Source organism: Canis lupus, chromosome 30 (genome assembly GCF_003254725.2).
Source record: "Canis lupus dingo isolate Sandy chromosome 30, ASM325472v2, whole genome shotgun sequence".
Taxonomy (NCBI): domain Eukaryota; kingdom Metazoa; phylum Chordata; class Mammalia; order Carnivora; family Canidae; genus Canis; species Canis lupus.
The window spans coordinates 37,614,640-37,754,037 of NC_064272.1; the positions used below are offsets into that span (position 1 = coordinate 37,614,640).

The 139,398-nt window shown below is 56.7% G+C and overlaps 2 protein-coding genes and 1 long non-coding RNA gene across 8 annotated transcripts; 1 reads left to right on the top strand and 2 right to left on the bottom strand.

Moving 5' to 3' along the window:
• The first annotated feature begins 10,435 nt into the window (after positions 1 to 10,435).
• On the top strand, positions 10,436 to 99,148 carry CCDC33 (coiled-coil domain containing 33). Of its 6 annotated transcripts, none has more exons than XM_025472196.3 (20): positions 10,436 to 10,875; positions 15,733 to 15,896; positions 29,506 to 29,639; positions 34,106 to 34,215; positions 36,249 to 36,365; positions 39,475 to 39,566; positions 40,598 to 40,718; positions 46,641 to 46,770; positions 47,352 to 47,485; positions 48,408 to 48,479; positions 60,143 to 60,337; positions 94,419 to 94,587; positions 94,837 to 94,925; positions 95,108 to 95,239; positions 95,335 to 95,425; positions 96,326 to 96,492; positions 96,856 to 96,957; positions 97,525 to 97,611; positions 97,950 to 98,063; positions 98,939 to 99,148. In XM_025472196.3, exons 1-20 carry the CDS (start codon positions 10,855 to 10,857, stop codon positions 99,044 to 99,046), a joined length of 2,349 nt encoding a protein of 782 aa, XP_025327981.3. In that variant the 5' UTR covers positions 10,436 to 10,854; the 3' UTR covers positions 99,047 to 99,148. The 6 variants fall into 6 exon arrangements, 5 of the variants coding, with proteins under 5 accessions (XP_025327981.3, XP_025327983.3, XP_025327982.3 ...); XM_025472198.3 differs by having other exon boundaries at positions 10,436 to 10,801; XM_025472197.3 differs by lacking the exon at positions 95,335 to 95,425 and having other exon boundaries at positions 95,108 to 95,288.
• LOC118352929 (uncharacterized) lies at positions 80,148 to 84,494 on the bottom strand. Its single transcript, XR_007407283.1, has 2 exons — positions 83,647 to 84,494; positions 80,148 to 82,960 (listed from the first exon to the last, which is right to left on the bottom strand). It is a non-coding gene; the product is annotated as an uncharacterized LOC118352929 (long non-coding RNA).
• A 1,568-nt stretch (positions 99,149 to 100,716) lies between the features above and the next one.
• LOC112675603 (cholesterol side-chain cleavage enzyme, mitochondrial) lies at positions 100,717 to 112,770 on the bottom strand. The gene is made up of 9 exons (XM_025472202.3): positions 112,419 to 112,770; positions 108,663 to 108,818; positions 107,102 to 107,301; positions 106,072 to 106,275; positions 105,286 to 105,443; positions 102,414 to 102,580; positions 102,136 to 102,214; positions 101,530 to 101,727; positions 100,717 to 101,100 (listed from the first exon to the last, which is right to left on the bottom strand). Exons 1-9 carry the CDS (start codon positions 112,685 to 112,687, stop codon positions 100,969 to 100,971), a joined length of 1,563 nt encoding a protein of 520 aa, XP_025327987.1. The 5' UTR covers positions 112,688 to 112,770; the 3' UTR covers positions 100,717 to 100,968.
• Positions 112,771 to 139,398: the final 26,628 nt, after the last annotated feature.

The window sequence follows — 139,398 nt, forward strand, 5'->3', positions numbered from 1 at the left end:
CCCCAGCAGGCCCCCCATTCTGGGCCTGAGCCTGCATCCTTCGGCCGGCCTGCGGCTCCAAGTCCTCCCTCTCCTCCCTCTTTACTCTTTTAAATTCATTGTGCCTTTTATTGCTCGCTGTTGCACACGCGGCCTCTATTGCCCGGAGACTGGAAGGGTTCTCGGGGAGCAGGGCGCGCCATGTGGGTCTCATTAACTTTACTGCAGATCGGCTCGGTGGGGGCGGGGAGATGGGCCCCCCCCTTGCTCGGCGTCGCCTCCGGGCGGCCTTAGGTGTCCCCGGCAGGTAGGCTTCCCCCACCCAGAGCAGCCTCCTTCCCACTTTCCTGCCGGGAGGCCGCCCGTGGCCCGTTGCACAGGTGGGGACCCAGGCTCCGGGAGGCAGAGGCCGGGCTGGACAGAGATGGGAGGTGGGAGGTGGGCACCTGGGAACTGGGTAGACCGGCCCTGCCAGCCCCTCCTGTCTCGGTCCCCAGCCCCTGGGGTCGCCCCTGCTCCCCCCTCCCTCCCCAGCTCCATCAAATACCGGGATTGGGGGCGGGCAGCTCCTCCTTGCAAATGAGGCCGTTTTATGGGCTTTAGAAAAACACTTCGATTGTTCCCTCAATTACCCCGAGCGCATTGAATATATTAATCTCTCCCTTAACCGAGGGAGCCCGGGCTGCGGCCCCTCCCCCAGCACCCGCACCCTCCGCGGCTCAGCTGCAGCGACTCCCAGCCCCTGGCCTCTGGCCCTCGGCGCTCAGCCTGGGTCCGGGCAGCAGGCTTTTGCTGCACGCGCGTGAGCACGCACACACATGCACACACGCACACACACGCACACACGCATGCACACACGCACACGCATGCACACGCACACACGGGCACCCGGCGGACAGCTGCTTTACGTTTCTCTATCAATTTTCATTGATTTCCTCCTTTGCTGTTCTTTGGAAGAGGCTTTTCTTGGAGTAAACTCGATCACGGTAGTGGGGGGGTGGGGGGCCTGCAGGCAGCTCCCCCTTCTGCCGGTGACAACTGCCTCCAGCTTGAACACACTCTGCCTCAGGCAGCGGAGCCCCTGTTAAAAGCTACCTGAGGTTTCCCTTTGTAGCTCGATTTTCTTTTATTTCAGGGAAACAAAGGCACTGTCAGGGCATTCCCAGGGAGCCTGTCACCCACTGGGGAGGGCTGAGGCTGGCAGGAGAGGCAGGAGAGGCAGGGCTGGCTGGTGCTGGCCCAGCGACAGGGACCAAACTGCCCCCTCAGGAAGGCAAGGGCCCTCGGCTAAATGTACCACGATGGGGGCCAGCCTCCCGCCCCCTCTTCCTCCTCTGCGACTCCCAAGGACTTTCTGCACTTAGGGGCCCCGAGGGAGACCTCAGAGCTCCCCAGACAGAGCAGATACAGACCTGAAAATGCCTAAACTGGGGCGCCCCGTATTCACGTCCTCGCCAGGCCTGCCCCTCAGCCCCTCCTTCCTGACTCCCGAGTCCCCTCTCTGTCCCCTCCCTATCCTCGCAGAGTCCTAGCCAGGAGCCTAGCGGGTGCCCAGAGCTCAGTGGGGTGGAGTATAGACGCAGCTCGGGGTCAGGCAGCTGCCCTGGGGCCCGGTGAGCCTGGGCTCAGATCAGTGTCTGGCTCCGATTTGGTAGCTGTGCGGCCTTGTGCAGATTGCGTAACTTCCCCCAGCCTCGGTTTCCACATCTGTGAAATGGGGGCAAGCGGTGCCTGTGTCTTCCATCGCTGGGAAGATAAATGAGCTAGTTTACAGCCCTGGCTTACACCTCCTGCCCTGGGGGAGTGTTGAGTAAGTGCTAGCTGTTCCAGTAATGAGTCGAGATGATGTGTCTGGGCCTCAGTTTCTTTATCTAGAAAATAGCCTTGCTCCTTCTTGCCTAGCCGGCCTCCAGGGGAGGGGTGATGGGAACCTGGGAGCCCCACTCTCTGGGACCTGGGTACCGGGTTTCGGAGTAGAGAAGCCTGGCCCAGCCTGATGCTAGCCTAGGAAGAAGCTCCATTAGCAGATTTTGTAACTGAGCATGCCAGATGGCCCCCCTGCCCTCCCCCTCCTCACCTCCCCCCACTCCAGCCAGGGGCTACTGCTGACTCACACCTCCTGGAGGCTGGAGGCCGTGTGTGTGTGTGTGTGTGTGTGTGTGTGTGTGTGTGTGTGTGGCAAGGGGGAGATGGAGCGGAAGGGGATGCTTGCCTCTGATGTCCTTCTCTCTAGCCCGCCCAGGGGAGGAACTGTGGTGGGCTTCTCCTCTCCAGAAATTACCTTCCCAGTGAAATAGGAGGGAGGAGGGGCGGGAGGCTCCAGTTCTCTGGCCTTTTATGGTCATCTTCCCCTTTTCTCCTTCCCTGACACCCCTGGGAGGGGGATGTGCCCCTGGCACGCACTCCTGAACACAGCCACCCTCGTGCATGTGCTGGTATACACACACCCAGCACATCGCATCCTGGACATACAGAGATCCCCGCACCCCATCACAAAGAGAGATTCACACCAGCTAACTGGTGGACACATGGGACACACGCCCTCCCACACACAGATCTGCACCTCCTTGGGGCCTTGCTGGCTTCATCCCTGTACAGAACCCCTCACGTGCAGCCTCTACTAGGGAAGAAAGGGACCTGGGGACACGGCAGGTGTGCTGTACGAGGTGAAATTAAAACTGCATGTGAAACCAATCTTTAAGAAAACAGTGGATGACGAAGGGCTGCAGAGAAGGAACATGGACAGCACCCGCACCAGCCTGACCTGGGCCTGCTTAGGGGTTGGCCTGTGGGGAGTCAAATGAGCCCCCAGCCTGCTCTTGGCCTGGTTCTGCAGAGGTCCTGAGCTCAGGAGCAGCTGAAGCCAGCAGGGCCCAGCCCCTTCCCCAGACAGATGGAGAATAAGTGGGGCTTTCCCTCTTCCCTCTGGATCTGATAGCCTGCCCTGGAGCCCAGCGGTGCAACCTCCCCGGGCCCAGGGTGTTCATCCATCCATCCATCCGTCTGTCTATTCATCCATTCCCCCAGCAGTAAACAAGGTAGCTGTGTCCCCGAACCCTCAGCGAGCCTCCAAGCTGAGCAGGGAGAGGCAATAAGAGGACAGTGACTCTCCAAGCTGACAGTGAGGACCTGGGGAGGAAGCGATGGGCATGACTGGGTGATCAAGGACTGGGTCTGCTGTAGGAAAACCAGCTCCGGTCAGGAGTCAGAAGACCTTGGTCTAGACCTATGTCTCCGTTGCAGTGTAACTTGGAGCAAACCACTTGACCTAACGGTGCCTCAATTTCTTCATCTGTGCAATGGGCAGAGCAGTGCCTACTGACAGTGAGGTTGTGAAGTCAGGTGAGGAAGGGGGGCGGGAAATTGCTTGGTTCGTTAAAACCCACCTCGCAAATGTCAGGGGGACATCTGATCCCTTCTTAAAGAATGGGTGGGATTCCAAGAGAGAGTGAGAAGAGTGGTTTCCAAGTGGAGAGGACAGTGTGAGCAAGGGTGTGGAAGCAAGAACGTGGAGGTGTGTGAGGGAACAGCAAGCAGAGAGGAAGGAAGAAGTGGGGACAGCATCTCTGTGGGGCGGGGAGTTGCAGGGATGTCAAGGGAACAGAGGGCAGGTGTGCTGGCTCCGAGGACCCCGAGCCCTCTAGCCCTCTGCTAGCACCTGCTTTGAGCCAGGCTGGCAAAGGAGGAGACTGCGAAGCCCACTGAGGCGTCATAAAGGTCTTGGGGGTGGGGTAGGACAGGTAGCTCTCATCCCGTCCATTTTCTGGAGCAGGAAACTGAGTCCTTAGAGGAGGTGGCAGCTTGCCTGCGGCTCCTCATTGGGTCCATAGCAAAGCCAGGCTGGAATCCAGGGGCCCCCACCTGTTTGGGTTTCTCAGGGGCAGTACTCAGCACAGAGGAGGGAATGACGGGGGACATGCCTTCCCAGGGAGACTCCTACTCTGACGGGCTTTCTAAAGCATGTGACAGGATCAAGGGGAAGCGGTCTGGGGGAACAGATTTCTTCCTGGTGGCCCCATATGGCACCAAGTCCAGTCAAGACGGATTACAGAGCCTGAAGTTGAGCCATTGTGCCCCTGGTGCTGGGTGGATGGAGAGCAAGACTGGGGATGGGGCTGGGGCTGTCAATGGCTCAGGGTCCCCAGGCAACCCTCCTAGCCCACCGGAGTTGGCACCTGCCAGGGAGAAAAAGGTGTTGCGTCAATAGTGCCAGGACAGAACCGTGCCCTTTCGCTGAGGGGTGCGGGAGGGCTACAGCCGAGAAGGTGCAGGGGAGAAACATGGGCTTTGGCCTCAGATCCCAGTCTCTGCCCCATACCCAGTGCTTCTGATCAAGTCACTTCTCTGACCCTTTGTTTTCTCCTCTGTAAAATGGGGGTAACGATGCTGACTCCGCGGCGTGATTGTGAGGATTAAATCATCTGCCAGCCTGACTGTAACTCGGCAGCCCTTCCTGGAGGAGAGGAGATTCCAAAGACTTCCAGAACAGACACAGACTGGAAGGCACCGCGGGTCCAGCCTTGAGGCAGGGGCGGCAGGACACACATCCGCATGCCTTCTGCCTTCTGCCTTCTGCTGCCGCCCGGAGGTGCAGGGTTCTTCTGTGTGAGGCCCCGATTCTGGGCCAGGCCTGGCCTCTCGGGGCTCCCCAGGAGACAAGGGACCCCAGCAAGGCCTCTGCGGTCATTGGAGGTCAGAGGGGAAGCCCCGAGCCTACCCTGGGGGAAAGGGTGAAGACTTGGTCCTTCAACCCCTGCTCTGCCTCCTTCCCTCCTGTCAGATGGCGGAGGCACGACTCCCCTGACATTGTGGACTTGAATTTGCAGCAAATTTAAAGAGGACACGAAGTGCTCCAGGAACACTAGCTGTGATCCTTGTGCTGGAGGATGGCGGCCTGCCAGGTAGACAGGGCTGGGAGGGAACGTTTCGGCAAAGGCCCGGAGCTTGGCTTCCTTTGGGAACTTGGGGGCCATACAGGGTGGGGGGGGGGGTCAGGTGAGGAGCAGGAGTCTGCCCCCACCCCTCGCTGAGCAGGGAGCCTGCCCTTGACTGACTGCTGGGAGGGGGTGGGGGTGGGGAGATATTATTTTAATCTTCCTCTTAAAGCATAATTGCTTTTTGTCGGCGGGTGTTCCGGGAGCCGCCTCCCGAGAGTGCTGTGCAGGCTCCGGTCCTCCGGGACCCGGGTGGGGCGGGCCAGCGCTGAGCTGCATTAATACGCTGCAAATGCGATTTCATGGCCTCAAATGAGATTAGGGCCAGAGGCTGTGCTCTCTGGTGGAGACGGGCCCGGCCATGTGGGTGAGGGACCGGGAGCCAGAGAGGGAGGGAATCAAGGATCCCAGGCCCACTAGGCCTGAATAAGCAGTTTCCTGTAACCTGAGCTCCTCGGGCCTGCTGGGTCATCCCAGCCAAAGGGCAGGTGGGGCGGGGGCCAGACTCCCCACAAGCACCTCAGTAAGGGGGAGGCCTGTGGTTACAAGCACACTGTGCAGCCAGAAGCCAGATGGCCTGGGTCTGAAGGTTGGCTCTTCTGCTCCAGGCTCTGCCTCTGTTTTCTCATCTGTAAAATGGGGACTAGAGTAGTACTTACCTCAAGACTAGTTACAACGACTGAGTAACATATGTAAAATGTGTAGAATAGGGCCTGCCACATAGCAAGTGCTTGTCAATTTTTAAAGATTTTTTTTTATTATTTTTCATGAGAGACACAGAAAGAGGCAGAGACACAGGCAGAGGGAGAAGCAGGCTCCCTGCAGGGAGCCCGATGCGGGACTCGATCCCAGGACCCCAGGATCACGACCTGAGCCGGAGGCAGATGCTCAGCCACTGAGCCACCCAGGTGTCCCTTAATTTTCAGCTTTTAATACAAGGTTCACACACCAACAATTTGTGCCCTAGGAGGGCAAGAAGGCCACAGAGAACTTGGACTCTGGAGGAAGGAGGATTATCTGGGGGGCAGACACCATTACCCTCGGCTGAAATGGGGGCTCCTGGAGAACTATGGGGAGGAAGGCATCTGATGTCATCCTTCACTCATTCAATGAGCACCCACCTGGCACCGAGCTTGTGCCAGGCAACAGCCTGGGCACTGAGGGGGGACCCCCAGGTGGAGTTCTTGTCCTCAGAAGAGACAGACCCTCTCCCAGAAAAGAACAGTGGGTCATAAGCCTGGGCACAGAGAGGCCTAGGGGCTGTGAATCCAATGCTCCTGGGTGGGGATGGGGGCCGTGGGGGCAGGTTTCAGGAATGATTTGCTAGAGATTGTTCCATTTGTGTCTCGAACAGGCATCATGAATTATTCAGGCTGGCAGAGGGAGGAAGACAGTCCAGGCAGATGGAACAGCATATGTGAGGGTCAGGGAGCCCATTCAGGGCACTGCAGGCACCATGTGGCTGGAGCATGGGTGTGAGGTGGGGATCGGCCGCCCTGACGCTGGAGAGGCCGGGCTGGGCAGACGTGAGACTTTCGGGGGGCCTGTGGGAGAAGGCGAGTCTCTCCTGAGAGCAGTGGAGCCCTCCTGACATGTTTACTGAGGCAGAGGAGGGGCTCGGTCAGATTTGTGGGTGGAAGAGTCGGTGTGAGGGGAGGGCCTGGGTGGCCCCCCCTGCATCTTAGCGGGGCTGGCTTCTGCACTCCGCACCAACTAAAGGGAATGGCAGGTGGCCTTCTTTGCTCACCCCCTTATTTAGTTCTTTGTTAACGAGTTATTGATTTTTCAAAAGAAAAATGCCCCAAAGCCACGTTGCATCTTTAGCAAAGTGATTCATGACGTGAGGATGGGCCCGGAGCTGCCCCCGATGAAAACTCTGGCTCCCCAGCGCCGGGAAGCCTCCTTCAACAGGGCGGTCAATAACCGTGCCTGCTGAGCCAGTAAGGGGAGCGTAAGGGGAGCGGCATGCCCAGTTACAAGTCCCCTGCTGCAAGGCTGGGGCCAGGGGCTCAGGTCGGGCACCCTGGTGCACACGTCGGGGGAGCTGGGTTCAGAGCACCTGCCCCTTACCAGGCCCCGGCAGGTGGGACATCCTGGCTGCTTTGCAGGTGAGGAATGGCAGCCCTGCTGGGTCCAGAGGCTTGCCCAGATGCTTACTGCGGGGCCGAGCGGAGCCCAGGGTAAGGCAAGGCGGGCTGCGGACTCAGCATTGCAGGAGGGGCCCCTCTGACGTCTGCCCTCCTTCAGCCCAAGCCCGCCGCCCCCCCCCCCCGCCCCGCATATACCACTTGGGCCGGGGGCCACCTTGGCATTTGGAGATGCAGACCCTGCAAGAGAACTGCCTCAGCTGACAACTGTCAAATGCCAGGGGAGGGACAGGGACTGCAGCATAGACACAGGCAGGCGTCACCACGAACAAAGAGGACCGCTCGGAGCAGGGAAGAAGGGAGTCAGGAAGGCTTCCCGGAGGAAGTGTCTAGAGCCAGACCCTGAGGACAAATGGAACGGAGGTAGGAAAGCAGGCGGCCTTGCTGACATGTCGGCCTGGAGAAAGGCTGTGGAAGGAAGGGCCTGGAAGCCAGCCAGGGGTGGGTCTGCAGAAGAGGGGCGGCTGGGGCTGGAAGGCGGGGGCGCAGGGCGAGAAGGCTCGCACACTCGCACGCTGGCAGAGGGGCGCGCACTTCACCCTGCAGGCATTTTTTTTTTTTTTTTTGCTTCTCCGGCCCGTGTCCACTGGGGAGATCCAGGCCTCAGTCTGTTGAGCAAGGGAACGAGGAGCATTTTTGGAGTACTCCGCTGAGCGTCAGTGCTAAGTGTGGTACCTGCATTGCCTCTTTCGGTCTTCACAGAAGCACCGATTTCCCCACTCTGAGGAGGGAGGCCAAAGCTCAGAGAGGGTTAGTATTTTGAACCAAGATCACAGGGCTCTAAGCTGCCATTTGCTACGGAATCACACTCAGTTTCCCCGTCATCCTTTACCTAAGCCCAATGCATCAGCCCAAAGGAAATAAAGAGAGAGTGATGGGGGGGGGAGGCACAGAGGAGGGGAGGAGGAGCGGGGTTGTGTGTGTGTCCAGGGGTACGGGACAGGCCCACGGGGAACGGAAGGCCAGGTTTGACTGCTCTGGGGGACAGACTTCCCTGGACTTGCTGCAGGGATATTCAGGCCCAAGGGACATCTGGGACGCGGCAGGAGGGACTGTAGACAGCTGTGAACCACTTGTCTACACTCTTCCTGCTGCCCAGCAAGCCCAGAGCAGAGCCGAGGCGGGAGGGCAGGACCCCTCCCTCCCCAAGGGCCAGCCTCAGATGCAGCCCAGCGGCTCGCCCTCCGTAGCTGTGGGCTCCCTAAATGGCCCTTTAACCCCTGTGTGGGGCTACTTGGCGGGGGCCACCAGGCCGCTCCAAGTAGGGGGGGCGGCGGGGAGGGCTACCTATCAGCTGTGAGATCACTCATTACCTGCTTCCCCTCAAGCTGGAATCTCTCCGAGTCCTCAGAGCCTGGCGCCAGCCCCCGGGCATTGGGGTGCGGCTCATTTCCCTTGGCTGGGGGAACCAGAGCTCCGCTGCGGGGAAGGGCCATGAGGCCAGAGGACAAGCTGGGGAGGCAGGGAGAGAGGTGGGGCTCATGGCTGCGTTAAGTAGGGAAGCCACAGGCAGTCCGGGGCCTGGGCTGATGGCCTTCTCACCGCCAGGGAGGAGCAGTTCCAGGGGAGGGTTCGTGTGGCACAGGAGCGAGTGTCCCAGGGGTCCTTGGCCCAGGGCACAGGCAGCCCTCCAGGGGGGTGGTAGGAAGGCCCTTCTGGTGGCTGCTGAGTGCACAGGCTCGCGAGCACGCTGGAGCCAGACGGCCTGGAACCGGAGTCCAATTGCATTATCTTCTTCCCAGGCAGGAAGGCCAGCAGGCTGGGGCTCCCCGGGCACAAAATTCTCTCTGGGTGAGCACCCCGAGTCCAGGCAGGGCAGGTCTAGGGGCCACAGTGAGGCAGGGACGGGGCTAGGGTGCAGGATTTGCAGACAGTGGTGGTCGGAGCACCCTCACAGCCCCGAGACAGCGCCTCTTTCAGCTTTGCTCCCGAAGTACCCTGCGGGCCTCCCCCAGCCCTGCTGCAGCCTTGGGAACTAACAGGAAGGAGCTGGCACCCTAGGGTGGCTGGGGAGCCATCACCGAGACCCTGTCCACGCGTGCGGCGGTCTGGTGGTGACATTATCAGCCCAGGAGGCAGGCCTGGGAGGGAGAAAACTGGGAGTGCGACTCCCTGCTTTCAGCCTCCGCCATCTGGATGAGCTTGGCTGGTCTTTCCAGTTCCAATGGGAGGTGAGGCCTAGTTTTTCTGTCTTGAAACTGGGGAGGGCCACATCCTCCTTGCCTTTCTCTAGACTAGGGCTGCTGGGGGAAGGAGCAGTCCTCCACAAAGCCATAGCTCCTACCTCTTGCTGCCAGAGTGGGCCTGCTTTTGGTCCCCAGGCCCAGGACAATGCAAAGAACACTTAGTATGGGGACGCCTGGGGGAGCTCAGTGGTTGAGCCTCTGCCTTCAGCCCAGGGCATGATCCTGGAGACCTGGGATCATGGCAGATCGAGTCCCACATCGGGCTCCCTGCATGGAGCCTGCTTCTCTCCCTGCCTGTGTCTCTGCCTCTCTCTCTGGATCTCTCATGAATAAATAAATAAAATCTTAAAAAAAAAAAAAAAAACAACAGTATGGAGTCTAAAACCGCTGGCCAGAGAACGAGGCAGGCCACAGGAGTCTTCCAGATGCCTGTCAACCCCACCTAGTACCCCAGATCTCACGTTTCCTAGCCCAGGATTCCTGGCCATGCTGCCTAGCATCTCCGTGGAGCCGACCTCACCCCAGGCCAGGGGCCAGCCACCCCTCATTCTGGCCTCTCCCTGCACAGAAAAGCACTTGGAACCGTGCCTGGCACATAGTAAGTGCTACGTAAAAAGAACGGTTATCTTTGTAATAATTCCTTACGGAGCTCAGAATTGGACTAGTCATAATACTGGGTCCATCCCCCAGAACATTGTTGGCTCTCTTTAGTTATTTATAATTTATTTTTGATGATATGATGAACACCCATTAACTGGCCGATGTAAGCGGCGTTACGATAACATACCTCCTTGATCCCCGTTCTCTCTGCCACCTTCCCACTCAGCCTCCAAATGAAACCATTTTCTCCAACGTTGTGTTTATGATTATTCAACAAATGAGAGACTACGGGCACCCAAAGAGGCAGGACGGCTGCAGATTCCTTAACCGAAATAGCTGTTAGCCAAGTTGTAACTTCCTGCGAGCAGGGTCTCAGCCTCCACCACCGGGCTGGGCCACTGGTGAATCCTGGTGGACGTGCAGTTCGGGGTACAAAGAGCAGGGAGGGTGAGGAGTGAGGGCCACAATGCAGGCAAAACCCAGCTCCCAAAACATGGAGAAGGGCTTCTGAGCCCCCACCCCACTCCACCTGGACTCTACCTGGGGGACTTGTGCTCTGCCCTGTGATGTCACACAGCGTTGCCCAGGTGATCCTGCCGGGGGGAAGAGCTCATAGCTTTTCCAGGCCTGGAGAGAGGCAAACCCCTGTCTTTACCTTCCTGGGGGTACCGAGAGCCAATTGGTTCAGCCGCTGACCCTATGGAGCTGGTCATGGCCCAGAGGCCTGAAGCCAACTGCACTTAAAGAATGTCTCGCTACTGAGAAAGCTCCAGGCTGCCCTCCTCCCCGGCCCCGCGGGTCCCCCTGCCTGTTACCCTGTCCAGGTCCCAGAGCCCGTGTATGGCACCCCTGAGACAACACTGACGCTCCTTACGGTACACCAAGCCCAAAGGCTCCAAGGTGCTCAGGCCAGCTGCCTGGACAGGACTGATGCCTGATTGCCCACGGATATCAGGTACTGGTCCCCAAGATCTGTAAACAAGGTCAAACACTCCTGCCCCTGAAGAGATGGGACGGAAAAAGAAAAAGGTGAGGCCTGAGGGCATGGGTCCTGCGCTTGCATGAGTTCATTTCTCCTTCAAAGTCCCTTGTTGTATTTGCTTCTAAATCACGACCAAAGCTTCCCTTCTCTGGGTCTCAGTGTTCTCAGCTGCGAAATGGAGAGCAAGGAGGTCTCTGCGATGCTTCCAAGTTAGGCATGCTAGACTCCTGGGCCACATGGGATCTGAAATTCGGCATGCTTGCAGGTGTTGTCAGCCCCCGCCACCCTTACCTCGTTGTCTCTGCCTGGTATCCCCATGACCCAGGGAAAAATGTAGCTTGAACTGGTACCTTCCCCTACCAACAGCCTGGAAAGGAGTTTTTGCCCCATTGTCACGGAGGCTCCCAGACCCCACTGAGATGGCTCCCCATCACCCTCCAAGATCGAGGAGATTCCCAGGCTGCTGCCCAAAGCTCCACTATCTTATGCCCCTCCAGCCCTGGCTCAGACCCTTGCCCCAGGCCACAGATGCTCAACTCCTAGAAAGAAGGGATTCTGGTCAGTTTTGATCACTGCTGCATCCCCAACACTCAGCACAGCCCTGACACATAGTAGGTGCTTAATAAATAGCAGGAACAGAGCAGCGAGACCCTGCCAGGAGGGAACGAAGATCCCAGTGCCGTGAAATGCAAACAGTTTTAAAAAATGAATAAATCTTTTTTAAAAATGCAAACAGTTTAGTATGAGGCTTCTCCTTACCCTCTGCTGACTGTCAAGGCAGAGCCAAGGCCCTTGACTGTGCCAAGTACCAACAGGGAGGGCAGAGTGAGCTGAGACCAAAGGCACCAGGTACTTGCTAACTTGGAATAGCCTCTTTGCAGTTAGACTCAAACCAAATAATCTACGTGCCCCACTGTGGTTTCTACTTTATTACCCTTGACTTTGGTGTCTGTGGTTCCTGGCGTTCTCTCCCTACAGCTGCCTCCTCCCCTTGACTCCACCCTCCCCCTTTCAGCTCCTTTCTAAATGTCAGGGGCGCTAAGTGGCCAGCTGGTCCTGACGCTCATTCCCACCTGCCCACCTGAGCTGGATTTGGGGATCTGAGGAGCATGCATGGGAGCCCTGAGAAGGACACAGATTTGTTTCATTTAATCCATAACTTAGTGGAACATTTTCAATGACTGAGTACAATGCCCTGTAAGGACGTGCATATCACGTACACGGTAGCGCACAGTCACATTTCTTCTTGCGTGAATCTTCCATAGATCTTAGACGTCAGTGCTCTCTGTGTAGTAAGGAAATTCATTCTTTTATACATATTGCAAATATTTTCTCCTGTTTGTCTTTCCTTCGTATCGTGGTGAATTGGTGGTTATCACAGAAGTTGGCATGGATATTTAGTGGAATCAAAGCGTCAGTCCTTCCCTTTATGAGTTGTGACTTTTGTGTCATCTTCGGAAAAGCCTCTTCTCCCTGAATAGCACAACTCCTACTGCTCCCACTAACAAGCACGGGCTCCCCGGATCAGGAGCCCAAGGGCATATACGTTGTGGCCCATAGAAAGCTCAGCACATCCAGAGAGCAGAGCAGGGACGTCTGCGAGCTGAGCCGAGCGCCCAGATGCAAGTGCTTTTGCCTCCCTGAGCCCGTTTCCCCACCTAGGTTGTGGCCATCACAATCCCCAAGGAAGTTTAGATGCTGAAACTAGAAGGAACACGCAGGATCATTTTTTAACCCAAAACCTTATGACACAGCTGCAAAACTGAAGCAGGGGTGGGAGGGAGCATTTGTCCTGATGCAGGCGCCTCTCGGAGGGAAGCCTGCAGATCCTTATCCAGACGGAGGAAGGGGAGGCAGGGAGGTTGGCTCACGGCCCCCACTCCAGGCCTCACACTTAGGTCCTGGCCTCCCTGGCTCTGGGCCCAGCCAGCCCAGCGGGCACATGCCTGCAGGCCTCACCAGGAGGTGCCAGCCTGGCAGCTGGCCGCCTGCCCAGAAGTGAAGCCCCAGCAGTTTCCATCAATTCCCCCCCCACCCGCCCCGGAAGCTTGATTTCCCAGAAGGCTGTCCCAGAGCAAGTAGGGGACAGAGAGGGGGCCGCAATTCATGGGCCCGGTCTGCAAAATCACTGATTGGGCTCCGGGGCTACCAGAGTCAGTGAGAGCCCTTGGGCAGCTGCCGTGCTGCTGGGCCCTCACTTCTGGGGCCCCAGGGAGCTGGGGACAGGCCCCGTACCACACAGCAACAAGGGGGATGGGGCCACCCTCTTAGGCTGCTCCTGGGAATCGGGCCATCGGAGAGACATTAGTCATCTCTCCTGGCCTCACCGCAGGAACCATAGGCCGGTTACAGGGAAGACTGAATTACAACCATCCCAGACATCCCCACTGACCAGGAGGGAAAGTGAGGACCTCACAGGAAGTCAGGGCAGAGCTGGCCTGAAACCTACCTCTCTCAACACCCTGGGCCGCTGGTCTTGCTCCCACACAGCTGAACCAGAAGACTAAGCGTGCTGGAGAGGGGAGTGGGTTATGGGGGAGCACACAGTGAGGGGGGGAATATAGGAAGGGAGCGTCTCTGATCTATGAGTGGGAAGGGGTGGCCCTGTGCCTGCTTACCCCCACCCCCCACCCCGTAGGGTTTTTCTCTGAGCACTGACCTCCCTCTGTTCCTCCCACCCTGGCCTGGCTCAGGGAACAGGGAGCGGGGAGGAGTAACTCTCAACACCTCTGCAGATGGTGACAGGCCCCCCTGGGCCCTAGTCAAGGGGCACTCCTCAGTCAGAGGGAAGGGGCCCCTGTAGGGTGGCACTTCTGGGCCTGGGAGGTGGGCTTCTCACCTCCTAATTAGTCATCTTGTTAGGCAAGGACCACAGCTTGTACCAAGATGGCCTTTCTGATAAGGTGAGACCTGTAGGAAATGAGAGAGTAAGCCACAGGAATGGACGCGCAGGGGAGGAGGGAACGGCCTGGAAAAGGCTTTGAGGCAGGAGCCAGCTTGGGGTGTGCAAGAAACCCCTGGAGCCAGGGGCAGGGGGCCCAGGGATGAGGTGAGGGCGGCTTCCTGGGCCAGAGGTCCTTACAGGCCTTCGCGGGACTTACAGGTCCTCACAGGCCACTGCGAAGCTCTGGATGGACCGGAGCTGGTGCTTGCAGCAGAGGAGAGATGTGGTCCGACTGTGAAGGATCACGGGGCTGCTCCGGGAGACGGGCCGGGCGGAGGCAGGGTCGGAGAGGAAGTGAGAAAGCAGTCAGGAGCGCGGAAATCCAGTGTCCCGCACCTGAGTGCTTGGTGGTAACGGTGAGAAGGGCTCCGAGTCCAGACCCCCAGACCCGGTTTGAAGCAGGGCTGGAGGAGCATCCCGCTGGGGAAGCGGCCTCCCGGAGCCTGACTGGCCCAGAGCTCTCCCTCCGCCCAGGGCGCATCAGGACTGGGCCAGGGGATCCACCGACGCCCACCCCACCCCCAGAACTGGGTCCTTACTCTTCTCCTGGCCTCCATCTCCCCTCTATGTCACAGGACATTGTTTTGTTTGGTTTTTAAAGATTTTATTTATTCATGAGAGACACACAGAGAGAGGCAGAGACACAGTCCCGGTGTGTCCTGATGTCGGGACTCAATCCTGGGACCCCGGGGTCGGGACCTGAGCCAAAGGCAGACGCTCAACCGCTGAGCCACGCGGGCATACCCAGGACATTGTTCTTGATCTCCATGGATGCGTCCTACTTTGAGGACTCCCCCTACCAGGGCCTGCCTTGGAATGCAGGTTCTGACAGGCCGAACTTTCTAGATAAAAGGGCAACCCTCACACCCCCTTCAGGGGCCCATCTCCAAGCTGAGGAGGTCCCTGGCTTCTCTCCTGGGGCATCAGCTAGTGCTGATCGATCAGCAGAGGGATGAGGACGGGGGCAGCCTCTGCCAGGTGAGGCCTAGCACGGGTGGATGTGGGTCACCCACGTCCAGCCCTGGCACTGGGAGTGAGAGTCCAGCAGCCAGTGCAGAGGAAGAGCGGCCCGAGCCACAGCAGTGCAGGTCCACAGCTGTCCCCAGCCCACAGTGTTTACTCCCAAACTGCTGGTTCTGCTGCCCTCCGCGAGTCCTCGTGCCTCCGGAATCAACGCGAGCCTGCCCTGAGCTGTGGGAGCTCCCTCCCCGCCCTGCACCCTGCTCCAGCTCCCCAGTCCTCCCAGCCATATGTGTCCTCCCAGCCCTGTAAGGCCTCCTCTTCCCAGCTGCCTTCTCTGACTGCACCGGCGGCTGCTCCTGTCTCCTCTCCAACAGTCCACAGCTTGGGGATTCAGGGTGCTTGGGGCCCTGAATCCCCAAGCTGTGGACTGTTGGGCTCTTGAACTCCTTCTCACGTGAGTCTGCTTGGGGCCACCAGCCCAGAGGCCCCGTGCGCCGGCAGGCACCTCTCCGCCTTCCCGGTCTGCAGGGTTCTCTGGGTGGAAGATAGAGGGGACACATTCATCTCTTTTTGCTAATGCATCAGGTGACTCCGTGGATGTGGATAAACTTTGTAAAGGGCCGTGCATGGGAAGGGCCTAAGGTTACAGGTGGACTGAGGAAGGCCTGCTGCTAGCACCTCAAAAGCAGGCAGGACTTAGGAATCAGATGCAAGCACCTGCAAAAGCAGAGGCCCCGTGGTGAGACGACTTGAGGGATGAGGCCCGTCTCTCTCTGCAGGAAGTGACGCAGGGCTGGGGCGGACGTGCGTGGGATGTGGGCCAGAGGTGGGGAGAAAATGGGGCCAAAGGCAAATGCCCTGTAGTTCCAAACTGGGTGGAGGGACGACTCAGGGAAAGGCGCTTGGAGGGGAGCCGTAAAGGGCTGGAGTTAATAGGGAGGCTGGAAGGACAGGCAACCACCCAGAGGAGGGCACTCAGCCCTGGCTCTCTCCGCAGGTCGCCGAGAGCCCAGAGGAGCCCCTGAACACCCTCCAGAGCATGGAACCCATCACCAGCCACCTGTCCCCCTCTAATAAGGAGACCATCATGGTTACTCTCCACGGGGCCACCCACCTACCCACCTGCAAGGATGGCTCTGAGCCGTGGCCCTACGTGGTCGTGTAAGTAGTGCTGGGAGCAGAGGTCTGGGCTGGCATTGGGCTGGGAGCAGAAACCAGTGTACGGACATTTGCCCGTGAGCAGCCAAAGGTCGGGGGCGGCACTGTGATACCCAGGGGGGAAGCCAAGTGTGAATCACACAGGGGCTGCAGGCTCCGTCCATGTGAGGCCTGACATCTTCCCTGCTGGGTAGGAAGCCGTGCACAGGGCTGAGGAAGGAAGGAAGAGCCACTCCTTGATCCCGAAGCCAGCTGGGCCGGCTTGGCCACAGTTTGACCTCAGGGAGGTCGGCCCCTCCCCTGCAGGGAGGCCTGGGCTGGGCTCAGAGCAGGGTGGTGGTCAAAGGAAGAAGACCTGAGCCTGCCTCTCTGGGCCTCGGGGTGCCCGATCCGACGATGCCCCATTCCAGGGTAGGTGCTCGCGACCATCCTGCTCCTCAGCCCCCACTACTTCTCAGGTCATTGCTATCACGGGGGATTCCCTAGTTTCTTTAACGCACCCCACACCCCCGCCAGCCAGCTGCAGTCAGGGCACACTTCTCACAGCCTAGTGCCTGAGTGAGGCCTCACTCCTCCCAGAAAGGCATCAAGGAGCAAGAGTGTCCATCCAGCCAACCTTCGGCATGGACGTTGGACGTGCGTTCGGTCTTGATTACAAGGTGCTGTGCAGTAACCCTCCCACAAGCTTGTCGCCCCTGAGCCCCTGTGTAAACAGTGGGAGCCACCAGGGCCTCCCCAAAACCTCCTCTAGGACACCCGGCCTCATTCAGTGCCTGCCGCAGCCCTCTCCCAACACCTGCTGAAATCCCACCTTCAAAGCCTTACCCCTGACGCCTCCTCTTCCAGGCAGTCACCAGAGTTGAGCTCTCCCCGCTCTGGGGTCCAGCACAGCAGTGACACCTCTGAGCAGACGCACTTTACATAAACAGGTGCTGCTCTTGTGTCCCCCAGACTGGGGTTCCAGAGCACAGATCCTCGCTCCGACGTTCCCCCCTCCCCATGCGCCCAGCACCGGCCTGAGCACCCACCTGGGGCAGAGGAGCCACTGAGACAAGCCCTGCACCCCCACACAGTGGGAAGGGGGATGGAGGGTGCGCTGGGGACCAACAGGTGGAACACTTGCCCGGCTCAAAGGCCCCATCCCCCAGCTCCTGGGCGCTCCCCTCCCCACCCCCCTCCTGGGCGAGGAGGGACAGGTGGCAGAGCGCGGGCTTGGCAGGGAGCTGCCTTCTCCCCTCAGCTATTTCCATAAACCAATTATCGCCGATCATCCCGGGAGATGCAGGCCCTGCCTATCACCAAGCCGCCCGGGCGCGGGGAGCGGGGAGCGGGGAGCGGGAGCGGGAGCGGGCGCCAGCGGCTCCTCCGCGGCCGCGACCCGGCGCCGGCACCGGTTACCATGGCAACGCGCGGCAGGGGCGGGGGCGGGGCGGGGCGCGCTCGGCGGCGCCCAGCTCGGCCCGGCAGGGGCAGGGGTAGGAGCAGGGGCAGGGGTAGGAGCAGGGGCAGGGGCAGGGGCAGGGGCAGCCTCGGGTTCGAGGCCCCAGGCGCGCGCCACCAGCCCGGGTGCTAATGAGATGCAAATGACAGCAGAAGGGAGGGCTTCTGAGACGGGAGGCCCAGCTGTCAGGGACCGTGGAAGGGGCTTTCTCAGCCAGCCCCGGGGCGGGGGGCACCCCAGAGCGAGGACCCAGACCCCCAGAAGCCCCAGGGCCCGGAGCGCAGAGTGACAAAGCCGCGCGCAGGTGGGAGCATCAGTGCCGCAGTGTCCCTGCCCTTCCTGATGCGAGGTGGGGCTTCCAGTGTACCCGGTGTCTCCTCAGTGCCCATGAATAATCTTTCATGTTCTTTCGAAACACATTTTCTCATTTTTTCCGTCGTCCGTGTGATTGGTTCCCTCAGCTTGGTGTCCTGGCTGAGGTCCCCGCCGGGGTCTGCTGCATCCCACCCCGCACACCCCCCACCCCCCGCGACCTCTGGGGGCTGCAGAGGAGCAGGAGCTAAAAGCTAGGCCTGAGAGTACCCCGGAGCCATGAGCTCATTCAGCCCAAGAGTGTGGACCCCCTAGCTGGGGGCGCTGCGGGGAGGCTGGGTCAGCTCACTCCTGTGCAGCCTCCCCCCGGCTAATGATAGGGCGCCCCTCTGGTTGGGACTGTCCAGACCAAGAAGCCCACGAGGCTCATCTTGTGGTCCCGCCTCTTTCCATCTGAGCTTCCCATCCGACCCCACTACTCCCCTGAAGTAGCTTCTCGGAAGCCAGGGCTGGGCCTGACGCTGTGTGCCCCCACCCTGTGCCCCCCTAGTGATGCTGGCCTCCTCCCTAGTCACCCCTCTTCCTCTGTACTGTGTGCGAGGAGATCTCATCCTCATCCTGGTGTGGAGGATCACATTCTTCCACCCCCACCGCCACCCCGTCCCCTTCTTGTCACTGTGGCTCCTACCTCTGAAACTGGCTGCTTCTCCACGCCAGGCTCCCTGATCTTAGGCTACCGCTGTTTTCTTCTTAGCACATCTGATCTTGTCCCTCGTCAAACCCCAAGGGTTTTCACTGCTCCCAGAGTAAAGAGGATTCCGGGCTCCCCGCGTGGTTGGGTCCTTGCCGCACCCAACCCCCCAAGCTCCCCAGGAACAAGACCCCCCCACCTCCCTTTCTTGGCTCCAGCCATACAGGGTGCATCTGTTCCCTAGCAGACCCTGTTCCCTCCCATCCTAGGTCTTTCACGCTCCCTCTTCCAGAACACCCTCCCTTCCCCTCCCCTCCTTGGATCCCAGCTTAGTCGCCTCCTCAAGGAAGCCCTCCCTGACCTCCTAGACCGGGCCAAAGGCTACCGCACCCCCTGCTTCCCTGGGACCACACACCTCTGCAGGTCACAGCTGCAGCTCCACATGGTTGATGTGCTTTGATGGGATGACGGGCATATTCCTCCTCAGTGCCCACCCCTAGGGAGCCCCTCTAGTTCCACCAGCGACCACCAGGTCTGTTTTGCTCTCCAGTCTACCCCCCACTGTTTAACAAAGTACCTGGAGCTAGGACACTGTCAGTAGATCATTGTTGAATGACTCTGGCCCCGTTTCTAGCTCGCTCTGGGACTTCGGGGAAGTTACTTCTCCCCTCAATGCCCCAGCACCTCACCTGGGAACCTGCATGGGAGGGCTGTAGAGATGGTGGAGGCCCAGGGAGACGCTGACAGTCCTAAGCCTGCCCCGGAGTGAGGGAGATCCTTAGTGCCACACCGGGCACGTGAGATCTACCAGAAGCAAGCCATGGGGCAGTGGAGAGAAGCTAGAATGGAGCCAGGAAAAGCCAGAATCTGGCCCACGCACCTGACCCCCAGTGTGACCTGAGGCCAGGCCATGGCCCCCTCTGAGCCTCCCTTCCCGGGGTCCGCATGTCTCTGTGCTGCCCCAGGCTTGCCGAGCTGCTTTGTGCTCTGGCCTCTGTTCTTTAAAGACCACGAGTGCCCCAGCTGCACACGCAGGACGGACTCCACACCCGGGTCTGCTGGACTGCTGCCCAGGTCCCGGGTCTCCTCTGACTGATCTGGGCCCCAGCGGTGCCCAGCACCTGCCTCCCAGCCTGGCACAGAGAGACCTGCCAATCAGAGCACAGCGGGGACCCGGAAGGCAGTGGCCTGACTGGGGGCGGGGGGGGGTTCCCAGCAGGCTGGCTGCGGGGAAGGGGCCAGTCAGGAGACATCCTGTAGGGTTCTGACCCTTGGCCAAAGGACTGGTGGCCGGCTGCCCATTTGGCAGCTGCGTCTCTGACTGCCTGCTGCCCACAGCTAAGGAACAGGGAAGTGCTGCTTCCTCTGTGAGCCTGGGGGAAGGCTTGGCCCATGCTGCCACAGTGGCAGGGGCAGAGCACAGGTCAGGGCCAGTTAGTCATACTCCAAGGATCTTTGGTTTTCTTGGATCAGAGAGCCCTGACCCTGGCCCCTAATGGAGACTGACCTTGGTCATACACTGAAACATGACTCTGGTCACAGACTGAGTCCTAATCACACATGGAGCCCCTACCCTGGCCACACACCCAGCTCTGACCCTGATGACTAATTGAAGAAAGTATTGAAAGTAGGACAATTGCATAAGGTCCTGGTAAGAGAGGGTACATTTACGGAGTGCCTACCGCGTACCTGGCAAATATGCTAGGAGTGCATGCACACACACGTATGTGTATATGTGTTTGTGTGTGTGGTGTTTTTCATAATTTAATCATCATTTAGGCCTTTGAGCTAGGTAAAATATTGTCTCCATTTTACAGATGAGATTACTAAGGGCTCAGTGTGTTTCCATGACTTGTCCAATATCACTGAACTAGTGAGTACCCAAGCCAGGATCTGGGACTCCAGAACCTAAAAGCTTTTTCAAGCTCACTCCCTGACTTGATCTTCATGCAGTTGGTCACCCCTCTCAGAAGGGGAGTGTTGGGGCAGCCCGGGTGGCTCAGCGGTTTAGCACCGCCTTCAGCCCAGGGCCTGATCCTGGAGACCCGGGATCAAGTCCCGTGTGGGGCTCCCTGCATGGAGCCTGCTTCTCCCTCTGCTTGTGTCTCTGCCTCTCTCTCTCTCTATCTCTGTGTCTCATGAATAAATAAATAAAATCTTAAAAAAAAAAAAAAAAAAAAGAAGGGGAGTGTTAGCATCAGGGTCCTAACCCAGACTTCAGAGAAGATCTAGTGACCAGTCTGAAGACCCGTCCTGGGATCTGGATTGCCCACACCTTCACCCATCCAGCTGTGGGCCTTGGCCAAAGGCCCCAGAGGACAGGGATTCCAGCAGGGGTGGGTGGAGGCCTGGCATGACTCACAGGTGACCCGGGAGCTTGCCTCAGCAGCCAGAGGGTCGGGCTCAGCAAAAATAATAATACGCAGTGACAGTGATCATGGGACAGCACCAGGAATAAAGCAGCCCCCATTTGCTGACGGTGGCCCATGCTGAGCTCTCAGAGAGCTCGGTTCTCCTTGCACTCTGGCTTTTATACAGCCGCCCCGGCAGACAGGTTGCATAAGCCCCATGTGATGGCCAAAGAGGTCAAGACCCAGGGACATGAAGGGCCTTGTCTGAGGTCACATGGCCGGCCAGTGAAAGTGGAGCAGATGAAGATAAGTGTCTCCCATTTGGCCACTAGCAGCTCACTCTGGTAGAGTTGCTTCCCTCCCAGTAGGATGCTTGTAGAAAAAGGCACAGTGTTGGGGAGAAGGCCCAGGGAGGCCTGAGAGTCTCAGGTCTTATCTCCCCTGCAGGGCCCCCAGCCTATGGCGTGGCCTGACCTATCTGCACCTGCTCCAAATGATGTCAATCCCTCGAGGCTCAGAGCCTCAGAATTTTTGTTCAGTGAGAACATCCCCGTATCCCAGAGCTGTAAACACAGCTGGTACCAGAGATTAAAAGGGGGGGGGCTGCCTGAGAACCCCACCAGCCAGACTGAAGCCACAAGGACTTTCCAGATATTCCCCTATCACCGACGTGCAGGGCCCTGAGGTCTTCTCACACTTGAGACCCTTATTCAGACCCAAAAAGCAAGAGCCCTTCCCCAGAGACACCCGAATCCTGGCGAGCAGCCCAGCAGGGCAGTGCTGACCAAGAGAAGCAAGTTCTAATGGGAAGATTTCAGGCCATGAGGCAGGCCCCGGGGGACCCTCCTGGTGTCCTCACTGCATTATGCACAGGCTGTCTCATCTGCTTATTTCTGAGCATGGGCACAGCTGCTGACAGGGCCCCTCCTTCTCCCGGGACATCGCAAGTGGCCAGAGGCTGGGTCCTCCCTCTGGGCTTTGTCTGGCTGCTGTCCCGCTGGCCTCCCACCGCGGGCTTCCAGGTCAGGTGCTGCACGGTCTGGCATCTGTCAAAGAGGGAGACAAGCCACTGGGCGGGGAGCCGGGGCTTGCTTCCAGTTGGGCTCCTCCTGCCCTAGTGCTGTCCCTCTTTATGTCTCCTCCCAGCCTCTGCACACACTGAGCTTCCATCAGAGGAGGGCCCCGGGGGTGACGAGTCAGTGCCTTCAGGCAGAAGGAGCCAGCTCCGCAGATGCTCAAAGCAGCGACTGGCTGTGCGGGCCCAAGCAGGAGGCGTCTTCAGAGGAGCGCCTGGTCCGCACGCAGGTTGCGCCTGGAGGAATGCAGGCTTCGGTTGCCCGCCCTTTCCACTTCTCATGAGAAGCCAGAAATCCAGATTGTGGAGTGCAATCAGCTAGTTTTTACATGAAGCCCAGACATCTGGGCTCAGCTGACTCCTCGGGCCTCCCCTCACGTCTGCCCCCCCGAACCCCGGGCCCGCCCGACTCAACCTCAGCATCCCGCTTCCCCAGCATCCTCTTCTGCCTGGGGCCGCTGGTCTCCCCGCGGATGCCCGTTCTCTCTACAGGACTCCCAGACACCCCCCCCTTCCTGAAGCCCCCTCTTTCTTCGTTTCTAGGACAAGCCTCTCCTGATGCCCTCTTCTCCCTTGGGCCACTCCTGTGTGGCATCCTCCCTCCCTATACCCTGGACGTGTTGGTGCTCCCTGCCCAGTCCTTGGCTTCTCCCTGGACCTCTGCTCCCCTGGGAGGAGAGGAGATCTTCCTCCTCCCAGGCGAGCCCCAGGCCCCATCCCCAAGGCCCAGGAATGTCTAGATCCAGCCCAGGCCTCTCTCCTGGGCTCCAGCCCCACGGACGCACCTGCCAGTGTACACTCCACCTCAGACTCACACTCAGCCTTCCCCAGACTGGCCTTGTCACCTCCCGCCCCCCGCCCCGCCAACAGCTGGGGTTCACCGACCCTCCAGAAACCTGTGAGGTGTGGAACACAATTACGTGGAGGAGCTGAGCTCAGAGATGTTTAAAGGATGAACCACAAAGCTGGTAGGCAGCGGGGCCGGGGCTGAAAGCACAGCCTGTGAGCCCGAGCGTCAATCCATCTGGCCTTCAGCGTGACGGGCCCGGAGGTGCTCAGGAGCCTATGGGGTTTTATCCCTGGGGAGGGCAGGCTGTGGCTGCTCCCAAACAAAGGTGGGGACAGATCCGCTGCTGGCCCTACGTGAGCAGAAAGGCTGGTTGTCCTGCATCTCCCTCCCTCATCACTCATTGTCTGACTTTCGGGCAGCTCTGGGGCCTGCGGGAAGTGCCGGGCACATGCCAGGGTGCTCTGGGGGCTGGAGTAGCAGGGCCTGGGGCCAGCCTGTGACTGTGAGCGGGGGCCCTTGGGATGGTCAGTGTAGCCAGGAGAACCAGACCCAGGATTGGGCCCCGGGGCCCCAGGGCCTTGGGGGGCTCAGTCTCCACAGCTGAGCTCTGCTTCCCTCCTTTTGAGGACATGCTCTTGGGCTAGAACTTGAGACCTGAGGCCCCCTCCCAGCCCAAGAGCTGCTCCTGAGGCCGTACTGAGAAGCTGCCCTGATTTAGAACAGGTTCCAACACAGGACACCCGGGTGGCTCAGTGGGTGAGCGTCTGCCTTGCGTTCAGGTTGTGACCCCGGGGTCCTGGGATCAAGTCCCACGTTGGGCTCCCTGCAAGGAGCCTGCTTCTCCCTCTGCCTGTGTCTCTGCCTCTCTCTCTGTGTGTCTCTCATGAGTAAATAAATAAAATCTTTTTAAAAAAAATAGACTAGGGTCTCAACAGCCTGGGCCAGGGGCTGGCCTAGCAGAGCTGGACAGGAAGGGCTGCCTCTGTCCCCGTGTGAGGACCCAAATGTCTGCCACCCCTTCGCTCGTTCAACAAGCATTTGCTGGGTCCCACTGTGCCCAGGTGGGAACTGGAAACAGTTCCCGCAGTGGAAAGTCCCTGCGTGTGAGGAGCTCACTGTCACAGTCCAGGGTGGGAGGGGCCGTGCTCTAAACAGATCACACTCACTCATCCTTTGCCCACAGTCTCCCAAGGCAGAAGGCAGCTGAGCAGGCTCCAGACCCCTGGGCATCGGGACCCCTTGGGGAAGGCTGGTCTCTTCTGGAAGGGGGCAGGAGACAGGCTCTGTGTCTGAGATGCCAGACCCAGACCTTGGACTGAATGCCATGCAAGTTAAGCCAGAAACAAGAATCAGAATGATTCAGGTCACTCCCCTGAGGTTGGGAAGTTCACCTCTATGTCTGCTCACATTCCTCCTCCCGAAGACAGCATCCACAAGAGAGGGGGTGTTCAGAGTAATCCATCATGAATGAGAGCGAGGCCTCCCAAGCAGGGCTGTTTCACCCAGGCCTATACCTCACCAAGGGACTGTCATTCTGCCCTGTAGGGCCATGGTGCGGCCTAACAGCTGGACCCTCTTCCGTTTGCCCAAGAAGATGGTTCTCGAGCCCCCTTACCAAGCTAGGCCACAGAGTGGACCACAGCTGGACACTCCCAAGGCTAGCAGATAGCTCTTGGCCCCCCACCCCCACCCCCGCCTCGGCAGACAATGCCCGACAGGCTGGGCCTGGAGTCTGGCTTTGCACCCATCACAGAATTCCGTGGGCTGAGGTTTCCCCTGGGTTGTGTGGAGAGAATACCCCTGCCCTGCTGCCTCCCTGAGCACGGAGAGGGGTACACGGTGGACCGTGCGGGTCTTCCTTGAGAACAGTGGGATTGTTTCAGATGACCTATGTATGGGTAGGAAGGTGGGGAGCAGCATTCTTGTTTTGTAGAAAACCTGTCCCCTCTGCCGGGGTGCTCATCCCAGAGTGCCTGGGAACGCCTCGTTTCTGGTCTCCAGAGCAGACCCCACTGGCTGCAGGACGGGCAGAGGGGAGCAGCCGCGCCCACGTGGAAGGGGAGCTGGCTGGCCTCCAGGGCTCCAGAGTCAGCTCTTCCCTCAATCGGGGCCCACCTGTAGTGGTGTAGCACCATCAGCAATTAGTGATGGTTCATTAGAGTCCAATTAATAAATGAAACCCAGGATGAGAGCCATTGCTTTGCTAAGGAGACCAGTCCTGCTCTTGCCTAAAGTGGCAGCCTCCCAAGAGCTCAGAGCCCACAAGAACCAGCTGCTCTGGGGGCTGGGGGAGGGGCACCCACCGGGTGGGCGCCAATGATGACGTCGGGCTGTGGTTCACAGGACAAGTGCGAGGCGGACATCCCTGCCTGGAATCCTCGCTCCTCTTTGTGGAGCCCTGGCCGCGTCTTCTGGCCCGGCAATCCCAGGGGAGCTGGGCCAAGGCCAGGGGAGGGCAGGGTTTTGCCCTCCTTCCTGCTGGCCTCAGAGGACAATGCACATGAGTATGGAGAGAAGAGGGCTGGAGAAGGAGCCCACAAGCCTCACTCCTCTGACTCCCCCAGCCCATGCTCCCAGCACACGGACCCTGGATGAGCCAGCCGTGCCCTCCCCGCACCTGCCCCTCAGACTGCTCAGGCCTCCCTCAGCCTCAGGCCCCATCCTCCAATTGGAAAGGTCCTCCTCTCCATCTCTGCAAGCCCTGCATCCTCCAAGAAGCCTTGCCTCCCTAGTCCAGCCCCGGCAGGGTCACAAACCCAAGAATCCAGCCTTTGACCACCCCGTTCAGGTGACCGTCTCCGCAGGGGCCGAGTCTCCCTTCCTACCCCTGTTGCGTGAGGCTGGGCTCCCGGGCAGGAGACAGGTCATTGGGTTTTTCTGTGCCTTCCAGGGATGGAAGTAGGTCTGTGCCTGGGAGTCTGGCTGCCTCTTAGGCTTCCGGGGGATGGGGAGGCTGGCCTTGCCGGCACAGAGGCCAGCGGAGAGGGTACAGGTAGAGGGGAATTGCCCTGACGTCTCAGGACAGAATGGGGCCCAATCATGACATACCTGCACCTGGCCTGGAGGACTCTCAATCTGAACCAGTTTCCTCACCTTCTCTAAGTTTCCCAGGTGAGCAAGCAGTAGGACTGTGAAGGATCAGGTCAAAAGACGGCAAGACATCTTCTTCTACCATCCATCCACCTAAAGCTTCTAACCTCTGTCCCTCCTGGTTCTGCCTGCCTACCTCCTTCCTCGAGGCTCCTGGGAACATCCCTCTGGTCTTTCAGGATTCAGAGTCCTGCCTAGCTAGGACCCCAGCAGCCAGAACAGACCCCCGTTGGAGTCCTCCCCTTCCCCTTGCTCTTCTAGGGGCTGCCCTGGGATCAACCCTCAGGACAAGCCAGGGGGTCCGCATCCTGGGCTTCCAAAGCCTTGCCCTGCAGGCGGCCAGACCTTGACAGCTGTTCTTGCTCCATACCTTGGGGAGTGTGGGAGACCAAGCAGACAGGGAGGGCAAGTGCAGGGGTGGGGGGTCTTAGAGACCTAGGAGGCAGCTTGAGGGCTGGCACACCGTGGGTGTGGAGAGGGGTATCACGTGTGGCACCCAGACCTCCTGGGGGAAGCCTGTGTGTCTGTGTAAGCAAGTCTCCATGCACGCACACACCTGCTTGTGCTGGTGGAGGGGAACCCGAGGAGGCGGGGGTACTGATCAGGGGAAACTTCCCGCAGGCAGGACAATGGCACACACAGGTGTGCTCTAGCTGGCCTTCCAGAGGATGGGTATGGGGAGTGGCTGGGGAGCTTGCACTCTCCCCATCAGTGCCCCATGCTTCCCCACCGCTCACCTCCCTGACGGCTGCAGCCCCTGGGGACCAGACCATGCACCTCCCTTAATTACAGCCCCAAGAAGGAAAGCAAAATCCATCTTCTTCCTTCCTGCTCCCAGATGTGCTTGGGCCTCAATCCCATCCTCTTGCTTGGGTGGGAGCCCCAGAGCCTCCTGACTGGGAGGAGTGTGCTGGGGGATGGGCCTGGTAGAGAGAGGGTCCTCCCCCCCACCCCCACCCCACAGCCTAGGGACCAGGATTGCTCAACTGTGCCTCTGAACCCAACTCCAGTTCCATCCTGGTGTGACTGCCCGCCCCCCATGGCTGGATTAAGTCTGAGCCCCAGGACAGCAGGCAGCACCAGGCAGCTCCCCCAGGGCCTGTGTGCTACAGCCAGGCCAGGGCATTAGGGACGGGAGGCAGGATCCTGCTCTTGCAGCTGGGCCATGCGGGTGCAGGTCCTGAAGGGGCCCCTGGGCTCAGAAACTGCCCTGGGAGACCTAAGCCCCATCAGGGGCTGGGCGTCCTAGAACCCAGCCTCCCACATACCCAGCTCAGGGTACAGATTGGGGACTAGGAGCAAGGGGTGAGCCAGCCCCCTTCACCCCTCGAGATCTCCAGTTTCTAGAATAGCATCAAGGCCTACAGGAGTCAGCTGTGCCAGGAGAAGCCATTACCCTGACGGCCTTCCTCCACCTGCTAAAAGCCTCCCTCCTTCCCCTGGAGCCTCACCCCTCCTAAGTTATTTTCCCCCACTCACCTTGCCCCTGCAGACCTCTTTGATGTGTGTCTTGGGGGAAGGGAGGAAAGAGATGCTCGCTTACCCCCTCCTAGGCTGAGCAGAGTCAGCACCAGCCCTCTCCCTTGGCCTTGTCTGTTGCCGACCCCCATCTCTTGCTACCTGGAAGCCCTCCTGCCAGAAGCCCAGGAGCTTGTGAGAGAAGGGGAGGGAACAAGAGGCTGAGCACCTCGGGATGGTGGAAGACAGGCTGGCAAGTACAGGTCCTGGCTTCCAACCTGACCTGCTGTCACTGCACTGCTGGTGACTTGAGTCCCCTGCTTACCGCTGTGTCTGTCTGCTCTGGCCACTGGCAAGCGCCCAGGGACACACACACCAGATGCTCATGCAGGAGCAGGTTGGATGTTTGCAGTGCAGAGGGTTGATTTCGTCTTTACACAGAATGTAAGGCACAGGGTGGCGGGAGGAGGGCTCAGATTGCTCCCCTTAGGGAGCAGAGGTCACCAAGTTGGAAGGAAGGGAGCTCCAGTGCCTCCCAGCCTTGATGCCTTCTCCTCTCCAGCCTGGCAGGCTCCCACACAGCCCCGAGCCAGGTGTGGGGAGGCCTGGTGTCTGGGAGATGCGAGCTCCTGGTGCTCCTCGTCTTAGCCCTCCTGCAGGGCTCCCAGCCCCTGCCAGGCCGCTCTGGGTCAGTGACCTTTGAGAAACATCCATCTTGTTTCACAAATGAAGGAATAACATGAACTGGGGCCTTTCTTCCTGGTCCATGTAACCACCCTGGGAGGGAGGGTGCCCTGACAGAGCAGGACACTGAGGCCCAGAGAGGGCAGGTGGCCCGGTCAAGAGGCAACTGTGGGCTCAGACCAGTTGTGTGGGTCCCTGATGCCGGTGCTCTCTCGGGGACTCCATACCATGGTCACAGCAGCCAGAGACACCCCCCCACAGTGGTAGATCCAGACTGGGGGTCAAAATGGGGGGACACCAGGCCAAAAGCAATTAAAGTGATGATGATCATTACTATTAACATGGCCATGTACTTACACATACAAATGCATTCCCTGCCCACAATGGCCCTGCGTTACCAGCCCCATTTTCACAGATGAGGGAAGCGAAGCACAGCAAGACCTTGCCAAAGTCACACAGCCACTAAGGGGCAGAGCTGGGATTTTGGAACTCCAGGGACCCTGTTGTCATCACCAGGCCACACTGGCTGTCAGCTGAAGCAGAGGGATTTTGGAGACAGGACTGGCGAGAATGGTTGCCCGCAGGCATCCAGTAGGCGAGCGGGGAGCAAAGATCCAGGCTGCTAGGTCCCTCAGGTCCAGAGGTCGGAGAAAGCAGTGAGGACCTGGGGGGGGGGGGGGAGCCAGAAGGCTTCCTGGAGGACAGGCTGGGCTGCGAAGGCCACAGGCGGGTTTAGCTCCCACGTGGGGCACATTGGCTCTGAGCTCCTGGGCCAACGGCCCGCTCCCACACTCCCCTTGGGGGCCTCCAGGGGTGGGTCGGAGGCTGGTGAGGACACCGTCTGTGCTTCCCGCCTCCCCGCCTAGGAAACCACTGGTGCACGGCACCTCCCCCTCCCAGGTCCCTGGTGTGGCTCCCCTGCTCCAGGCTCTGGGATGATCCCTGCAGTTAATGTAGCAGTGCCATTTACAGCCCCACGTAATAACCTCCTCAACAGAAGAAGTATTAACTCGCTGAACTGTTTGATGGCCCAGGAGCCCAGGGACACTTAATTCAGATACCCTGTGGCGTGCACTGGGTTGCAGAGGGCCCAAGCTACCGCCTCACCTTGCACGGCCTGTCCCACGCCAGTGTCCAGCCCAGGGCCCCGGGCGCAGGGAGGGCTGCAGAAGGCAGGAGCATGTGTGCGCTCCATTAAAGACGCTCAGAGCCTGGGAAGCTGGGCCGAGCCTGGGGAACCTGGGCCAGCAGGTTAGAGACGCGAAGGTCAAAGGAGAAGCCAGCCAGGCGGGCACCACACAGCCAGCCGCCCTACCCAGGGACTTCCTCCCGCTGAACAGGATCTAAAGGAGAGAGGCAGGACGGGGAGTCTATGCACACAGGCGCCTGCTGGGGAGCCGGGCCGGGCAGGGGGCAGGAAGTCAGACAGGCAAGGCATCTATCCCCTCTCCCATCCCCACCCTTGGCCTCTGCTGCCCAAGTCCACAGGAAGGCCTCAGCGGTGGTCAGCAAGACAGTGTGGTCACCTGGGCAGTCAGGGGAGCTGAAGAGAGAGTCCCAGTGTCCCCTGGGCCTGGGATGACTGGAGTGTGTCTGCCTCGGAGGGAGCTCTTCATTCTTTGTCCACGCTTTGCTCAGATTTATGGACAGTGAGTCCAGGAGGGGCGAGTGGCTGGCAGGACATCCTTCCTCTGACTCAGCCTCCTCCTCCCCTCCCCAGGAAAACCACATCGGAGGACACGAAGAACCAGAATGCTAAGGCAGTCACATCTGTGACCTCAGAGCCCACCACAGCCCCCATCTGGGGCGACACGGTCAAAGTGGAGCTGCAAGCTGAGGATGCGGGGCGAGAAGGTGAGGCGGGGCGGGGGTGGGGGCCCACACAGCTGGTGTGCGCGGGAGGGGTGCAGGGCCGAGGCAGCCTCCCTCTAAACTCAGCTGGAAGCCACCTGAACACCTCTTTGGGCTCAGTTAAAAGCACTTTAAAGGAAAAAAAAAAAACACATAATACTGTCATGCCTCATCTCCTCAGTCTGCTCGAAAAATGAGTTGTTCCACATAAATGAATTTTCCAGACAATGAAAGCTTATCTTTTTATGGCCACTGTTATCATCTTCATGGTTGTTATTACTACCGTCTCCCACTGAACCAGCACATTACAGCTTCCTGGCACATCCCCACACGTGGCTCGCTGGAGTCACACCTCCTGGGAGAAGTGATGCTGCTCCCATTGCTTAGGTGGGAACGCTGAGGTTCAGGGAACATCAATTATTGGCTCAAGCTCAGGCAGCCAGTAAATGGGAAGCCTGGGATCAGCACATGTGCTCTTACTGCAGTTCCAGTGTTCGAGCTGCTTCCCTAGAATGGCTCCTCGTCCTGCCCTGTCTCCCCGGCACTGCCCACTGTCACAGAGAGCAGTGTTCCCGTGCTTCCTGAGGGCAAGGTGCACTCTTCTAGAAACTGCCTGATAGTTCTTGCTCCCCCACCCCACCCCCAGAAGCATTTCCAGTCCTGCCTTTTAGCAAATTCTAACACTGTAGGTAATTTAAGTTTTTCAAGGTGGGGCTCATACCAAAATCTCCAGGTGCCTGTTGCGTGTGTGTGCACTCATGGTTTCCGCTGTTGGGCGAGAGCTCAGGCTGGGCACACAGGAGTAGAGACTGGCAGATGCCAGGAAGCTGTGGGCACTGGCATCAGGCTTCGTCAGCAAGAAGCTCTGAGGTGGTGCTTCTCCCTACAGGCTCCCCTCAGAGGACCAGCTTTCCTTCTGCTCTTGAAATCTCACTAGGACTTAGAGCTCCTGTCTGCTCACAAAGAACAGAGAGCAGCTGCTACAGACCAGGGAGCAGGAGAGGAACAAAGCACAGGAGGCACACCAGTAAAAGGGGAAGGAGCTAGCTCTGGGTCAAGCCAGAGGATATTTTTCTGCCTATAAAGGGATAAGTGGGGCTGTGGAGGTGAATTAAGAATACGTGGAAGAGGAGGGGAGCGCCTGGGTGGCTCAGTCGGTTAGGTGTCTGCCTTTGGCTCAGGTCATGAGCCCAGGGTCCTGGGATGGAGCCCTGAGTCAGGCTCCCTGCTCAGGGAGGAGCCTGCTTCTCCCTCTCCCTCTGCTGCATCCCTTGCATGCGCTCTCGCTCTCTCTTGGTCAAACAAAATCTTAAAAAAAATAATAATAATATGTGGAAGAGGAGGAAAAATTATCTAGGACTTCATGCACATGAATGTGTGTGCCTGTGTGTGAACGTCTTTGTGAATGCCTACCTATTGGCTCGTGTGTGTGTGAATGTGGTGTGTGGAGTGCACGCTTGTGACTGTGCCCATAGGCTTGTGTGTCTGTGTGTCACATATACGTACGTGCAGTCACAATGTGTTGTGTGCCTGGCAATACGCGTGTGTGTACTGTGTGTATATGTGTGCGCGTATGCATGCATCTATGTGGCTGACAGGAAGTTAGGGGTTGTGGTGAGTGATCCCTGGGTTGGGATCCCACCTTGAGCTCTGCACATTTGGGGTGACTATAGGAAAGGACATGATGAGTCAGTGGCCCTGGGGCCCATCTGTGCAGCAGACAGGGGGACAGCACGCACTGCAGAAAGAATAAGAGGGTAGGGAAGCCCTCCTGGATAGGCAGGGACTATTGGCAGGCGCCTCTTTGCAGATTGAAGTAGCTGGATGCTCATTGGAACCTGGTTGGAACCGGTTGCTGTGGTGATGTCTGTGGTGGGGGTGGGGGAGATGGGCCAAGCCAAGAGGTGGCGGGGAGGGGAGGAGGTAGCTCAAGGAGGTGTTAATGAAAAGCAAAGGGGAGTTGCAGACCCGTGTCAGGGCCAAAGCAGGGGGGTGACAGAAATGGCTTGTTGGCCACACAAAGGGAACAGGGGGAGGCTGGAAGGGCACAATGCCCAGAGAAGAAGCTGATGAAGCATGTTTGTAGCATGGAGACAGGAACAGGGAGGGGTGGCTGTCCGTTACCCCCAATTGCAGCTCATCTGCTGGCTGCCCACACAGAGCTTGGGGTAGGGGGGAAATGCAAATACCCCTTCTTCAGCCTCAGCAAATTCCGACCAGATGTGGGGACTTGGGGCCCATGGGTAGTGGCCACGAGGGGCTACAGTTTCCACAGCTACTGCCGAAGCTTTGGCTGGGAGCACTGGAATCCTCCAGCTGAGTTTTTTCAGTTCTGCTCAGGGCTGGGTGAGTACACAGAGCACTACAGATGGTTAATGAGAAGGAAAATAGTGACAGCTACACGGAGCATTTGCTTAGAATTTCATAGCTTGAAAAACACATTTCCCTTCCTACGACAATATTAGGAGAGGGATAAGGTTTTTCCTTTATAAAATATTAACATTTTGCAGAACAGGAACATGGAGCTCAGAGAGGTTAAGTGACTGACTAAAGACCACAGAGCAAGTCGGTGTGTTCGTACTGGAACCCAGGTCTCCTCTCTTCAAATCCCTTGTCTTACTCTACGTCCTGCAAGGCAACCTTAAGTCTTTTGGGTACCCATTTCCCTTTCTTTCCTTTTGGCACAGATCCCATATGGCCAGCTCTTCTTAAAGGACTTTGGCAAGTGTCTTTCCCTCTCTATGTATCCAGGGTATGGGGGGGGGGGGGAAGGAAGAGTAATTAGCAAACGCTCCTCCTCTTCCATCTCCTCCGCCACCACATGCTCATCCAAATGACCCACCCAGTTCCAAGTGACCCAGCCACACAGGGCTCCCAGCCCGCTGACCCGGCGTGGCCGGCAGCTGTCCGTGGTGCTGACACGGCCTTGTCTCGAGAAGGAGGCAGGAGGCAAGAGGCTGCTCCCGTCTCCCTCAGATACACCTGACCTTCCCATCCTTCTCCAGAACTTTTATTTATTTTTTTTAAACTTTATTTATTTTAATCTATGATAGTCACACAGAGAGAGAGAGAGGCAGAGACACAGGCAGAGGGAGAAGCAGGCTCCATGCACCGGGAGCCCAACGTGGGATTCGATCCCGGGTCTCCAGGATTGTGCCCTGGGCCAAAGGCAGGCGCCAAACTGCTGCGCCACCCAGGGATCCCTCTCCAGAACTTTTAGATGCTTCCCTCCTCCATCTCCCTTATTCTCTCCTCCTCCCTCCTTCTGTCGTTTTCCTCCTTCCCCACTTTCTCTTCCTCCTCAAACCATGGACTTCCAGAGTGGAAAGATGCCTCCAGGGTTACAAGCCCAACCTCTCCCATCAGCCATTTACTAGATCTGTGTTGGTGGTAAGTTATTTAACCTCTCTCAGCCCCACTAACATTTTTTTTAAGATTTTATTTATTTATTTATTCATGAGAGACACAGAGAGAGAGAGGCAGAGACACAGGCAGAGGGAGAAGCAGGCTCCATGCAGGGAGCCCGACGTGGGACTCGATCCCAGGACCCTGGGGTCATACCCTGAGCCCAAGGCAGAGGCTCAACTGCTGAGCCACCCAGGCATCCCCCCACTAACATTTTAAAAACAGAGATTTTTAAAGTATGATTTAAGTATCATACTTAAAAAACTTAAAAATCATACTATCATAAAGTATGATTTTTTCAAGTATGATTGATACTTGAGGGGTTGCAGTGGGGATTTGTTGGAATAATGGCTCAGGAGCACCCATTCCCATATCTGGCATGCAGCAGGTGCTCACCAAGCAGAATCGCCATGATTATTTCCAGGTCATTGGCATTCTCCTCACAGTTCATCCTGAAGTTCATGCATTTTATGACAAAATGTAGTCTCCTTGGAGGCTGTTTTCTAAGTGGTGCATAGTTCTTCGTGTTAGACTAGTTTTCATTTCCTTGGAGTAGACTTTTGTTGATACTTGTATTGAAAGATTTCTTGAGCAGATCACATTTCCTTACTGAGACTGAGACATTTGCAACATGTGGGAGATAAGCCCTCCGCTCCCTGCCTGAGGAGCTGGTAAGAGGAAGGGGTGCTACGCCTGCTTGTGTGTGTCTCTGTGCTAGCACATGTGTGTCTGTTGCCACGGGGGCTCCGTGCTGTGTGTGCCCATCTTTAGGCTGGGTATTTCTGCACCACAGGAACATCTTTGTTGCATCTTTGGATCCTAGCCGCACCGAGCATGGAGACTTGCTCTGGGCTGGGGCTCACACAGTGCTTGTGAAGGTGTGTGTGTGTGTGTGTGTGTGTGTGTGTGTGTGTCCCACATGTGTATACTTGCATGTTGGTTCCTTAATATGGCCCCTGCTTCCTGCTCTCAGCTACATGCTCACCTCCCACTGGCTCACTTTACTGGGAGTGCAATGCTGGTCAGCTAAGCCCTGAACTTGTGCTCTTTTTTTCTCTTTTAAGATGTGATCCTCAAGGTGGTAGACAATAAAAAGAAAGAGGAGCTGTTGTCCTACCAAATCCCCATCAAGTACCTACGTGTCTTCCACCCCTACCACTTTGAGCTGGTGAAGGTGAGTCAGGGCCCTGGACCCATGGGCCCATGTGGGCCTGAGACAGGTAGGGGGAGAACAGGTGGGAACCACCTTGATGCCCCCAGCTATTCCTTCAGAGCTTCCCATGCTCATCCTGCAGTATGACAAGTCTTGGGCCATATGAGGCTCAAGAAACCCAGCTCCTGACAGGTAGATGTGAATGATTTCCTTTTTTTGTTTTGTTTTAATTTTTTTAATTTTTTTATTTATTTATGATAGGCACACAGTGAGAGAGAGAGAGGCAGAGACATAGGCAGAGGGAGAAGCAGGCTCCATGCACCGGGAGCCCGACGTGGGATTCGATCCCGGGTCTCCAGGATCACGCCCTGGGCCAAAGGCAGGCGCCAAACCGCTGCGCCACCCAGGGATCCCTCCTTTTTTTTATTTTATTTTTTTGATGTGAATGATTTCCATGAGAATTGGGAATTCTCCAAATTCATCTCTGTAAAATAGCCCAATAGCATGGAATATCTTCTACATTAAATGAATACACCAGTTAAACATATTTTTCTAGGGGCGCCTAGGTGGCTCATTTGGTTAAGTATCTGCCTTAGGCTCAGGTCATGATCCCAGGATCCTAGGATCGAGCCCCATGTTGGGCTCCCTTCTCAGCAGGGCATCTGCTTCTCCCTCCATCCCTGCTCTCACTCATGTACTCTCTCTCTCTCTCTAATAAATAAATAAAATTTTTTTTAAAAAAAGATATTTTCTGATTTCATATGTTAAAAGTGGGAATATATCTAAAAATCAAAGAAATACAGTATTTACAGAGTACCTAGTATGTCCCAGGTCCTGAGCTAGACACCATCTCTAATCCTCAAGGTGAAGTACATTTTGCATACATAGGGCTGGAGACCCAGAGAGAGGAATCCTCTCAACATGGGTGACAGAGCAAATGAGTAGCAGAGTGGAGGGTGAGCCCGGGTCACAGTCTCCCAGGTCAGTTCTTTCTGTGCTGTCTCCACACACTGCCTTGGCAGGAGGAAGGCCCTGGAAATTTGGGACATGTGGGAAGGAAAGTGTTCCCTGGAGTGCACCCCTCTAGTAGGCAGCTGGGCATGAGCCTGAGTGAGGAGCTGCAGGTGCCTTAGTCCGTGGCCTGAGCTCCCCAGGGCAGCTCCCCCACCGACTCCCTCTCCCCAGTGCTGATTGGTGGAAGGGAGAACTCACTCTTTCAGTGCTCAAGTACTTAGTAAGTACCTACTGTGTGCTAGGCACTGGACCAGAGATGAACAGAAGCACTACTTTCCCTTCAACGTGCACTCCAGACCCCTACTGTGGTTTGGAGTAAAGAACAATGTGGTGTAGGATTGCCTGGGCTCCTATCGGGGGTCTGCCTCTTGCTAAGTATATATCCGTAGGAAGCTGCTTAACCCCCTAGGTCTCTGCTTCTCGTTGGCAAACTAGAGAGACATTGAGCATGCATTTGGTCAGTCAAATGCAACAATGGGCGTCAAGCCCCTAGCAAAGTACCTGACACATAGTGGGTGCTCACTTTGGGTTAGTTCTGTTCCTTTCTTCCCTCCCCACTTCCCATCAGGCCCTGCACCAGTCTTCTTTCCAAGCACCTCCTCAACCATGGCCTCGGGGTCTTTACCTTCCATAAGCCCCTTCCCTAAGCCTGGATGAGGTACCTGGGACAGGCAGGGACAGGAAGGCCCAGAGAGATCAGTGAGTGACTCACCTGGAAGACTCAGCACTTTAGCTGTGATTCTGCGATCATCACCCAGGCTCTCTGGCCACTTCAAAACACAGGCCTTGTTATCACACCTTCACGAAGAGAGCAGTCAGGCAGTGGTCCTTGTGAGGGTGATGAAATATTCAAATAGAAAAGGAAAGATTTATTATATTGATCTTGGAAGGGCTCGCGGGGACCATGAGCTTTAATTATCAGCTTGGAGCCCCGGTGGAGCAATGCCAAGTGATTGTCTGCAGAGGGCTGGATTTATGGCAGGGCCTGCCCCTTAGTCACTCTCCTTCTTGTGTGTCTTCTTCCCTCACCCTGTCCCCAGGCCGCCCAGTCCGGAAAAGCTGAGGAAGCCACTGCCAAGACCCACCTGTATGCGACCGTCGTTCGGAAGGGCAGCTTCTTCCCCCGCTACATCGGCAGCAACCACACAGCTCTGGAGGTTCCAAGACTGGGGTCCCGGGGGGGGGGGGGGGGGAGAAGGGGAGGGGGGAAGGGGCAAGCTTTGAGCAGCCTCCAAGCCCTCCCCTTCGCCACCCCTGATTGGCCTGACTTCGTGAGGCAGAGAGGGGTGTCTGGGAAAGAAACCAAGGAGGGAAAAAGCAATAGGGCTTTACAAGAATAGCCAAAATAGGGATGCCCGGGTGGCTCAGCGGTTGAGCACCTGCCTTCGGCCCAGGGTGTGACCCTGGAGTCCCAGGATCGAGTCCCAGGATCGAGTCCCAGGATCGAGTCCCAGGATCGAGTCCCAGGATCGAGTCCCAGGATCGAGTCCCGCATCGGGCTCCCTGCATGGAGCCTGCTTCTCCCTCTCCTGTGTCTCTGTGTCTCTCATGAATAAGTAAATAAGATCTTTATAAAAGGAATAACCAAAATATTTTGTGAAGAACAAGCCCTGGGATGACAGGGATAGGGATAGAGATGAAAATGAAGCCTAACCTTTCCCAGCATTTCCGGACACAGTCCTGCCCTAACGTTGCCATCTCTTGTTCTGCTTCACACACACTGTGAAGGGAGGATGGAGAAGGGAGGATGGAGAAGGGGAAGCTCCCAAAGGCTTCTGTCTGCCTGAATCTCATGTGGCGGGGGGAAGCCCCCACTTTGGCCCATATTCTCTTCCTGTTTTCTCTCCTGATCTAGGGCTTACCACCCTACAGCCACCTTGTATGCTAGTGTAGGTCAGCCCTGCAGGTTCCCTCTGTTCCAGTCTCCCTCCCTTTTACATTATGTCCTTTCCTGAGACCTGCCAGCAATCCTCTCTCTCTCTCTCACACACACACACACACACACACACACACACGAAACAAGGAAGAGTGGCCACAGCTGACCTTGCTGTTCCCAGGCCACACCCCACAGTGAAAAGGCCATTTGCTTAAGACCCAGCAGAACCCTGGCCTGCAGGAGTCTCCACGGAGGATCCACCCCACTCCCACCCCAGCCCCCAGAATTACTGGTATAGAGTCTCTAACGTTCCACCTACCCCTTGGCCCCAGCACAGCTGTCCCCCCTTCTGGTTCTGATGGCAGACTGGAGAGCACAGTGGGAAGAGAAATTGCTTCTGTTACTTATTGGCTGTCATGAGCAAGTGGGCTTGGGCAGCTATCTCATTCACACCTGACCATTCAGCGCTGAACAGGTGTAAATTAGCCACGACCACCCACCTCTCAGAGACCTACTCTCAGCCCCTACACCTGTTGGAGTCCCTGTGAGCTCTAGGGCCTGACAGCCCTGCAGTGGACTCCCTCACCCCAGACTCCTGGCCCCACTCAAAGTTTGAAACACCCACATCAGATCCAGTCCTTTGAATCTGGGTCAGGGCTTCAGTCTCCAGGGACCCCAGGGAACCCTGAAAGGCCCTAAGCACTTAAAAAAAAAAGATTTTATTTATTCATAAGAGACACACAGAGAGAGGCAGAGACACAGGCAGAGGGAGAAGCAGGCTCCCTGTGGGGAAGCCCGATGTGGGATTCGATTCCAGGACCCCGGGATCACGCCCTGAGCCAAAGGAAGACGCTCAACCACTGAGCCACCCAGGTGCCTTTTCCTAAGCACTCTTTTAAGGCCTGATCAGTTCACACGTGTGGGGAGTTGTGAGCTACCAGCTAAGATGGTCCTGGCAGAGGGGCCTAGAAGGGAGTGCGCAGGGAGGAGGAGAGAGGAGCCAGAGCAAGCCCCTAGTCCCAGGTGCCCTCTTCCCCATGAAGGTCAGAGGGAGGAGGACCAGCACAGTAACGTCCCACCCCTCAGGGTCTGAGCTGGGATCCTCAGGCCCAGAGTGGAGCGGGGACCAGCCTCGGTAACATAGTGGCCCAGCTTTTCCTGAGTGGCCCCTCAGCTGTGTTCGCAGCCCCTTCCTTCGCTGCTTGCCTTCCCAAGAGCACCCCGTAATCAGGACCCTCACCCATCCCCCAAGAGCAGCTCAAGCCCAGCCCCTCCCTGAGGCCTGGCTTCTCCTCCTCCCCTCCCAGCTGTCAGCGCTTCTGTCTCTCTCACACTCAAACACAGCCTCTCCCTGCCCGGTCCCCTACTTTTCTCCTTCATAAATGGAGCTCATTTATCCCGGAAACACACACGGAGCTCTGACTCTGTGCCAGGTGTGTCTGCTAACAGCTGGGGACATAGCAGTGACTGAGGTAGACATGGTCTCTGCCCCTCTGGAGACTTGGTTCCAGCCAGATGGACAGAACACGAAAAGAGAGAAGTTAGAGTGAACACAGGCTATGAGGAGTGCCGAGGAAGAGGTGGTCGGGGGCTAAGAGAAGGGGGTGGGCTAGTTTGGCAGGAGTGGTCACAGAAGGCTTCCCAGAGGTGGTGACGGTTAACCCTAAGGGAAGAGAGAGCCAGCCACTGAGTTGCTGGGGCGGGGGTGGGGGTGGGGAGTCTAGGCAGTGGGATCATCATGTGCAAAGACCCTGAGGCAGAAGCAAGTGAGCAGGTTGGAGGGGTGAGACGTGTGAGGCTGGAGCAAGGGAGGACTTGGGGGCCGAGGGCAGACAGGCCAACACATGCAGGCCTTGGCCCTGATGGTAACAATTGTGGAATTCATTCCAAGGGCAGTGGGAGGAGTCACTGCTGGTCTCAAGCTGGGGGATGACACGGTCTAATTCATTTTTCACGAAAGCAGTTTTTGCCATCATGTATTAAATTGCTGGGGAAAGGGGATGGGTTGGGGGGCAAAATAGAAGCAGAGGCCAGTGATGGGGTCAGAAGTAAGAGGAGCCACAGGACTCACAGTTGAGGGGTTGGGGTGAGCGCTGAGGGGTGAGTGGGAGCCCATTTGGTGGATAAGGGGTGAGGGCCAGGAGCCAGATCAGGAGTCGCTCGGGAGGGCAGTGGAGGCATATGGGGGACAGAATCCGTGTCCTACCCCTGCCTTCCCAAGGCCTAGTCAGGGCCTGAAGGAGGGCAGCTTTGAGCAGAGAAGGAAGTAAGTGAGGCAGATGGAGGCAGGGACGAGCTCATTACTGGGGAGAAAGGTGGCAGGCGGGTTGGCCTTGTCCCCGAGAGGGCTCAAAGCCACCCAAGGCTCACCTGCCTCCTCTCTTCCCCAGGTCTTTCTCCGGGGAGTCAATGAGCCCCTGGTCAACAACCGTGACCCCATGGTGGTCATTGCCAGGGTGGTTCCCAACTACAATGATTTTAAGTGAGTGGGGCCCAGGCGGGCGTGGGCAAGGAGAGGGCGGGCCCGGCAGAGGACAGAGGAGGGGAAGGGCTGTCGCTGCCACCACAGGCCCTGATTCCAGGAGCCCTAGAACCCTCCCCTCCCCAAGGCCTTTCAAACCTCCCACTGGGGTCTGAGGTTCAGGAAGTTGCCCACAGTCCCTGCCTGGGAAGGGGCGGCTCAGAACTCCCTGCAGGGGAGCGAGCCCATGGAGGACCTGCTCCCCGTCCACAGTCCCCCCTCCTACTCCAGCGCAGGACCAAGGCTCCAGCCAATGGTTTTTCCCAAAGAAGGAAAGCCTGTGGGTCCGCTCAGAACTTCATGACCTTTAGCCCCGCCTGTGAGTCCTCTCCCTCACCCTCCTGAGGTCTCCTGGCCCCAGCCAAACTTGTGCCCCTCCTCCCCAGACCACCTTTGGGGGTTTGGTGGATTTGCCGTCCTCAGGAAGGGTATTTGGGCTAGCGTGGCCCCTGAGGGTCACACAGCGTGGGGAGTCCCCCAGTGCACATGGGCCCTGTGTGACAGCTCCATTTCCTGGGGATCAGCTGTCTGCCTCTGTCACTTCCTCTGACTCTTCTGGCCCAACAGGACTGCGCCACACCATCTGTTGACCTGTGAACACTCCTTGCTTATTGAAGGAATGAAGCTGATACACTCCCTCCCAGCCCTCTTAAGAGCTAGGCACATGGCCACACGCTTGCTCGCTCGCTCGCTTACTTGCTCACACACACACCCTGGACCCTGCCCCTGCAGCCTCCACGTCCCCCTTGACCTAAACTAGAACTGCCACCACCAGGGTGGGTCATTCCGGCAAGGACTTCCAATGGCAGGGCTTTTTAAAGATGGGGCCTCTGGGGCAGTCAGATGTGGCCAGGCCACAGCGAGTCACGCCTTGGGCCGGTGATCAGAGGACCAGGGTCCATCACCTGTCCTGGTGTCCAGAGCCCTGCGCCCTCCTGCAGGCCTGAGCCACCCGCGGCACTTGTGGGCTGACCGTCTCCTTGCCTCCCCAGGGTCAACCAGATAAAGCAGGACGCAGCTTCCGTGGGGCTGCCCATCACCCGCCTCTCCTTCCCTAACCCATCCGTGATGCGCTTCGACGTTCCTCGGGGCAGCCAGAACGGGTGCCCTCAGGTACGGTCCCCCCTTCCCCCCCTCCCCGTGCACCTCCAGTGTCCCACCCACGTGTCTATTCATTGGCTCCCTCGCTGGGCTATTCCCCTGACCCCTAAGGGGTTTACTGTGTCCCCAGAGCCAAGCCTCCTGTGCTGTGGAGGAGCTGCCCTCAGGGCGCCCTTGGTCCAGGGAAGAAGAAGGCCTCACGCACATGAAAGGGTCACACGCCCACACAGGTAGTGGGTGACCTAGTAACAAACCAGGAGGGACTGTCAGGCCTGTAAAAGGCAGAGGAGAGAAGGACAAATGATGTCTGAAGCCGCTGATAGGAGGTCCCTAGAGTACGCACATTCGCAGAGACAGGAGGTAGAAGGGTGCTCGCCAGGGACTGGGCGGGGGGGGCTGTTATTGTTTCATAGGTACAGAGTTTCCTGTTTGGGCTGGTGAGAACGTTCTAGAAATTGATAGTGGTGATGGTTAGACAATATTGTGAATTTACTTAATGCCACTGAATTGTGCACCTAAAGACGGCTAAAACGGGACAGTTTATGTTGTCTGCATTTTGCCACAACAAAAAATAAATTTTAATTCGAGGCAAGAGGGACGTGAAGCCTGGCTGATTGGAGCGGGTATCCAGACACAAGACTCTTGAGTGTTTAATAGGGGAGGGATTGTGCAGGGCGATAGGGAACAAGAGCACGGGAGTGGAGCTGGGGTGCACAGGACAAGACAGATGCACGTTCAGGGCCGGAGGGGAGAGTGAGTGGTGTGTCTGAATACGTGGCGGAGGGGTGTGCAGACTGCGGCTGGGTACCAGGGAGTGGCCGGGTCCGTCTCTTCCCATAGTCTCTACTTCAGCTGGAGTTTGCCCCACATGATGGTCCCCACATTCCTAGAAGCCTTAAAGATGACAGGGGTGCCTGGGAAGTCCTTCCTGTTGTCTGCCCACCACTCTTCATGTCTGGCATGGCAAATACAGAATGAGGCACCCCTTTGGAGCCCCCTTCATTTAAAGGCAAGGACATTTGAAGGCTCAAATATGGATAAGAATGATGGTGGCAGGGAGGGGTAGGACGAAGGGGGACCCCGGGGATAGAGGCTTCAAACCCAAACCAATCCTCGGCCTGATTTCCCCAGAGTCCTCTCACACATGGCCCTGCATTTGCCCAGAAAATTATGAACCAATCAGCAGGCAATCCCGAGGGGCAGGAGGCCTGGCTGCTGTAATGAGGGAGCCCCCTCCCCGCCCCGGGCCCTCTCCGGCTGCCTTTGCTGCCCCACCAGTCTGTGTAGCGGAGGGGCCCCTAGGTCCCAAGACCTGCCTCCAGGGCCTCCCGCATGTGGGGGATGGAGGCCAGGGGCCCTGGGACGCCAGGACACTTGTCGAAGTTCATGAGGCCACATGGCATTCGGGCAGGTTGAGAACTCACAGAGGTGCGGGCGGCGAGGACCGGGCAGGCTTGCTGGCGGGGGGCAGGTGGGGGTGGGTGCCAGCCAGCAGCTTTCACGCTGCCCTTCCACTTTCCCTTCCTGCGCCTCCATCGCCTCACCTGACTTCAGGGGCGGTGGCTGGGCCAGGTAGTGTCCGGGGCCACCTGCCCCCTGACACCTTGAGCTGCTGTGACCTCCTCCCCACCCTGCCCACATGCCCGAGCCCTGCAGCGGCGATTTGAGGGCCTGGTGTACCTGGGTTTGCCTCTTGCTCTTGACTTGTGAGCTGCGTGGCCTTTGGTCCCTCCAGTCCCGGAGTCCTACCCTTACTGGGCTGTCAGCTGCGCTCTAAAGGGCTCAGGTGCACACAGCGTGGGGGGTGGGGGTGGGGGCTTAGGGGCTCCTCCCCTGTCGGAGCTGCTCCTCCCCCAGTGTTAGATGCCCCCTGAGACCACAAGTAACAGACACCTCAGGGACGAGTTCCCACGAGGTTTGCCGTCACGCTGGGCACGGGGCCCTAGGCAGGCAGCTGCCGGAATTGGTGGATGTACCATGTCAGCGGTGTCCCCAGGACCTGCTCCCGACACCCCTGAATTGCCACCTGCAGCTGGCTAACAGCTCTTGGAAGCAAAATGTCAGGGCACCCCATCCAGGCAGGGCCAGGACCCGCGAGGGAGCCCCTCCCCTCTGCACCTGCACCTGCACCTGCGGCTTTCCTGAAGGCCCGGGACACTCCCCTCTTGTCTCATGGGCCAGAATTGGGTCATGTATGCTCCTCTCAGCCAATTACGGGGGGCGTGGCATCACCGTGGGGTCTCTGAGTGACAGGTGTGGGGAAGGGGTGGGCCACCGGCCGAAGCAGGTCATCTGGGACGGAGGAGAGTGGCCCTTAGGGTCAGCTTCACACCCCTGGAGGCCTGGTGATGAAGGCACCACAGTCAGTGAAGGGACGGTTGGGCCGCAGGGCCCAAAATGGGGCGGGACTCAGCAATTCCTCCCCCCTTGCACCCTGCACCTTTGCGGGGGCCATTGCCCGACAGGCTGCCCCCGTTGGCCTGCCCTCCCTGCAGAGCTGAGGCAGAGTTCCTGGCCGATGGGGAGGAAGCAGAGGAGAAAGAAGTTGCCCACCGTCCTCCCCTAACTCAGCTCCCACGCCCGTGGGCACCCAGGCTCTCAGGGGGCCCCTGTCGCGGGCCTCGTCTCTCGCATGGACCACAGGAGTGGCCTCCGCTCAGGCCCTTCCCCTGGACCCCTGGCTGACAGGACGCAGCCCTGGCGGGCAGTCACGGCTCCCAGGCCTACCGGCCCAGCCCCACAGGCTTCAGTGGCCTCCGCTCAGGCCCTTCCCCTGGACCCCTGGCTGACAGGACGCAGCCCTGGCGGGCAGTCACGGCTCCCAGGCCTACCGGCCCAGCCCCACAGGCTTCCGGCAGGTGCACTGGGTGCCCAGGTGTCCACATACATGCTGTCCTCTCTGGTCTCGCTGCACCCAGCCTAGAATGGCCCCTCCCTCGGATCCCCCCCCCCCAGCCAGGAGTCCTTGCTTTCTCCTCCAACATCCCAGCTCCCACCACCCATACTTCCTTAGACCTCTGCATGGATCATAGGAGTGTGTGTGTGTGTGTGTGTGTGTGTGTCCGTGTCCCATCACCTAGGAAGATGGTGAGCTCCAGAGGGGACAGGGTCTGACTCTAGCTCCCCGAGATGCCCCGCAGCACTCCTAAGGTAGTAGAGCATGGAGACGCCCCCAGGCGCCTCGGCTGAGTTCAGCTGAGCTTTCACCTTGGTGGCCAAGCAGGTGTCCAGAGCCAGGGTGTCCTAGCTCCCTCGAGGTCCCCCAGCCTCAGCCTCTCCCCAGGATGCGCAGAGCTGGCTGTGGTAGGTGTGGGTGTGGATGCGGGGGCCCAGGGGAAATGCGAGGAGGCCTGTAGGGCCGTAGCCTTCACGTAATGAAGGCTCTGCCCCAGGGAAGGCGGGTCTGCCTCAGTGGCCAGGGGTTAATGGCTTTGCTGAAGATCACAGCGGAGGGTTAATCACATTCCTTAATTCTACAGCCCGCCATGGCCTTGCCCATTAGCGTCTGTGGTCAGTGGCTTCCCTGCCACACACCCTGCCCCCACCCCTGCCACACACACATGCCACCAACACCTTCCCCGGGGCCCTGGCATCAGACTGCAAAGGAGGCTTAACCTGGAGTCCTTGCCGCTCCCCCTCCCTCCCTCCCTGCACACGCAAGAGAAGCCGCCCCTCTCTCCCCAGGTGGAGGTCCCAAGGGATCTCTCTTGGAGGAGGACTCCTGGGAACCCATTCAGGGAAAGACCTGTCCTTACTGAGCAGTCAGACACTATTTCTTGCTTAGTCGACTCCATTTGGACACATTAACAGGCCCCAGAGAGGACAGCCAGCAGCCATTAAATGTCCCCCTTCCAGGGTGGGAGCAAGGGATGGGGGCAGAAGAGGACTGAGTGCCCCAGGGCCTGGCAGATGGTCCGGGCTACAGGGAGGCCCCTGAGGCTCCCAAGAGAATGGGGCAGCTCTGGGATGGGCATGGTTTGGGGATCAGTCCTGAAAGACCATTCCCAAGCCCCACAGAACCTGGAAGCAGCTTCTTTAGCCTGGCCTGGTGGCCCCGTGTTTGTCCCTGAGCTCCCTCCAGAGCCCATTCTCAGGAACAGTCCGGTCACCCCAGTCACAGTCCCTGTGTTCAGGACCCCTAGCCCCAAAGTGACTGCAGCCCATGTCCTCAGGGGCAGGGGCCTAGGCAGACACAGCTGAGCCTTGGGCTGGGCCTCAGAGAACCAGAGCGGACACATTAGTGTGACAGGCAGGAGGGCCTGCCACCGCGGCGGGGGCGGGGGCGGGGGCGGGTGGACCCACACTGATATTTCAAGATCCTGCATCAATAACTCTCCAAGCCAGTGCATTTGTGCTGACCTTTCTGAGCAATGACGGGTTCCCGCAGGGGAGCGGGAGGTGGCAGCGGCCGCCACTGTCACTGACAGCCCCTGGCTGGGGACAAGGCGAGGCAGCCTCGGGGGGAGTCTGCACCAACGACCCCAGCCCCTCCCTGTGTGGGGACCATGCAGGGCAGCCTGCTGTGCTCCATCCCCCTTGTCCCACCTTCCAGCCTTTGCAGAGGCCTCCTCCCCCTGGAGTCCCGCCTTATTCCAGGCATCCTCCAGCCCTGCCATGCTTGGAACCACCACCACCTCTGTTTTCCCAGCCAGAAGACCTCCCTCCTCCCCTTTGCCCTCCCACGTCTTGCTTCAGAGCCGTCCTCTGGTCCTGCTTCCTGCAAGACAGCTTCTGTGACCACCGTCGGGAATGTCCCATGCAGCCCCCTTATTCGGGGCTCTAGTCAATGCCGTCTTGTTTCACTGTGTAAATATGACTCACGCCCGTGCCCCAGCTGGGGCCTGGTGTGCTATCAAATCCCCCAAATCCCCAAGGCCTGCGTTGCCAATGCACCAAGGCTCAGGCATCTGAAGAGCCTCTGCAACCCATGTGGGGCAGAGGGGGGCTGGGCCCAAGGGTGGAGTTCATGTCTCCTTTGGCGTCTATGACACCACCAGCCATGGGTGTGAGTGGGCGCAACTCTTTAGGAAAACAGTTTACCCACGAGTAGTCAAGTGCCTTAAAAGGCACATCCTTGAACTCAGCATTCCCATTTTGGGTACGCAGGAAATGATTTGAGACACAGAAATACATGTCAAAGAATATGCAATGCAGTGTTACTGTAGGGCCACGTGGGAAGGGGGAAACCAGGGCACCTGGACGTGACAAAATATCCTCTGGCTACTGAGATCATGGATGCCAAGTATTATTTGTGACTCTGGATATGCTTAGATTTTCACAGTAAATGAAAAGCATAGGATGTTAGGATGACAATTAAGTACAGAATAGGCTTAGGAAAAAACTAGAAAGATACACACAGCCTGGGGCACTTGGGTGGCTCAGTGGTTGAGCGTCTGCTTTTGACTCAGGGCGTGACCCCGGGGTCCTGGGATGGAGTCCCACATCGGGCTCTTGCGGAGAGCCTGCTTCTCCCTCTGCCTACGTCTCTGCCTCTCTCTCTGTGTGTCTCATGAATAAATAAATAAAAATCTTAAAAAAAAAAAAAGAAACATACAGCCTTAGGACAGTTGTCTTTAGTGTAGGAATCTACGGTGTTTGGGGGGAGGGTTGTTTGTTTTTGTTTTAAGTAGGCTCCACACTCAGTGCAGAGCCCAACTTAGGGCTTGAACTTGTGACTCTGAGACCAAGACCTGAATTGAGATCAACAACCAGATGACTTTACTGGCTCAGCCACCCAGGCACCCCTGGGGTTTTTCTTTTTAATCCTTCTACTTCTCCATATTTTCCAAAATTCATTCATTACACGTCTGTTGCCTTTATAATTGGGACGAACGTTTGTGATGTGTGTAGACACACCCGTATGGCTATATCTGGACATCCCTCCATTTGGGAGAACCCATGGCCCCTGCCACTGACTCCCACTATCTCTTTCAGCTGTCCAAGCCTGGGGGACCCCCTGAGCTGCCCTCGTGGAATCAGTCCTTCCTCTTCCAAGGTCGAGATGGAGCCACCAACTTCTCAGAAGACACAGCCCTGGTGCTGGAATACTACTCCTCGACTTCCAGTGAGTGCCCCTTGGTGCCGGGGTAGCCGTGCATCAGGACCTGAGGACCAGGGGGTGCTCAGACCACCTGCCTCCGCCCCCTGCAGGGACGCCCCACTGCGTGCAGACAGGTGGAGGAGTGCCTGCCGGGCGCCAGTTTCCCCTCCAAGCTGTGAGCCCTGAGGGATCTATCCCTCCGTCCTCACTGACGGGCACATGGGGAGGGGGTAGTCATGTGATAAAAATGCACGGATCTAACACTGGGAATAGGACTCAGTGTGTCCTGCCCATGCCAAAGGACAAGGGAGCCAGGCAGGCGCTCCACCACGGAGAGAGTAAGGCCCCCAAGGGCAGAGACTGGGGGAGATCCACGTACAACCTAGAAACACCAAATATGTGGAGAGCTGGCCTCGAATTCAGGGAGCCCTAAGAGCAGAGGAGGAGGCTACTTGGGCAGGGCAAGGCCAGGAGGCAGGGAAGTGAGGCGCGGGAGAACGGGATGTTAGGAACCAGAGGATTGAGCGCCTACTGGAGCCTCCAACACGGGGCCCGGGGGCCTGGGCTGGGGTTCTGGTCGGAGTCCCAGCTGGTCCTCCCCGCAGTGAAAGGCGGTGAGCCCTGGACCCTCAGCAAGCCCCTGGGCGTCTCCGTGTTGCCACTGAAGAGCCGTTTGTACCGCAAGATGCTGGCAGGGAAAGGTCTGAGTGGGCTTCGTGTGGAGAGGCTCCCCATCACTGTGAGTGCCCCCAGCAGAGCCCATGCCGGTGCCTGCTCCCGCCCCACCCCACCCTGTTCCACCTTGCCCCACTAACACCAGTGAATCTAGCTTCTCCGGCAGCTTCCCCCGGGGCCCCTACCACGGAAGCCGACCACTTTCGAGTGTAAGGAGTTCCCCAAGCTCCTGCCCCAGCGACAGGAAGAGAAGCACAGGGAGGCCCCACCGGACGGTGGCAAGAGTACAGGCCTGGGTTTAAATCCTGACTTGCCTTAGGTCTCACTGTGCAACCTGGGGCAAGTTTCTTAGACTTTCTGAACCTCAGAGTGCCCACTTCTAAAACGGGATCAACATGCCTTTATAGGATCTCTCTGTAGGATAAGAGAGCCAAGAGCCCAGGCTCTAGAGCCTGACTGTCTGGGTCCAAATTCTGGTTCCACCTCTCATTAGATTATATGACTGCGGGAAAAATTAAAGTCCCTGGTGGCTCAAGTTCCTTGTCTGTAAAATGGATTCATAGTAATAGAATTTTTCTCATAAGGTTGCAGTGAGGTTTTTTTTTTTTTTTTTTTTTGAGGAAATATGTGTAAAGTGCTTAGAATAAGTTCTCAATAAGAATTAATCATCATGGTTTATTTCTATGCCACCTTTTCCCCTAGAATACTTCTGGCCTTCCTGACATAATAGACCTCAGTAAATGGGACTTTCGCCCCTGTGCCAGGACGCAGGTCTGGAAGTGCCAGTCAGGTCTTCAGCTGGAGCCGGGAAGGGAGGTTCGAGGCAGTGAGGGTGAGCAGAGGCGGGGGACCAGCTCCTGCCTCCCTCTCACTCCCCAGGCAGAGCCCCCAGCAGGCCCCCTCTTGAGGAATCTGTAGCAACGGGCAGATCAGAGGCAGAAGCTGCCCTGGCCAGCATGGACTGACTGCTCCGCTCTCCTCCCCAGGACACCAAGCTGAAAACCATAAATGGTGAGGCCCCCACAGTGGATATCTCCTTCCAGCTGCTTTCCTCTGAGGTAAGGCTGCGGGGATGCGAAGGGCAGCTGAGGGCCAGCTCCTGTAGCCCCGTGGTGGGTTCCAACCCCCTGCACAATTGCTGGCCTTGTCCAGGGGCTGGGGCCAGAGGCTCTGGGGAGGAGGGGACCACTGCTTTGGCTAGAAATGTCTGAGGGTGATTTAAGGCTCCAGAAAGCGAGACAGTAAACTGAGATTAGGAAGAGGAGAGCTGAGAGAAGAGGCCCCCCAGGCCTGGGAGTCGGACTCTAACTCAGCCCAAGGCAAGCCTGCCTCACTGGGATCAAAGTTCTACAAGTCCTACAACTGGGGATTTGTTCAAGTCCTACAAACCTACAACTAGGATGTCAGCTTCCATGGCTGTGTAACAAACTGCTACAAACCTAGCGGCTTAAAACAGCACCCATTTATGGGCTCACACTTGTATAGGTGGGCAATCCGACAGGGCCCGACTCAAGTCAAGATGTTGGCAAGGTCGCATTCCTTTCTGGAGGCTCTGGGAAAGAGTGTGCTTCCGAGGTTCCCAACATCTCTGTTTCCTCGATGGCTGTCAGCCGGGGGGGCCTCTCGGCTGCTGCAGCCTACCTACATTCCTTCTCCCAGGGCCCCCCTCCACCTTTCAGCCAGCAGGGATGTCAAATCCCCCCCCTACATACCTCAAAACTCCCTGGCTTTCTCCTTTGTCAGCAGCCAGAGAAAACCCTCTGCTTTTAGAGGAGCTGATGTGGTGGGGGAGGCCCACTCTGATAATGTACCCATCTCAAGGTCAACTGTGCCACGTGACGTGAGCCCCGGGGTCATAGCTCCCCATAGGCATGGGTGCTGGGATTAGGGTGTGAAATCTTGGGAGCCCGCTTTTGGAATCCTGCCTACCACAGCTGGGTTGATCCAAGTGGAAAGCTACTACCGGCAGAGCCCCACCTGATGGATGGGATCCCTTCCTCCAGCCAGCGCTCCCTGGACTCTGAGTCCCGGCTGGACCCTGGTCATTTGGCTCCTGGCAGGCACCTTCTGCCACTTTGTAGTCTGGGATGCTAAGACAGACACAAAGCGGGGATGTGGGCAGGTCAGGACCATGAGCCTGGAAACTAGTGACCAGGGGCCAACTTCTGGGTCAGTCCCCTCCTGTCAGCTTCCCACACCAGGAAAAATAGCCACTAGCGCTGGGGTAATACTTCCCTGTGACCTCACCCATGGAGCACACAGGGAATTGCCTGGTATAGGGTAAGAGGCACATATCTGGGAACATAGCCACTCGAAAAATGTGTTCCTACAAGGCCTCTGGTAGGTACCTGGGACTTCCCATTAGCACTTCCCCCTCTGGAATGTTCGGCATTGTCTTCTAATTCCTGATTCCTCTAATTCCTGGTGAAAGAGTTTGTTAGATACAGCCTGGCACACACCCCCGCTCCCACCCCCACCTCCATCCCCACATCGGGTGTAGGACCAAGAAGGTATTGGGAGGGGAGGACATAGAAGCAGCAAAAGACCCTAAGAAAGAATGAGGGTCCTTAGAGAAAATGTCACAGATTTCCCAGATTGGAGCTCAACCCCCCACCGCCTCTTGCCGGGGTCTTGAGTCTGCCGGTGGCCACTGCCTATCCCTTCCTCACCTGCCCCTGCCTCCCAACCCTTCACTGGGGTACATGTGTCCTGAGGACCGAAAGGAGCATCAAGTGCCCCTGGTCAGGCCATTGAGGGACCCAGGCAGGCAACAGGCAGGTGGACCGGACCCTTCCCCAGTCGCCCAAGGGCTAGGCACAAAGGTCTCATTGATGAATTATTCACCAGAGCTGTGCTAAGTGCAGAATTAATCCCTTTCCTTCCAGCTGGCGGCCTCACTAAATTATCCCTCCAAGTCATGCGGGAAAACGCTGCCGAATTCATTTAGCGGCTGAGTGTTTTGATCTGGGCCTTGTGATTTTAGCTTCCCCTTCCCCCAGCCCCCTCCCCCTGGAGGCGGGTAAAAAACCTTTCAGTAATGGATTTCCGAGAAGAAAGGAAAAGAAAGGGATCAAGATTGGGTGTGAACCAGGAAAATAGTACCAGAGGAAATTCAGATTCTGCAGCCAAGCATTCACACACAAACACAGCTCCACACTCGCACACTCCTCACACCATCGCATGAGACGGTCCCATATGCACAGACATGCACACGTGTGCACCCCCACCCCCCTTTGCAAGGGTGCACACGCTTAATGTGTATACCCATGTTCGCACACAATGCAGGCTGCCACACAGACATTTTCACACCCCTGTTGGCGTGCACAGAAGCTGCATATCTTTGTGGCTAAACTGTTCCTTGGTGACACTATATGTGAATTGGCCCATAACTGACTCACTTTGATTCTAGAATCTTGAACTCCAATTTTGGGGCAAATGTGGTGGGTTCCACATAGGTTCTTGCAGCCAGGGCACCCAAGCCATTCATTGGCTGTCCTTGTGGATACAATGAGGAGAGGGAGGGACTGGCAGCCATGGAGCCCATCTGCCTTTTTTCACCCTCTTCGGGCTTGGACCTGGCTCTCTGCTAGCATCTGAGCCCTTTTGGCATCCTTCTCGCTAGGGGTGGTGGGAGAGTGTTGAGAGCTGATGAACAGGTGGATGGTGTCGTAGCTGAGCCCAGAGGGCCCAGCCCCAGCTCCCTCACTCACCATCGCCCTCACGATCACAACACTGGTGTTCTCTATGCCACTGCCAACATTTATTGGGCACCTACTGTGTAGCAGATACTGTCCTGGTTTGAGAGATCTTACAGTCCTCATAAAGCTTGCATTCTTCGAGGAATCCAGGGAATGTGGACCAGACAACCAGCAAGTGAGTTCATGAGTAGCATCAGCTCCTGGTAAGAGGCCTGACGAAACCCAGTGAGAGCAAACACTTGACAGGCTCTGAATTCCTTGCCTCTTCCTGTTGCACCTATGATGTTGTCTGCAAATTCATGGTGGAAGGTACCTGGCCTTCATGTCTGCATTCTTGCCTGAGGGACCACGACCATTGCTTCTTCCATCTTTTAAATCAAACACTGCTCAAAGCTCCATGAGCCACCGCCTGAAGCCTGGGATCTTAGAGTCCCAAGGACACTCTGGCTGCAGGGGGGCTTGGGATAACGGGCCTCCTGGGGCCCCTCGTCCGTGTGGCTAATGGTTCCATCTCAAGGGCAATTCCCTGCAAGTAGTCAGACGTGCTACTGAAAGGTGATGCTTCAGGAGAAATAAATACACATGGCCTATTTGGGTACCGCCCTCCTGAGGACACATCCTCTTTCTCCTGAGCCTCCATGGGACAGAGACATGTTATCCTGATTAATTGAGGTTTTGGTGAACACCAACCCCCCACACCCACTGCTTCCACATCACCCATTGTCAGAGCCCTGGGAACAAGAGCATTGCAGAATTTCCAAACAGGCAGAGACCACAGAGCTGTCTCTCAGGAGCCCACCCTGGACAGGATTCTCCCTGACAACATCCACTGCAGGTGGACTTAACCTTACTCTGCCATGACAGGATGCTTACTACCACCAGAAGTGCCCTGTCCCATGGCTCAGTGGCCACAACAGATAGAAATGATCACCTCCCACTGAGTCCACCCTCTCTGTGTCCCCAGGCTCCTCCGTGCAGCCCTGGCAAGCCCCCAGTGCTGGGGATACTGGCACACGGTCAGCCATCCAGCATGCTGCCTGGCACACCAGCCAGCAAAGCCTGCAGGTTCTGTGAATGGCAAGATGGACTGTGCTCAAAGCTAGGTCTGTTGGCCATGGGTTAAGCTTTTTCCCTCTGATGGGACTTGTCTACAGGCACCTGCTGCTGAGAGTGATCTGCTTTCAGCTGGAGTTGTGTGTGTAGATGAATATGTGAGTAACTACATAGATTCACCAAAACCAGAAAAACAGACTCTTGCATATATGCCACAAACTTCCCTTTATCACACATGCTGTGGGGGTTGGCCTTGGAGGTCCATTCGGCTCTAGGAATCCATAAGCCTATGGCTACTCCACATATACATATATGAATAACCTTTTGCTCTCTTCCACTTTCCTTCTGATGTTGGCCTCTTCCCTTTGAAGAGTGTGATCTGGTCCCCCAGGAGTCTGTGCTTCTCCAGGCTAAGTAGTCTGCCTCTTTTAATGAACTGGTTTCAAGATCCCACAGCATCCTAGGTGCCCTCCAGCTTACAGGAAACCTCTTTGAAGCTGAGGCCCATACTGACCAGGTTTCCTAGGCTGACCCATGTGGACTGGAGCCCAGCATGCACGTGATAGATGCTCACTGTGTCAGTGCTGCCTCCTTGCATGGAAATGTGCCTCCTGCAAGGTGGGACAAGTCTATGCAGTCATCTGGGTGTCTGACAACAGTGTGCCCTCTCCAGCTGGGATTTGGAATCCAGAGTCTTATGCAGGCAGAGATGGGGCCCCTCACACTGGGTGGCTGCCTCCTTCTTAGCCCACAAGCCTGAGAGGTGCTGGAAGGACTTGAAACCCATGCATTTCCTTGGACTTTGGCACAGGGTAGGTGCCCTTGAGGAGAGAAGGAGATGGCCCCTGCTGCCACCCACTGAGGGAAGTGGTGGTTCCCACAATCCCTTCGGACCCTCCCCCTTCCCTGTTCTTGCAGGGAGAGGCAAGGCAGGTCTTCAATGCCATGCAAAGGGCTGCCTGGTGTTTTCACTCAAATCAGCCACAAAGCTCTCTGGAGACCAAACCAAAGTGGGGACAGGTGGCTGTTTAACAAATGTGGAGGTGAGGGCAGGTAATAGGCAGAACCATGCTGGTTTTTGACGAATTTATATAAGTTTCTATGAAAGCTCTGGGTTGGTCCTCAGAGAAGCCCCAACATAAACCTGCCTCCATTTCCTCATGAAGCACAGCTGCCTAGAAGGCCCAGTGTTCAGGATGGCACGATAGCATCCTCCGCTGGTTTTGTCCTCTGAAGGGTTCTGTCCCCACCCCCAAGACTCCAGCTCTGAAAATGCTACCACAAGGACAATGATGGATCCCGAGAAAAAGGACCCTTTCCCCTCCCACAACCGCACAACATCCTGCCTGTCTTCCTTTCCACCCCATACCCCCTACACAAACAGGGTGCATCCTTAAGTCTGGGTTTGAATCCTGGATCTTTCACTATCTTAGCCACCCTGAGTCCCACCTTCCTCATCCACAGAGGGGAGGTGTGATCCCTACCAGCCAGGAATGTAGTGAAAATTGAATGAAGGAGCATGTGTAAGTGCCCAGCCCAGTGTAGCTGCTGACAAACATGCTGAACTCATCAGAGATGAGGACAGGGCTCCTGGGGGAGGGGAACAATGAAGCCTTGCTAATCTGTCACTCGGCGCCCGCCCCTCATGACAGCCGCTCCACCAGATTCACATCCATAAGGACATCAGGAGGCCTTGTCAAGTGCTGAAGATAAACATCACCAGCCCCACATTTGGTCTCACAGCAATTTTTCAGGGAATGAAGAAATGGAGAAGAGACAGACAATCATCTCTCTAGAGGCCAGAGATGCTGAAGTCCCCAGTGTACCCTGCCTTGAGCTGGGAGCTGTGGAGGAGATGGAGAAAGAGGAGACCTGCTTTCTGGCCTGTGAGTGGGCAGGGCTGGACCAAGAGCCATACTGCATGCTCACCCCAATGGCTCACCAACCACAGGATTCTGTTGCCTTGAGAAAGTGAGCCCGTGGCTCGCAGCCAGAGATGGAAAGTATTGAGTCAGGATACAGTGATGGCTATCGAAGCTGGACATTTGGGCCCTCCCCTGGCCTGCTCTGCTCTCTCTCATGTACAACCGTTGGGTTGAGGAAGGGGGGCGGTGAGAGAGGGCAAAGCTTCCAGACCAAACTATTCAGAGAGTGGGGGCAGAACTTTTCTCAAAGCCACACTATCATAGCTTAGACCTTTCTTCAGCCAAACCATATGTACCCCCACTCCACCCGAGGCCATTCAGGCATGAATTGTTAGCCAGTTTTTAGATCTCCAACCTGTGCCAAGCAGTAAAGCACCCTGGCAGGTCATTACCACCCATCTTGCTAAGGTTTCTGGGTGAAGTACACTGAGCATACAAAGGTCAGGGGAAGAGTCACAGGAAAGAATGGTTTGAGCTATGCCTCAAGGAATGGCTTGAAAATTGGCAAGGCAGAAGGAGTCACAGACGCAAAGCCATGGAGCCATGACAGTATCAGAAGCACAGGGGACGAATGGTGGCTGTTGTGGGCAATGAGACTGGAGAGTTAGATGGAGCCTACTCTGTGGAGGGCCTAGATGCCAGGATGCAGGTTTAGACTTTGGTGGTGGTGGTTCAAAGCGGTTTTGGCAGCAGTAAGATGTGATCTGATCCATTTCCAACTCTATTTTGGTATCTCTAGATGACAATGGAGGAACCCAATGGGAAAGATTAAATGCAGAAAACCCAGGTTCCAAGCTAACGAGAGTGAGCCCACAGACTGTCCAATGAGCTATAGGCAAGGCTCTATTTAATACTAAAATCCTTCCCAGAATTTTAAAATATCCCAATCACTGGCTCCCCTCCCCTGACCCCACAACTTGCTTTTAGATTAACCCTCTGAAACCATTTTCTGGAGAATGAATTATGGTCCCAGTGAGGATTAACACTCAGACCCTCTTCTGCTAGCAGACAGACTCAGAGCTTCCAGCCCCAGCGCAGGTGCAAGACCATGCAGGATGCCTTAATGAGGCTTGTGATATGCATGGAAGGCAGCAAGCACTCTTGGAGGGCCCCATTTTCTGAGCCTCGCCTTCAGCTGAAGAGATAAGAACCTACAACTGGGGCCACAGGAAATGACAAAGCAGTGACTGATCAGGGAGCTGCTGCACGGGGCTCATTATGATGCTTGCCAGCGGGCGAGACACCCTTATCAGGGAGAAAATTGCATCAGGCCTCCTGAATTACTAGCGATTGGAAGCAGATTTCTTGGGACGCACTTTGTTAGATACCTAATGAGTGGGATACAGGCGGGCAGAGCCCAAGGCCGGCGGGGCGGGGGACAAATGTCTTTGTTAAACAGAATTTGTCAGTTTCCGCTGCAGGTTCCCCGGGGAGGGTTCAGGGCCAGCTAATTGAATTAAGAGCCTGTGCGCTCCAGCGAGAAGCTCAGGGCGGGGCGAGCGGCGGGCAGGCCTGAGGGCGGGCGCGCTCAGCACCAAGGACAGCAGCTGCACCCTGGCTAGTGGGGTAATTGCCAGGGCAGGCTGGAACTGTTGCATTTTGCATGATTAGGGATCTAGGGGACCGAGTGGGTAGGAGGGAGGCAGAAGATGTTAGGGGAGGAGGAGGAAACAGGTGACCCAAGAAGCCTCGAGTCTGTGATGCTATTGGCCTGGTCTGTCCCAACAGACCCTCCTCTGCAGGCAACGGCGAGGCCTGAGAGGCATGAGGAAGGGAGTCTTCTCTCCACCATGACACTCACGTGGTGTGGGGCAGCTGCGGCAACACGAGCAGCGGCGGGCTGTGCAGCGAGCCTGAGCCGGTGCATGGCTGTGCATTGCTTTGAGCTTTCAAAATAGGTCTCCCAATTACAGCCCTAATGAAGCAGGACGCGGTGCAGCCACGGAACCACAGAGTGAGGGGGCCACTTGTCAGCCCCAAGCTGCCTTCACAAGCAGGGGCAAGGCCTGCCGAATAGCAAAGCAAACAAGCCGGCCTCTAGGGTGGGCTAGCAGCCTCCACCCCCACCTGGAAGAAAGGGGGAGAGCTAGGTAAGGCTGGGCTTAAATAGGGAGGAGTAGTCCCCAAGGCCCTATCCTCTCTCCTCATCCTCATTTTAGCACTGTCTCCCTCCTCCATGCTCCACCCTGACCACCCACATTCGGAGCAGCCTGGCCCCTTCTTATAGCCCCAGACAAGCTCTCTTCCCATGAGAAGCAAGGAAGAAGGGCACACTTGCCTCCCCACAATGTGGGTAGACTGAAGCTGAGCAGTCTGAATAGGCGATATTAAGAAGAATTTAGGTACTGTGTGGGGCATTGTGGGCCTCCTGGTGCCCCTTACCTCACATGACAAGAGCAACAGCTTCTGGACCTCCCTTTGGGGCCTCTACTGTGTGGGAGTCTAAAGATTTTTCTATAAAAGTCACCCACTTGCTTGCCCCCAACTCCCAGGGCAGGATGGATCCTGACAACGTTGATTAGAGCGGGAGAGTAGAATTGTGGGCAGGAGTCCTGCAAGGACAGGTGTGGGAGGTGGGGAGGTACTAGCATGAAGCAGCTGTGGGAACGGGTACAGTCCAGAGCCCGCTATGGAGAGTTCAGAGCAGAGTAGATCCACTGAGTCTGGTAAGGGCTACAGGTAGAGCAGCTGTGGGTCCAAAGGTACAGAAGAGTTGACATTCATCACTACTCTGCCTTTCCTTCCCTCCTCCTCAGAACATCTTCCCCCCATAATCTGCCTCAGAGACTGACAAGGTGAAGTCACTGGTCTGGACTGAGGGGCCAGTGTCATTTTAATTTTATCTCTGTGATGAAAAATTAAATGAATTATATACATCATAAATTTCAGAATCCTACGTAAAAGTACCTGGTGAGTGGATGTGAGGGTGATCTGGCTGCAACATCTCTCACCCCATTGATCACCAGATTGATTCAGCTGATCTGGTTGGCTAGGCAGATGTCCCCTTCCTCCCTCACTGCTCCACATGCATCCCTCCCGAAGCTGTGCTGTCTAGATATTGAAGGCCAGTTCCTCAGTCAAGGGTATACGAGTAGCTGCGCTCCCCTGCTAGAACCTCTAAAGCTCTCAAGGTCCATTTGTAGGAGAACACAGGGTAGTCAAGCTTCCAAGACTCCAGACACGTCTAAATGAGCCCCTACTTATGACAATCTGCCTTTTAAAAAAAAATTTTTTTAAGTACCTGGTAAGTGCCCTGCTTTGATGAGGAACCCAGTAAACGTCAGCTCTGGGTCACTGAGTTTACCCAGCTGGTACTGGGCCTACACAGGGTAGATGTCAGAGAGACAGGCTATGGGGGAAGGGACTCCCTCTGCAATGTGTCCCTGCTTTTTCAGAGCTGATGGGGCACCTCTGGAGACCTCTCTCTTGATTTCATTACTTCCACTTCCTCCCCTAACTGGATTAGATGGCAGTCTATGAAATCCAGGGCAGCAAGATTGGCTTTCTGCCTGGAAATGAGGAGAGATGTCATTACAGGTCCTGAATCAGCATCTCGCCCCAGTCCCAGGGGCCACCTGGTGAATGGGGAGTCCGTCTTTGCCCTGGCTAGTTGTTCTTTCCTTCACTCTCTCCTGTATCCATCTACCCACGCATCTCCAGTAATCATTCTGTAGTTCTCCTGCTACAGCCAGTCTGGTGTTCAGCTATTCTGAGCAGGAGACACATGCGGTGCTTTTTCCTATCTAAAACACGAAGACGGGGCACTTGGGTGGCTTAGTTGGTTAAGCATCTGCCTTTGGCTTGGGTCATGATCTCAGGGTCCTGGAATAGAGCCCCACATTGTTGGGTTCCATGCTCAGCAGGGAGTCTGCTTCTCTCTCTCCCTCTGCCCCTTTCCTTGCTCCTGTTCTGTCTCCCTCTCTCAAATAAATAAATCTTTAAAGAAAAGAAAAACTCAGAGACAACAAGACAACCCCAAACCACCTGACTTAGATGTTATCCAAAGGCACTGGTGTGTTCAGTGGTGAGGCTCTAAACGAATCTCGCCCTCCCTAAACCATAGCTACTGGGAGAGGCAGATGAGAGAGGTGGCCAGGTCTGAAGCCCAGGGGCAAAACAGGCCTGGAAGTTTGGGTACAATAGGTGCCAAAATCAGCCTCAAGGTCACTCAATGCTTCACTCTTCTCATTTCAAGAATCTTCATGTAACTGCTTTCTCTTTGGAAGTGTCTGTCCTTGTACCCATCTGACAGGGTGGGTCAGAGATGAGGCCCAGACTGGACTGGATATGACTCTGTTCTTGTATGACTATCCCTTACTCTACTGACAGAGGCCTGAAAGGACTTCCTGTTAATTTCTGTATGCCAAATTTTATATTTTTAAGATTTTATTAATTAATTAATTAATTAATTAGTTTATTTAAGAGAAAGAGTAATGCATGCAAAGGGAGGAAGGGCAGAGGGAGAGGGAGAGAATCTCAGGAACCAGACTCTGCACCTAGTTGGGAGCCTGACTCGGGGCTCAATCTCATGACCCTGAGAACATGACCTGAGCTGAAACCAAGAGTCAGACGCTTAGCTGACTGAACCACCTAGGCAGGCATCCCATGAACTTCTGCATATCAAATTTTATTTTAAAAGGGCATAAAGGAATCATTAGTTAAAGGATCCAAGTGGTAAAATGAAGGGTCCTTATCCTGATTCATCTGGTTCATATGTGTGGGTTTTCATATAGTGTCCACTTAAAGAGAGGCTTACCTGCGCTTGTTCTCCCTCTGTTTGTTCAGAGACAGACATTCAAGCACCTCTAACGTTGAGCACATCCTGTCCTGGTTGGCACTATGCCCCTTGTTCTATTTGCTTCTAGCACAGATGGTGGCATATTTATCTGCTATGTGGCTAAGACAGAACTCCAACAACTGATGTGGGGTAGAAGCTGGTTGCCTTTGAGCTCCCTACAGCCTTTGAGCAACATGCACGTTAGGGCTAACCATGGATCTCCACCAGAGCTTTAAAGCAATCTCTCCTAAAGGGAACATAACACATGTCTCTAAGCCCAGGGAACTTAAAGTTCGGGCAGAAAAACAAAAATGGCAAATGAGCCTGGAGTTAGAGAACAGTGTGAGAGCAGAGAGAGCCAGCTGCTGGTCTGGAACATTCCAGAAAAGCCTAAAGTGAGTGTGGGTGGAGGCCATCAAGATTTCCTGGAGAGGCTGGGATCTGAGTGGGGCTGGGTTCTAGACAAGCAGGGATGAGAGCTGTGGTCCTGCCAAGGGAAGAAGGAAAGAGGAAAAAGAACCTGGAAAGACAAAGAGGAGGCCCAGCAGAGTAGAGAGAGGAGACTGTTTAACAGGTAATAAAGTAGAGGATAAGGCAGGCATGGAATGGAAAAGAAATCTACCCAGCAAAGGGTGTCAAAGGCGCAAGGCTGTTGCTACCGTACCAGACGTGAGAGTCCTGGATGGCATGGTTCGTTTATTCCTGGAACAAATATGTGTTGTGCACTTACAATGAGGCAGCCACTGGGGATGAACAAAGTCTCTGCCTACATGTCACTTGTGTCCTAGTGTGGGGAGGAGAGGAGGGAGGCAGACACTAAACAAGCAAAAAGAGTTTTTGCAAGTTTAATTTTCTGGCAGAGTTGAGTACTGTGAAGAGTAAAATGGATAATGTGAATAGAGTACAGTAGAGGAGGGGTGACTTTAGAGAGAACGGGCCTCTATCTTGAAGGCCAGGGCCCATCCGGGAAGATCACATCTGGGCTGAGACCTGAATGACGAGAAGAGGACAGCCCTGTAAAGACCCATGAGGCTTTCTGGGCAGAGAGCACAGCAGATGGAAAGGCCCTGAGGCAGGAAAGAGCTTGGCTCATTGGAGGAATGCCAAGGACAGTGTGGTGAGGCCAGTGAGCAAGGGGGTGGATGGTAGGAGGTAGACAGGGGCCCGCATGCAGGGCCTCCTGAGCCATGAAGAGGAGAAGCTTGAAGGATCTAGAAAGTACACTTGTGGTAGAAAGACACAAATTTCTTTGCACCTTCTCTTCCCAGAATCCAGAAAACTTCTTGACGCCAAACAACAGCCAAGTTCTTCCCATCCTAGACCCCAAGATCTTAGATGAAAAGCTGGGTACCATCCGTGAATCCTGGTCCAAGGCCACGGTGAGCTCTACAATGGAATCCAGCACATCTACCGCTCAGGAAGCAGAGGAAGAGCCTCAGTCACCCAAGATGCCCCATGAGATGGTGAGTGTTTCCACTCAGCACTGGGAGGGCCAGAGTGGTGATGGGGTCACAGGGAAGGGGGTTGGCCATCACCTGGTCACTCTTCAGGTGGCAAGGAGGCCTCCCTTCAAGCACACTCCGTATGTGACTTACCCCAAAGCTGAACTGGTGGAAGGTGTGGATTCTTCATTTTACAGAGTTTCTTCATCTTTTGAATGGAACTCCCAACACAATTTCCCTTGGGCAAACCCAACACTTGTAAGACACCATCCATTGACTCAGGTAGTGAGCAACCCAGAACTTTCTCAGGTACACGTCCACTGGGTAAAGGAAAGCCCCTCTGAGTCATTAGTTTTGATTTTTCAAAGAAGAGTTTGGGGCTCAAAGAAAAGAGGACGTCATCTCTGGTTAGAGTCTGTCTCCTTGGTCATGCCCCCTCCTGGCAGGAGACCAGATGCTGGGAAAGGGTTGATGAAGTGGCGAAGGTGGCATCTTAATTTGGTGAAGGGTCAGTGCTGAGTCCTGGCCCCTTCATGCAAAGAGGTGAAGAACAGGCTACCTGTAAGACAGTCCAGTCAAAGTCTCCTGCAGGGGTACCACGGGTCCCTTCATGCGTGGCTCCCCCCGTTCTTCCACAGCTGATCCCATGGGGAACATGGATCAGAAAGATCCTGAGGAAAGGCCCCAGCCAAGGCCACTGGCCCCTAGGGAAGCCCAGGGCCTCTTCCTCTCAGGACCTGACCCTCTCCACCGACAGCCTCCGCATCTTCCCCTGGCACTTCTGCACCTTTCTGAAACATGTCCCGTCAGATGAGTAGGAAGGTTTGCAGACCGCTGGGTGTGCCCAGGGTGCTCCCACGTGGACTGCCCCTGGCCACCCCGGAGCAGGTCCAAGAGCACTCACGGGCCACCTTCTACACCCCCTTGTCTCACCTCTGCCCCTTGGGAAACAGCTCTAGGGACTGACCTGCCAGCCCGGCTCTCAACTCGGTTGAAAATAAACATTCAGACCTTGTCTTTGGAGACTTTGGCAGCATGAATAGTGCCCGTGGTCACTCTTCATCGTCTCTTAAGGATTCCGCTGTATGAGATGGTTCTAGACTGCAGCTTGAGAAGTCAAGGTTAGCCAAGAGCAGGAACTGTTCTTAAGCAAGAGGCCGAGTAACCATTGTGAATGGTGGAGGGGAGGAGGAGAAATAAGTAGCCCAAGGGCATGACGACAAGATTCTGGAAGGTTCTGAGCGCCTACAAGGGGGATTAGGGCTCCCCTGTACCCACAGGCTGAGTGGCTGTGAGTTAGCTGCATCATCCAGAGATGTGTTGCCCTCTCTGGGAATCACCCAGTAGCCCTGTTGGCGGGCTCGTCCCTCTACCTTCCCCCTTGCTGGGCACCCGGCTAGATGGTGGTATCTCCTAATTTGATAAAGGGTGGCAATGAGGAGGCCCCGAGGTGGGGTGACCCTGCCGAAGGCTTCCAAACCCCACTGTCCCATGCTGCCTTCCCCAGGCCTGTGCTGTTCAGCCAACCTGACACCACTGGGTCCCTCAGACGCTCATAGAATATTCAGTACACTGGGCCTGCCCTTCTCCCTTGCCCATCACACCGTGTCAGGCCCCCTTTCCCTCCCAACCCTGCATCATCTGTCCCTTCCCACCTCTCTCTCTCAGCTCAGATTTACCATCTGGCTATTCCTACCTCTGGTTCTTTGCCCTTGTTGGGTCCGGAAGACCCAGCCCCCAGTTCCAGCTCCTACCCACTCCCCAGAGCCCGCCCGGACCGGGGCGGGACCCAGACATTCACATGGCCGGCAAAGCCCCATCCCAAGCAATAGAGCGTGGGTGAGGAGCAATGTGCAGCTCCGTGAAATCGCAGGTAGCCATGCAGCAATGGGTCACTGTTCCATAGCAACCAAACAAAATTACATAGCGATAGACGAGCTCATGCAAACAAGAGACAAAGTGACAAGCAATAGAACACAGTCAGGGAGCGGTGCAGTATTGTTGCATAGCAATAGACCCCAGCCCTGCAGTGACCCTTCGCGGCACATATTACAGGACACGCGACCGCAGACTGCCGTGGTAGTGAGCACAGAACACAGCACGTAAGCTGCAGGCAGAGGCCCAGAGCAATAGAAGATACTCGAATAACACTTGAACACATCCAGGTGGCAGTGGCCCCCTCACAGGGTGTGACTCCTGGATGTGTGGCCAGCAGCAGAGCCTGGGGCCGGGGGTTAGTGGCAGTGGGACCCAGTGACATGGCAGTGGTAGAGTGGCCAGCAGACGACAAGCTGCCTCCCCTCCTCTCTCCACCTCTGTTCAGACCGTGAGCCTCTCATTGGCACCGGATTCCTGGTGCATTTGTGTGTCTCGTCTTGTAGTGGGGTCTCCAGAGCCCAAGAAACAATTTTGCCTGAGTCCCTCCAGAGCCTACTCTGGCTTAATAGGAAATCTAACATTTTCTGGAGAAAGGAGCACCTTGGGAAGAGAGGAGGAGGTGGAGGGGATGCCGGGTCGGTCCCCTCTCCGCGAAGAGGCCACGGGTGCTCCCCGCTGCCCCAGGGCCTGCCAGCCTCCGCTCTAGCCCCCCCGGGCACCCTCCCCCACCAGGCACCCTTCCCCAAGTGCACCCTCGGGTCCGCCTTCATTCCCAGCTGCAGTCCTGCCCAGTCTCCCATCGCAGGCTGGTCTTCACACAAGCTTCTCAGGTGCCACTGTGTGCACGTGGTGCAAAGCTCCTGTCCCGAGTGGACCCACTGGGACCAGGGACCCACGGGTGTGGGCTCCGGTCAAGTGTCGGGTTTGGCGGAGCTGGAGGAAGGGTTTCTGGGCAGCCCAGAAAGTCTTTCCAGGGAGAGGTGGGCTTTTGGGTGTGAGGAATGCAACGTCAGGAGTCATCTTCAACCCCCAAATATGAAACAATTTGCAAGCATCCCCCTTCACCCCTCCCGCCCTCCCCCGCGCACCTCCCGCTGAGCGGGTAACAGGAGGGGCTCCGGTTGGGTTCACAGAGGCCTTCTAAAGCCCCTGCCCCCCACTGCCCACTGCCCACCGCCACTCGCAGCTACAGCAGCAGTTCCTCCGACCTTGCCAGAAAACCCGAACCCCCAACCCCTGCCAGGTGCCCAGTGCTGTGTGCAGAGGTGCAAGGGGAGGGTGGTGGACAGAGAGGACCAGGGCCCGGGCTCTGCAAGTTCTCCGCAGGCGGGAGAGAGCCCCACTCCACAAACAGCAGAGCGACACAGACTAGGCTCACGGGAAGCGGGTGAGGGATGAATGGCAAAGGGGCGCGGCTGGCACCATTTCTCTTCTTAAGTGCCACAGTCACCCAGCATTGCCGGGCACGCCCAGTGAGCCCTCAGGAAGAGAGGAGCCAGGAAGGCTTCCTGGAGGAAGCAGAAGTACTCAGTACTTCCCCAGGCCTTGCCATTCAGGAAGTGTGTGTTGAAATTCCAGCGGAGGGTCTTTACCCTCCTCTCTCTGCTCCCTCACCCCACTCCCCGCCCACACACCCCCTTCTCTCCCCCCATCCCCCCCACCTCGGCATCTCCCTGCTTCTGCCTGTCTTTGGTTTTCTCTTTCTTTCTGATTCTCTCTCTCTCTCTCTCTCTCTCTCTCTCTCTGACTCTCCCCTCCCTCCCTCCGGGCTCAGCAGACCAGAGGGCTCTCAACCAGCAGATGAATAATTGACAAGGGTTGTTTAAAGATTCAGTGGAGTTTTCCCTCCTCACCACACTGGAATAACTCATTTCTCTCATTCTCTCTTTGAAAGCCTCTCCCCCTGCCTCCATCTCCCCTTGCCGGTGCCCACGTGCCTGCCCCCCTCTGAGTGCAGCTCTTGGGTCTCTCCTTTTCTGAAGCCTGCTGGACCCCAGAATGATCCTGTTTGGCCCCCATTTCCTTAACGTCACTTGCCCCGTGGCAACACCCCCTTTAACCTCTCCGAAGGGTGGTAGGTTGACTTCAGCTCCCCCGGATAGCATGTCCCCAAGAAAGAGCGCCCCATTTCATGGACCAGGAGAGGAGGGCAGGCCCCAGGAACTGTGACTGTCCCAGATGGCACAGCAGCAGAGGTGGGGTTCGGGGCACTGGGGGGCAGGCCTCTCGGAGCCCAGCGCCCACCCCCCCCCCCCCGCCCCGGGCCCCTCCGCAGGGGAGAGGTGCTGGCTCTGTCCCGCCTGCCCAGGGTAGTGCTGAACACTCTGTCCTTGAGCTTCGGTCTCTCCATCTATAGCACAGGAGAGCTGCTCACCCTGCTCAAATGACCCCTGAGGACCAGATGGGACAGATGAGGGCCCTTTACAAAGGAGGGGACTGGACGTGTAGCAGAGATACCGTGCTGCGTGCCTGCCTGCATGGACTGAGTGTGCCCAGGGGTCCCCGAGCCATAGGACTTGCAGTCTAAGCCAGAGGCGGACTCAGCTGAACCAGGAAGAGGGTCACCTGCATGGCATGGGCCTTCCCCCACCCCAGCCCCACTCGGGTCGTGGCTGCCACAGCCTCACCCTCTCTGCAGCCCACAGTGACAGGACCCCCACCCTCTGCCCGCCTGGCCCCCTGCACGCTGCCCCCTGCTCTCACAGAGCTCTCACCGGCTCCTGGAGGTGACCTTGAACTCCCTTCCCTCTCTGGGTTCCTTCCTGTGTCAGCAGAGGAGGTTGGAGCCGATGTTCCAGAGTCCTCTGGGGCTCCTGTGCTGCTGTGACCAAAGCCTTGGTCCTGCCCTGGCCCCTCCCCGACCCCCACCCCCAGGACAAGATCTGTAGGCTGGTGGGGCTGGGGTCAAGGAGCTCAGGCCAGGCCCCCGCTCCCAAGGCACCACCTGGCGGCAGGTGGCAGGTCCTGGCAGTGGTTACCTGAGTATGACCCTGCCTACGCTGGCGGCAGGAATGTCCATCTTGGGAGAAGGTATGGCAAAGGCCAGGAGTCTTGCGCCCCATGAGCCTGAGTGGCACGGAGCCCGACCTGGGAGGCAGATCACCCCGGTCCTGTGTCTGAGCCCTACCAGGGGGACCTCGATACTTTGGGCCACAAGAGGCAGAGAAAACACAAGAGAATCCAAGTGGGACAGAGAGAGAGAGCATGTGGCCGTCCGCCCGCTCGTGGCTCAACAGCCTCCAGGAGGTGAGCCTGACTGGATTCCCCTCCCGGCCACTCCACACAAGCTGCCAGATGCAGTCTCAAAACGGAGCATCACTGTCACCTTGTCCCTCTAGCTCCAGCTCCTCTCAGTCTGTAGTCCCCAGCTCCCCTGCCCGGTGCCCGGGCCCCAGCGTGCCCGGGCCTCTTCTGTCCCATTGCCTCTGCAAGCACCCGTGTCCTGAGGCCCAGGCCAGGGCATACGTTCATCACACATAAGCACTGTGCACACGCGGCCCACGCCACCCCTCCAGGCCCAGTTCCCACAGGCAGGACGTCCTCTGGGGGCTCCAGCCCTCCCCAGCTCCTCCCCTGCACCCCGCAGCTGCTAAACTTCGAGCTCCCGTGTTGGCACTGGGCAGGGGGCACATTCCTAAACTTAGATCTTGGAGTGGGCGGCTGTCACAGCTCTCGGACCCACCTGAGGCCCTCACCAGCTCCTGACTCTTCCTCTCCGGACTCTGTCCTTCTCTTCTTCCACATACAGGGAGAGGGAGAGGGAGAGGGAGAGGGAGAGGGAGAGCCAGCTCACAAGCATTTGAGGAAGGGAGGTAAGGGAGAAAGGTGGGAAAAAGTAGGAAGACCATCCTGCAGGTGTCCTGTTGTCTCCCCCCCGCAGCCCCTCCCCTCCTCTCTAGGCAGCCCCAGCAGGCTTCTGTCCCCACCACGCCAGAGCTATGTGACCTTGGATGAGTCACACCACCTCCCTGGGCCTGTCTGCCATTGTTAAGTGGAGGGAATAGTCCCTCCTGTCCCCCTCTTGAGGCTGTAAGGAGGATTAAGGAGAGCAGATGGCAGTCACGGGTTGGCCACCGTGCCGGAGGCTTAGGACTGCTCGCTGTGTTCATGTGTTCATGGGCCCTTCGAGAAGGAGAGGGAAGCTGTGGGGGGGTGGGGCAGGCACTGCCGCCCTCCACCCTCTGACCCTTTCTCCAGAAGGGCCGTTCCCAGACCCCTGGCCCACTCCTCTCCCCCCTCACCCCCGCCCTATGAGTCTCTGGAGGGCCATCCTCCTCCCCCATCCATCACCTGGGACTAAAGAGATTAATAAACAAGACTCATAACTCAGCTGCTGGGATGCAGCAGATATTTACGGCTCCGTTTCAATTTGCAGAGAGATTAAGTGTTTGTCGATTTATTGTCTCTTGGTCTGTGTGAGCACCGAGCAAGGCCCCCTGCAGGCCGGCCGCCCTCCCTGACTCCACGCCTCACACGCTGGTGGGCGCACCACCCCCTGCCTGGTCCCTGGAGCAGGTGGGGAAGCCTGGTGCCACCCAGCAAAGGGAAAGCCACTGGCTGCTGGAGTGGACTTGTCTTTCTGATCAACTTGACTGCAGGGGCGAGTGACCTTGGCCCCAGGAAAGGGTCCCCAGGCCCCTGGAACAGGGTTATTAGACAAGATGGGGGTACCAGGGCAGCCCTGGTGGCGCAGCGGTTTGGCACCGCCTGAAGCCCGGGGCATGATCCTGGAGATCCGGGATCGAGTCCCGCGTCGGGCTCCCTGCATGGAGCCTGCTTCTCCCTCTGCCTGTGTCTCTGTCTCTCGCTCTCTCTGAATAAATAAATAAATATTAAAAAAAAAAAAAGATGGGGGTACTGTCCTTAGATGATCCAGAGGGTCCTTCTGGGGCTCCCACCATACTCGTGTCTCCCCGTGGGCGAAGGGTCCGTGGGGCTGGGCAAAGTACCACAACTGTTGGTCACTTTCTGGGTATCCAAGACCCCAGAATTCCCTGCTCAGATGGACCTGAGTCTGCTCTTGAGAACCATGCAGACCTCTTCCCAACCCGTCCTCCCCAGAGTCGAGTACTTTCAGGGAGAAAGGGCCAGGCCCAGGGGATGGCCCTTTGGGGACAGAGGGTGGCCCATGCCAAGAGCCTCCTCTTATGCCCCTTTCACAGGCCCCACAGACAGTAGGGATCGGATCTGGATGGGGAGGCACACTTCCAGTGAGAGAGCTGGGGAGTGGGACAGCATGGGGAAGCTGGGAGGGCGGTGGCACCGGCCCCAGGGGCTGCCCCGGTGTGGGAGTGCTTGAGGAATAAGAAGGGGGCACAGAGAACAATCGTCAGGGGCTCCCCACCCGCGTGGCCCCGAGCTGCCTCTCTCCTTCCCTGGTGACTGTGGCCTGGCGCACACACGCATGCACGCATCCGTTCATTCGTTGATTAGGCCAGCTTTCTGTGCCCGAGCTACGTGCCCGCCCCGTGGCCTTGCCCTGCACAGCCCTCCCACCTGTGCAGCTGAAGCAGGCTCCAGTTCGGTCTCCAGCACTCAAGAACTGTGTGACCTTGGCTCGACCGCTCCCCCTCTCTGGGCCTGTCTCATCTGTTGAGGGCATAACTCTCCCCATCCCGACTGCTGAGGTCCTGGAGAGGACCGAGAGAGGGGATGGCGTGTGTAGGAAAGTACATCACTAGATCGCCACGTCACTACGTCAGGGACGAGTGTAGGAGGGTGGCCGGGGGATGGTGGGGACACAGAGGGCCGTGTACCTAACACTAAGCCCCACCCCGTCCCACCCCATGTCAGTCATTAGTGGTTGTCAGTACGAAAGCCATGACAGATCTTTGATTTGCTGGTAGAAGTACGGGTCGGTGAACTTGTTCCTGTGAGGGGCCTGTTGAGTCGAGATTATCTGTGTGTGTGTGTGTCTGTCTCTGTATCTCTCTCCAAGTTAGGACCGTGGCCAGGGTTCTCCCCGAGAAGCACTGGGGGGCCCTCCTTCCGATCTAGTCCTGAAGCTAGGACCTCAGTTTCTCTCTCTGTCAAATGGGGAGGATGCATCCCTGCAGTGAGAGGTGAGGAGGCCTTAGGGCGTGGAGGCGAGAACTGAGGGAAGAGCGGGGACTGTGGGTTGGCCAAGTCGGGGCCTGCCCCAACAGGGGATGTGGATGAGGGGCCCACTGGGGCAGAAGCCCCTCAGAGGAGTGAGAAAAGTAACAGCTGAGGGAGCTTGGGACGGGACGGGTGCCTAGAGACCTGGGTCTGGTTCTGACTGCCGCTGACCTAAGCAGTCGCCCTGGCTGCACCCCCTCCTCTCTGGGCCCCAGCGCCCCCTCTGTGGAGAGAGTGGCCTGGTCTTGCTGATTGCCCCTTTCATCTGGCCAACAAGGCAGGACGGAGGCAGGACGACCTCCGGCTCTGCTCCGTGGAGACGGCTGGCACCGCGCGGCATCGCTGCCCGTCTCCGCTCCTGATTAAACACTGGTGGGTGGGCCAGAAGCGGGCTCTCTGGGGTTGGGAAACAAAGCCGAGGTCTGAGGCCATAAATTGCTGAGGGCTCGAATCGATTGGTGCGCGTAGGAGAGACTACAGAACCAGGGGTGATACCTGGGAAATGCGGCCCATTCCTTCTGCCAACTGCCAGCTTAGCCCTCCTCGCAATAATGCTGACTATGCCCACCATCTCTACTGAGCCCCTACTCTGATCCCAGGACTTTAATCATAATCTCGTTTCCTCCGTGCACCAACCTGATGAAGGACGGGCAGTTATCATCCCCACTCTACAGCTGGGGAAACTGCTGGAAGCTCAGTAGCCCTCCCAGGACCCTAGGGCAAGACAGAGGGGGAGCAGTCATTGGTCCAACCCAGGTCCGGGGTCTCCAGCCCCTGTCCCTGCTCCTGCGGCTGCCTTGGCCAGGCCTCGGGACTCAGGAGTCAAGAGCCTGGTGAGCTGGACTCCTCGCCTTCCCAGCCCATCTGTCCGGGTGGGAGGCCTGCCTCAGTTTGCTGGTAAACACCGAAACAGAGCTCCGGGGCCTCGGCTCCCGTCCCTGGCCCACCCCAAGCCTGTGGGAGGACGGGTGGAGGTCTGCACACCGCACGTCTGAACTCCGAATTACTAATAACTAATAATTAAGCTGTTAAATGTGTTCTGTTCTAGTCTTCCTTCACAAATACACTTTATTCACCAGCTCAGAGAATCCCCAGCTTCCCACTTTGGACCCTGACAACACGGTGGGTGCCGCTCCCAGGCCCTGCCCCTGGTTCTCCATATCCCAGGAGGTGCCCCCTTTTCAGTCCCATAGGCCGATGGCACAATGACCACGTGAGACTTCTCTCGGTGCCCTCGGGAGGACAAGCCCTGGAAGTCGGAGGGAGGTCTGGGCTCCCGGGTACGGGGGGTTGTGGTCTGGAAGGGTGCTCAGGCTCGGGGTGGGCTCAGCTCCTTGGCCCCACCAACTCCTCAGCCCAGGGCGGTGGCCAGAGCAGGACCCTGTAACCCGCGGGCCCGAGGCGGGGGCTGCCCGGCCAAGGCTAAGGACAGGACAGCCCGCCCCCAGCTCAGGGACTCCGTTAGGCCGCACCCCTGAGCTCTGATTAAATGCTTTTCAGTACAATCCAATTTCCTCCTGACGGGCACTAGAAAAGCCCCGTCTGTCCACGCGCACACGCACACGCACACACACACATGCACACACAATGCATTTGGTGTTAAATACCCAATCAGGTCCAAAGATAACAGAGAAGGGCCAGTTCACTCCCAGTTTAATCAGATAAAATGCTCATTCATCGGCTCCTGCCAGCAGCTGACGTCTCCTCCTCCTCAGCCGCCAGGGCCCAGCAGGGTGGGGGTGCGGGAGGGGGGCTGGAGGGGGGCCCTGGGGGGGAGACATGGGCTAAGTAGGTGGGCTGTGCCTTTAAATCTTCGAGGAGGGGGGCCAGCACTGCCCACCGGGGACTAATTATCCTTCAGCCTTTCGCCAGCTCTTACTCAAACAGACAAAAGGGGGGCTCAGCAGCCCCGTGGCAGTGGTGCTAAGCGGTTTTTTTCACTCTCAGATATGCAAATGGAAGGCGGCCTGGTGGCCCCTCGGGATGGCGTGGGGAGGGGGTGGTCGGCAGGGGCGGGGGGGGGGGGGGGGGCGGCCTGGTGGCTGGGCCCCCTCGCAGGACAGTTTTGGAGACTGGAGGCATCTCACCCTCCCTCCTCTGGCTGCGGGAGGAGCCCTGCTTCACAGGGGGGGGAGCCTGATGGAGGCCAAGAGGACAGCCCCTCCCTCTCCTTTATGGGGGTGGGGGCTCCCTCAGCAAGCTGGCCCGGAGACCAGGAGCTGACAGCCCAGATGGCGCCCTCCTGTGCGCTTGGCCCCTCCCTTCTAGGACTTAGCCACCAGCTAAACTAGCCAAAGCACAAATCTAGTTGTTGCCCCTGCCATACACCTGTCTGTGGCTCCCTCACCTGGTGGCCCCGTGACCTCTGAAGCCTGTGTCCCAACCCAGAAGATTCCACCCATGCCTAATCTGAATGGTAGTCACTCAGTTCCGAGCCTTGGCTGCTCTGCTCCGCCTGCCTTATGCCCCCGCCTGCAGCCCCACTCCAGGTACCTGGCATACAGTAGGCGCTCGGTAAACGTGTCCAGGAAATGCATACAGTGCCTGTTCCTGGGCAGCCACGTAACCCGGGGAGACGACAGGTCTGGATCAGAGACAGGAAGAGTGCCTTCTGCTGAGCCCCCGGCCGGCGCCTACTAGAAGCTCAGTCTTTCCAGCTGTGAAATGGGGTGATGATAACCCTTTCCTGCAGGCTGGCTGCCAAAGCTCCCTGCCTGGAGAGGGCTCGAGGACTTGTGAAGGGCCTCTGGTGGCTTATCAGTCACAGTAAGGTGAAGAGGACAGTGTGGGGAGAGGGCGGTTAGAGGCCACATGCCATCTCTCTCAGCCCCTCCAAGGCTCTCCTATCAGGCAACCTCCCTTGGGGAATCCATCCCCACTCTGGATGGGTCTCTGCCCAGCTGAGGATTTTACTGCCATCTCAGCAGGAGGGGCCTGGGGCCTGGACCCGGGTTCCCGTGGGAGGGAAGCTTAAACACTCCGGGAGGCAGGGTCCTGACGCAGGAGTGAAGAGGGGCTTAGTGCAGAAGGTCTGGCTAATCGGGATTTGGATTGTGAGACTGAAGCCGGGGCCTGAGGTGGGCAGGAGACAGGTATCCCAGGAGAAAGAGTGGGTGGCAGGGCAGGGGGGCGGGAGGGGGGTGACCCCAAGCAATGGGAGATGCCCTCGTGAAGCTCCCTCCCCTCACTGCTGCCTGTATTGTGAATGTCTGGGCCCAGCAGGATGGATTCATGGGAAAGGATGAGTCATGAGGGGGGCAAGCAGCCAGGAGAGGCCGGGCAGCAAGCCGGTGAGAAGGGTCTCTAGGGACCCTCGGGTGGCTCAGCGGTTTAGCGTCTGGCTCAAGGCATGATCCTGGAGACCCGAGATCGAGTCCCACATCCGGCTCCCTGCATGGAGCCTGCTTCTCCCTCTGCCTGTGTGTGTGTGTGTGTGTGTGTCTCATGAATAAATAAAATCTTAAAAATGAAATAAAATAGGCTTTATCTAAAAAAAAAAGGGGGGGTCTCTAAAGGGGCCAATAGCCATGAGACTCAAATCTCCAAAGGCAAAGTGTGACACCTGGATTTCCAGAAGCATTGCCCAGGAGTCCGAAAGCAGACGCACCTAGTGAAGCCTGGCAGAAATGGAGTACAGTGTCTAGTAACTCAGGGCTGGGGAGAATGTGCCAGCCTGGGCTGGAGGCAGGAGGGCAAACCAGCCGCAAAAGGTCTAGCCACTGAGGATGAGGGGTGAGGAGAGGACATAATAGCCCCTAAGAAGGAATCTAGCTGGGGTTGGGGAGGCAGAGACAAAGTAGGTGAGCTCCCAGGACGGGGACCTACACATGTCCAAACCCCAGCACCTATTAAGGGATTGCCCAGCCATGCCAGCCTCCCCTCCAGAAAGCCCCTGGAGTCTGCTCCTTCCAGCTCACCAGGCCTGGGCATTTGGAGTAGAAGACCCTCCCCTCCCCAAGGACTCCCCCATTGCGGGCTGTCCAGGGGGCTAGGGTGAGCGCGGAGAAAGAGGGAGCTCCAGCTCCCCTGTCCCCAGTCCCTTCTCTACCCCCCAACCCAGCTCAAGATTGTCTCGGCCTCCTTGGGTCCCTCCAGACACCCCCAGATGTCCTGCCTGGGGCTCCTTCCCCCACAGCAGAGACCTGGCCGGTGGCCCCCAGGACTTCTCCCCCAACCCGCAGCCCAGCTCTGGGGCTCCAGGAGGGGACACAGAATGGGAATTGGGGGCACACACACCTTCAATAGAAACGATAAAAGGGCGCAGGTGGGAAATAGCGAGCTTAGAATTCACAGCTGGAGAACACAAGAACCTGGAGATGGAGCTCTGTGCCCGAATCGCAGTCCGCGGCGGCCAAAGCCAGCCAGGACACACCTGTGACCCAACGGGGTTGGGTTTATTGATTCACTGTGGCCAAGGGGTGGGGGGCGTCGGGAAGGGTGGGTTGGAAAGGACAGAAAGGCTGCAGCTCGAGTTAGGCGACGTGGGGGCGTTCGAGGACGCGGGATTTCGCTCTGGTTGGATGCTCTCGGGACGCGGGGTGGTTCTCACCCGGGAGGCAGCAGGAGCACATCACGGGCTAAAGCCGTCCTCGATAAAGAAGCAGCAGGCGCTCAGTTTGGCCAGGAAGGCTGCTGTGGGGTCATTTCTGTGGTTTGAACAATGTTCGTGTTTTATCCGTGTTCACCCGTGGTTCCCAGTGGCCTTGGTTTTGTCTTACCCCAGCACGGTCAGAACGTGGCTTTGTATGAAGGGCGGCGGGGGGCTCAGTCAGTTGGGCGTCCAACTCTTGATCTCAGCTCAGGTCTTGATCCCGGGGTCGTGAGTTCAGGCCCCACGCTGGGCTCCCTGGAGGGCGTGGAATCTACCTACATTTAATTTTTTTTTTTTTTTAAATAAAAAGAGGCCTCAGATGATGCTGTGAAGTGATGTCCGGCAGCAGGCCCAGGTGTAGCCGTGCAGGCCAGGCCAGTGCCGGGCGCCGGGGCTGCTTGGCTCTCTCGGGGCCTCCGGCACAGTGACCGGGGACAGGGGGCAGGGGCGTGCGTTACACACGCACTGGTGCCAGGCACTGTGCTCAGCCCCGGACCGACTCTGCCCGCTCGGCTTCACCATAGCCCTCTCCCCATTGTACAGATGGGGAAACTGAGGCTCAAAGGGGCAGAGTGCTCGCCAGAGTCAACGCCAGCTGGAAACACCCCCTGGCCCCGGCGCCCTTGGCCTGAATCAGGCTGAGCTCCGTCGGCTTCACAGGCCCGAGACCCTACAGCGCGTCCCCCAGGCATCCCGGTGGGGCCCCTCCTGCTGCAGGGGTTCAGCCCGGCTGTCACGGCCGGTCCCCTGGGCCCAGAGGTGTGAGGGGTAATGAGGCCCCGTAATTAAGGTTCCTGGAGACGCGGCCGGGAGATTTATAGACAGGCTCTGTCGATACGGCTCGGGCTGCGTCCGGGGAGACGCTAAGTGCTCGTTACAGCCTCGCCCCACGCCCGCCCTGCCCCCCAACCTCCCGGCCCCAGGCCGCCTGCGCAGCGCCTGTGTACACAGGCTTCGCTCAATTAATTTGCACTTGTTGGCACCATCTGTTCTTTTCCTGTGTGCTTATCAGGCGCGTATGGGTCCTGCCTCCTCCTCAGATGGGCTCCAGAGCGGGGACTGGCTCCCCGCAGGCTGGGGCCCCTGGGGTGGGGCAGCTCCCCTCCCCCAGGCTAGGCTCCCCAAGGCGCGCCCAAGACCTCCTCCCCCTGCACCTCCCTCCCTCGCCTAGCGCTCGCCCTGGGGAGCTGTGCTGTCTGGCCCCTGGCAGGTCCCCCCGAGCCTGGCCCCTTCGGGCAGGGCCTGGCCCTCCAGAGGAAGCCCCGGGCCCCAGTCGAGCCATCCCCTGGAAGGCTGGCTGCCCCTGGGGGCTAAGAGGGCCCGGCTCCGGGCCCAGCATGGCCTCCCACGGCCTGAGCTTTGGAAGGCGTCTGCTCCAAGAACAGTGACATCACTGAGTCACAGGGGTGGAGGGGTGAGAAGGCCCTGCCAAGTCTCTCTTTCTCTTGAGTACACGGGTCAAGGGGGCTCCAGGGGCCTGGACTTGGGCAGCCCCCAGAGCAGGGCGGGCATAGGTCTGGTGGCCCCAGGATGGCAGGCAGATGGCCCAGCCAGACCAGTGAGGAAAGGCAACATCCCAGTAATGCCTGCCCTTGGCTGTCTCCCCATCCCAGGCTCTTGGTGGCTGGCATCCTAGCCCTACTCCTCGCGGGGCTGCTCTCGCCTCCAGAAGGGTCTCTCAGCAGCTGCCAGCTCTGCTGGACTGTGCCTCCAGTTTCCCTAGATGGCCAGGCTTTCCTGAGCCCGGGGGGGGGCGGGGGTGAATGCAGGCTGGCTCTGCTGGGAGAGACTGGCCAACCTCTTGCCCTCCCTCTCGGGCTCCGGGGACCTGGGAAGCACGCTGGCAGATTTACAAGGAAACCAGGCCTCATCCTGGGAGTTATGTTTGGAAATTCATAGTCAGTATGTAGCTGCAGCCCAGCCCACCTCACCTGACTTAACAGGCTCCACAGTTGGGCCTTGGCCTGGCATTCAACGCCCCATGACTAGACCCTGCAGCCACGCCAGCTTCGTCTCCCACCTCCTGTCCTCACTGTCTCTCTACACTTCCCCCGGGTGCCAGGCGGCTTCTAACCTTCACACCATTGCCCCTGCTGTTCCCTCAGCCAGGAATGCACCTCTTCCTCTCTCCTTTAGCACCTGGCAAACTCTTACTCATCCTTCAAAACCCATTACCAAACTCCTTCTGGGATGGCCTCCTTCACACCTCTGCCTGCACCCCAGGGCATGAAGGGGCCTGGCTGAGGGGCTCTCCAACTACTGCCCTTACTGTGCTGATGTATCGTGTCACACTGTGCCTGCTGCCACATTCACTACAACACAAGCTCCTCGAGGACGATACAAGCTCCGAGCCTTGGTCACATCTGTATCCCTGGTGCCCAAAAGGGGCTACTAGAGAGTATGTGTTGAACTGGACCGTGCCCAGCATCCTTGGCCTGGGCTGGACGAAGGGCAGTACTCACGGCCCCCCATAAATAGAAGGTGACTCCCCCTTGTTCCTCTGGCTGCCCACCAGTAGGGTCATGGAAGCCTCAGGTGGGCAGCAGGCTCGTTAGGGCAAATGCGGCACTGGGGAGGCACACACGGAAGGGGCTTTGCCCAGCTCCCTGCCCACCCTCCTCCTGTCGGGCCCTGCCCTGGGCCCATCCCAGGGACCCGGGAGTCCTCTGCCATGGACGATTCCAAGTATCCTGCCCAGGTGCAGGGGGTGGGGGCTGGGATTCAGCAGGGTGGTGAGAGGCGAGGGGGGTTCAGGCCTACCAAAGTGTTTCAGGCCCACTGGTGGCATATCTGCCAGGAGAGGGTCTTAGGAATGCAGACTCATGCTCAGCTGGCACAGGCTGGGCCTGCAGGCCCTGGTGTCTCAGGCTCCGCACAGCCCACGTGCAGGGGTCGCAGATCCTGGGGGCCCATAAGCCTCGGCCTAGGCTGGAGCCCAGGCCCACAGCTGGGCAGGGCGCAGAGACACCGGGCGGCATGCCAGAGCAGCACTGTGGACCTCCTCAGTCCCAGCCTCTTCACCGCTCCCGTGTGCCAGACCTGTCGCCGGGACGTGCTGTTTCAGGACAGCCTCAAAGTGTAGGAGCCAGGCCTAGGACCTGGGGGATGGCGGGCGGGAGCGCAGCGGCCACTGGGGACCCATACGTGCCCTGCCCCGAGCTTCCCTGAGCTGGGGGTCCAGCCTTGGTGACGAAGTGGAGAGCACAGCCCTGCCTTTGTGGGCGCCAGAAGGAAGGCCAGCTGGGGACAGGAGCCAGCCCCAGGCTCCGCGGGTGCCCAGTGCTCCCGCCTCACAGCCCTCCCCTGCAGGATGGGCACAGGATGTCCCTGAAGGACAGAGCTGCAGGGGCGGGGTGAGGGGGCCTCATTCTGTGGGTGGAGGAACTACTTCCACTCGCCCCCCAACCTCCACCCCCCACAGCTGTGATGGGCTGACCTCGAGGCCATGCTGGGTGAATCGAGCCCCCTCCGGGGTCACCAGGAGTCTCCATGCGCCCCTCTTCCTGCTCCCCCCGCAACCTGCTGCCCGGTGCTTCCGGTGGGGTGGGATGAGGCTCCCCACCCCATGGAGAACCCTAATCCTGACGTGGCACCTGTCTGCTGTGTCTCCCCACGCTTTCAGAGGCGGGGGCTCCTTAGCACCCATTTGATTTTTTAGAAAAGATTTGTTGATCTATTTGAGAGGGAGGGGGAGAAAGCACAAGCAGAGGGAGGAGACAGAGGGGGGGAGAAGCAGGCTCCCCCCTGAGCAGGGAGCCCGATGAGGGGCTCAGTCTCAGGACCCCGAGATCCTGACCTGAGCTGAAGGCAGAGGCTTAGCCGACTGAGCCCCGCAGGCGCCCCTCACCCACGCTAGAGTCTCTGAGATCGGATGGGTCCCCCCGGGACTTCAAGGGGCAGGCTCAACACTTTGGGAGCAGGCATCCCCCCCTCAGCATCCCGCGCTGGCTGTGCATCCAGTGCTAGACCCCTAAGGGATCTTGGTGCTCCCCTGCCTCCCGCCAGGGCAGGGCTGGAAGACAGCCGTGTCTGGGCCTGGCTGAGCGCCGCCGATGCCCCCACGTGGTACATTATTGATGGGGCCTCTAATTGTACGTTTCCCAAAGTCTACAGGCCTTTGATGAAAAATTCATGGCATGCCTGAGGATGGGAGCGGATTCAATCGATGGGCAGCGCGGCGGGCGCAGGAGCTCTGGGCCCCTCTCAGTGAGGGGGTGGCTGAAGCCCGGGTGGGGAGGGGGCACCCGTGTGGCATTGCCTTGATCCGCGACTTCTGGCCCCAGGTCTTAGGATGGGAGGCGCACACACAGCAGAATACAGCAGCCCGTTCCCCCCCCACCCCCGGCAGAGTCGGGGGGCGTAGGCGCACCTCTGGGATGCCATCTGGGTGGCTGGTGCCGCTCAGAGAGGGTGGCCGTCTCCATCACGAGCTCATTTTCACTTTAGAGAAGTATTTGACCCCCTGGAGCCCCCGTGAGTGGCACAGAGGTGGGAGTAACATTCCCAGTAGCACATCTGCGCCAGGGACCCTGCTTGGAGCTTTATGCTCACAAGCTCATTAAATTTCCCACCGCTCCGGGAGAGTGGGGAGGTCATGCTCTCCACCTTACAGAGGATGAAACTGGCTCCGAGAGGTTCAGGACTGCCCTGACCAACATCACACAGATAATGAGCAGTCGAGCAGGGACGAGAACCGAGCCCTGAGCAAACGTAGGGCCCACGGGCTTTCTACTGCTCCTTGAGTAGAGCCACAAAGCACTGTGGGGCTTGTCCTGTCCAACTGTCCTGCTATTATACAAAGGAAGTAACCCCACTAAGAAAAAGGATCTCTCCAAGGATCTCCAAGTGAATTACATGAAAACTGAGGCCTGCAAATGAGCAAGCCCTCCCCACCTCTGCACCAGCAACAGAGGCCAGAGGTCCCCCACGCATGCGGAGTCTGAGCTAGCACCCAGCAGCCAGGGGTAGGGGGCTCCTTAGACCAGGGTGGAGCCTTTGAAACAGGTCAAGCTGCCTGCCTTGGGCTGTCCAGTCGGGGATTAGTACTGTGCCACCACTGAGGCCCCAGACCCCTGGCATTCACTCATCTGTTAAGTAGGTGAAGGAATATTAATGGAGTCCCAGCCCCGTGCAGGCACTTAGCTGGGTGTAGATGGGGTGCCTCTCGGGAAAGGCTTTGGGGCCAGGCTTGCCTGAGACAGACAGTCTGGACCCAACACAGTCAGGGGAAAAAGCCAGACAGACCCCCTCCATGCCCTTGGAGGGGGTCTCTGCAACCCAGGCCAAGGGTGGTGCAAACAGATGGCTGCCTTAGTGACCAAGACCGTTTCTAGGTGGTGGGCTGCTCTGTTTGGGTTTGTTTTCCCTTGCTTCCCAGTGAGTTCCTTTCAAAAACATCCACCCATGTCTCGGCTGAACTAAAGGGAAAGGAATTTGTCCAGACCATCAGGAAAGCAGAGATGGGAAAGCCCGGGGGGCCGGCATGGGGCCTGAGACCATGCTGTCCAGCTGCGAGAGGAGCCCAGCCCAGCTGTGGTGGGGAGATCACTGAGGGGGTGGGGATGGGGGAGCAGAGCGCAGGGAGGTGGAAGCGGAGAAGGGGGGCACTGAGGCACGGCTACAGGGCAGGCTGGGGGCAGAGGGTTGCTAAGACCAGAGCTGGGGGGAGACAGAAAGCCAGAGCCCTCCGGGCCTGGCCCCTTCCTGGGCTCCTGGCCCCACCATCTCCTTGCAGTTCCCTGGCCAAAGAATGAGCCTAGCCTGACGCCGGCTACCCCACCCAGATGCTCCCCACCCTGGAACAAAAGGGAAGTGGCCCCTGGAGCCAGCCTGCTCCAGCCTGGGGCTGGGCTCAGTCACCAAGCAGACACTTGTTGTGGCAACGGTCCCTGGGGACGCATCCCGGGGAACAGGACAGCCAGCAAGAAAGATGGGGGAGCCAGAGTCCCCAGCCCCTCCGGCCCCCAAAGCTGCCCCAGGCCTCCCGGACAGCGGCTCTGTAAGTCCTCCACACCCGCTGGTTCTGGGAGGAGGAGGGGTTTACCTAGAGGGCAGGTGAGTTGGGGTGTCCCGCCTGGCAACCAGAAGTGCTCCCAGAGCGAGCACAGGGAGGACCAGAAGATCAGGCCTGCGGGCGTTGGCCCCCCCAGGCCCCTGGTCCCAGGAACCTTCCACTGGGCCACCAGCCCCAGCCCTGGCCACTTGAGCCCACACCTGGGAACCCCGAAAGGGAAGACAAAGGGCTTCTGGGAAAATGCCTTAAAGATGACCATTGTCTCCTCCTCTTGGAGGTCCAGAGCCCTGCATCCTAGAAAGCACCTGGGCCTGGGCCAGCGGGGGCGGGCAGGCGGGCGGGCAGGCAGAGAGGGCTTGCAGTGTGGGCCCAGCTCACGGGGGCTCTGGGGGCGTGAGGTAGACGGGGGCATGGGAGAGGAAGTGGGTCAGCCCTGGCCAGGGCCCTGCGCTGCCCGCCTCGGTGACACCTGCTCCCTGGGACCCCAGTTCCCAAAGCATTTGCTCTTCCTCTGTGGCAAGAACACCATTGCACACCCCCGACCCGGATCGTCACCCCAGCTTGCCCATGAAGTGTCTGGGCAGGCAAAGGCCTTGCTTAAGGTCATTCAACAGATGTGGGCAGAGGCTGGATTAGAACCCAGGGTTCTAGACTCTAGGCAGGGCTCTCTGCCTACCCACCCCCCCACCCCTGGCCACGTGGGATAGTCAGAGGCAGCAAAGCTCTAACCAGAGAGGATTACGGCAGGAGGCGACCGGTGGGGTCAGGGGTTCTCTATGGAAGAATAAGCAGGGCCCACGAGGCCAGAGCTGCGGCCGAGCCCCTCACCAGCCCTGGGAGCGCTCGGCCTGGCCCTGTACTTCCTCGGGCCCCAAGCTGAGTCCAGGAGAGGCAGGGCTCTGAGCCACAGACCTGAGGAGGAGTGACTGATGGTTGGGCTCGGGGTCTGGGGGGTCTTCTTGGAGAGGAGGGCCCAGGGTAGAGCCTTGCAGGTGGGATAGGATTCTGGGAGGCTTGGGAGGGGAAATGGGAATGGAACGACAGACGGTCCTCCAGGAAGCCCACGTCCAAGCCAGCCCCACCCCCAGCCTCATTGTCTGGACCCCTTCCAATTAGCCCCCCTGGCTCCAGCCCGGCCAATTAGGCTGGGGCCGGGGTAAGCGCAGGACAAGGCCTCCCCACCCCTCTGAGCCTCACTGTGCAGAAGCACAAAAGGCACCATCTCTGAGGCAGCAGAAAGGAAAATAAAGAACAGTAGGAAGAGAAAATGCACTCCTTTTGTTTCTTTGCCATAACCTTGGGCTAAACAAAGAAGCGACTGCCTCCCCCTCCGGGAACCTGTTTTAAACAGCAATTTGCACAGAGTCGCTTGTGATTTGGAGACTCAGCTGACATTCAAGGGGAACCGGGAGCAGGGATCTGGGGCGAGCAGGGCCCTGGCTCTAGGACCTTCTGTAGCTCTGGACTGCCCTGGATCCTGAAGCAGAGCTCCGGGCTGCCTCAAGAGTGTGGTGGGTGTGTGATCCTCCAGCCACAGCACCCTCAGGCGCCCAGGGCACCCTGCCCTCTGCCAAGCCTGCCAAGTGCAGCCTGGAGCCCAGCCCCTCGCCCTTGGCCGTGCATCGCCTAAGTGGGCCAGCCCCACTCACGTCCCCTCCAGCCGATGGGGCTCTCTGGCCTCCCTGGTCCTCCTGCCAGTGGTGATGAGGTTCAAAAAAGAATGAGGAAAGGAAGAGTCTAGTCTCACGGCCACAGATTTCTGCTGTCACACTGTTCCATGGAACAGAAGGGGAGCCCCACTGGGTCGGCAGTGGCCGAGGGCAGAGAGGTCATGGATTTAGTGTGTGACCCTGGGCGTATCTATGAGTGAGGGGATCCTTGGCCAGCATGGGCCCTGAGCCCTGGGAAAGGCCCCCCCTTTCAGCAGATGTTTAGCACAATCCCCCTCCCCGGACCCGTCACGCCCTGCCCCCTTGAGGCAGCGCCCTAGAACTGGGCCCTTGCTCAGAGCTCGATCTCAGGACCTGGGGGAAGGCAGTACCAATTGCACAGGCTGCGCGTATCCATTTCATTTTAAAGAGATGAGGCTAAGTCCCATTGAAGGTATTGGAAACCTTAGATTGGCCGAGAGTGGGCTCTCAGGCATCCTGAGGGGACCTGCAGGAACTCCGTCCATCAGGAGATGGCAAATCTGGCCGGAGCAGTGTCGCCAGTCCAAGGGGTGCCCGCCTGGCCCTCTTCCCCACCCTGGGACGGCCACTAGAGTCTACAGAGGGGAGGGGAGGCCCTTGCATGCTGTCGGGGTCTCCTGGGAGCTGGAGGGAGAGCGTATCCGTGGTCCCTGGTGGGAAGGGGAGCTCCGGGCTGGGGGCAAGGGGATCGGGGATGGCTTCCTGACAGAGGTAACAAGGCTTCAGAGATAGAGAGGGGCCCAGGCCCAGGGTGGCCGGCCCATGGTCGGAGCGGTCATGGCCAATTTCTGAAGGGGTCTAACTTTGCCAGAACAGATGGCCTTGAAGTTCAGAGCTGGAAGTTCATCACAAGGACACGTGGGAGCCATGAAGGGCTGCAGAGCGCAGGGACAATGTTCCGTTAATCTACTGCCGCGTAGCAAACCAGCAAACCGCCCCGGACATCGTGACTCGAAGTGACCACTTTTTCCGTTTTCTCTATCTCTGTTCTTTGCATCAGGGGCGTAGTGGGGCGGGCTGGTCTCTACCCACCCGGACACGGACCCAGAGGGCAGGGGGCCAGAGCAGCCCGGGCTGGGGGTGTGGCTCCTCCCCCACCATTAGTTGGGGTTCCTCGCAGCCCCGGGGTCTCGGGGTGGCAGGGTTTCTTCCCTAGGAGGACAGCAAGTGTTCCAGGAGGGAGGCGGCAGCTGCGAGAAGTCCCGGAACCTCACCGTGCACAGTGCGCGGTGCCCTTGCAATTCTCTGAGACTGGCCCGGGTCCAAGGGGAGGGCGCTTCGACGCCAGCTCTCCCTGAGAGGAGCCGCACAGCGTTGTTAGCCACCTTTCACCTACCAGACAGGGTGCCTGTGCTTTGAGCACAGAGAAAGCCCAAAGAAGCAGAGAACCAGGAGGCCTGCCTGTAGGAGGAGGCTACAGAGATCAGACCAGCTGGTCAGCAGCAGTCGGAGGGGGAATGCCACCAGGAGATGCCCCTCCAAGCAGAGGAAATCCCGGGATGGGAGTGGAAACACTCTATTATTGGCTGGGTTCAGGCCCCTCTCAGGCTGGTGTAGGGGTACAGCGATGCCAGGAAACAAGCCTGGTCAGACCTGGGGCAGGGAAGTGGGGGTGCGCAGTGGGAGGTTGGCAATCTCTCTATCTCTGACTCAGAAAAGCAGCCCGGATGGACCCTAAGAGCGCGTCATGGCTTGAAGGGGATCACACGGGCCTGGGTGATGTGTAGACCTGCCCTCCCCCGGGAGACACGGGGCCCAGGACAAACAGCCCCAGGCCCAGGGGAAGGGGCAAGGTCGAGGGCAGAGTGGCACCTTACCCGACCCCCTTAAAGACCGTAGCCCCGGTTCTCCCACCGCAGGTTGGCTCCCTAGGCCTATAGGACAGTCCTTCAGCCACGTCCAGTGAGCCCCACGTCACCGCAGCTCTGACAACCGTTCCCTGTGGGCCTCAGCTTCCTCCCTGGGAAGTCGGGATGAAAATGCCTCCCCTGCAGGCTCCTTGTTTGAACCAGAGAAAAAGTAGGGAAAGGGCCTGGCCAGTGCAGGCGTTCACCAAGGCGGGGTGGGGAGGGGGGTGCGGGGCAGGAGGGGGCTCGGGTTATCAGGCCCCGTGGCCCTCGTGGGCCCCGCCTGGGCCCAGTGTTCATAGTGTGACTTCCGAGGTGGATAGAAGGATCTGGTCTGATTTGCAAAGACTTAGGGTGTGTGTGTGCGTGCGCGTGTGTGTTTAGTACACTTTGTAGACGACACCCAGGTCTCGCGGGGTTGGCACTTGCTGTATCACCGTAGGCAAGTCACTGTCCTCTCTGGCTCCATGGGCGATTTTTGGCAGAGGACACCCAGCAGGAGTCCGAGATGGAGTTCACAGGCAGCTGCGGGAAGATGGACAAGGGCCTTTCGGAGGAAGGACAGGTGTGGGGCTGGACAGCAGGACAGCAGGACAGCCCCGGCCTCTCCGCCACCCCCGGCGCCACCCCCACCGGCGGAGCTGAGGCCGCTCCGCCCATTCCCGCTTGGCTGAAGGCAGAGCATCTGTGGGAGGCGGCTGCCCTCTGCGGGCGGCAGAGACAGACAGCAAGGCCGGAGCCGGGGCTGCCGGCGGGGACTGGGGGCGCCCTGAAACCCAGAGCTTAGAGGGCTGCTCAGGGAAGGGCAAAGGAGGGAAGGTGAGTGCTGGGCCCAGCAAACCCACCGCCGGGTTCAGGCTCATTACCCCCCCCCCGCCCCCCCTGCTCCGCACCCACTCCCCCCACTGCAGAGCCCTGCCACCCTCACTGCCTGGGCTCGGACACCTGTCTACACCTGCCCCAGCCTCAGGCTTCTTCCTTCCCCTTGGAGAGTAAAGGCCCCCCCTGCTCCTACCCCCGCTCCAGCCCCAGCCCTCCATACGCTCCTCCATCTCCTCACTCTCCCAGAAGTCCTCTCTCTGTGTACCCCCACGCCTCTCCCCTACCCGGTGTCCCCAGCTCCCTCTGTCCCTTCTCAACCTCACTGCCCCCCTCACCCCATCCCCCACGTTGTGGCATTCAGAGCCCTGGCCAGGGTGACCCCTGCTCACCCCTGGTCACCCCCTCCAGGCTGTGCCCAGAGGCTCCCTCTGCAGATCAGAAGAGAAGCTATTGAGTCCTTTTCACATTCTTATTTTTTTTCAAAAACCTAAATTGTGAAATGTGACCCACATGGGTTGCGTCGAACACACACACACACACACACACACACACACACACACACACACACAACCAAATTCTTAGAAAGCAGATGCTCCCGTAACCACCGGCCAGGTCACTAAATAGAGCATCGCCAGCACCCAGAAGCCCCTCGTGCCCCCTCCCCTAGACAGGACCTGGGCACAGGCCCCTTGCCTGGCTTCGGGCCTCTATCCTGTCACCGCCCAAGTGTGCCTCCCCAGGCCTGCGTCCTAACAGCCCACGGCTTGGCCTTTCTCTAAAGGGCATCACACCCCGCGGGTCATCTTGCGTGTGGCTCTCTTGTTCCACTTCACGTGTGAGATCCGTCAGTGAGGCTGCCCGGGGCTCGGGTCCTTTGCACGGCTGCGTGGTGCTGCTGCGTCCCTGCGCCCTGTCCCGGAGGAGGTCCTCGGCGTCTCGCCAGCTCTTGAATGCTTTGAGGACGGGGTTTCCTCTTTGTATCCAGGTTTTAAGGTCATCTGCAGGCGGCAGGCGGAGCGTCTCTTTTACCCAACATACCGTTACCCAAAGACCCTCCTCCTTTCTGAGCTCTGCGGCCTTGGCTTTGCCAGCCGCTTTCTGGCTCTTGCCCTGAACTTGAGGGCTCCTCTCCTGTTGCCGCTTTCCTTTATCCCGGAGTGCCCCCCACCATTCTATACTTCCCTAGACTCTGGAAAATCTTCCGAGGCTTCCCTTGAACCTCCACAGGCTGCCCTCCTCACCCCACCTCCAGCCATAATGTTCCCCAAACTTGACCACCCTCAACTGCCTGTGACCACCCCACACCCCACATGCCTCATGCCTCCCTAGGAGGCACCTCCTCCTCCCCACTGGGTGCATGCACCTCTTCCCTGTCCCCCAAGACCACAGACCCCTCCTCCTCCTCCTCCTCCTCCTCCTCCTCCTCCTCCTCCTCCTCCAGCCCCTGCCCTCATCTCCATGCCTGCTGCCTCTGCTTGCTCAGGTCCCATCTCTTGCCGCTGGCCCACTGCGCCTGGCCTGGTTCCCTCTGGGCTGGGCAGGTAGGGAGGGTCTTATCACGCACACGCACATGCACACACACACCTGCCCTGTGTCTTTGGCCCTTCAGTGACCCTACAGGACAAGTCCAAGCCCCTGACACTAGCCCTCAAGGTCCTCTTCTGTTTGCCCTGCCCCTCTCTAGCCACATCCCTGCACTTTCCTCCCTGCACCCTGCTTTCCACTAATTGCCCTGCTTTGTTCCTCATCACATACACACCTCCCTGCCTTTGCCACTGTGTCTCTTCTGCCCAGAGAACCCACACCCACACCCACACCTACACCCCTGCGTAACAGCTTCTCATCCTCAAGAGTCAACTCAGATTATCTCATCCTCAAGAGTCAACTCAGATTATCAATTCTTAGGAAGCCTCCCAGCCTAGGTTAAGAACCTCCTTTGAGTTCCCCCCTGAAACAGGCACTTCCTGCCATCTCCTCTGTGCAGATAGGACACCCCACAGGCCGGGAGGGACAGTCGGGCTCCTCTGTGCTCCCTGGCCCCCCAGCATGGAACAGACCTGGCACAGAGTGGCGCTCAGCAAGTGTTGGTTGGCTGCATGAGTAGGAGCTGCTTCCAGCCTGGGCTTTATAACTGAGTCTCTGTGACTTTGGGCCTCAAGGCATTTCTGGTCAACCTGGCCGTAGTGGCTACAGGTATGTTTAAACGCCCCCACTTGGATGACACCCCTCAGATCCCACCATGAGAACGTCTGAAGGGGGAGGGGGGAGTAAGTATTGTCCTCTCAGGCTCTGGTGAAAGATAACCACGACCCTTTCTTTTTAGTTAATGACGAGGAGGGTGAGGAGTGGGCAGGCCCTGGGGTCTGTAACATGGGTGATAATCATACCTTCTATGCCTGGTACCCAGGGCTAGTATAAGACTAATTCTTTTAAAGCACTTGTAAGGGGACACCCGGGTGGCTCAGCAGTTGACTGCCTGCCTTCCGCCCAGGGCGTGATCCTGGAGTCCCAGGATCGAGTCCCATGTCAGGGCTCCTGCATGGAGCCTACTTCTCCCTCGGCCTGTGTGTCTCTCATGAATAAATAAATAAAATCTTTTTTCAAAAAATAATAAAATAAATAAATAAATAAAATAAAATAAAATAAAATAAAATAAAATAAAATAAAATACTTGGCAGGTGGTACAGGGACCGGAGCCAACGTCGTCCTCTGGGCTAGGGCCTGAGCTGACCCTCCGCACACCCACTCACCCTGCAGCCGCCCCCAGTTAGGGCTATTTTCCTGCTCCACGTATGAGGACCCGGAGGCTCAGAGCTCAGCTGCCCCCCTCACGGAGTGGCAGAGGGGTTATCTGAATCTCACCTCAACAGAGCCTGAGAGCCCAGAGTCCTGTGAGGGACCCCTGGGTGAGAGCGGCACAGAGGGCGCTCGGGGTCAGACACGGGAGGAGTCGGTGTCCCCAGAGAATGTGCTAGCCCAGAGGGGAGGCGGGGAGAGCAGGCACCCTACCCACCAGCTCCAGAGCAGCCCGGGAACTGGGGGAAGGAGAGGGCAGAGAGGCAGAACCACAGCGGGAATCTGGGACGCGGTGTCGTGATCTCAAGGCCGGGCTGTGACGCAGAGCGTGGCCCTGGGCCGAGAGCCTAGCCGGGCTGCGGGGACAGGTCAGGGCCTCGCTGCCGAGGTCGCTGCTCAGCTGCGGAGGTGGGTGAAGCTGAGAAGGGAGGTGCAACGCTGGGCGGCCACTCCTCTGGGCCCCATGGGCAGAGGGCGCTGGCTGGGCCAGAGGCGCAGGGAGGCAGGCCAGGTCCTCTCCACCCTCCCAGGGAGGCGGCACCACAGACGACAGCAGGCCAGGGTGCCAGAGCGGCCTGTGGGAGGTCTCTAGGGCTGAGTTCCAAGGCGCAGAGTCCCAAAGGACCCGCTGCCCTCCCCCTAGCAGGGGCCATCTGGCTGAGGCGAGGACACCCCTTCGGGAGTCATGCTCTCCCTCTGCCTCCTTTTCCCTTGCTCTGAGTCTCAGCTCTCTTCATTTGTCAGAAGGGGAGGATGTTAGAAAGAGAGGCTCGCTCACCCCCAAGACCGTGGAACTCGAGAACAATAGGACCTTAGAAAGAGTGGGGCCTGGATGAGAGGAGGGGTGGCCCCCCCAACTCCCTGCATGCACACGTGCATACGTGCACACGCACACCCCCATGTGGACGATAAGAAGACCAGGGGCAGTTGTGGGAACGGGGGTTCTCATGTTCAGCATGAGCGCGGGCATGAAGGAGGGCACGAGAGTGTGTGCAGGAGGGGAAGCGTGGCTCCCATGCCTGAGAGAGGCCTCCATGCGAGCCCTCGGACTTGGCATCTGAGTTGCCACAGCGCTGGAAGGGGACTGGTCCACACCTGAGGAGAAGGCTGGGACCAAGGCCAGCCAGGAGGATCTCAGCCCGCCACCCGCCCACACCCCGACTGCCGGGCCGGGGGCTCCAGCATCTGGCAGAGCTGTTCCCTGCTCGGGGCCGCTGTCCCCCTACCACTACCCTGGGGGCCCCGTCCTCGATCAGGGAGGCCCATGGCTCCCTGTGGAGCAGATGGGAGAACTCCTTCCACCTCCACCCCGAGGCAGTCTTGACCTCAGACACAAAGGACAGAATGGGGCTTGGGGACATCAGATGGACACTGGCCACTCCCCCATCACTGCCACTCAACTTCTGTAGACCAGTTGAGCTCAAGTCAAGCCAGGACTCATTCTTTCTTCTCTCTGGGTGAGGCCTCCACCCCTCCTCTATCAAGGAGGTACAAGGAGCGTAGCTTTTTTTTTTTTTTATTTATGATAGTCACAGAGAGAGAAAGAGAGAGAGGCAGAGACATAGGCAGAGGGAGAAGCAGGCTCCATGCACCGGGAGCCCGACATGGGATTCGATCCCGGGTCTCCAGGATCGCACCCTGGGCCAAAGGCGGGCGCCAAACCACTGCGCCAAGCAGGGATCCTAAGGAGCGTAGCTTTTTGAGTAGAGGTGGATTCCAGGGCTAGAGCCACATTTGCAAGCCAGTTGACCTTGGACATGTCCCTGAAGCCATCAGAGTCTCACAGAGTCTCACAGGATCCTCTGAGGCATTGTGTAGGCCCCTAACAAGGATCAGTAGTCATGCTTCTCCTCCTCAGAGGGCCCTGCCAGGAGGCGGAGCAGAACCCTCCCTGCTCCACAGAAGTCTGGACAGGGCCTCACAGCAGGAGGAGGGGCCATGAGGGCCTGGGGGCAGGGCCCATTGGGAGCATCCAAACTCAGGGCTGAGAAGAACCCATTACTGCTGAGAGCTGGGAGGGTCCCTGGAGGAGAACCACGGTATGGAGGCTTCATGTACATAAACAGACTTGAGCCAGGATTCATTTATTTTTTAATTCGTTAGATGTTTTTGCTTTTTTATGTGAAGTACACACATTCAAGCAAATGCACAGAACATAAGCATGTTCGCTGCAATGTTATATCATAAAGTGAACATGTGTGTGTAAGCCCCACGTGTCCCACAGGTCAAGAAGTGTAGAACCGCCAACACCCTAAAAACTCCCTCACACCCCCAGTCACTGCCCCACATAGATCTCAGACCCTGACTTCTAACTCTAGTGCTTCAGATTGCCTGGTTTTTGTTTTGTTTTGTTTTTTAAATGTTTTATTCATTTATTTGAGAAAGAGAGAGAATGTGTGCAGAAGCAGGGGGGGCAGGCAAAGGGAGAGGGAGAAGCAGACTCCCCGCCGAGCAGGGAGTCAAGGGTTGGGGGGTGCTGCTCCGTCCCAGGCCCCTGGGATCATGACTTGAGCTGAAGGCAGACACTTAACCAACTGAGCCACTCAGATGCCCCAAGTTTGCCTGGTTTTGAGCCAAATCTATATGGAATCATAGGGTAGGTACTTCATGCCCAGCTGCTTTTGCCTGAGATTTTTTTTTTTAAGATTTTATTTATTTATTCATGAGAGACACAGAGAGAGAGAGAGAGGCAGAGACACAGGCAGAGGGAGAAGCAGGCTCCACGCATGGACCTGACGTGGGACTCAATCCCGGGTCTCCAGGACCAGGCCCTGGACTGAAGGCGGCGCCAAACCGCTGAGCCACCCTGGCTGCCCCTTTGGTTCCAGATTATGTGTGAGAGATTCCCCCCTGTGGTTCCGTGTAGTTGACGCTCATTTATTTTTACTGCTGTCTATATTCCATTGTATGAGTAGAGTGTGTCTCCGTTCTAGTGTGATGGGCGTTTGTGTGATTTCCATTTGGGATTCATACAAGTGATGCTTCAAGGAATGTTCTCACATCTGCTTCTTGATGCATGGATGCACTCGTTTGTGTTGGGTACACACACAGAAGTAGGTGAGGATCGCCTACATTCAACCCGAATAGTATCCAGTAGGCAGGTGTTTCCCCAAAGCAATGGTGGCCCTTCAGGTCCCCCCAGCAGTGAATAAGTATTCCGCCTGTTTCACACCCTCACCCACATTTGACACCATTGGGATCATTTTGTTCCGTTCTTGTCATTCTAATTGGTGTATCGTAGTATCTTCTTGTGGTTTTAAGTGACTAATGAGGGTGGGCACCAATTCACATGTTTATTGACTTATTCTATCAAGTGCCAGTTCAAATCTCTTGTCCATTATTCTCTTGGGTGGTCTATTTTTTCTTATTAATTTGCAAAAGTTATTTTTCCATCTGAATATGAGCCTATCATCGTCGTGGGTATTGCAAATATCTCCTACTGGTCTTGCCCATTCTTTTTTTTTTTTTTTTTAAATTTTGGGTTCAAGTTTTAGTTTATTTTCTTTTTCAAATTTTTATTTATTTATGATAGTCACAGAGAGAGAGAGAGGAGGCAGAGACACAGGCAGAGGGAGAAGCAGGCTCCATGCACCGGGAGCCCGACGTGGGATTCGATCCCGGGTATCCGGATTCGCGCCCTGGGCCAAAGGCAGGCGCCAAACCGCTGCGCCACCCAGGGATCCCTGGTCTTGCCCATTCACCATTAAATATATTTTTAAAAGGTTTTATTTATTCATGATAGACACAGAGACAGAGGCAGAGACACAGGCAGAGGGAGAAGCAGGCTCCATGCAGGGAACCTGACGTGGGACTCGATCCCGGGTCTCCAGGATCACGCCCTAGGCTGAAGGTGGCACTAAACCAGTGAGCCCTCCGGGCTGCTTGCATTAAATATTTTAATATTTTAAAGATATTAAAAGAAAATAATATCTTTTCATGAATAGAGGCTCTTAACTTAAATAGCCTAAACTTATTAATCCTTTCCACTCTGGTTTGTGCTTTTTTTTGTGTCCTGTTGCTCAAAACCTTTCCCTCCCATTAGTTCTTTTTTTTTTTTTTTTAATTTTTATTTATTTATGATAGTCACACAGAGAGAGCGAGAGAGGCAGAGACACAGGCAGAGGGAGAAACAGGCTCCATGCACCGGGAGCCCGATGTGGGATTCGATCCCGGGTCTCCAGGATCGCGCCCTGGGCCAAAGGCAGGCGCTAAACCGCTGCGCCACCCAGGGATCCCCTCCCATTAGTTCTTAATGATATTCTTGGACTTGTCTTTTAGAGGCCTTACTGTTTTACCTCTTACCCTTCGATCTCCACCTATCTGGAACTTAATGTTGTTTATGATATGTGAGAGCAGCCAAGTTTCCCTTTCCCTTATAGATATCAGATGGATGCAGCACCATTTACTACCATCGCAGTCCTTTCCCACAGCCCCCAAATGCCACCCTTGTCATGAATTAAGGGTCCATATACATGTGGGTCTGTTTCAAGTCTCTCTATCCTGCCTCTTTGGCCTACTTATCAATCTTTGCACTGATATAACTGTCTTAATTACTCTAGCTTTATCATAAGTCTTGATAGCCAATAAAGCAAGTCTTCCCAACTGTTCCTTTTCAACAATATTTTAGCTATACTTTCCCTTTTATTTCTCACACATTATAAAATCAGCTTGTCTATTCCTACACACACACACACACACACACACACACACAGTCATTATTTTTTATTGGGAGTGCATTGAATCCATAAATCAATTTTGGGAAGAACTAATTCTTTAAATACTCCATCTTTTAACCCATGAAAATGGTATGACCCTCAGTATATTTAGATTTAAATTCTTTTTAATTAGATGAATAATATATGGATATATTCATTTTATTTTATTTTATTTTATTTTATTTTATTTTATTTATTTATTCATGAGAGACACACAGAAAGAGAGGCAGAGACCCCGGCAGAGGGAGAAGCAGGCTCCATGCAGGGAGCCCGACGTGGGACTCTATCCCAGGTCTCCAGGATCACGCCCCGGGATGAAGGTGGTGCTAAACCGCTGGGCCACTGGGGCTGCCCATGGATATGTTCTTATTAGAAATATAAAATTAGAGGGCAGCCCAGGTAGTTCAGCGGTTTAGCGCCACCTTCAGCCCAGGGCCTGATCCTAGAGACCAGGGATGGAGTCCCACGTCAGGCTCCCTGCGTGGAGCCTGCTTCTCCCTCTGCCTGTGTCTCTACCTCTCTCCCTCTCTCTGTGTCTCTCATGAATAAATAAATAAAATCTTTAAAAAATAATAAATATAAAATTAGAGTGGAGTGCCTGGGTTGCTCAGTCAGCTAAGTGCCAGACTCTTGATTTCACCTCAGGTCATGATCTCAGGGTCATGAGATCAAACACTGCATCGTGCTCTGTGCTGGGGGCATAGAGCCTGCTTAAGATTCTCTCTCTCTCCCTCTTTCTCTGTCCCTCCATCCCACTCCCCTATGACTCACATGCTTTCTCTCTCTCTCTTTCTCAAAAAAAAAAAAAATATATATATATATAATATACAACTAGAAATGAAACAAGTATTCCTTTTTTTCTTTCTTTTTTTTTTTTGAAACAAGTATTCCTTTCCCTTCCTAAACACAACAGTAGCCACTGTTCTTATATATCTATGTGCACACACATACACACACACACACACCAGTTTTGGATGGGATCATAGTAATTTGCCACGTGCTTTTTTGCTTTTTTATTTAACAATATTGTGTAGACATCTCTCTGTGTCAGAACAATTTATCTAGGTCACTCTTTGTAAGTACTGCCTGTAGCTAGAGACTGAGTGTGCCTGAGTAGAAATCTACAGACTGAACTCACTGAGCATCTTGGAACATGTTTTCTTGCATGTCTGTGTGTTCCTTTAGGAGATTTAATCCTATAAGCAAAGAAACCCATTTGGATACTGCTGTAATTATTCGGAGCATACATAATAAAAGTCTGAGGTAGGCTGGGGAACGAGAAGAGGGATGAATTTCCCTTTCCAAAATAACATTGCTTCTTCTTGACAGTCCTGGGCTGTCAGTCACGGGACTGCCAGAAATGGAAGATGTAGAGCACGGCAGAGGAGTGGGCGAGGGAGCCCAGCGTGAGGGCAGCAGGGATGAGGAGGAAGGGGCCTGACCTGGTGATTAAAGCAGTCACTGAGCAGAAGTGGGGCGAGAAGAGAATAGGATGAGAAGCCAAGTCATACTTGTCCTGGGCAGGGTCCTATGCCGGTTGCCACACAGACTGACTCTGAGCTTTGAGATAACCCTGTGATTAGCCTGTAAGAGAAATCTGAAGTTCAGGAAGATGAAGGGACCTGTCTGGGCTCAGTGAGTCAGTGTCCACACTGGGCTTCTGACCAAAACCTGACCACAAAGCCCCTGTGTCTCTAAGCTGAGCCTCTTAGTGAACAATGCTGGACCCAGATGGGCCGATCTAGAGGTGCCAAGGCCTGGAACTCAACTGGGGCAGGTGCTGGGGAGATGGGCCCCACACTGGCACCAGTTAGAGGGTATCTGGCCAGAAGGCTAGACAGTGGCAGGTGACAAGTGGTGTCTGAGGAGTCCCTGCTGTCTGGGAACCCTTCTCTAAGGAGCCAGTGGCCCACGGGCAGCAGGTTGGAGGCAGTAGCTGGGAGCCCGTCTACATCCCCGGTCAGCAGGGGGCCCAGGTAGGAGTTGGGAGCAGAGCTCCGCTTCCTGGAAACTTGTGCGCCTGGCGGGACCTAGGAGCCCCCACTCCCACATGCCAGGCCTCCGAAGCCTCAGGAATGCCACAGGCCACCAGGGCTTAGCAAACTGCCAGCCTCACTTCCCTCCTCCCACCTCCTCTCCCTCTATCAACCTTCCTGGTCTCATATTTTGAGTCCCTCTTTCATATTTATATTTAAGAAACTCCCTTTTAAATTTTTTTTCTTGGGATCCCTGGGTGGCTCAGAGGTTTAGCGCCTGCCTTCAGCCCAAAGAGTGATCCTGGAGTCCCGGGATCGAGTCCTGCATCGGGCTCCCTGCATGGAGCCTGCTTCTCCCTCTGCCTGTGTCTCTGCCTCTCTGTCTCTCTCTGTGTGGCTATCATGAATAAATAAATAAAATCTTTAAAAAAAAAAAATAAATAAATAAATTTTTTTTCTAAATAACAGTAGGGAATTTTTGTATTACAAAACAAATGTCATTAATGTAATCCACTCATCTCCTACACATACATGAAGGTAGACGTTAATTTTTTCCCCTCGCCAAGATTATCCTGATCATCCTTTTTAGGAAGCTGCTTCTACCACTTATTTTTTTCTTAAAGATTGTTATTTCTTCATGAGAGAAACACAGAGAGAGGCAGAGACACAGGCAGAGGGGGAAGCAGGCTCGATGCAGGGAGCCCGACGTGGGACTCGATTCCAGGACCCTGGGATCACGTCCTGAGCCGAAGGCAGATGCTCAATCACTGAGCCACCCGGGTGCCCCTGCTTCTACCACTTCTCAACATACTGTGCAGTTTCCCTGGATGGGGGCATGTGGCAGGATGGCACAGTGCTTAAGAGCACAGACTCAAGGGCCAGCAGGCCTGGGTTTCAGACCCTCTCTCTGCCACTCATTAGTTTTGCGACTGAGCGAGTTACACGCCTCTCCAGGCCTTGGTTTCCCCGTCAGTCGAATGAGGATGATGACAGGCTAGATTTGAGGCTCAGTGTGGGGAACTAAGTGAGGGAGGGCCTCGCCCAGAATACACTGGGTGTCTGGTGAGCACCAGATACTAGGACTATCGTTATTCCTAACCAAAGACAGAGCCCGTCAGCCTGGCCTGACTTTATACACAAGATCTCGTAGCTGGATCCCAGCCTTGACCTCAAGTCTTTATCGGAGTCTCCTGGGCCTACCCAATGTCTCTTCCTGCCCCCTGGGATGGTCGGGGGCTGGGGCCAGGGCTCAGCCACAAGTAGCACTCAGTGGGTTCTCAGTGACATGAGTAAGGAGGACAGGGATTAGAAAAGGGGAGAAGGAGAAGGCAGAGAAATGGTTTGGAGTTAGCCAGACTCTGGAACCCAGCCTCAGGGCCTTTCAAGATTTGTCACTTGTTTGAGTTCCTTCACCAGGTGTGCGAGCCCCAGGTCCCCTCCTTGTTGGCATCACAGGAAGAGCCACAGCCCCTGGGAGAGACCACCAGGGTGACTCCTCTCCCGTGGCCAGGAGGGGGGAGACCATGTCATAACCACCCACCTAAGGAGTTGCTAAGACTCAAGGGCACAGCTTGGAGTTCAGTCTGTTCGTTGGCCCGCTGACTTGCAAGTGTGGATGTGGGGTGGGGATCCCAGGGGGGCTGGGGACCCGCTTCTGAGCTCTGGGACCCACAGGAGTTGAACAACTACCGGCGGGCCATGCAGAAGATGGCAGAGGACATCCTGTCCCTGCGGAAACAGACCAGCATGCTGGAGGCCGAGAACCGCATGCTGAGGAGCCAGCTGACCCAAGAGGAGGGGGAAGAGGAGCAGGACAACAGCAACGCCCAGAAGCTGGATGAGGGTACACGGGCCACGGAGGGCATCCGGGGGCCGGCCTGAGCCCAGGCTCTGGATGGCGGGCCAGGGTGGGTGGAGCCTTTCCCAGGCGTGCCTACCCCTGGACACCAGCAGGGGCCCACACCCTCTCAGGAACGGGAACGGAGACTCCAGTCCTCTGTCTCAAGCCCCGGGACTGAGAGACCCCTGCCCCCACCCAGCTGTGCTGAGCTGGAGATGCCTCTTCCCTGAGCCAGCTCCCCTCCCCCACCAGTGTCCATGAAGCAGAAACTGGTGCTGAGTGAGCTGGACATGAAGAAATTGAGGGACAAAGTGCAGTATTTGCAGAATGAGCTGATTCGAGTGAGCCGGGGCTGGGGGAGCTGAGGGGAGGGGAGCTGGGGGGTATTCAGCCAAGAGTCTGGGAGCAGATGGGAGAGAGGCATGGAGGGATGGGCTCACCGTAGTGGAAGGCTCAGTGGAGGGCCCCAGGGTGACCCGAGGCACCCCTTCTTTCCCCATCCCCCTCCTTCCCCCACCATCAGAAGAATGATCGAGAGAAGGAGCTGCTCCTCCTGCACCAGGCTCAGCAGCCACAGGCCACGCTGCTGAAACGGTACCAGGACAAGCTGCAGAAGATGAAGGCGCTGGAGGAGACCGTGCGGCACCAGGAGAAGGCAGGGGTCACAGGGGACAGCCCGCCGGGCGCCAGCCTCGGAGCGCAAGGTGGGGAGACCCCCGGCCAGCCCAGCCTCTGTGCTCTGCCCTCCAGGTGATCGAGAGGATGGAGCGGGTGCTGGAGGACAAGCTGCGGGATTGGAGGGAGCCCCTGCTAAACAGGCCTCAGGGAAAGCCTCCCATGGGTGCGTCTGCTCCCTGGCCTTTGTCCCACCCCTGGGGGCCCCGGCTACCCGCAGCAACGTCTCCGAGGGCAGAACTGGGGCAAAGGATGCTACCTCCCTACGGATGCAGGCAGGGAGGGGCTCTCAAGGGTCCCCTGGGCTCCCTTCTGCCAAGGAGCCCCTCAGGATGCATCGGGACCGTGTGTGAGCCAGGCTGGAAAGAGAGCGGGTCCTGCTCAGACCCCAGAGGAGACGCCCCCTGTTCTGGAGCAAGCAGTCAGGGGCTGCCCGAGAGGAGGGGCGGCCTAACCCTTCCCGGTACCTCCTCGTCTCCCCAAGTTCTCAGGGAGTCTGCTTCTACAGAACAAACAGTACTGGCCTTGATGTTAAGCAAAGCCACCTAGAACTGGCCAACTGGGTGGCTCAGACGAGCTGGGGAGAAGCGGGGGGGCCCAGGCAGGGAGCCCCCGAGCCTCCCGTGCAGCCTCACCGGGAAGCCCTGTGTGCCCAGCCCGCGTCAGCCTTCAGTGCATGGGGTGTTGGCGGGGGGCGCTTCGGGAGGCCTTCGAGAAGCAGCGCAAGCCGGGGCTGCCTTCCAGGCACCCCAGCGTCATCCCAGAGCGGGGCCGAGGGGGGCCGAGGGGGGCCGAGGGCTCAGAGCATGGGCAGACCAGGGGCGGGAAGGAAGGAAAGAGAGCGGCAAAGAGCTACAATAGACCCAGGGCCAACAGGGAGCACTGGGGGCGGGTTCTAAGGAGCCTAGAATGATGCCTGAGGCCTGTGGCCCCGGTTCCGTGGGCGGCAGGGAGCCACGGAAGACTTGGGAGCAGAGGAGGAGCAGAATGGAGCACAACCGGGGCGGAGCAGCCCGGGGGCGTGCGGACGGGAAAGCCCATCTCAGAGCCTGTGGCCCGTCCGCAGCCTTCCCCGTGCTCCCAGCCTCCGGCCTTCCGCTGGGGACCGCAGGAGAGCCCCTGCCTGCCGACCTGTACTCAGCCTTGCTGGCAGAGAACTCCCGGCTGCGGGCAGAGCTGGAGAAGAACCGCCACCAGCCGGCCCCCATCATCCTGCAGCAGCAGGCCCTGCCGGTAAGAGCCACCAGCACCCACTCGGCCCGGGCCGCCCCAACAGGTGGTGGGTGCGTAGCGGTCTCACCCAGCACAATCCGAGTAGAAGACCACGACCAGGCGCTGGGCTTCCGGGGTCTCCAGCGCACCCCCAGCCCTCGGGCCTGCTCTTTTCTCCTGGGGGGAGCACACGTGGGCCTGCAGCCTCCACATTTGCCCTTGGCTAGCAGCCTGGGAGAAAGCAGGTCCCTCGTGGCCCCTGACCTTTGATCCCTATTGCCACCTGGCTGGCATGCACTTGGACTCGGCGCCAGCCTCTCTGAGCTCTGTCCTGGAGCATTTCCTGGGATGGTACAGCCTTGGAGAGCCTTTTCCCCATCCCAGGAGGACCCCGGGGAGTTGGGAACAGGAGGAGACCTGGCAGAGAGACTGCAAGAGACAGATGGCCCAGGCCACTCCAAGGGCACAGAGACCTTGCCCGCACAGGTGGGTGTCCCGGCCCCAGAAGTGCCCGAGCCCCGCTCCATCTCCAAGGCTGCTGCCGGCACCCCTGCTTTATGCAAACCCAAAGACAAGACATTGGAATTACAGAAGAGGGGTGGGCAGGGAGCCCAGGAGAGCTCTTCTGTTCATCCCGGGACTTGCAGGAGGTGAGTTCTGTTAGAAAGCACACCTGATGCATGGACATCCAGGTAAAGTGCGGGGACAGGGGAGCCCTTGCTTCCATAGTCTTCACTTTACAAAAAAGACACCCTCCTCCAAGATTCCTTGCTGGGCGTTCTCGGGGGCTGCTTAGTGAGGTTTACGGTTAGAAAGTGACTTGCAGAAACTCCGCATAAGCGAAGTCCCTGGGGGAGGACAGGGGTGACAAAAGCACCTGCCATCTCAGGTCAGCTTCGGGAGGAGGGTTCGGCGCTGGGCCTGAGGCTCTGCACTGGGGAGCTGGGAACTCAGACCTGGCTGGCGTCTCCCTCAGTGGCTCACGGCCCCCCGAGCCCCCACGGCTGCGGACCCCGCGGGAGCCGGGTGGGTAAGTCTCCGCTCTGCCCGCAGGATCTCCTTGCCAGCACTTCGGACAAGTTCAGCCTTCTGGCCAAGCTAGAACGAGCTCAGAGCCGGATCCTGTCCCTGGAGAGCCAGGTTGGTGAGCCAGGCAGGGGCCAGTCAGGCTGGGCACACTTGCCACTCAGCCCTTGACCTTTAGGCTCCCAAGTACGGCCAGGGTTGTGACTCCGTGTGTGACCAGGGTCAGGGCTCAGCGTATTGTTGGAACTCAGAGAAGGTCTGTCCGTGTCTGGATCAGGCTGCCCCTCCCCACCCACCCCTGCCACACCTGATGTGTCTGGAAGGCAGCAGGCCCCCGGTGGCCAGGGCTTTGCTTTCTACCTGGAGAGGAGGCTCAGGCTCTGGTTGTCCTGGCTCGAGGGATGGGCCCTGCTGCCCAGCGGTTCCCCATTTGTCCCTCTCCGTGTCTGCAGTTAGAGGACTCGGCTCGACGCTGGGGACGAGAGAAGCAGGACTTGGCCACACGGCTGCAGGAGCAGGAGTACGGCTTGGGGCACCCCTCAAACTCCATCATCACTGACCTGCCCGTGAGTGATCCCTCTGGGCAAGCTCCGTGGGGTGCATGCAGTGGGGCTGGCAGCTGCCACCCCGACCCTGAGTCACTACTAGGCCTTGAGAAGCACTGTCAGGGGAACCTGCAGTCAGAACACCTGCGCCCAGTTTCTGCTCCGTTACCGTCAGAAGCCCTGGCCTGGTCTGCACGCCCCACTTGCCTGAGGGGAAGAGAAAGCCCCCCTGACGCTACCCCCTTCCCACGGGTGGTGGTGAGAATCAAGGGGACATGGCCGTGGATGAAGGGTTGTCCACACAGGCATTTCTGGAATGCTCTGGCCCTGGCTGTACTTTAGCACTGGATTTGCTCATGAGCAGAGTAGCTGTGGCCCCCACCCAACCCCAGAGCCCCAGTGTTCTCCCGTGAGCACTGCGACTTGGCACCTGCAATGCTGCACAACTGCCGGGGATGGGAACACGTTGCCAGAGAGGAATGCTGCTGGCCCCCTACACACAAATAGAGCTCTTCACGACCCCCTCAAGCTCAGCTCCAAGTCCCCAAGCCTCCCAGAGCAACACCCCTGCTAGCTCCTGCTCTTGATCGTCAGGGTTCTGCTCATTCCCAGACTTCCGAGAAGGGCTGAAGAGGATGGGGGGATGAGGGTGGGAACCAACAGGGAAAGCAGGGCTAGCTACCTTTGCAAACTCGCTTGCTAAGACCTGGGGGCTCATAGAGAACTGGGTGGGCCTGCCATGGTTAGACAGGTTTGGAACCCTTTGTGAAGGCATGGCCCACTGGTTTGGATCCTCTGAGACCTGGCCTGCCAGGCAAGATGCTCTCTGATGGGTACCCCTCCCCCGGGGGGAGGGGCAGAGGTGCACTCACTTTGCTTTGCTTTACATACCACAGAACTCCCTGGCCCACACCAAGGACCACAGACGACCCTTGAAGCTGGACCCCTTGATGCCCAGCTCAGACACTAAGCTCAACAAGCCTTCAAACTCCCAGAACACCTGAGTCTTGGCTGATCTGAGTAGCTGGAGCAGGCCTCCCTCCCTGTGCACTGGAGAGTCTCGTTCCACCCCCCAAATGACAGTATTAAATGGTGTAGGCCAGTGAGCCTTCGCCTCTTTCCTGGAGTAGGGCAGCCTAGGGAGCCCGGCTTCCTCCGTCCAGGTCCCGCTCTGAGCCCGGACCCTCTGCTACGGCCCTATAGCCGCCTGCCTATCCCAGAAGCTACTATCTTGGGAGAGCCAAAGGCCCTGGAGGATCGAGGAGGGTGGGAAGAGAAGAGGCCTCCCAAAGTAGGAGCCCTTCCAGACCTCCAGAGGAAATGAGACCACCAGAGGCCAGCTCCACTGGGAAATGTGAGGGAGGCTGCGACTTTCCACTTGCCCCCAAACATCTCATATCTGAAATCCCTTCTTTCAAGTTTGATTTATCTGTTTCCTGGGAAGGGGAAGACTTAAAGCCTGCCTGTGGCAATCAATTACGGGTTAGTGTGAAATACCCGCATTAACCTGGGCTAGGCTGAGCTGGCAATGTTGAATCCAAATACAGCCGGGGCAGGAAAGCAGATGGGGCCAGGGGAAGGAGCCCTCCCCTGAGAGTCAGGAGCCCTGGATGCTACAAGCATGCCGTGTGGCCTTGAGTGACTCAAGCAACCTCTCTGGGCTTCCATTTCCCCATGTATCCCGTGCAGAGCTTGCCTTCTTTGATGGTAAGGGCCTTTCCAGCCCTAACATTTCTGCATCATAGACAACTAGGGCCCAGAGAAGAGAGAGGAAGCAGGAAGGAGAGAGAAAGCCAATGAGAAAGAGGATCGCATGGCAGGGAAAACAGAAAGGCTCCAAGAGTGGACTCCGAGACCGCAGATGCTGGTAGAAGAGACCCAGGCAGCAGGGCCGCTCTACTGAGTGGGATTAGCGCCCCTGCCTGCCTGCAGGACTTAGACGTGGCTAACAGAGGGCCAGGCGGGTTCAGGCACCTGATCAGGCCAGGAGTGGTGCGGCTCGGGAGGGGTTAAGAGGACCGATGTTAGGGCCAGTGTCAGACAGTCCAAATAATACACCCAAGACTTGGCCAAGTCTTCTTGCCTACTGCCCACAGTGTGGACAAGTGGGCACATCTCCCTAGAACAGGAAGCCGGGGCCTGGGGAAGCCCCGAAAAGGTCAGGTGAGGTGAGGAAAGCATGCTTCTCCTCCAGGTCAGCCACCTCACACCAGCCCCTCACCCACAGGCTGTGGCCCTGGCCACACCCCAAAACTCTAGCTGGACCTTGGCAGGAAGTCCTCATGAGCCCGCGGGGAGCTCCCACCCAAGGTTCGGCCGATCAGAGCCCAGCAAGAGCCTCAGTCCTGCTAGGTGGCCCTGCCCCGAAGCCAGCATGAGCCCACCCCTCTCAGGCCACCCTGTTCCCTCCTCAGCAGCCAGAGCCTTGGTACCTCTGCCTACTGCTCTAGTAGCTCCCGGCACGGTGGCAGTAGCCCACCACCTGCCGCACCTCGCCCCCACCCCAGGCAGCAGGGAGGTTGATCCTGCGGGCTCCCAGCTGCTGTAGGTGGGGGGGTCCCAACAGAAAGGGCCCCGAGGCTCAGCTGTTCCTGCTCAGATCCCACTGTTGACCTGTCAGGGAGCATCTCCACAGGAGGGCAGATACCTTGGGGTCCAATAGAAATGAAAACACTTCTCGTAGTTCAGCCATTTATTGCCTTCCTGGGGGCGGGGAGTGAAAAGGTGGCGCGAAAGGGGGCTGTCCCTGCTGAGCTGCAGCCGCTGCCCCCTGAACACCAGCTCTGTCTCCTGAGAGCTGGTCCAAAGGGAGCAGCGGAGGGGCACCGAGGACCGGGGAGCAGACACCCCCCAGCTCCACCCCCTCGGGACTTCCTCCGGCAGCCCTGCTGGCCTGAAGGGGGGAGAGGCAGTGTCCACCCTCTCATCACACCTGGGGTGGGTCCTGGTTAAACGGCCTGAAGGTGAGGAAGATGGGCTTGTCGGGCATCAGGATGAGGTTGAACGTGGTGCCCACATCCCTGAGTTGCTGCATTTCAACTCTGAAGTTCTCCAGAATCTGAGAAAGAGGGGAGATGGGGAGGGGCTGTCCCCACAGGGCCAGGCCCATTCACCTGTGGGTGTCGCCCATGTGGGGTGACTCAGGGAGCTCTAAGGGGTCACCTGCCCACTCCTGTTTACCAGGTGTAGTGCCTGAAAACGCACCACTAGTGCTTTGTTTCCTTGGTCCACCTTAGCTCCTACAAAACCCTAGCCCACCCCACACCCATCCTGTCACCACTTCCAGGAGGCAGATGGCCAGAGAACACCCGTGGGCAGTAAGCAGATTAGCCCAAAATTGTGGGGGGAGGTGGAGGGCAGGTCACAGGAGGCAGGTGTCCCCAGCCCTGCACTCCCTGGGCTCCGGGCAGAAACGGGAACAGGAGGCTCAGGGCCTCCTTTAGGGCCACGGCCAGGCCGGGTGCCCGACGTCCAGGGCAGGACTCACGTGGATGAGGAAGAGGGTCATCTCGAGCTCAGCGATGCGCCGGCCCACGCACTGCCGCACGCCCCAGCCAAAGCCCAGGTTCCGGAAGTGGATGAGCTCCTTGTCCTTCCCCAGCCAGCGGGTTGGGTCAAACTTGCTCGGGTTGAGGAAGAAGGTGGGGTCCTGGCCCATGGCATAGGTGGACACCTGCACCAACGTCTGAGCACAGGGTGGCAGAGGCCTGAGTACAGGCGTCACCTTCTCGCAGCTGGGGCGTACATACCCCGGCTCCCCGCTCCCACCCCTAGCCAGGCTGTCCTGCTCCCCGACTGCGTGACCTTGACAAAGGCCCCAGGCATCCCTGAGCCTTGCCCAGCAAGTGGGCAGGACCAAAGACTCAAGGCCAGGATGCCCTGGGGACTGTCCCAGAGGGGCTGCCCTCCTAACGCAGGGCTCCGGCACCACTGCAGACCCCGTCCCCCCTTATGCCCGGTCCCCAACCCTTTGTCCACACGTGCACTGCTGCCACCAGGGACTAGGAGGGGACGGAACCCCACCGGCCCATCTGCCCCCACCTGGCCTCCCCCATACGACTGGCAGAGCCAGAAGCACCCCGGCTGCACCTACCTTGGCGGGAATCATGTAATTTCGAAGAACCAAGTCATTTTCAAGGTATCTCTGCAGGGTCACGGAGATGGGGTGGAGTCTGCCAAAGGAAGGCATTAGGGAGCTGATGGCCTGAGGCCGGCACGGGGCCCCAGCTACTGCACCCACCCCACAACCTGGAGACAGGACCGCCCCCTTAGTTCCCCCCTCCCCGCGCCCAGCGGCCTCCGCAGACTTCTCGCCTCTGCCCTGCCCGGGGCCTGGGAGGTGAGGCGGGCAGGCGTGGCCGGCGGGCTTGCCTCAGTGTCTCCTTGATGCTGGCTTTGAGGAGCGGGACCAGCTGCAGCATCGTGCTCACGTTTCCCTGGGCCTGGCGCCGCGCGGCCAGGACCTCCTCCCGCAGCACCTCCTGCACCTCCAGGCTGCGTGCCATCTCGTAGAGGTGCCACTGCAGTGTCATGGACGTCTGGCAGGAGTGTGGGGGTGCAGAAGGCAAGGGGGACTGTCACTCCTGAGACATCCAAACCCACGCTAAATTCTCATTTCCGGGATCCCTGGGTGGCGCAGCGGTTTGGCGCCTGCCTTTGGCCCAGGGCGCAATCCTGGAGACCCGGGATCGAATCCCACATCGGGCTCCCGGTGCATGGAGCCTGCTTCTCCCTCTGCCTATGTCTCTGCCTCTCTCTCTCTCTGTGACTATCATAAATAAATTTAAAAAAAGTTAAAAAAATAAAAAATAAAAAATAAATTCTCATTTCCAAGAATATCTGCCCATCTTCATCCCTGTATCCAGAGACCACCATCCGCAAAAGCAAAATACAATTCTAAAGGCGAAGGCCCCAGAAGCCTTCCCCACCCACCGCAGGACAGTCTAGGGCAGCACTTGTCCCAGTCCTCGTCCTTGATGTCACCAGAGCCCACCTGTTTCCCCAACCAGTAGTCACTCAGTCACCCTTCTTCCAGAGGACTCCCAGAGAGCTTTGGAGCCAGATCCTACTGTGACGATCGTACTCCCAAATGACTGCCATTCTATCCCTCGCATAATAGACCTTCCCCCAACCTCAGCATCTGCCTGGGGGAGCATAAAATAAAGTGAGACCCAAAGATCCTAAAACCAGAACAACCAGACCTGTTTTCCCTCAGCGTCGCAATTAGCCTGTGGTAGATCCTAAGATGAACCAACTCATCTCTGTATTAGCCGGAGGTGGTGACCATTAGCCCTACATGGAGGTAGGAGTGACCCTCATCAAACCGCACAGCCCCAGAATCTTTGGTGGTGGGACCCCCAGGCTGGAGCCAGCCTCCCTCCTAGGGCTGGGACATGTTATCTTACCAAGGATTATATTTCTGTCCAAGAGGTTTGGACACTCTCCTACCTCCCCGCAGGAGCACTCAGGAAAAAAATGCCATGTAGTCACTTTTCTGCTTAAAACCCTTATGTGGCTCCAGACGCAGCTTGTGAAGCCCAGAGATCTTCCTCATGCTGTTTCCTCTTTCTAGAACTCTCCTCCCCGAACCCAGGAAGCAACGATGTTTTCTTTCTTTAAGGCTCGGAGAAAACGTGTATTTGTCTTATTACCCCCAAGGCCTGACACAGAGTGGGAGGGTCAGGAGATACTTGTTTGATAAGGTCGTCAAATAAGTTACTAGCGGTGTGACCTCGACTAAGTTACTTACCCTCTCTGTGCCCCACGTGCCTCAACTAAAAATGAGGGATCATAGTAACATACCTCCCAGCGTCGTTTGTGGGTACTAAATGAGCTAATACATACGAGAAGCTCAGGCCCCTGCCTGCCATATAGGACAGGGTTAATACATTAACAATAAGGACAGCTGCTTTGGTGCAGGAAAGCGATTTTGGAGGTGCCTTCTACATAACTGACAATGTTTAAAATATGCTCAGAGGCGCATCTGCAGCCTGTCCCATAGACCAACACCCCTCTGTTAGAGCACAATAGAAAGACGGTACCTAGGAAAGAAAGTCATTAACATGGGAGCTTGGGCACCTGCTCCTCCCTCCTCCTGGCAACAGCCCTCAAGACACAGGTTGAACGATAGGTCCCGTATGGCGCACTCTCCCTATCCTAGGCCACGTTCTCTCTCCCCGCTTCTCAGCGCCGCCAGTCCCCAGCACATGCCTGGTCGTCCGCCCTACAACACGGTGTGGTGGTCCTCTGTGCACGTGCTCCTCCTCATCATGGGATGATCATCATCATCATCCTCATCACAGCCCCACCAAGCTCACAAGTTGCAGTCCTGAACCCTAGTAGCTCACACAGCAACTGTATCGGGAGATAGGGCCCTTACCAAGCCAAGAAAGGTAAAATGAGGTCCTCACGTTTAGAGCAGGCCCTAATCTAATAGGACTGGCATGCTTGTAAGACAAGAGTAGGACACAGACGTGCACAGAGACCTTGCGGCGAAGACACAGGGAAAAGACAGCCATCCGCAAGCCACGGAGAGGCCGCAACCAACCCAGCACACTAATATGCCCTTCCTCTCTGAGCCATCTGGGGCATTTGAGGTCCATCATACTCATCTTTATAGTCTCAGTGCCTGAATTCCAACTAATAATAAACACTAAATAATTAACTCTCACTATCACAGCAGCATGAGAAAGTTCAAGATATTGGGAAAAGGGAGGAGCACAGGCCAGAGACATTTTGACATTCTAGAAGTTTCTGGGGTACTGCACTGCCTGTGAAGAGGACCTGAGGGAGACATCACAGAGCATGTCTTCAGGTGTCGAGGCGGGTGTCGAGGGGGACTGAGGTCTGGAAGGGGGAGCACTGGAGGCAGCAACGAGACCCCAGGGCAAGTTCCACTGGCTCCTCGCTCTTCTGAGGGCCAGCCCGCCTTCCTGAGTGAGTGCGCTGTGTCCTCCGCCTGTGACTGGAGGCCTTCTCCCTTGTAGACACCAGGCACAAGCCGGCCATCTACACACCTAGTCACTCCGTTTTCAACGGCAAAGAAGAAAGGGTGGGTCAGCCTCAAGGCAAGCTCCATGGATGACGAATGTGATCTGTCCTTCTAGAAGATCCGTATTTAAGAAATGCAGCCAGGAAAGGGAGACCCACCCCCACGTAGATAGGGCTTCACGCTACAAGGTGGCCTGGTGAGTAAGGGGCACAGGGCGCAGGAGGCGACAGGACGCGCCGAGGGCCATCTTACCGTGTCCACACCCCCCGCCAGCATCTCTGTGATATTGGCCTTGACGTCCTCGAAAAGCAGCTTGTTACTTTTTAGGAGGCGGTGCAGGATGCCCGGGTAATTGTCGACGTCTCGCTTCTGCCTCAGTTCCCAGTAGAAGTTCTGGGTGTAGATCTCGGCTGTGCAGGGGGGAAGGGAGTGAGCTCTCTGCAGGCGGGAGGGAAGGTGCGAGGCGGCGCCTAGAAAGCTGGGCCGCTTTACTGAGCACACACTCTCTGCTAAGCCCTTCGAAGCCACCTAATTCCTGACCCCAGCTCTAGGGGGTAAGTGACGTCATTCCCATCTCACAGATAAGGAACCAGAAGTCCTAGAGGGTAGTGACTTGCCCAAGGTCATGGCGGCATCAGGGGCAGAGTGGACCTGACTCCCGGTCTGGCATCAGCACCACACCCCAATCCTCTTTCTCCACCCTGCCTTACCATCTCTCCCACCAAAATCCTAATCCGTCAGCACGCCCAGCCGAGTCTGATGCATGGTCCTTGACCCTCCGGGGATCCTGGTCTACTTTGGGAGAACAGGCTGAATGCCTCTGATCCTCTTTCTCCGGAAAAATCTAACCACCTCCAACAGTCAGCCTCTAGCCCACCGCGGCCAGTGGTTCCAGGGCCTCCCCGCCTCCCCTCCCTGCCCACCAGAGCGCAGAGCCTTCTCTCCCTCCCCCCAGCCCCAGGCCTGGGTTTCCCACCCTCTGAGGTGGACAGGGCTCTCCTGGCCCCCAGACTTGGCTACCCAGGATGCAGCCGTCACCTTTGTTGAAAATCACATCCCATGCAGCCACATGGTCCCTCCAGGTCTTGGTCTTGAACAGACGGAACAGGTCTGGGGGGAAGGTGAGCATGGGGACACTGGTGTGAAACATCTGGTAGACAGCATCGATGAACCGCTGGGCCTCCGGGTCCACTCTCTCCTCCAGCATCCCCAGGCGCTCCCCGAACATGACATTGGTGATGGCTGCAGAGGGACGCAGAAGAGGCGCTTCCAACCTGGCCATCGGAGGGCCTCAGCCCCCAGGAACCTCACCGCCACCCCGGCTAACACAGAGGATCTCCTGCACCCAACCTCAGACTCCTTCAGAAAAGAAACAGAGGCCTGAGTCCCCAAGGGCTGCGGTTGCAGAGCTGAGCAACCTGCCCCCTGGCAACACTCAGGTCCTTCAGACAGGAGAGCGGAAGACCCTGCAGAGGGTGGTGGGAGCAGAGTCTCGGGCAAAGCTGGGAACCAGACCAGGAGGCGTGAAACTGCTTCACCCCCCACCGCTCTCTCAGCATCCGGAGCAGCCTCTGCGCTTTCATCTTGGGCAGAGAGGTAGATTGCTCATCTATAATTGACCGAATTGGCTAACGATTTCCTGAAACAGGTCAGATGGCGACTAGGGCACACAAATCCCCGGAAACTGGCCATCTAAGACCCACTGTGGCTGGACCTGTGGTTGTGACTACAACCACCCCAAGTGTTTCCTGCCGACGAGGTCAGGAATTTGCATCCCAGATCTCCAGCAGCGATCAGGAAACCCCCATCTTCCCACGAGGCCCACGCTGCCTGGCCTCCTCCCCCATCTGTAAAACTCCTACATATCCTCAAATACCCCATTTAGATGAACCACCCAACCCTCCTTTTCCCTCCCAGACCTCGAAGGTCAATGCCCCGGGACAGAAAGAGGTAGAGGATGTGTCTGGCAGCTCATCCCGATGCTTCTTCAGGGTCTGGGCTGAGTCTCCAGGCAGGAGGCTGGTTCTCCCCCCCACAGGACCACTGCCAGGTAGATAAAGCCCCTTACACTCAAAGGCGAAGCGAAACAGATCATCACTGATGTCTCCTGAGAACTTTCCGGAGCCCTGCTGCTTGATGCGCCTGTGCAGGACTTTGACAAAGTCCTGAGACACTGGGTCCAGCAGGGGAATGAAGTTCTTTATGGCCTCTGGAGCCATCACCTCCTGGTTCAAAGCCAGCCGGTCTTTCTTCCACGCTCCTGACTTCCTGAGAAAATACAAGCCCTCAGGCCCTGATGGTCACAAGCCTTGCACGCCTGGCAAACACCGAGAGGGGCTGACTCGGCTGCGCCACAGCTCAGAGCCGGGTACTCACTCCCACCCCCAGCACCCTGGGCCTCCCATCTCCCAGCCTCTGCCTGGCCTGGGGGAGGAGACAGGAAGAAAGAAGGTGAGAGAGGGAACAAAACCCCCACCCCTCCTCCACACCCCCAGTCTCCCCTCCTCCGCACCCCCAACATGTCCCACTGCTGACGTTGGTAGGGGATCTCAGGTGCCCTGAGCTGGGTCAGTGATAAGTCTCCGCTAATGGCCCATACTCCAAAGTAGATCCATGCAAAGCTCTCTTTGTGGTTTTAGGGTTTGCTTGTTTGTAAGGATGTTATCACAAACTCACCAGGCAGCATGGAAACTGGGAGCTCGACAGTAACTTCCATGTGCCCACCCAGTCCTCCCACCACTGCCTCCCTGGCCAAGGGGACTCCCTGGCTTGCTTTTATATCTAGTTTTATCCGATCTGTATCTATTCCAAGACATACTTATAAAAACCGTATCTTTGTTTTCAACTCCTTAAAAAGGCTGCCATGGTTTGCTTTTTCCACTCGATTTTATATTTCTAAGTATCATCTGGATCGTTGTGGCTCACTGAGTCCGTTCACCGTGACTGGTGTGTGCCACCGCTCACTCAGCCTCACTCCCGTCGGGCATTTAGCTGGTTTCCCGGGCTTTGCCGTCATGAGCAGCCCTGCTGCAAACCTTCCAGCTCGTGTCCCCCCGGGACTCCATTCTTTGGAGTCTATCCCTGGACACAGAACTGCTGTCTCGTACGTATGTGAACGTCCAACTGCAGGAAGGAATGACCATCCATTTTCTGAAGTGGTGGCACCAGCTTTCACTCCCCTAGCAAGCTACGAGAGCTCTCATCTCTCTGTATCCTCAGCAACACTTGACCTGCCCATTTTAAACTTGTGATGACCAATTTGGTAGAAAATGGTATCCGTTACACTTAAATGCAGGGACTTGTCTGTGCTTCTCACTGTTCCTGTAGACGCACGGTGGCAGGGCCCTGCCCTACTGGTCACTATACCCCAGAGCCTGGCACATAGTAGGTCCTCAATAAGATGGGACTTAATGCATGAACCAATCAATGAGAACTTTCCTAGGTCTTTATTTACTCAGTAGGATCTTTGCCCTGAGCGCTTCCCTGAGGCTGACAGAGTAATTCACGGTCAGCTGTTTTATGGAGACAGGAAGACCCCAGGGATTTGCCCAGCAGCCCCAGCCAGAAAGAGCAGGGCAGGCACAGCCCATCATCTCCCTCCAGCCCCCAGGAGGTGGCCCAGGACTCACTTCAACAGGACGCCGACGGGTCTCTGGTGATACTGGTGATAGGCCACCCAGGGCGGGATGCAAAATCGTTCTGGAGTGGGACCCTCAAACTTAAACAGAAGGGCCACATCTTCCGGGTCGATGATATAAACCGACTCCACGCTGCCCAGCTTCTCCCTGGAGGAACAGAGGAGAGGAGCTACGGTGGATTCCAGGGAAGCCAAGGTGACCCTGGGCAATCAGGATGGGGCTCATAGCCTAGAGCACAGATCAAACAGTCCTGGGAGCAGATCCCCCTTCCGCAACCCCCTCGCTGTGTGGCCTGAGGAAAGGCGTTCACTCACTCTGAGTCCCAGTTTCCTTTTTTTACTAAATGGAAATACAGTCCCTGTCTCACAGGGTTGCTGAAGGGCAAGATGCTAACGCCTATGGATGTGACTCCTGCTAAGGCATTCTACAGTGACAGCTTTATGCTCATGTCACAGTAGCTGCTGCTGTACCATGGCATGCCCCCAGGCTAGCTCCACCTTACCCAGGGTCTACCTTGGCCATCGAATCCGTGCTCCCACGCTCTTCCTCCTGCATGTCCACATCCTCAGCACCCTCCCCCCATCGCACCCCCTGCAGAGCCCAGGAACAGCACGGTCATGTCACCATTGGAGTGACTCGGTGTGGCTTGCTAGGTAGGCAGTCCATACACCTGGCCAGCCAGTCTCTTCTAGACTCTAGGGTTGAAACTCTGGGAGTAGGGATCCCTGGGTGGCGCAGTGGTTTGGCGCCTGCCTTTGGCCCAGGGCGCGATCCTGGAGACCCGGGATTGAATCCCACATTGGGCTCCCGGTGCATGGAGCATGCTTCTCCCTCTGCCTGTGTCTCTGCCTCTCTCTCTCTCTCTCTCTCTCTCTCTCTCTCTCTCTCTCTCTCTGTGACTATCATAAATAAATAAAAATTTAAAAAAAAAAGAGAAAAAAAGAAAAAGAAACTCTGGGAGTGACCACCCTGCCTCTCCTTGGATGTCAACAAAGCACTTTGTCTCTATTCAAACAAAACCACGGTTAAACATCAGGCCTCAAGCATAGATATATGTCACAAAGCACTTTGTGGGTGGTCTCATATTAAAATATGACAGTCAGGAAATAGTAGAAAAGTCCAAATCTTATATACATCTGCCTTTTGCATAAGAAAGTTAATTCAAGGGCCGCCGCCTTCAGCCCAGGGCCTGTTCCTGGGGTCCCAGGATCAGTCCCACATCGGGCTCCCTGCATGGAGCCTGCTTCTCTCTCTGCCTGTCTCTGCCTCTCTCTCCCTCTCTCTGTGCGTCTCTCATGGATAAATAAATAAAATCTTTAAAAAAAAAGAAAGTTAATTCAAGACACACTATAGGGCAAAATACAAAAATATATAGGTATAAGCCAAGTTCTCTCTCTTTCCCCTTCCTCAAAGTGAGGAAGGAGGGAGGAAGGGAGAGGATGAGGGGAGAGGGAGAGAGTGCTCTTTAACCACGAACCCATTAAGCCCCAGCCTACCTTCCCAAGTCTCCTTGGGCTTCGTCCATGGCCTCCCAGAAAATCCCCTCAGTGTTTTTCCAGCTACCAAGTGTCCTCACACCACTAGCTCCATCCCCCCACCCCAGCTCAGCAAAATCCTTGAACTGCTATTATTATTATCAATTCCAACTCTGGGAATCTAGCCCAAGGCAGTGATCTGATGCGGGACAATGATGCCTCTAGGCATCGCATCTAATAGTGAAAAATCCCAGAGAGAGCTGGATGTCCACTCTAAAGAACTGGCTTCAATAATGTGGCTTATCCATACTACAGGCTACCATGCTGCCTTTTAAAATCATATTAAAGAAAAAACAGTCATATTAAAGAGAGAAAAGGGAAGCCATCCAGGTGTTGTTGTGGGACCCCACCAAACAGCATACGTAATATGTTCACATTCATAATGCTACATAAATATTATCAACACTGAGATGTATCTGCTCGCAATTTCCATTTGAGCTTGTCGGCATTTTCTGAGTTGTTTATTCACATGTATTCAGAAGTTTATCACTTCTGGGCCATACGTTAGAATGGAACGACGATACCAAACTAGGAATCGGACGATTGGGGTTCCCTGGCTTTGTCCTGATGAGCTGTGAGACCTGGGCAAGACCCTTCACCTCCCCGGCCTCAGTTTCTCCAACTGTAAAATGTGAGTAGTAACATCGCGCTTAAGGATGCGTCAAGAGGCTCAGAAAACAGAAAGGGGCTTGATAAAAGGAGTTCCTACCCGAGGGAGAGGAAGCAGGGAAAGAGGAGGAAGGGAGGAAGCAGGAATAACAAACGATCTCCCTGAAGAGAGGAGTAACCTTCTCCCAAAGCTGGCACCCAGCCTGCGGGGCTCCCTGCCTCCAAGCAGCTGCGCAGAAGGCCCTTTGGACTTCAGAAAGGCTCATGGGAGAGGGAGGCAGGAGCCCTGACGAATGAGCAGCTGGACCCTACCCAAACCCCCTGCCCTCCGGCCCCAGCCCCACCAGCGAGCCTGCCAACATATCCTATCAATGCCCTTTCCCCACCTTGACCCTTTCACTTAAAGTAAAAAGCACTGTCGCCCCTGGGGTCCCCTCCCCACCCCCAACTGGCACCTCCACCACCTCCCATCTCCCTTGAGTATCAGAACCCCGTCAGAACAGAACCCAGGTGTGGCTTGAAGGCTACGCACCAGAGAAACTGCCGAGCCAGAGCGAGCGAGGCCTCCGGTCAAGGGCAGCCCTCAAACCCACCTCCAGGGTTGGGGGGAGGAGGAGCACATTCAGAGGCTGAAAGACCAAAGGCCTGTCCTCCTGGCAGAAACCAAGGCAGAGGCTTGGAGAGGGGCTCTAGCCAGGCCAAGTGGAGGGCACAAAGTGGGCTGCTCCCGAGCTAGCCAGGGCTGAGGGCTGAGGCCAGCATCCCAGCAGGACAGGGATATAGCTGGGTGACCAGGCAAGGACGCTCATCCCTCAGAGCTCGGGTTCCTCCCACAGGGGGGATGATAGCCTTACCTGCCAAGGCATCTGGAGGATATTGGATGGAGGGAGGCAGTTAACAGGGCTTGTTCTCTTACCGCCATCTCCCCCGTAAAGTTTCACAGGGTGTAGGACCTGAGCAGCCTAGAGGCCTCAGGCTGGGGACTGAACCCACTGTCTGGGAAGCCTTGTCCCTTCTGCCACTGTCCTCAGGCATGGAAGAAATAAAGTCAGAAAAGGTAAGAGCAGGGGTGCCTGGGGGGCTCAGTCGGTTAAGTGTCTCACTCTTGATTTCAGCTCAGGTCATGATCTCAGGGTGGCAAGATCAAGCCCCGCATTGGGCTCCAAGCTGGGCGTGGAGCCTGCTTAAGATTCTCTCTCTCTCTCTCCCTCTACCCCTCCTCCCCTCTAAAAAAAAAAATAGGGGATCCCTGGGTGGCTCAGAGGTTTAGCGCCTGCCTTCAGCCCAAAGAGTGATCCTGGAGTCCCGGGATCGAGTCCTGCATCGGGCTCCCTGCATGGAGCTTGCTTCTCCCTCTGCCTGTGTCTCTGCCTCTCTCTCTCTCTCTCTCTCTGTGTGTGTCTCATGAATAAATAAATAAAATCTTTAAAAAAAGAAAATATGATTTAAGAATAATTTAAATATTATACATGTTTAAAAAATAATTTAAAAAGTAGACAAGAGCCTAGAATGGAGGACAGAACTTTTGGGGAAAGGGAGTCCAGAAGGGCTTCTCAGGCCCCTCTACCCCGCTATCCCACCAGCCCCACACTGCCAGGCTTACCTGTAAATGGGGCCATACTTCTGGAAATTCTGGACTTGGTGATAGTGGATTTTCTGTGAGCCCATTTCCCTCCAGAAATTGTACAGGTTTAGCCAGCCATTGTTTCCTGGGGTGGGGATCTCACTGAAGGGGCGAGGAATCTGAGTGGAGATACTGGCTCCATCCCCGGTGGGCACCCTGGGATGCCCTGGACCCTCCCACACGGTGCTCAAGAAGGGCTGGCAGCCTTTGACCAGGACTGAGCGAAGAGGAAGCCCCTTGGCCAGCATGCCGTCCCCACGATCGCTACCGTCCCTACTCGCACTGCAGCAGGCCTGCCAGGGTGACTCCGGCCCTGGGCCCCTGCAGTCCAGCTTATAAGCACCAGCTCAAGGCTAAGCGAGCTGACAAAGCAGACAACCTCCCTCCTTCTCCTATTGGCTCCAGCCCACACACAGCCCTTCCCAGACTTGGGGTACCGAGGCTCAGTGTGAGATTTCTGCAGACAGAGAGGCTTCCTGAAGCACAAGGAGGCTCCCCTGTCTCTGCCCTCACTATCAGCCCCAGCAGGCCCCTGCAATGGCACAGCTTTGTGCCGTTCCTCTGCCAGGGCCTCCTGCTCCTCCCTGCAGTGGGACCCAGGCCCTGGCAGACGTCCCTCAGGGTGTGTGGACAACCTGGGGCCCAGGTTGGAAGTGAGAGCCACCCTGCAGCTTTTGGGCAGCACTTATTTATGATAGATAAATAGAGAGATGATAGACTGATACATAGATTCATAGCCAGGTACATACATAGATACACAGATACAAAGTAGAGACAGAGATGATTAAAACCTGTTTTTGTATAGTTCTCCAATTTTTAAAGTTCTACTTTTTCTGCTTGGAATAAAAAACTTTGTATTTTCTGGAAATGTCATAATTGACAAGTATTGTTATCATTTTTTTTAAGATTTTATTTATTTATTCACGAGAGACAGAGAGAGAGAGAGAGGGAGGGAGAGGGAGCAGCAGGCTCCATGCAGGGAGCCCAATGTGGGACTCGATCCCGGGACTCCAGGATCATGTCCTGGGCTGAAGGCAGGTGCTAAACCGCTGGGCCACCCAGGGATCCCCTCATTATTTTTAAAAACACTATTATCTATAAAAAATAACAGTCAAGGTTGCTCACTGTAGAACACTAAGGCAAAGGACCAACAAGAAAAATCAAAATCTCCTGAGACTTTCATGATGAGTGAAAGAACCCCACACCTGGGGTTTGGAGCAGCTTTGGACCCTGCTCTGGTGACGTGTAAGAATCAGCGAAGTGAACGTGCGGCGACAGGAGCGCTCCCCTTGGGCCGCTGGGTGGCTCAGTGGGTTAGGTGTCCGACTCTTGATTTCAGCTCAGGTCATGATCTCAGTCAGGGTCCTGAGATGGAGCCTCGTGTTAAGCCCAGTGCGGAATCTGTTTGGGATTTCTGTCCCTCTGCCCCTACTCCTGTTCACGCGCTCTCTCTCTCTCTCTTTCAAATAAATAAAATCTTTTTTAAAAAATTTCCTCAAAAAACAAACAAACAAACAAAGTTTCCTCTATGTCTTTAAAAAGAAGGAAAGAAAGAAATGCTTCTCCTGTGGGGTAATGACCAGGGGAGGGCATCAGAGAACTTCCCGGGGTGCTAGAAATGTTCTCTGTCTTGATCTGTGTGTTTATATCTATAAAAATTCACCCAAACTGTACACTAGTGATATTTGCATTTTATGGAATATAAGGTACCAAAATAAAATGTAAAAAAAAAAAAATCTGTCTTTTTCCTAAGAAACTCCTTTTCCTAAGAAAAACAACAGGCTTTGACAAAGAGGACGCAGCCTTCCCAAGTAGGAGTTAAACCCAGCTCAAGCTTTGGCGCCGCTCCCTCTCCTAAGGTAAGTAGGAGAGGGAAGTCCCCTGAGTCACGGGAGAGCAAATAGTCACTAGGCGCCAAGCAGGGCCCACCCGGACGCCCCCACAGAGAATGGGGAGGGGACTGGGAGCCTTGGCCCGAGAAGCTGGGCAGGTCACTGCCACCTGGCAGGGAAGGCCAGCAGTTTGCTCCGTGGGTCTCAGTAAGGATGATGGCATTGCCACACCTGAACATCTGTCCAGCTGGTCCAGGCGGCAGTCAGTGGACTGTCACCGTATATGGGCCGACAGATGTGCTCCTGCTTTTATCAAAATCTGCTGGGCATCCAGGGAGGGGCTGCCCAGACACAGATGCTCACAGATTGGGTTTTTTAGCAATTCCCCAACTAAGGAGGCAGTAGCTGCAAACTCCCTTTTCCAGCGTCCCTTGTGACTAGGATGCAGGCAGATGGATTAGGCTCCCCTAATTTTGGAGGAAATTTTGGTTGGGAAGGTGGTGGCATGAAGAGGTGAGACCACGCGAAACCCACTGTGGCACATGTGGTGGCAGAGCCGTCGGGCCCAGGCCGGCTGCAGCGTGGGTGCCTCGTGCGGGTCCGTGGGTGGCCAGCGAGGCAGCCCTGGGATGTGATTCAAACGACATTCCCGACACCTTGGCATCCGAGCCTGACTATCCACCCTCCTGCCACAGATCCAGGATAGTCGGAGGTGACGATATGAAGAAAGACTCGGGGTCTCACTGAATTTTAACCTGGGGGGCGGGGGGACCGAGACTTGGACTAGGACTCAAACCACGCTCGGACTAGGACCCGAGGCTTTGTCTCCTCCAGGTTTTATTAAGAGAGTTAACAGGTTGGCTGTAGGAATGATTGACTTTAGGAAGCAGAAAAAACATGTTTACTACAAAAGGTCAAAGAACAGGCTATTGCCTCAAGGAAGAGGGCACGGAGGAGCTGCAGCTGGAGAATAGTGTGGTCACGAGTCAGGGTGCCCACTCAGGACCTCCCGTGTCCCCAGCGTGCCGAGGACGACAAGACTCAGCTCTCAGGCTCTGCAGCTGGCTCCCCACACCCTCCCGGAGATTTTGTGGACTACGTAGCATCTCTTGATAAACCCTCCTCTGGGAAATACTGGCTGGACTCTGTTCTTGATGACTAGGAACTCTGATACAGGAGTAAGCAATCGGGTTGCTAAAAATCTGTCACACTTCTACGTGTCAAACATCATCTGCACCTAAATTAATAGGGCCAAGTAGGATCCATTTGAACCATCCAACTTTAATTTTAATTTTTTATTTTTTGCATCCAACTTTTAATTTATGCCCCACACAGGCTTGAACTCGTGAAGGGGACATTCTGGGAACCAAAGAGAAAAAGTCCCATGACAAAGTCGTGTGCCATGGAAGTAGGGGGACAGCGCGGGTGGGGGGAGGTTTGTTATGGGGACCACCAGCTGGAATGCGCGTGACTCCACCACCCGGAGATAAACACAAAATCCATTCATGTATTTCCTTCCAGTCCTTTTTGAATCAATTCTTCTCTGCTTTCCTCTTTCTTTTTCTGAAGGCTTGAAATTGTATTTATTTTTTACTTCACTGTCTAGTTTTATCCAAATAATCCGTAGAATGGTTTAAAAATTCAGTTAGCACACGTATGAGGCTGGGTCCAATCCAAAACTAGTCGGAGGTGCGTGAGTGGAGTCGGAGGCTCATGCAAGTGGGGCTGGCTGGGCGAGCCTGAAGGGCACAGGCCTGGGCCGGCCGTCGGAAGGGCAGGCTGGACGCTCGGGCACAAGCAGAAGCTGCGCCCACAGGTGCTAGGCCTTCTGCTTCAGGGGAATCTCAGATCTGCTCTTAAAGCCCTTCGAGGGGGTGAATCAGACCCACCCAGAGGGTGGAGGATAATCTTCTTTATTTAAAGTCAACCGGTTATGGATTCAAATCACATCTGCAAACTGCCTGCACAGCAACACCCAGCTCCGTGCCTGAATAACTGAGGACTGGAGCCCCGCCAAGCTAACATCTCCAACTGACCACCGCATCACTCTTGAGTGTGTCAGGAACAGTAGCAATCCTCTGCCCCAGCCTCCCGACTCTTGAAGCCACTTCCCAGAGGGGAAGGGAACTCTCTTCTCAATAATCAAGGTCATCCGGGTCTCATCCATCTCTGCTTCTTCTTGGAAGCTGCCCTCCTGGGGCCTGCTCTGCACTCGCTTCCCCCACCCATGCTGCCTGTCTCTGAGCCGCGACAGCTGCCATCCAGGGACCTCTCCCTCTGCCCGTCCACGCCCCCCTCCCATGGATGCTCTCCCTCTAAAAAAAAGGAAGAGAGTGCATGCAAGGTAAAATATTAAGACCTCACTTACCTACTCATATCTTTATTATGCCCTCACACTAGATTGAGTGTTCAGCCGGAGATAGAATTCTCGGTTGAGAATAATTTTTTTTAAGAACTTTATTAATTTGAGAGAGACCGAGCGGCAGAGGGGCGGAGGGGAGAGACTCTCAAGCAGACTCCCCACTGAGCGCAGAGCCCGACTCAGGGCTCCATCTCACAACCCCGAGATCATGACCTGAGCTGAAACCAAGAGTTGGATGCTTAACCGATGGAGCTACTCAGGGGCCCGTAGGTTGGGAATAATTTTTTATTTTTTAAAACAAACAGTGTTTGAAAACATAGCTCCATAGTCTTCCACTTTCCAGAACTGCTATTGGGAAATCCAAAGCCTTTGTGATTCCTGAACGCCTCCTTGCTTTTGACCTGCTCGGCCTTTGGGCTGCTTCAAATTTCACAACGCCGCTTGCCACATCAGTTCTTGGGCTGGGTATTTGGTAAGCCCTTCTTATCTGGAAACTCATGTCCTCAAATTTCTGGACACTTTCTTGTAGAGTTTATTTCATAATTTCCCTCCACTTCCTCTTTTCACTCTTTTTTTTTTTAAGTTTTTATCTATTTATTCATGAGAGACACAGAGAGAGAGAGAGGCAGAGACACAGGCAGAGGGAGAAGCAGGCTCCCCACGGGGAGCCCAATGCAGGACTCGATCCGGAACTCCTGTTCTTCATCTGGGATCCTTCTGGATCTATCTGGTACTGATCTTCTCCTGTATTTCATTGTCTTCTCATCCCACCTAAAGACAGAAACCCTGCTTCAATCCCTCTAATCCCTATTGTGGTTTTTATTTCCACTATCTGGCTGTTTGTTTTTTTTTTTTAATTTCCTGGGGTCCCTTCCTGTATCTGGATATGGACACCATACAGACACAACGGCTCCTCAAAACTCTCTAAAGATACTAAATCATACAGTTGTTTAGTCGTTGGGATTCTTTGGGTGTTTCTGTTTTCCTTTGCTCTCTGTGTTGTCTCTGTTCCTCTGAGTTTCTTTTTCTGTCTGGTTTTGTACCTGTCTTTCATGTTAGAAGTTTCCTTCAATGTCTGCAGACTTGGGACAGTGCACTAGACATCCTGCCAAATTTGAGAGTCACAACCCAAGAGGCTGGTGAGCGTAGAGCATGTGGGCGGGACTTGCCCAGCTGTGGCTGCAGAGCAGGATTGGCAGGGAGGACTCTGACAGATTTGCAAGGCCAGCGGCCTCAGGCTCTTCACTTAGGCTGCTCATTCTCCCTGAGGAACAATCTGCTACGTCTTCAGTATGGGACCCCCTCCCTTGCCTCGCTATGGCTGATGTCCCCCAGGGCCAGAGCCTTCCTGGTTCAGTGAATCCGGAGAGCAAACCTCACCGCATTGACCCAGAAGCCCTTCAGGTGGGCTGTGCACACAGCCATGGTCTTCGGGTTCACAGAATTTTGTGCACTACTGTCTTTTCACCCAAATTGTCATAAGCATTTTTCATTTCTTAATTAAATACTCCTGAACTATCTCTTGGAAAAGCCACATCACAAAAAAAAAAAAAAAAGAAAAGCCACATCACATTCTGTGATTGTGCTTATCTCCATCTTATTCTTTTATGTTCAAAATTCAAAGGTTCAAGGACACCTGGGTGGCTCAGCGGTTGAGCATCTACCTTGGGCTCAGGTCGTGACCTCGGGTCCTGGGATCGAGTCCCGCATCGGGCTCCCTGCATGGAGCCTGCTTCTCCCTCTGCCTGTGTCTCTGCCTCTCTCTGTGTCTCTCATGAATAAATAAATAAAATCTTTATTAAAAAAAAAAAAGCTTGAAGGTTCAGAGGTCACCTTGGGTGGTTAGGAAGGGCCAGACCATGAGGGGTAACAACCAAGGGGTGGGGGGGATGGTGGATCAATTTATTCCCACACCTGCAGCATTCCACATCTCTATTCCGGGCACTGGGCTGGGTGATGGCATAGAAGGGAGGGACACAGCAGCCCTGGCCTCAGGAAGGGCCCCATCCAGGGAAGTAGCACAAAATTGAGGATGCTAGGAGGTTTCTGGCCTCATGCAGAGAAGGATGAAGTGGGGTTTGTGGGTGAGGCTCAGTGGCCCCCATGGTGCGAGTGGGAGAAGACAAGAATCCTCCGAGGACCAAGGAGCACTTACAGAAGGCTGCCGGGGACCAGGAGAGGGCCACATCCCAAGAGGAGAGCAGATGAGCTTCTCAAACCCCACGGAGGGAGAGGCGGGGGAGCCAGCGTGGGCTTTCTCAGTCCCGAGAGCATTCATGCCATCTGTGACCTGCGCAGTGAACTGCCCCCCAAGGCTAGTCGAGGGCACTGCCCGCAGCCTCCGGTCTCTTGCCCAGGCCCTCCTCTCTAAGGCAGCTGCTGAAGGAGCAGTTCCAGAGAAGCATTGAGACACGGGACAGGAGGAGCCTGGAAGGAACCCGGCCTCCTACTGGCTGGAGGTCCTGAGACACTGATGCATCTTCTCTGCGAGTCCACCTCTGCCTGGAGGGTCACCCAACAGGGCACTTTCCCCCGAACCCTATGCACAGACCTTGCCCTCCATGAACCATCGGTGTGGACCTCCCCCAGTGGAGTGCAGGGATCGGGGGAAGTACCCGGATGGGGCAGACAGGTCGAATCAGGGTGCTTTGATTTCTCTTCTCCCGAGCTAAATCATGGGGGATCCTGTGCAGGTGGAGAGGAGCGGAGAGAGAAGGAGAGGCCAGAGAGGAGGCCGGGCCAAGAGCCTGGGGGGAAGGGATTGAAGGAGTAGGGGCAGGAGGGAAATCAGCCTCACTGAAAGTTCTTTCTGGGTCATAGTATACCTGGCCATGATGAGCAGGGCTCCGGATGAAGGAGGAGAAAAACAGAAGGAAAATGAGCTCTGCCCTCAGCACACTGCGCCCCTACAGGAGTGAAAAACTTGGCTCCTGGTGAGCGGATACAGCCTTGTCCAACGCCTGAGGCTCAGTCCACAGGCCATCCGCATCCCTCTCTCAGGCCATCCTCCACCTCCCGCAGCCCCAGAATCTCCCTCCGCCCCCTCCAACACACTGCCAATAGGGGATAAACCAGACCGGCACCCAACAGTAGAGGAGAGGTGTGCTCCCAAACCGCCTGCCTCCCAGGCCTCTGGATTTGGGAACATTGAGAAGATCCTGGTTTTCCACTTCTGCCCCTGGGCAAGCCCCATGACTTTCCACATCCACATCCTAGAACATACTGGACATTTCCTATGTGCAGGGCACTTTACATGCATTATTGCACTTAATCGTCACCCTGTCATAAGTCCTAATGTTTCCCTGTTTTAGAGACGAGGAAATCAAGATGTAGACAGGATGGGCATTTACCTGAAGTCACAAAACTAACCAGCGACAGAGCTGGGATTAAAACCCAGGTGGTCGGGGGATCCCTGGGTGGCTCAGCGGTTTAGCGCCTGCCTTTAGCCCAGGGCGTGATCCTGGGGTCCCGGGATCGAGTCCTGAGTCGGACTCCCGGCATGGAGCCTGCTTCTCCCTCCTCCTGTGTCTCTGCCTCTCTCTCTCTCTCTCTCTCTCTCTCTCTCTCTCTCTATGTCTATCATAAAATAAATAAATAAATCTTTAAAAAAATAAAAAATAAAAATAAATAAATAAAACCTAGGCGGTCCCTTGGGGTTCCTGGCCTGCTCAGTTGGTGGAACATGGGACTCTTAACCTCGAGGTTGTGAATTCCAGCCCCACATCGGGTATGGAGCCTACTTGAAAGGAAAAAAAAGTCCCAGGTGGGTCCCTCTCCCAGGGCTGGGCTCTCAGTCCCCTTGCCATGCTGCTGAGAAGGCCTCAGGGCACCAGAGGAGGGCAGGTAATGAGCACTCTGCAGACTGCAAACCAATGACCAAATCCCCTAAACTGAGCTAGGCCTCGCAGCCTGAGAGACAGGGAAGTGATATACAGGTATTATTTCTTCGGTCTCTCATTAAACAGATGAGAAAACTGAGACCCAGAAAGGGGCAGCATCCTGCCCCGAGTCACTAGAGCAAAGCAGGAACAGAGGCAGGCCTGAAGCCAGGCCCTGAGCCCCCATCAAAGAGCAGCAGGGGGATCCCTGGGTGGCGCAGCGGTTTGGCGCCTGCCTTTGGCCCAGGGCGCGATCCTGGAGACCCGGGATCGAATCCCACATCGGGCTCCCGGTGCATGGAGCCTGCTTCTCCCTCTGCCTGTGTCTCTGCCTCTCTCTCTCTCTGTAACTATCATAAATAAATAAAAATTTAAAAAATCAATATATTAAAAAAAAAAAAAGAGCAGCAGGGCCCAAATCTATAGTGGCCACGTGGAGAGGCATGGCTGGTTCCTCCCCACAGCCTGTCCTGGGTGAGGCCAACCCAGCAATCAATACAGACTTCCAGAAGAGTAGGCACCTGGCTGATAGTAAACAGGAAGTCCAGAGGAGGAAGGGGAGGAATGAGAAGGCCTTCATCTCCCAGGCCTTGAAGAAACTTAAAACAAAGGAATCTCACCTTGAACCCCAATTCTCGTCATCCCTCCTCAGCTGGCCCTGATCTGGAGCCAAGATTCAACATGGCTGACTCAGAAGGAGCCCTGGGTCCCTTGAGTGAGGTCTGTGGTCAGGCCACTCTGGATTCACTCCAAGATCTTGGCAAATCAGGTCACCACCCAACCCGGGATGTCAACTTCTCCCCGTCCACACGCAAGCTCTCTGTTCTGTCTCCACAACCTGCACCACTATACCATGTCCCCAAACCCATCCCAGCCAAGGTCAGCAGCCCCCCACAGCACCCCCTTCCTACACTCAACACCTTCCCAGACAACAAAGATCGATCATGATAGACTTTCAACAAAATCACAGCCCACTTGATAAAAGTGTGTATGTCAGAAAGCACACGCATATCATGGAGAACATTTATTTCAAGACAATAATCCACACTATACCATATGCTTCACATTGGACAATATGACTTCTCTCCATTTTTTTCAGACTTTTATCTGCTGGCAAATGAAGGATATATATACATTTTAAGATTTTATTTATTTATTCATGAGAGACACAGAGAGAGAGGCACAGACACAGGCAGAGGGAGAAGCAGGCTCCCTGCGGGAAATCTGATGTGGGACTTGATCCCAGGACCCCGGGGTCACACCCTGAGCCAAAGGCGGACGCTCAACCACTGAGCCACCCAAGTGCCCCAAACAAATGATATATTTAAAACACACTTATAAGAGACAGGAGTGGCAGATGCTCAGGGCCGAGGGGATGATATCTAAAAGGTATGGAGTTTTAGGGCACCTCGTTGGCTCAACCGGTTGGGCATCCGACTCTTGATTTTGGCTCAGGTCATGATCTCAGGGTCATGGGATCAAGCCCTGTGCTCAGTGGGTAGTCTGCTTGAGATTCTCTCTCTCTCTCCTCTGCCCTTTCCCCCTCTTGTGTGCTCTCTCTTTCTAAAATAAATAAATCTGGGATCCCTGGGTGGCGCAGCGGTTTAGCGCCTGCCTTTGGCCCAGGGCGTGATCCTGGAGACCCGGGATCGAATCCCACGTCGGGCTCCCGGTGCATGGAGCCTGCTTCTCCCTCTGCCTATGTCTCTGCCTCTCTCTCTCTGTGTGACTATCATAAATAAATAAAAATTAAAAAATAAAATAAATAAATCTTTTTTAAATTATAAAAATAAAAACAAAAGGTATGGAGTTTGTTTTTGGGTGACAACGTGAAAATATTCTAGAATTGATTATAGTGACTGTTGTCTGTGAATATACAAAAAATATTGAATTGTACAATTCAAATGGGTGAATTGTGTGGCATGTGAATTATATCTCAATAAAACTGTTACCACTCCCCCACCCCACCCCTACACACACACATAAGATGATGTCCTCCCGCCCCCTTCTGCTGTGTCTATCAATCCCTATACAGCCACGCAACCCAATATTTGAAGAACAGTGTTGGACCATTCCCAACAAATTTATTTATTTATTATTATTTTTATTTTTTAAAGATTTTATTTATTTATTTGAGAGAGAGAGAGAGCAAGAGAGGACATGAGCAAGGAGGAGAGGGAGCAGCAGACTCCCCGCTGAGCAGGGAGCCCAGGACAGGGCTTGATCTCAGGACCCGGGGATCATGACCTGGGCTGAAGCCAGACACTTAACTCTCTGAGCCCCCCAGGTGTCCTCATTTCCAACCAATTTAAAGCAGCAGTTTTTAAGTTGAGGGGGGAAAGAAAAAAAATATATATCTATATATATATATTTGCACTTCTCAAGAATGGTTATTGCTCTGCCTGGAAGTGTGACCGCTGCCCCTTCCAGACACAGGCTTTCTGATAAAGAGCTTAGAGGGAGCTGTTTTGCCTCACTGCTGACCTCGAACCTGGAATGACATCAGCCGGGGAAGGCCACGTCTCACAGGCAGCACTGGGGCAGTGAGCTTCCACAGAGAAAAGCGCAGAATCACAGAACCAAGGTAAAATGCATAAATTCCTGACTGCAAGCCAAGCGCTTTGTCTCAAGTGACCCCCACTTTTTTCCTCCCTGGGAGGAGCTGATTGGCCTGGCAAGGTAGACCTGTGGTCCTCCTCTGGGAAGCACCCCAGATCTAGTCGGGCCTCCCTCCACACCTGCCCCTGGGCCTCTGGGACCCCCTGGGGAGTGGCCTATGGAGGGGGGGAGTTATTAGCCTCATCCCACCCCGGTCAGCCATTGGTTGAAGGATAGGCCTGTGATTAGCCCAGGGCCAATGAGACCTAAGGAAGTGTTTGATGGAAGCTCCTGGAACCGAGGCTTCTTCATTTTCTGGAAGAGCTTCTAGAAACACATCATTTTCCCTGAACATGCTGAATATGCTACTTGTCTATTGCTGCTGAACAAATTATTCCAAAATAGTGGCTTAAAACACAAATGTTTCTTACCTCAGTTTCCGTGGGCCGGAATCCAGGAGCAGCTTTGCTGAGTGGCTCTAGCTGGCAATTTCTCATGAGGGGCTGCCTTCGGGGGAGGCCTGGCCCCGCTTGATGGCCAACTCCCAAGCTCATGGCATTAAAGTGGCCCCACTTCAAGGCTTTTCAGTGGCTACCTGCAGGGGACTCATTCCCCAGGGCTGTTGGTTGGAGGCCTCAGGTTTTCACCGCAGGGGCCTCTTCCAGGGCGCTCGCTGCTTGACCATCCTCTCAACATGGTGGCTGGTTTTCCCCAGAGCAAGTGATCTGAGCAAGAGCAAGCAGACAGCTGCCTTCCCTTTCATGCCCCAGTCTCTGAAGCTATGCCAGCACTTCTGCTTTTTCCTGCGGGTTGGAAGAGCACTCAAGGAGTCGGGGATTTGGCTCCGACTTTTAAAGGAAGTGTCAAGGAATTTGTGGACATATTTTATTTTTTTTATATATTTTTTTGTGTGTGTGTGGACATATTTTAATCTGCACAGAGGAAGCTTGCAGCCCCAAGGGGTTTTGGCAGCCATCTTGCAATTACGAGAGGGAGCCAGTTTTTAGAAAAATGTGAAGAAACCAAGCCCTTGATGCTACTGTAGAGATACTGGATTAGAGAACCCGAAACCAGACCTACTTTGAGACTTTCCAATACACAGGCTGATAAATCCTCTTTATAGTTTCAGCCAGTTTGAGTTGGGATTTCTGCTGCTTGGAATCAAATATCTCTTGATCCCCTTAGAAATGAAGAAGACGGGGCACTTGGGTGGCTCAGTTGGTTAAGTGTCTGCCTTCAGCTCAGGTCATGACCCCAGGGTCCCAGGATCAAGTCCTACATTGGGCTCCCTGCTCAGCGGGGAGTCTGTTTCTCCCTCTCCCACTACCCCTCCCCTCTGCTTATGCTCTCTCTTTCTCATGCCCACTCTCTCCCTCTCTCTAATTAATAAATAAAACCTTAAAAAAAAAAAAGAAAGGAAAAGAAGATGGTACAGTCACATGATCTAATCACCCATGGTATATTATAAGGGCAAGCGTACCTTCTGCCTGGGGGGATCCAGGACACTGCCCACCCACTCACTAGGCTGTCCTGAGCAGAGGGGCCAGCGGGCCTAGGAGAGCCCTCAATCTGATGTGGAGACTCACTTCAGAAGAAATTCTGGAACAGTCACACATCTGGCCTTTTCTCATTTTGTTTCCCAGAGAGAACGCTCGAATGCTTTGAGATAAAACCAAAGTCCAGGAGATACCTTAGTTGGGTCCCAGAAATGAGACCAGGTTCATGCACTCAGGCTTCAGTGGGTCCTACACCCTCCATACTACCAAAGGTTGTTCTGGATATGCCTTCCTGTGCCTTCCACCTCCAACTCAGACAAACACCCATATGTAGTGGGAAAAGTGCCAACAATTTTAAGAATCTGACAAATATGTATGTGGTCAAGCTTTATATCTGGCCCCTACCAGCTGTGGGGCCCTTGGAAAATGCTGAGGGTCATCGTCTGCTCATGGAAAAATTAGTACGCGCCTCACCAGACTATTGCAGGAAATAATGGAATCACATGCTGTTTCTTCATCTATCTACATAATATAAGCATACATGGGGCACCTGGATGGTGCAGTTGAGCATCTGATGCTTGGCTTTGGCTGGGGTTGCGATCTCAGGGTCATGAGATTGAGCCCCACATCGGGTTCCACACTCAGCGTGGAGTCTACTCAGGATTTTCTCTCCCTCTGCCCTCCTGCTTGTGCTCTCTGTCTCTCTCTCTAAAATAAGTAAATAGATATTTAAACATATATATAATTTTTTCCTCCCTCCCTCTCTGTTCCTGCTAGTGCTCACTCAAGCTTCCACCCTCTCAAAAGTGATAGCAGTTGGGTCCACCCTCACCAAGCTCTTCACGATGGGAAAGTGATTTCTCTGGTAGATGAGGGTGGACTAGTGAGCGGGCATGCCTGAGTCCTTCCTGGCTCTCTAGGAGGGTGGGCCAGTGCATACAAAGCCCACACCGCCCCCCCTCCTCTTGCCTCTGCATCCTGTAACTACCCCATAGTTCTCAGAGTAGGGCTAGTATACACTTAGATCCACCTAGAATGTTGCCTGTGACCAAGATGGTGATTAGATTGATTGGGATCAGGTTTGGATGGATCAACAGCAAACCCAGAGTCCAGGCTTCCTGTTCCCAGAGCCCCTAGAGGCCCAGCTGCACCTGCCTCCTTCTGGTAAACCCCTAAACTGCATCCCCTAACTCCAGCTGGGTTTCTGTCACTTGCCATCAAGAACTGGGACTACCCCCCAATCACCTCTTCTTTTCCAGGAGAGAAGAGCTTCGTGTTGTAGAAAAGTATCAGTCAGAACTCTTGTGGTAGCAAGGGCAAAAACCCAGCTCAATCAGCTTAAACACAAACAAATACATAAGTAAATAAAAATGCATTGGCATAGGTTTGAAAAGTCACAGTAAAAGCAGGCAATCCAATGGTGTTCCCGGGCTCGCATGCTCTCTAACTCCCCCGCCTCTTGATTCTCCTTTCTTGCTCATTGGCTGCACGCTCCCACAGCCATCTGCACAGGGCAAGGAAGGAGCTGGGCCCCCAGATTCTAGGGCCCCTGCAGCTCCTCCTCTCAGGGGTAGAGGGGCCTCCCCTCCTGCCAACACCCACAGATCTCACTGAGGAACTCATACAGTTTTACATCGGATGGATGTGGGTCAAGTCCTAGGCCAGTCACTGAGTGCTTGGGTGGCCCTGAGCAAGCTACTTGAACCTTAAATTTTTCATCTTTTTTTTTTTTTTAAGATTTTATTTATTTATTCATGAGAGATACAGAGAGAGAGAGGCAGAGACACAGGCAGAGGGAGAAGCAGGCTCCATGCAGGGACCCCGATGTGGGACTCGATACCAGGTCTCCAGGGTCACGCCCTGGGCTGAAGGCAGGCGCTAAACCGCTGAGCCATCCAAGGATCCCAACTTTTTCATCTTTAAAATGGGGAATCACAACCAGCTTTTCAGGATTGTTGCAAGGATTAAGATAATGAAGCCCTCAGAGAATGTGTGGGTGAGCCTGCCAACCCCACCGCAGCTAATGCCGTCCTACCACCCCCTGGTGGCTTAGGTTAGGATACAAACACCACTCAGGAAATTGCTTCTTTCTCTTTCTTTTCCCAACAGGCTGGGTCAGACTGTCATGAAGTCAGGCCGCACCCCCCAGCCCCCCACTCTCAGGGTGAGTTTCTTCTATGCTCTCATGACACAACCCACAGTCTAACAGTTCAAGAGTCTGGGGTAGGGTAAGCAGGACCTAGGGCAGTTTAAAGAGAAACAGCCCTGGTGACAGGCCTCAAGCTTGTGGCACTTCTAATTTGAAGTAGCAAAATCTGACTCAAAATTTTATTATTATTGGGCACCTGGGTGGCTCAGTGATTGAGCGCCTCCCTTCGGCTCAGGTTGTGATACCAGGGTCCAGGGATCGAGTCCCAAGTCGGGCTCCCCGCAGGGAGCCTGCTTCTCCCTCTGCCTGTGGCTCTGCCTCTCTCTGTGTGTCTTTCATGAATAAATAAATAAATAATTTTTCTTTATTATTATTAAATGAACACTAAATTCCTTTTGCTATTCACTGTTTCTTCTCTCTCTCTTTGCCTTGGGAGGGGTCATGTGGCCATTTGCCAGTGGTGACATCTTCCCAGGAAGAAATGACAACATCTGTCTCCCTACCCAGGCTGGCCATCATATAACCAGGGTTAATAGACTGAGTGTTCGTGCCCTGGAAGGAAGGGGATCCCAGCTGGGAACCTTCTAATGGACCCTGGGCTATTCCTTCTAGCCAGAGAGAGTGAAGTGAGGGAAAATATGGGACTGAGTTGACAGAGCTTTTGGGGTGGAGGTAAAGTAGGATAGGGCAGTGGAGAAGATGGGACCTGGAACCTGGTGGCCAAGGGCCCAGAGCCCTTAGCAAAGGAGTGTTACCACTTTGGGGTTCCCTGCAAAAGGCACGTCTGAGGGCTGGCCCCAGATGCCTCCCATCACAACCCTCCTATAAGTACTTGCTCCACTTGAATGTCCTGAGGGTGAGAGCAAGCCTGACCCTCATCTTCACTCAGTGACCCTGTGGCACCTCCCGGCTCCTATAAGACCCCATAACCCCTGTGCGTACAGAGGAGCTCCTGCACCCCAACTCAAGGCGTCGAATAGCACTCCTTGAAGAAGTAAAAGAGAACACTATCCCTCCTCCTTCCCATCACCATCACTGTCCCCACCCTGTCCCCTGAGGCTTTCCTGTGCCCCATCACCACCCCCCACCCCCTCATCCTCACTGATTCCTCCCTCGCCCTCAGATAAAGAGCTGTTTTTAGGACCTCTGCAAGCCCTGGCATCTTTATTTTTGACAGCTTCACCCCATATCAGTGCAAACATATTAAAATATTAAAAATCTGCTGTAAATATTTTTGAAAGGATATTTATAATTTTGCTCTTGAAACCATTTGGCTGGGAGTAACTGATTTAAATCACAATTGGGAATTCTTGTAAAACCTAGCCCACACACTCCTTCAAATGTAATGAAAATTTTATGAATACTAAATTTAACAATTAATGAGGTTGATATAATGTTACGGTTGGACATTTGATTAAGAATTTATTGATTTCAAAAAAAAAGAATTTATTGATTTCAATTTTGCAGCGTAATGATTTTAGAAGCAATAATTCTATAAAAAAAAAAAAAGAAGCAATAATTCTGTTTCGGCTGTCCAATACTCACACTGTCCCCTTTGGGGGGCTCGGGCCATGGGTTCCTCTCATGGGTAACACAGAAGTAACCCGGACCAGCAGGTGTTCCCTATCTTCCACCCAAAGCATGTGCACCTTCACACACACACCGTAGGGAGAAACGTCACCTTGGCTGGACTGCGGAGCTGGAGTCCAGCTCCCGATGGAGAAGACAACGGAGCCAAGTAAGAGCACGGACCGAAGCGATGTCTCCATGTCAGGTGAGAAATCAGTGGCTGCAGCTGCTGAGGGCACAGAGTCTGAGACAAGCTGGCCTCAGGGGTGGGCACAGACACGTCTTCCCTCCTGAGGACGGTGAGCACTGGCGCGGGAGAAGGGCCCACTCACCCTGATTTCCGCAGCCAGCCACAGAGCGCTTCCCACCCCGTGTGCGGACTTCAGTGGACAGGTGGACGCGGGGCGGGGGGCTCGGGACCGGGAGAGACTTCTCCGTGGCACCAGGATGGGGGCAAAGGCTGACACAGCAACACAGGCAGCCCTCCAGGCAGACGCACCGAGGGTGGGGAGACGGGGCAGAGAGGGGAGGAGGAAGGGAGAGGCCTGGCTGCGGGCAGGGACCGAAGCGGGAAGGGTGCCAGCGCTCCAGGGAAGGGAAGCATCTCCCGGGGTCGCGGGAGCTCTGGGTCAGCAGCCGCTGGGTGTCAAGGCCAGCCCAGGGGTGGGAGCGAGGGCGCCAACTTCTCCGAGAGTCCTTGCCTGTTAGGTCACCAAACCTTCTGGAGGCAGAGGGGTCTGAAGGGGGCTGTGTGCTTGGTAAGAAGCTCCCAGTGCCTCAGCCTCCCCTGGAATCAGAGGGAGGGGCTGGGCCGAGGCAGAAAAAGGCCACTCTGTGCTCGCTCCAATGTCACCAGGTGTATCCAGGTGTCCCCACCACTTACCTGCCCCGGCCTTCCCCCAGCCTGTCAGCGCCTCTGAAGTTGAACACTGTGCCACTAGGTGGAGCCAAAGCCCACGGCAACGGCGCTGGACTGGGCTGGACTGGGCTGGACTGGGCTGGACGGTGTTAGACTGGGCTGGGCTGGGCTGGACGGGACTAGACTGGACTGGGCTGGACTGGGCTGGACTGAGTTGGACTGGGCTGGCTGGGGCTGGGCTGGCCGGGGTTGGCTGGGGCTGGACTGAGTTGGACTGTGCTGGACTGTGCTGGACTGGGCTGGACTGGGTTGGACTGGGTTGGACTGGGCTGGGATGGACTGGGTTGGACTGGGTTGGACTGGGCTGGGGTGGACTGCGCTGGGATGGACTGTGCTGGATTGGGCTGGACTGGGTTGGACAGGGGTTGGACAGGGGCTGGACAGGGCTGGACTAGACTGGACTGGGCTGGACTGGACTGGACTGGACTGGACTGGGCTGGGCTTAACTGGGCTTAACTGGGCTGGACTGGGCTGAACTGGGCTGGACTGGGTTGGACTGGGCTGGGCTGGGCTGGACTGGGCCGGGCCGGGCCGCTCGGGGTTAAGAGGACGGTGGGGTCGGGAGGCAGAGGACTTCAGGGGAGAGGGGCTTAGTCGGGCCCTAGGGCGACGGGGCAGCCGGCCCAGCTCCGAGTGGATTCACTGGGCCCCCAAGCCCGCGGGCCGTGAAGCCAGCCGCTCTCGGGGCGCACGGAGGGCAGGGCGCACGCGAAGAAGGTGCCGCCTCCAGACAGGGCGACCCGGGGCGCGGGCACCGGCCGGCACCCGCCTGCCCCCGAGGCCGCACCCGAGGCCGAGCGCAGGAGCCGGCAGGTGGCGGCGGGGGCGGGGCTCGGCCGGGGACTCGCATTGGACGTGGGGGTTGCTGCGGCTCTCGGATTGGCCGGCGGCGGTGGGGGCGGGGCCGGGGCGGGGCCTGGGCGGGGCCGGGGCGGGGCCGGGGCGGGGCCGGGGCGGGGCCGGGAGCCGTCAGAACCTGGATGGAGACTCGGTGGGGAAGGTGCGCGGACCTGGCGCAGGTGGCGCGCGTCTTTGCGGGCGGGGCGGGGAGCCGGAGCCGGGGGGCCGGGAGCCTGTTCGGCGTCGGGGGGGAGCCTGGGCCGCATCGTCCCCAGGCACAGGTGTGCGGCGGGGACCAAGTCCTGAATCCAGGACTCCTGCTGCCTCTCCCCGGGGTCTAGCGACCTCCCTCCAGCCACATCGGGTAGGTGTCCAGACCTGTTCCAACCCCCCGCCCCTCCCACCAGCAGCTCTGCCCTCCCTTTATCTTCATCCTTCCCTTTATTTATTTTTTTTAATTTTTATTTATTTATGGTAGTCACACACACAGAGAGAGAGAGAGAGGCAGAGACACAGGCAGAGGGAGAAGCAGGCTCCATGCACCGGGAGCCCGACGTGGGACTCGATCCCGGGTCTCCAGGATCGCGCCCTGGGCCAAAGGCAGGCGCTAAACTGCTGCGCCACCCAGGGATCCCCCATCCTTCCCTTTAAATATGCCTCTTCCCAGAGTCCGTTGGCGCTCATCAGCGCAGATCCCGCGCCCCCCCCCCCTCCCCGTGATGCCCCAGTGGATGCCCCGACCCTCTGCGGGGGGCTCTCAATAGGAGGAAGGAGGCGCAGGGAGCAGCGAGGCCACACGGTTGCCTGGGGTGCGCACCCCGTTCCGCACAGACACTGGGCCTCAGCGCTGCGCCCGGCCCCTAATGGGCCCCGAGACAGAGCTGTGAGCCAAGCAGACGCGGCCTCTGCTGTTCCTCGGTTTGCACACCAGACTGTGGCCCGGAGAGGAGGACACAGGTTCGAGGAAACGGCCAGCTTGTCCCCACGCTGGGGGTGCGGGTGATAAAGTTTGGCTTCGACCATGGAATAAGGACGTTTGCAGAAATGTATTGGGGTTCAAGGTAATCACACCTGTAAAAACGGAAAATGATCAATGAATGTCAATACCAAGAAGAATTGCCGCCTTCTAGCTTCACACAAAGCAATATGCACACACCAACCCAAAAGTGACTTCTGTTTGGGAGGAAGGGGAAGAAATTAGGTGTCTGGCTCTATCCAGGAATCAACCATGAGGTTTCCTTACGTGGCAAATGGCCTTTGGAATCTGAAGGATGACATGGCCTCTTCTGGGCACGCCAGGGGTCCCCTCAGGATGGCGCAGTCAGCGTCCGCTAGAGGACAGCAGAGAGCTGCAGATGCTGGAGAGAAGAGCCCTGGGTGAGTTCACCCCCCTCCAGAGGGCCTGAGCAGCCTGTGAGGACAATGCCAGCAGCAGTGCCCCGGTTCCTCCAAGCCAGGCATCCTTCTAAGGGCTTTATAAGAAACTACTTCATTTGGTGCTCCCAGCAACCTATGCCGGGGATGCCGGGGATGCCGGGGATGCCGTTGTGCTCACTCCGTTCCGCAGGTGAGGAAACGGGCTGAGTAACTCGCCAAAGGACGCACGGCCAGTAAGTCCATGCCGGACGCGAACCCTGAAGCGGAGCTGTAGGGCCCGCACGCATCACGCCGTGCAGTTCTGTCCCTGTGAAGAGGGGCAGGATGGAGAACAGAGGAGGCCGCCGAGGTCGCTGCCGGCATAACCCCCACGGGCTCTCCAAGGCCAGTGCCACAAGCAGGCACCAGACAAGGGCTTTTAGCTAATCGAGAACCTCGACTCCTCTGTCAAGTAAGGTCAGAAAATCTGAGCTCCCCCCACCCCAGATGCCCCACATGCTTCACCAGGGATATACGGCACCAGTGAACCCCATCACCACCTGCAGCCGGACCCAGCCCTCCGGTGCCCCCACCATGGTGCACCCTTCCAACCGCCGTGGCCTCTCACGCTTAGACGTGTGAAGCTGGCTCCAACCCTCCGTTCCCCTGTCCCATAGGCAGCCCCCACCCCGCCTACCCCCATCATGGCCTGGCTCAGGCCTCCTCACTGCAGTCAAGAAGGGGCTGTCGGAGAGGCTGGGGTCCAACAAAGATCAAGAGGACATTGATGAGGATCCTGTCCAGGACAACCTTGAGGGGAGTTGAAGACCGGAACCCAGTCCTCTCTTGGTTTTCTTCTCTGCAGAGCTCCTGCTGTGTGCGGGCCCAGCGCTCACGGCACAGGTTGCAAGGGCATCTTGCTGGGTGCCCCGAAACAAGCCATTTATCCACCCTGCCTTCTGTTCTTTCCTCTTCCATAAACTGAGAGGTTGGAGACCAGGAGTTTTTAGCTGGGGACCGACATTGTGTGGGTTTGTCTGAGTACATCTGTCTAGATCAGGCCTTCTCAGACTTGGCAGTGTTGATGTTTTAGCCTGGATCATTCTTTCTTGTGGGGGCCTGTCCTGGGCATTGTAGGATGTTTAACAACATCCGTGGCCTCTACCCACTAGATGCCAGTAGCGCCCCCTCCCTGTTGTAAGAGAAAAGTAATGTCTCCAAACATTGCCAAATGTGCCCTGGGGGTTCAGAAACACTGTAGAAGAGGGGCGCCTGGCTGGCTGGGTTGGTTAGGCCTCCGACCCTTGATTTTGGCTCAGGTCATGATCTCAGGGTCATGAGATTGAGTGGGGCTACGCACTGGGTGAGGAGCCTGCTTAAGATTCTCTCTCTCTCCATCCAAAGAAAAGAAAAGAGGAACATTGTAGAAGAGCTGCAGGAAAGCCCTAGGCTAAACCGACAAGTTCATCGGTGCCCCCTCCTGTACGATGAGGGGGAGGTGGGGCTGCCCTGTGTAGGGTGAAATGAGGCGATTGGCAGGAAGTGCTCAGCCCTGTCATCTTTCTCATCCCTGACCTTCTGGAATTCTAAAGGGTCAACTGCCCACAGAGGGGCGGGGATGCCCCTTTTAAGAAAGAACCTGAAAAGGCCCATTCTTACCCAAAGTTCTAAGGGAGGAGCACTTCAGGTGCCCTCTTTGAAGCCTTTCTGCCTGCCTCCCCCATCAGCGGCCAGGCTGGGAGGGGCGCAGGAGGGTGGCACGCTGCCATGGACCGTTTGGGAGAGGAAGAGGCAGGACCTCCTCTGGGCCCCGCTCTCTGCGAGCCCTGCCAAGGCCGCCCACACTTACCGCCTCTCTGGGGCCCCTTAGCCCTCGCCTGGCTGGCTGCCCTCCACCCCGGCACCCGTGGACGCAGGCCCCAGCCAGGGGCCTCACCTGTGTCCCCAGGAAAGCCCCGAGGGGAAAACGGGCCAGCACTTGGTGGCAGATGTTGGAAGCCAGTCATCCTGCTTCCCAAGGCAAACCCCGCATCCTTTCTCTCCTCTTCTTTGGCGGCCTTCATTAAGCTCTGCTGTGCGCCCAGCCCTACTGGAGGGGCCCGGAGGGCAGGGGCTGAGCTCCGTGGTGCGCTGAAAAATGTTTCACAGCCAGCCTCTGGGATGGGGTGAGGGGCCCCAGTATGTGGCTCTTACTCATGTCTGTGGTGTCAGCATTCCTACCCTGGCAGGTATCAAGGCACCCATCTGACATTGATGAATGGCGAGTTGGCCCACATCCTTATATGGTGTGTGTCCACCCCCAGATACGATAGCCATAAATAGCCTAGGTTAGATAACAGTAAAATAATTGGGAAGTGATGCAGTTTTAGTGCGTATTTCCCTTTTTAAGAAAATGGTTTTCACTGTAAGTTTGTAAAAATTAGTTTCTAATGATGGCCGAGTTTAACAACCAGTTCAGAAAATTCCTAAAAATTGGGCAGCCCGGGTGGCTCAGCTGTTTAGCGCCGCCTTCAGCCCAGGGCCTGATCCTGGAGACCCAGATTGAGTCACAAGTTGGGCTCCCAGCATGGGGCCTGCTCCTCCCTCTGCCTGTGTCTCTGCCTCTCTCTCTGTCGCTCATGAATGAATAAATAAATACTTAAAAAAAAAAAAGAAAAGAAAATTCCTAAAAATTTAACCACGAGCTCATGAAAGCCATTTGAAGCCAGCTCCAGCTCCCCACTAGTGATCAGATGAGGTCCGAGACCCCGAGATCACACCAGCTAACTAGGGAAGACAGGCCCACCCAGGGTGGGCAGCCAGCGGTGGAGAACCTGGGGAGGAGCTGACCCTACCCAGGCGTTCAAGGAGGGCTTCCTGGAGGAGGTGGTGTCACACAGAAATCTGAGGGAAGAGGATCCCAGCTAGGGGTGAGAGTGTACCAGGCTGAAGGGAGTGCTGGCAAAAGACCAGGAGAGGAGAAAGTGCTTGGCGTGCACCAGAAACCAAAGCAAGAGGCCCAGTCCTGATGAGTGGAAGGCTGGGCTCCTGTGCAGGGTCTTCTGTTGACACCTCTGTCCCTTGGGGCAAGTCTCCTCCCTTCTCCAGGCATCTTCCTTCTGTCGGACTGAGGCCTTGAGCCAGATGGCCGCCAGGCCTGTTGGCTGTCTAGAGCCCCCAGGGTCTGCGGAGGGGCCTGCGGCGGGAGGCGGGTGGAGGCAGCCCACATCCTGCCCTCTGCAGCCAAGTGTTCACCTCGCTTCCCTTCTCCCTTCTAGCCAGCTCCCCCAGGTGATGCCCGAAACTCCTGGTTTGGCTGCAGAAAGTAGCTCTAATTACAGTTATTTAGAGAGCAGTGTGCTGCGTCTCCTAATTACCAAGCCGCGCAACCCCAATTACATGTCTAAGGAAGCGTCTCGGGAGCCCCTTTCCCGGGGCCAGCCTGCCAGCTGCAGCCCCGGGCCAACCAGAAATGGGGGGGCAGGCTGGCAGCTGCTGCCGGACCTCTCTCCATAGCTCCCTTCGTGCCAGACCACGCAGGAAACGCTGGTTCCGAGGCCAGCCCTGCGGCAGGGGAAGTGCCCCCCAAAGAGCAGGGCTTGAGACCCCGAAGGGCCAGAGGCAGGAGGCCGCCATGCGCAGCAGGTGCGCTGGCCCCGGCCACCCCACACGTCAGAGCTTGAGCCCGGGAAAGAGGCTCAACGTTTAGGAAGAGACCCCTCCCCACACCCCCCCCCCAACTAGATGCAGACTCTCTGGCCTCGAGCCATCACCGCCCACTGCAAAACCCCCTCAGGAACAGCCCTCACCCTGCAGAGGGGTCGTGCAGCCCCGGAGCCCAGAGGACCCCAAGACGAAGCCTGTCTTCTCGTTGAGAGCTCCATTTACGAGGAAGAGAAGGCTCCCTTTGTGCAACGCCCGCCGCCAGGTCCCATGTCAACCCCCGGGCTACTGTGCCCTCCGTCCTGGGGGTCTCGATGGGTGCTGCCCCCTTTGGCTGGGGAACCGTGCCTGGCTCCTCAGCCAAACCGGTTTCCAAGAGGACCCTGACCTGCGGCTCCCCAGGGCTTCTCCTGACGCTGGGCTGACAGTTCACAAGTGGCTCCCAGCGTGAGTCCCGAGCATTGCCGCCTCCCGCCTCCCACAGCCCGGCCATCCGGGGCCACCCACACCCACAGCCACACCATGCCCCAACCCAACCCCACGAGCTTCTTCTGCCCCTTTCCATCCAGCCCTCAAAGCCTCAAACTCTAGAACTTCCTTCTCCCAAGGATATTCAGATCCCATCCTCTGCCCCAGGACACCTGGTCCTGCCTGACTCAGGGCACCAGCCTCTGCCACCTAGAACTCTGCAAGGCCCCTGGCTGGTCTCCCCACCGAGTCCCAAGAGGCAGGGGAGCCTGGAAATCAGGTACACGGCTCCATGGGTTCCCCTCCTGGCTCCCCCGCTCACAGCTGGGCTCCGGGCCTCGAGTGAGCTACCTAGCATCTCTGTGCTTCATTTCCTTAGTACTGGCACCTGTCTCCTCGGTGCCTGTGGGCAGGATGGTTCCCGAGGACGTCAGAGTGGCCAGTGGGGGATGGGGACAAGGGGGAATAAAATGAGGCAGAGAGGGACACAGGAGCCAGGTCTCAGGACTTCTGTGTTCGAATGAGGCCCAGGAACTTGCTCCTGAGATGAGTGGAGACCCTTCAGGGTAAAATCTCCTACCAACCTTGGTATCTTAGGTGGTGCCCAAGGGATGTCCTACCTCCTGTCCTACAGAAGCCAAGAGCCTGTCCAAGCGGGGTGTGGCTGCAGCCCCCACGTTGGCTCTAGAACCAGTGAGTGACGGAGCTCTGCATGGCACAGTCTTGCCTCTCTCACCACAGGGCACCGGGACGGGACACACTAACCCCCTGCTGGGGAGGGTGGGCCAGTGGCCGGGGCATGGCCCTGCCGGCAGGGGCCCGGGGGACAGTGGCCTCACATCCACCACCTATAAAGGCCTTTTGCAAACATATTATTAGCTTGTTTAATTCTCGTAACAGCCCCGGGAGCTGGGTGTCACTATCCCATTCGACTACGGGCTCACTGCACAGTGGTCCCCACATACCCACATCCAGGCACCGTCCTTGGAAAGCCCCCCATAAAGGCCACTTGACCCACACTCAATCCTCCAGTTGTCACCAGCTGACTGGCTCCTCCACCCAGGGGACAGACAGGATGGGCGGGGGACGGGAGTCACAGCGGGCACCCCGGAGATGGCGGGGCAGGAGAAGTAGAGGTGGGGACAGAGGAGGCCAGCATGCTGGCAGGTGGCAGGCTTGCAGTACGGAGAGGGGCTGGTGACTCATGGACGACAGAGGAGCATTTCCTCCTGGAGCCGAAACCAGACTGGGAGCGCCAGACAGGGAAGGGCGGGAGGGAGGAGCACACATCCTGCAGGTAAGGGTCCAGGTCAGCATTTCCGGGAGGCACGGCGACCCTCCTGCTGCCTCATGCTGTCGTCAGAGTCCCCCGCCCTGGTGGCTTTACGGTCAGGACCTCCCACCCTGTCCCACTGCCACAGACACCCAGGTTCAGCCACTGTCACCCCTGCTGGGACGACCATAGGAGCTTCAAATCCCCGACATCCTCCCACTTCTGAGGCTCCCATCCTGAGGCCAGGGAAGGCAGGCCTCCTGGGGTCCCCGTCCCCACCCCAGCCGCCCAGCTTCTCAGCTCCTCTTGCTTGCAGGCTCACAGGTGCCCGCTCCTCCAAGCCCTCTGCCTGGAATTCCCTCCCACCCCACACTTTGCCCATTCAGCACCTACTCTTCAGATTCAAGCCGAGTCATCTTCTCCTAGAAGCCTTCCCCCACCCCCCAGCGAAGCCAGACGCCCCCATGATGTGTGCCCTGACCATACGCCCCTCTGGAGCCCTGGCAGGAGCTGCATAGTGTCATGAGGTTTAGTCGTCTGGGCTGTGACAAGTGCCTGCCTCCCCCACCCGGTCAGAACTGGGCCTGGTGTGGTCTCCGTTGTCTGCAGCATGGGGTGCAGGGCCAGGCACTCCCGGAACGGGCCCGAATGAAGGGATGCCCTGTAGTGGGTCCACAGCCCCTCACCGCCCACCCCACCGGGCCCCAGCTCCTCTCGGGGGCCCTTGTCATCTGCAGGCCCTGAGCCTCCTGCTGATTGGGCTCTGTGGTGGGAACTGGGCACTCCGCCCCAGGCCCCAAGATCAAGGCCAGACTCAAGAGCCCTGTAAATTCCTCAGCAGGTGCCAGGGATCGCCTCTGTGACACCACTTGCCATGACCTACCGACTCAGAGGAAGCCAGTCCTCCAGAACCCAGCCCCCCAACAGGAGCAGCCCCAGCTGGAACCAGATGTCCAGAGAGGGTCAGGGCCCAGCCCAAGGTCACACAGCAAGGCTGCCACAGAGCTACGCCAAGAATCCAGGGCGCCGGCTCTGGCTTAGGGTGCTCCCTGCATATAATAAAAGTGACTATTTTTAGGAAGCTAATTAGCAAGTCAAATATGACTCCTGCTAATAATAATACCACCTTTATGCTTTTCAGTCTCTGCATCACCTCATTTGCTCCTGCAACAGCGGGGTAGTGAAGTAGGAGGTGAGCTCATTGGAGAGGTGTGGTCAGGAGAGAGGAAGTACGGGTCCTTGGCCGGTCCCCCCAGCTCCGCTTAGTGATGCTCTCCGCGGCCACGGTGCCCCAGAGGCTCCCCTCGCCAGGGCCTGGCTCCGAGCCTCTCAGGAGAGGTGACCCCCACCCCACCCACCCCGCTGAAGTCAGCCTCTTGTTTGTCCCCCGTTCCCTGCTGGCTGCAGCCCCAAACCTGCCCCCTCCAGCTGCTGGGCTTCAGGTGGCCCCAAGAGAGGGTATCCCCGGAGAGATCTCGTCCCCTGCCAGCCTCCAGCACCTGTACAGGATAGTCCTGGGCAAAGAGGGCCGGGCAGACTCGCCGTACAGCCGGGTGCTCCCCAGCTTGGGACCCCGCTAGGATGGAGGACATTATCCCAGCAGGGGCTGGAGTCCGATCCATCCCCTCATGCCGCAGGCCCACCTCCTCCCCACTCCCTCCTCCTCCTCCGCAGAAGCTTCTAGACATCAGCTGGCCACCAGGCAGGGCCGGGTAGATGCAAGCATGAGGTCAGATCCTCGATTGCTTCCTGTGACCTTCCCGGAGGAAGGAGGAGGAAGGAGGGGCGTCCCACCAGGATGCAGCCGTGCTCTTCTGTCAGGGAAACGGGTCAGGGCAGAGTGTGACGGGGCCCCCCGTTTCTCAGACAGGCCACCGCGGCCTAGGCCGGAGGGCTGTGCCCCTTGCCTCTGGAAAGAGCCTGCGTGGAGCCCCGGGGGGGGGGGGGAGGTGTAGGTGTAGAGGCTGGTTCCCAGGAGTCTTGGCTCCCAGCACAAGGACCCCTTCCCAGACCCAGGCTGGGGGGCCCTGCAGTCGAGAGGGCTTCTCATGGGGGGGCGCTGCAGGGGCTCGCACTGGGGGGCACTGAGACAGGCACAGCAGGTGCAAAGGCCTGGAGGATCGGAGGGGCTGGGCGACCGCCCCTCAGCGGAAGGCCCCTGGCCCGTGCCCCACCTCAGCTGGATAGACTGGCCTGCAGGGGAGAACCCGGACTCCTGGCCCACCACAGGTGGGCACGCACAGGCCCCCAGGTGTGGTGACTGCGCCCTGGGGTCTCTCCACCGGTAAGTCAGGCTAAGGCCCTGGCGCCCTGCCCAGGGAGGGGCTGCTTCCAGGACGGGGACAAAGGCCATCCCGATGAGAAGTGGGCCTCCAGGGGGCCCACAGATGCCCTGGGGGCAAGAGGTGCCTCCCCGTCCCCCCATTACCTGGTGGGGGGCTCCCACCCCGGCTACAGGACAGGGCTCGCCTGGCAGGGGACAGCAGTGATGCTGACACGGCAAGACTAAGGCTGTCCGTGAACAAAGGGCGATGGGAAGGGGGAAGGGGAGCCGCGTGTGCAGGAGTCGTTTCTAAG

What these genes read in the sequence shown, in the direction of transcription:
- CCDC33 (XM_025472196.3), top strand. Translation starts at nt 10,855, where the DNA reads ATGGGACGGAAAAAGAAAAAG. An exon ending in TGGGACGGAAAAAGAAAAAG is followed by an intron (nt 10,876 to 15,732) that starts GTGAGGCCTGAG and finishes CTCTCTCCGCAG; the next exon opens with GTCGCCGAGAGCCCAGAGGA. An exon ending in CCATCATCACTGACCTGCCC is followed by an intron (nt 98,064 to 98,938) that starts GTGAGTGATCCC and finishes TACATACCACAG; the next exon opens with AACTCCCTGGCCCACACCAA.
- LOC112675603 (XM_025472202.3), bottom strand. Translation starts at nt 112,687, where the DNA reads ATGCTGGCCAAGGGGCTTCCTCTTCGCTCAGTCCTGGTCAAAGGCTGC. An exon ending in TGGCGGGGGGTGTGGACACG is followed by an intron (nt 102,581 to 105,285) that starts GTAAGATGGCCC and finishes CACTCCTGCCAG; the next exon opens with ACGTCCATGACACTGCAGTG. An exon ending in AGCATCAAGGAGACACTGAG is followed by an intron (nt 102,215 to 102,413) that starts GCAAGCCCGCCG and finishes TTCCTTTGGCAG; the next exon opens with ACTCCACCCCATCTCCGTGA.